Genomic DNA, 121896 nt, shown 5'->3' with positions numbered 1-121896 from the left:
TGCCCAGAAAATCCAGCTCAACCTCCCCATCTAAATGCCTTAATCCCTTAGGCAAAGTCCCTTTGCCACGTAAGGGAACATTCGCGCATTGCTGGAACCTGGGTATCTTTGAGGTCATGATTTGGCCTACCACACCCACTTCCCAGATAGGGAGTTTGGATCTAGAAAGGTGAGATCATTGGCCTGTGACCAGGCAGGATTTGGCATCTGATGCCTGGAGATCTGAGCCCTGATGACCAAGTGGGAGTTATTCCCTGCACGGGTATTAGGACCGAGGGAGGGCACATAGAGTCCCCACTGGAGGGGCCGGGGCTTCAGGGATACTGGCTGCTTCAGAGGTCAAGTGGAATCCCAGGATCCTGGCCTCAGGTGGTCTCGTTGGGCTGGGGAGGGGAAAGGGTCAGCTAAAAGGAGGATCTGCACAGGTCTGCGGATCAGCTGCCCCTAACCCCGCTCTGGCTGACCTCTGAACACAGCGCTGGACAAAACAGGACTTCTCCAAGTCTTTTTGTCCCAGAGAAACCCTGGGGTTGAAGGAAATGGGCCCTGGGGCTATGTAGCAGACCATTTTTTTGCCTCTAACACCCCTGCCCTTGGCTCCTGGAATAGCTTGGCCTGCACAGGTGAAGAGCGTGAGTGTGATTGGGAATTTACTATCTTTCTCCCCCTTCCTGTCCCCAGGCCTTATCCAAAGACTGACAGCATGAAAGCTCTGTCCCCTTGCCCTGAGTGGGGATGACTCTGGACCACTTAGACTCCAGAGGCCCCTATGGGATCAGGCTGCAGCCACCTCCCAGGACTTTGCCTGAAATCCCCGCCCTGCTTGGTTTCCTCCTTTTTCCCCTCCTGATCCCCCCAAAGGCAGGCTGCCTCCCTGTATCTGAAAACATCCCTATTCAGTCCCATAACATACCTGTCTGTTTTAAGAGTATTTTCTGTGAATAACCTTCAAGTAAGGTGCTCCAAGATGTGGGTGTGGCTCAGTTGCCCCGCGTAACTCCTGTGTGTTGCACATGGGGGTGGGGGCCAGGGGGAGAGGCTGGTGGTGTGTGTTACTCTATTCTACCCGCCCTCCACTTTAGGTCAAGCTGTCAAAACCCCAGCCACAAAGGCAGGCCACGCACAACGCTGGACACTCACCTTGTTCAGGTTTCTTTATTGAAAAATTAAAGTCATAAGCTCTGTATATAAATACACGGACATCGCGGGTCCCCTGCAAGGCCTCTGGGACAGGCTGGGGGCAGGGTGGGAAGCTGGGGTCTTGGGGTCCTCAGGGGTGACGAGAGGGAAATAAATAATAAATACTATGGGGGGAATAAGGATCCAGGAAGAAAGGGGGTGTGAACGGGGGGGTGCTTGACGCTTATTTGTGGCACTAAAGGTCCTGTGAGATGCCCCCGGCGGGGACGTGTCCATGAATTCTCAGGTGGTCTCACTCTGGATAAAGACTCAGACACCAGAAGTTGGGCCAGGTCCTAGCTGGCCCTAGATGGCCAGGGAACGGGGCCCAGTGGCCCCATCCAACCCAGGGGGAACAGGCCCTGGCAGGCCTCAGGTAGACTTTCTCTCCTTCCCACCACTTGTACTGAGCGCCTACTGTGTACGCCAAGCATGGCACAGGAGCCCCGACCTGACCTTCTGTTTGCCTCATCCGGCTCTCTGCTCCTGGTTCTGGGCCAGCGGGCCGGGAAGGAGTGGGGGGATGTCTTCCTGCCCCCCTGGCTATGCAGCCCTGGCCCTCAGGGAGCTGACTAGTGCCAGGAGGGAGGAGGGACCAGGGCTGGGGACTGGGCAGCAGCGGGAGGCCTCTGGGCCCCAGCCTCTAGAGCATCACGTTGAACTCGGTGACCAGAAAGTCGATGTAGTCTCGCTCCTTGGTCTTGAAGGCCTCTGCAATGATGCGCGCCGCCTCCCGGTGCTCCTTGCCCCGAAGGGTCAGCCCGTTCACTTCCAGAATCACGTGGCCCACCTTGAGCTGCCCGGAGTTGTGGGCCGAACCGCCTCGCTGCAGGGGCGAGACACGGGGTAGGGGTGCTTGAGACGGCTGAGGGTGACGCTGACCTGCCTTAGACACCCACCGGGTCAGGCCCAACCCCACCAAGCAGGCTACAATCGGGGGGTCCACTGCCCTGACAAGGAAAATAGGCTCCGGGAGGGCAAAGGGCCTGGGTCTGCCTCTGGTGGCTGGTCATCGTCGGGGTGGGGGGTGTGTGTGGGGTGGGGGTGTGGGGGGGCAGAACCCTGGGGTTGCCGAGAGAGGGGCCCTCGGGGGTAGGCAGAGATAGTCACGTGGGGCCCACGGAGATGTACCTGAATCGTGACGATCCGAGGCAGAGGCTGGCGGGTATTGGCGCCACCCTCGATGGCGATGCCCAGGGTGGCCGCACTTTTCTTCACGCGGACCAGGGTGGACGTGGGCTCCAGGAGTCCAGGCTGTGGGCGTGAGCAAGGAGACAAGTGTCTGAGGCCTTCTCCATGGACAGACCTGGCTGGGGTGTTGGGGGGTGTGTGGACTGGCAGTGACATGCCCCTGGGTCAGAAGGGCTCGGACGACGGCCCCGGGCTGGGAGCTGCCAGTGTGCTAGCACTGACCTAAGAACTGGTGTCCCCAGCTCTTTAACTGCTGAGGCTCAGGTTAAGGGGCCGGCCTGAGGCTGCCTGGTGGTGGTGGTCCTGGGACTCGGACCCAGGCCTGACTGCCTCAGCCAGCATGCCAACTCAGTCCTGCGCTGGAAGACCCGGAGGACCGGCTTTTCGTGCGTGGCTTGTCAGTGTCTGTGGCAAAGGTGAGACCTAAACTGGGCCTCCAGACTCCTGATACAGTGCTCACTCCCGGGACCCTCATCCTCCAGTGCTGGGGCTCACTTCCTCCCCGTGGTGGGTACTTGTCAAGTTGAACCCTGCTGGGGGACCTCCTGTTCCCCACCTGGGGCCTGCCCTCCCCTCAGTCCTCTGTATCCCCTCCTCCTCGCTCACCGGTTTGGTGGCCCCCTCTGTGGTCCTCTCGTTCCGAGGTGGCTCCTTGCTACTCCTGCTCTTGGTAGATGCCATCTGTCTGCCTCGGCCCGGGGCGCTGGCTTCTGCCTCACCGGCGTCCACACCACTGTCTTCACTCAGGGTCTGCCCACTGTCCGAGAGCTGGGAGAGTGTGGAGGTTGCTGGGAGGGGGAACGGGAGGAGAGTAGGGGTTTATACCGCTGGGGTCCGGGTGGGCTTCCTGGAGGAGGTGGTGGAGCTACAAGCTGGAAGGCTGTGGGGGTTCCCCAGGCGTGGACTAGGGAGGAATGAAGGATCACAGGGCTGGAGGGAGGCGAGACACCGTGACACCTTTCCACCACTGGGCTCTGCCCTTCCACCCGGGGCCTGGCCCCAAGGCCAACAGGACTTCTGCTTTGACCACCCAGTTCTCTGTCCATGGCATAATGATGAAAACAGGGGTCAAGAGGCAAACGCAGCCCACAGATATGGGTTATTATTATTTTTTAACTTGCATAATGCTCTCCAATTTTAATGATGAACTAACACATTCCAAGTAAGGTATTTCACAGAAAAATTAAATTTCTAGCTTCTCAGTAAAACAAGGGAAGGTTTGCCATGCCTGGTCTGTACCCTCCACAACCCCAATGGGCCTGAGCTGAGCCGTGAGCACATACCCTCATTCACCAGTCAAACCCGAGCTGCTTTGCTGTGTGTGTGAGGGCTGGGCCCCTGAATTTGAGACACTGTAGAGACCAGCAGGTCAGGTCTGAACCCTTTCTGCCCAGCTTGAGTAACCCAGCGAGTTACATAGCTTCCCTGAGCCTCCCTGGCTTTGTTCTAACATAGGAGCAAGGATGCCCATCTAGCAGCATTATCATCAATGATTTATCATCATTTATCATTTATTATTTGTAATGTGTAGAGTGAAGCCCACAGTTAACTGCTCCACAGTTAACGTTCTGTGACTCCGTTTTCCCGTCTGTAACATGGGGACAACAGCAGCAGCTGCACGGGGCTGCTGGGAGGGTTAAATGAGGCACTAATAGAGGCAGGGCCCCTAGAACCGTATCTGGTACACAGGAAACCCCGTACAATGGACAGCTTTTATCCTTGTGTGCTGGGCTCGGGGCCAGGTAACACCTCGGGTTTCTCTCACCGCATCCGGCCTGCTGCCCCCTTAGCTGACTTCCTTCCCCTAGCTCCTGGGCGTGGGGACCCTGCAATCTGCATCCCAGTCTGCCCACTGTTTGGTATACAGCAGGCACTCAGTTCAGAGCCCCGGACTTGCCACCTTCCCTGACCACAACGGGACCTATACATGACTTTAGCCACAAGATGGCAGCAGAATCCAGCAAGAGGCACCCAACTTGCTAAGGGAAGGGAGATCTAGAGCCAGATCTAGAGCCCGCCAAGTCTTCAGGCTTCCTGCGACTGAAAACTCAGCTTTATGCCGCTGTCCGCCCCGTCAGCTGGACACCCTCCGGAAGCTCTGGGGCCGCATCTGCATCCCAGGTGTCTGCAAGGTCAAGCCTGCACTCTGACCCTGCAGGCCTCCCCCCTACCACCCCCAGATCTGGAGAATTCCTGGGGTCCATGGACAGTACTTTCCATAACTGTCTTTCCCCCAGCATGCACCTTGTGCCAGACCCCGGGGACAGGGATCACAGAAGCCACCCCTGTCCTCAAGGAGCCCAGTCTCACTGGGGAGATGGAAACTGTGGGGTGGCCAGAACTGGGGGCTCTGGGGCAGGAGCCCAATCCTCCCAGCGACCCAGCGGGGCTGCCACTGAACCTCCATCCTGTGGCTTGTCCGTGGTTAAGCAATTCTCAAGTGGCAGCGCTAGGGCTCACACCTGTGTCCACACGGACTCAGCACCCTGTTCCCGGGGCACTCGGACCCTGCACACACTTCCACTCTAACTATGCCTGAATGCCCCCAAAACCAGCCGCGGGTGCCCCGAGCCCATCCCCCGCGGCGGCGGCCAGTACTCACTGCGGGTCTGGGGCAGCGCCCTCACTTCGTTCACGTCCGGCTCGCTGTCGGGCCGGTGCACCTCCACCAGGACAAAGTGCTGGTTTGTGCCCACTGGGTCTGGCCGGTCGGAGGGGGAGGGTGGCGGGAGGCAGCCCCCCGCCAGTGTGGCCTCTGCGGGGGAGCTTTTCAGGTGTGGGGGTGACTGGACACGCGGGAAGGGGCCGATGGGGTGCTGGTTGACCAGGGCCAGGTGGGCATCCAGGGGCCTCTTGGAGCCGGGGTTGGCGGGGGAGACAGAGGCATAGATGGGGGAGGAGGGCGAGTCTTGTGCTGAGGAGGCTCCCGGGGCAGGCGCGGTGCCCGCTGGTGGGCTACGGTTTCTGGGGGCCGAGAAGACGATGCCCGAGTGGGAAGACGCGGAGGACGGTGGCTGGAGGTCCTCCTTCCCTGGCTTCCTCGGCTGGGCTTGCGGGTGGTTGTGGCCTTGGGCCAGAAGTGGCGGGGGAGGTGGCGGCTTGCAGCTCAGCAGCCCCTCGGATGGGGCTTTGACGTCGTCCTGCCAAAAGACCCAACAGGAGTAGAAGGAGTCAGAGCCCATGGCGGCTGGTCGAGGGGAACCCTGAGCGGCCCAGGCTACGGCTGGAATTCTGTCCCGCTCTATCAGCTCTCGGCCACGCTGCTTTGAATAATGCAACACCCCAGTGGAAAACTGCTCCACCTGGCTCAGCAGCTGATAAGCGTCGGCATCCTAGCGGGTGTCTCTGGGGATGGCATTGTTACCTGTGGGAACTCAAGTTCTTGGCATCAGCCAGGCCTTGTCACAGGGAACAAGACTTAATTAGAGGTGGATGTGGAGAATGGAAGGAACAGAAAAAGCATTTCTTTGGCTTTTCTTTCTAGAAGATTATCGTGGCTACTAGAGGCAGGAGATGTGCAGGACTGGAGGGAGAGGGAACAGACAGAAGGGGACAGTCACATGGGCTCAGGGACTGTGTGGTCCTAGGCAAGGCACAGCTGATCTCTTGGAGCACCTCTCTGGGCAGTGGGCAAATCTGCACCTGCCTGGCAGGGGTGCGGGGGTGTGAGCAGCCCCATGCGTCATGTGTCGGTGGGTGCCTGCGCCCAGCAGGTGCACAGAAAGCAGGAGCCCCGGATAGCATCATTGCCCTTCCCCCCTGCCTAGGCTGACACTCAGCACTTGAACACCCTGGCTACAGAGCAGGCAAGGTCCCAAATGCTTTACTTACGTGGATCCATTCACCCCTTGCCATAAACTTGGAGTGGGTACACTATTATTATTCCCATGTTACAGAGGGGAAAACCGAGGCACAGAGAGGTTAAGAAACTCGACCGAAGTCACACAGTCAGTGGCAGAGGTCGGATTTGAACCCAAGCAGCTAGCTCCAGAGTCCAGGCCGTTCAGAAGTTATCTGGGTCGGAACCACAGTGATATTGCCCGGGATGCCGATGTGCACACAGGGGTCCAAGGTCACATTTAACTTCCATTTCCGGTGTGGTCGTATGGCCTCTTCAGGGAGGCCACACACTCCATGTGTCAGTATTTAGGATACGGTTCAGATAACATACCAAAAGTAACAGTGATTTGGCGAAGGAACAGCCTGATTCCCCACCTGAATCCCCAGGAGGGGCTGAGAGCCATTGTGGCTCTTGCCAGAAAGGGCTGATCGATGTCCTGTGCGCAGGCTTGGCGCCGGGTTAGAGGGCCTCTGTCCCCTCCCTGTGGCTCACACTGAGGAGCCAGCACCCCAGGGCCACAGGCAGACCAGGGAGGGCAAAACTCAAGGAAAGGGCCAGATAGGGTCTTACCAGGGAAACATCGGTAAGGGTGTTTGTAGTGCCTTGGACAGTCTCACCAGTTTCCTCCACGTCCAGAGTGTTCTAGAAACACAGAAGAAAGCAGTGTGAGCAAATGCAAACTCAGAGGGAGAAAGCAGTTTGCCCTCTGAGATACCCTAATCCATAATGGGCCCCGTGACACCTTCTTGTGGTTTCTCCCAGTCCTGACATGCCCTGCTCTTGGGAAATTTACACATCAAAATTAATGTTGGTTTTCATTCTGGTCGTTTTGAAATCAATTTTTCTTTGAAGCTTTCCAGGCCTCCCATGAACTATCTTTGTTGGGCAGGAGGGGGGCTCTGGCCTGGGAACTCCTGAAGCTGGGCCCCAGGTACCATGCTCCACACGCTCAGCGCCTTCCCGAACCCACAGGTGCTGGCAGACAGAAGCCCAGGAAGGTGTGACACCAGTGAGAGGTGGAATCTCTCTCTTTTTAAATTTTAATGGTTTCAATTGTGAGGCAGGGAGTCAAGGGTTAAACACACCTTATTTTGCAAAAATGCCCATTTCTGGTTTCCTTCTGGAACTCACCGGAAGAAACCTCATGCTCCTTCTGGTGACACTGAGCTGCCCTTATTACCTGCAGGCCGTCCCTGGAAGGCTGAGCAGTGCCCCTCTCTAAAGGAGCTCTCTTGAAGGCTCAGTGGAACCATCTTTCCACCCCACAGAGCCCAGGATGGCCACGAGCCTCCACCACCACCACCGGACTCATGTCGTAAAGGCGGCCATCAATAGTGAGCAGTCTCAGGGCCGGACTGGTGAGGGCGGGGGGGGCCACAGAGGCGGTGCGACACCACCCCTGCTGTCAGCAGCTTAGAGGAAGTGGGTCCGACACAAGGAAGCAAGGAGGAGACCGAGCACAGAGTGAGGAGTTACAGGCATATCAGCAGCTGGGGAGGGGTCATCAAGGAAGGCTTCCTGGAGTAGGGAGCATGGCTTAAAGTTGAGTCTTGTGGGTAAAGGGGGCAAAGGAGGGAATGATGGTGTTTCAGAGGGCAGGGCGTGCATAAAGCAGGAAGGAGGTATGAGAATCTTCCGGCAGTTCCACACGGCTCAAGCATGGAGCAGCTGGCACTTGAGGCTGAGGGCAGCGGGTTGCCATGGTGACGTAGTCAAGTTAGTCTTCTGTGAAGATTCCCTTTACTCACTTCCTCTCCAGCCACACTGGAACAATGCAGGCGTGTCAGGGCCTTCACACCGGCTGTCCCCTCTGCCCGGAACATGTTCCCACTCAGCTATCCACACGGTATGCTCCGTTCTTCCCTCCTTCAAGACCTTCCCAAATACTACCTCCTCAGAGAAGTCCATCCTGACGACCCCACCTAAAATTACAACCCCTCTCCCCCTGCCCCCGCTGTATTGTCCTCCTCTACCTCCTCCGCCCAGCAGCCAGGATGTAATCCCTGAATAATCTCTCTCCCCAGCTCCTCACCCTCCTGGGTCTTTCCATTTTCCCTGGAGAAAATTCCAAAGTCTGCACTCATTGTGCCTCATGGCTGGGCCCTTACTTGCTACTCCTCCAGCAGAGTGGGATGCTTCCTACCCCAGGGCCTTGGCACTCACTGCTCTCCCTGCCCTCCACAGACTCATGTCCTCACTTCGTTTAGCTCTGACCTCAATAAGGCCTTCCTGGACGAGCCCCATCTAAAAGAGCACCCCTCCCCACCCCCTGTCTAACCCCTGGCCATGCTTCATTTTTCTGCATAGACTTACCACCGCCTGACGCTATAATATTGATTTGCTTCTTGTTTGTCTCTCCCGTTAGGATAAAAACTGCTTAAAGGGGGCGCCTGGGTGGCTCAGTGGGTTAAAGCCTCTGCCTTCAGCTCAGGTCATGATCCCAGGGTCCTGGGGTCGAGCCCTGCATGGACTCTCTGCTCAGCAGGGAGCCTGCTTCCTCCTCTCTCTCTGCCCACCTCTCTGCCTACTTGTGATCTCTGTCTGTCAAATAAATTAAAAAAAAAAAAAAAACTGCTCAAAGGCAGGACTTAGGACCACCTAGTCCCACTCTATCTATCCTCAGTGTTTAGGACTGGGGCTGCTTGATAAATATTTACAAAGCAAATGAATCCGCGCATGGATCAATGGGTGAATGAATTCATCAATCACTCAGGCTGGCGTGGAGGAGGCCCCAGCAGGCAGAGAATGAGGCAGGCCAACTACTAGATCATCGTGGAGAGTGGTCATGGTGGCCTAGGTTAGGGCGGAGGCAGTGGGTCGGGACGGAGGGGTCCCCTGATGCCATACTCCCTGGGGCACAGGCTGCCAGGTCACTCCACACTGATTCCCATCCCGAATGACGCTCCTGGAGCCTTGAACGTTTTGGGCAGGCAAGAGGCACGTAATCACAAAGACCCGTCCTGGGAGCCCTCCAGGGAGGCATTCGGCCCTCCCGGCTCAGAGCCTTTGATACCCAGGCCTCTTCATCTGGTCCCATGATGTCAGGCTGGGACTCCTGCCTCATTTTACCACCCAAGCCGAGGCTTCCATGCAAACCTCAGCATTCTGACTGTCTCCAGCCCCGTTGCTTGCACACTGGCTCGTGGGAAGATGCTGCAGGCAGCGTCAGGCACTCAAAGACCATAGGGAATCCTTAGGAGGGGGCGTGATGCCCTCCTGCCCACTAAGTGGCACCACTCCTGGCTTCGCTGAGATCACACCCAGCTCGGCCACTCACAGCCAAGGGACGGAAGGCAAACCACAGATCTGCTCGGTGCTGACTTCCCCACCTGCAGAATGGGGTCACGGCAGTCCCTCTCTCCCGGGGCTGACGCAGTAACACCTGTCAGGTGCTCAGACAGGAGGGGCCTCTGCCATACTCAGTGCAGCCACTGCCACCTGTCCCTGGATTCAAGCTGCAGTCACCCGGAGGACTCGGGTGACAGTCCACGGTGGCACCAAAGACCTGGATTCCGTCCTGTTCTGGTACATTTGGAGCTTTGGGCACTCATTCAGTCAACAAGCATTTGTCCGGCAGCCTTGACTCATGCATGGGGAATAAATGGTATGCAGGTCACTGTGTCCCCAACACCCCTCACAGGGCCATGCGCACAGCAGGTGTCACACACTTCCGCTCAGGACCACTGATGTGGCTGGCAGTGGTAACTGGGCGCCCGGGAGGGAGAGAAGAAGGATCCAGAGCCCTGACAAGACAAGCAGTTCTCTGGCGCAGACGGCAGAGCGGGTGGGGCTTTCTCTCAGAGACAGCAGAGGGCGAACCACAAACTGGGGAGGGCCACATACCAGGCCCTCTGCGGGGCGTTTTACTTGACGCTCTCTCCTTTGATCTCTGCGAGAGGCAGCCCCTGGGATCCTCACAGATTTTACGTTGAAGCTCAGAGAGGGATGTGACCTGTCCAAGACCGCACGGACGTTCTACAGCGGATTTCAAACCCGGGTGGGGGTGGTCCCAAAGCCCACGCAGCACCACCCTGACCCCAGAATTGGACAGGGCCCCGATAGCGCCCCTTGCTGGCATGGAACAGTACGGCCATCCCTGGCCCCTGGCCTCAGCCCGTCCTTGCTACAAGAGCATCCTGGAGCCAAGTCGGAAGGCGGGGAGGGAAAGTCGGGAGGGTGAGGGTGGGGGGCAGGGGGATAAATATCCAGCCCTGGGAGGAAGGCCCGAAGTGGGGCAAACGGCAGACGGGTCAGAGCCCGGCCCTGCCAGACTCCATCTGCCAAATCCAGACGGCTCAGGAGCCCCGAGTCCCCAAGCCATGTTCCTTGTGCGTCTGAAATAGCTCCAGACAGCAGGCTAAGAACCCCGGGGACGCGTCAGCACAAACGCTCGAGGAACAGGCTTCGAGACGATGATCAAGGTCAGAGCTCATGCAGGAGCCAGCCTGTGCCTCCTGGCCTCCTCGTCGTGCCCGCCCCCATCCCGCTGACTGCTTGGGCCACCCCCCATTCCGGCACCCACTAAGGCTGGAGACTGGCTGCGGGTTTAGACTCAGTGGCTCCATTAGCCCTGCTAGACGAGGCTGTTCATCCGTTCTACACCTGAGGTCACTGAGGCTCAGAGAAGGCAGGCCACCTGTCCAAGGTCACACAGCAAGGATGAGGCGGGAAGCAGAGCTGTGTTCAAGGTCTGACTCTGTTATTCCGACCGCTTGCCACAAGGGCCAGGACGCCACCCGCAGGACCGGCTGCTCCCCCCATCTCCTTCCTCCTCAAATCAGCGACGGTTCGGAAAATTCCCTTCCTCTTAGGGAAAAGACCTTCTTTTTGTCTGAGTTGGCCCAGTCAGGGCCCGGATACCCCAGGAGTCTGGTCTGAGGGAACTGTGGGGCCAAAATAAAGTGAAATGATGGCGGGCTGTCCCCAGGACCCCTGCCAGGCGGACCAGAGATTCAGGAAGTGGTGATGCTTCTTGTCGCCTCAGCAGAATGAGGCCCTCCCCTCCCTCCCGCCACCTCACTCCAGCCCAATCCCTGGTTCCTCCTGCCTCCCTCATTACAACGGGAAGGCTCTTACATAAAGCTGCTATTTTCAGCTCTTTGTTCTTCTGGCTTCTTTACTCTGATGTCAGGACATCAGGCTCCCCCCACCTCTGCCCCTAAATGCACCAGAGGCCTGAGGCTAGGGGCCCCCCACTCTGTAGATGGGAAAGTTCCTGGAAGGTCATCATGGAGATTTCTGCCCAAGGCCAGGGGGAGGGACAGAGAAGGGAAAGCTGAGAAGGGAGTGGGTGTAAGAGAGGAGGGAGAGAAGGAAGGTGGGAGGGAGAGGGGGAGAGCAAGGAGAGAGGAAAGAGCTGGAGCTGGGGGACAGGAGCCATCACCCCAGGAAGGTCAGGGTGGGGGAGGGGACCAGCTGGGTAGAGCCAGAGTCCTGGCATTCCTGGACTGCGGGGCAGTGGGGCTGCCTGGAGTAAAGTGGACAGGACTGGGGGTCCAAAAGCATCATGGGGCCAGCCCCTGGGCCAGTGGCCATGCTGGTGGAGACGGGCTGGTCCTGCTCCCGAGCTCTCCAAACACGGGGTGGGGCTGGAAGTCAGGCAGCTGGCAGGAAAGGGCAGAGGGGTGTGGGTCCCCAGAGGGCTGGAACCCACACTCACTCGCGTGGCCGAGACCACGGGAACTGCCCCGGTTCCTGGCTGGCTCTGGGCACTTTTACCCGCTGTCCGCTCTCCTGCCATCACGCTTGCCCACCAAACCACGGAGGTCCCCCAGGAGGTCTGTGCGGCACAGTTGGAACGTGCTACCTTCTGCCTCCACGCGTCACCCTCCCAATCGTCTCAGGAAAAGGGCTTCATTCCGTGGACAGAGAGTGTGACGGGCCCTGGAGAGCAGGGCTCCAGGAGGGATGCGGTGACCCCAAGAACCCAGTTGAGGGAAAACACTGCCTCTCGCTTTCCGTGACCCTCCAGTCCACATGACACATTTCCTCCCTTATAAACGGAGGCCACGGCCCTGTAGAATTGGCAGTGCCCGAGACACTGTTGCCGACTGAAGTCCCAGGTCTTTCCCGGTTGCTACAGGTGCCACCGAACCCCACTTGGGCTCACCCTGGCTTCACACTCACAGCCTCGCTGACCCACTGTCGGACCTCGCTATGGTGCGTGCTCATCAGGAAGCACCTGGTTTCCAAATTGTTCTGGAATTTCAAAAATGGCTGTATTATTTGGGTTTTTTGGTAACCCTGATGTATTAAGACTGTTCTTTTGAGAAGGGGTGCCAGGGTTTGCCAGCCTGCCAGAGGTGTTTGTGGCACAGGGAAGGTGAAGACCGCTGTCTTGGGTCAATGCTTAGTCTGACCCCCCCCCCCCCCGCCGTTTTATAACCAGGAGAGTGAGGGCTCCAGAGGAGCAGGGCTGGCCTCCGTGGACTTGGTTCTGACTGCGGGGAAACAGCTTCCAACCCTCTCAAGTGCCCACAGGGAGGCAAAAACGCTGCAAAGGGCTGGCAGGGAGCAGCCGCCCTGAGGCTCACTGACGCCTCTGCTGAATTTATGGTTCTGAGGATGCAGGGGCTCCTGCGGAGGCCTTTTAGCTGGGAATGGGCTGTTCTTAAGCAGAAAAATGAACTCCAGCCTTGCTGTGCCCTAATCTTGGCTGCTTCCTGGGACAGGGGCTGCAGAGCCAGTCTGCCCGACCACAGGCTTGTAGCTACCCAGACTGTAGCAGTAGCCTCACCGAGTCACCCCATCTACCTGTGCCACTGAGCTCTCTCCACACACAGGGGAAGCATTTTAAAAGATACAGACAAGATCACGTCACTTCCTGCCTGAGTGGTGTTCCACGGTTTCAGGATTAAGCCCGAGTCCCTGGCGCTTCCTGCTGCTAAGCCTGCACCCTCTCCCCTTCACCCCTGGCATTCTGGCCCTCCTGACCTCCCACAGTTCCTTCCAGGGTCCACAAGCCTTGAGCTCAGGGCCTTTGCATGTGCTGATTTGGCCCCCCCAACTCCTTGCCTGGTGGATTACCCGGTTGATGCCAGTGACCTCAGATCTCAGCTCCAACATCCCCTCCCTGACAGCCCACATTGGTCAGGGCCCTGGTTCTCGACCCAATGACCCACTTCTCAGGGTGTGAATTAGGTAGGTGGTCTGATCTGAGGCTGCCTCCCCAGAAGGACTTGCTAAGCTCCCGGGCAGCAGGTGCTGTCGTCTCAGAGCTAGGGATCAGGGCGGGGGAGGGGGCAGGGAGGGGTGCTCAGCAAATGCTCGCCACAGGACTGGCTGATGAATGAGTCAATAGTTGGGCTCCTTCCTGCTCCCCTACTGTGGGAGGGCTCACCCAGCAAAGGACTCTCTAAATCCAACCAGGCTGGACCAAAGGCACAACACAGGAGGTGGGAGAAGGTCCTCTGATCATTTTCTCCCTGTTTCTGGGAAGAGCGGCCTTCACAGTTAGGGGTCCCTGCAGCCGGAAGGGCCCGAGACTGGCCTGAGCCTCTCCACCCTCCTATTGCCCTAGGATTTTTCCTCCTTAGAGGAGGAGGAAAGCATAGAGACCATAAGGGAGCAAAGTGCTAACAGCCACGCCCAGCACCCACTTCTCACCTTACCGCCTAGGGACAGGGACAATAGGATTTTAGAGCAGCAACCCCCCCCCCCCAGCATGCCTTGGCAGTCCCAGGGAGCCCCTTTTCCAGGCACACGAGAGGCTTGGAGTGCGAACCTCTCACTTCTAGGTGGAAAGGGGTTGAGGTTAAGGCGGGGCAGTCCCAGCTGCCACCCCTGACCTCAACGGCACCTGCTTCATAGGTACAAGGCTGGCCTTGGCCTCTGCAACCCCTTTTACCCTGAAATCCTCCGCAGTGCCCTTTGCCGGTCTTCGGAGTATCAACATGGGCTCGCAAGTACTCACGCCTGCAAGTCCACTCCTGAGCTCACTGAATTTTCATGACAACCCAGAGGACTGGTCTTATAGGTTAGGGTACAGATGTGGAAACCGAGGCTCCCAAAGCTTCAGTCACCGTCCAAGGTGTCACGGCTACCACTTGGGAGAGCTAACCCCAGTCTGCGGGACTCCCCAGCCTGTTTGCTCAAGCCCCTCTGCCCCAGGCTGGCTTGTACCCCACGAAGAACCCAATTAACAGCAGGGAAGCCTTGCTTCTGCTCAGCTCTCGTGGCTGACATCCATGTGGGAGGGGAACGACATTGTCTGGAGGCAGGAAAAATTCTCAGGGCCGGCCCTCTATTAGACACATGGAAAAGAAACCCTATTTGTCAATGGAGGAAGGCTGCATCTGATCTCCTTTGATCGATTTTGTCTGGTTAAAGGGAAAACGGCTGCAGAATGAGCCACGTTTAACCTGCGATTGCTAACTGCAGAGTGTGGCCCACAGAATTCGGGCTAAATGGAAACTGGTTCCATCTGGGGCAACCGTCTGGGGCATCTGGGTCACGAGAGCCAGCCCTCTGCCACTCTGCCGGCCTGGATGGCAGCGCCAAGGACATTTTCCTAAGGCTGGGATCTGAGAAGATAACCCTGGGTGGCCAGGGAAGGCAGATTCATTTCAGTTTCTGCTCCCCATTTCCTGGGCCCCAACTCACTTCCAGAGCCTGGGCTGGCACTGGGCAGACAGACAGGAGAAAGACGTGCTCCCTGCCTGGTCCCTGGTCCCTCCTGTTTCCCAGGGAAGACAAACTCAGAAGAGGTGAGAGCCATGTGACAGGCGTTTGAACACAGTCAGGAAAGCAGGTGAGCTCCATGAGGGACAGGATCTGGGTCACAAGAAAGAAATGCTTTGGGTTATTGTCCATCCAGATTTGGGGGTTCAGCATCACTGCAGCAAAAGCTCACGGACATGTGCTGGGGTCGCAGACCAGTGTCTGTCACTTGGTGGCGAGTAGATAACTACCGGATCCTGACTCCACCACTCACTAGCTGAGTGACCTGGACCAGGGATCATGGTGGTACCTGCCACTCCTAGTTACTGGGAAAGTCAAAGAAGATACAGTTGGAAAACATTATCACAATGCCACGAAGAACTCTCGACAAACGCCAACAACGATGATTATTAAGAAAGGCCCCTGTTGTTTATATGGGCCTGGCCCTGGGCTGGACATGAGGGATTCATTGTTGATTCCAGACGCAATCACTGCTGTGGTCAGTTTGTAAACATTCTTGTAAACTTGTAAACTTCTTAGCTTGTAAACATTCTTAGAATAAATGAGACAAGAGTCAGGACAATGGGACACTCAGGGGGCTGGAGGAGCCATAGGGAAGTCAGAGAATCATGGAAGCCTTCTGGGAGGAGGTGGCATGTGAGAGCAGGGCTCACGCCCACAGAGGAGATAGCAGGCCATGTGAAGTGGGAAAGAGAAAACTCCAGACAGAGCTCACAGCATATGAAAGCACAAGAGGTCTCTCAACAGCTCCACAGCACAGAAATGATCATCCTCAGGTTACAGACTCTAAAACCGAGCTCAGAAAGGTAAAATCCCTTTCTGAGGTCACACAGCAAGGAAGTAGCAGGGCTGGGGTTTAAGCAGAGGGTCTCCTCATCCCAAAGCCTGAGGAAACCTGATGGACCGGCCACAGGAGGGACAGTGAGCACCGAGAAGAATCCCAGTTCCCACCAGGGCCGGGCGCAGACATAAGGGGGTGGCAGGAAGGGCCACGGCCCCCTACCTCCACCCCGGCTAAGGGACGCCCACGGCCCCGCCCGGCAGGAAGGACGGTACCTCCATCAGGTCTATAAGCCACAGCAGCCGCTCCTGGGGAGGAAGGGTGGGCAAAAGGCAAAAAGAAAAATACATCAAATCAATATTAGGGATGGGGCGGGTTCCGCAGCCACCCCTCTGCCCAGCATGCATGCATGCACACACACAGAGAAAGGCAAAAGTGAACACGGTTCTCTAAGATCCCTTTTCTGTTTCCTCCAGATACTTGGGGCGGGCGTAAAGGAGGGATGAAGAAAAAAGGTCCCGTTGCCGCAACCAGCACTCCTTCTTGGTAACTGCCTCCTCGAAGGAAACCAGGGGTCGCCACGGTTCTGCAGAAATGACACCTGTCCTTGAGAAGGGCTGTCAGAAGACGGCTATGCGCTGTGAGGCAACCCTGGGACTTGCCAGCAGGTGAGGCTGGGATTGTCACTCCCGTGGTAGGTGGAAAAATGGAGGCCCCGGGAAGAGAAGGGACTTGTCCAAGGTCACACCTGCTAATGGCAGGCAGAGCCTAAAGGAGGACCTTGTTCAAAAAACTGGATCAGAGGCAACTTGCATTGAGGAGAGCCCCAAGCCTTGTGCCGGCAGCGAAGGTCTGAGTCGGAGGGGTGGGGCCCCACGCTGTGCATGTGAGGGCGCTGGAGGCAGGATAAGAGTGAAATGGGGGAGCAGAGCCTCAACCCAGTGCTTTCCAGAAGCCTCCAAGTGTCTGCAAGGCCCTGGGTGCAAATCCTCAAGGTGATTTTCTCCAGCCAGGTTGGGGGAAGTCAGGAAGAGTTGAGGCTCCACCTGTCCTTGGGTCTGGACAGTATTTCTGGGATGCTGGTGCCAACAGGGAGGTCACTCCTCGTTTAATCCTCCCTGGGCATCCTAATGCTAGGCATAGCAGCATTGCTGCCCCAGTGCAAGTGGGGGAACTGAGGCACTGGGCAGTGAAGCATGGGGCTGAGACCAGTCGGGACCAACTCTTCTTAGGTTTGGGGGAGACCCCTGGGCTGGGCAAGGTCACAGCAGGCCAGCGCTGAGCTGGACATAATAGTTACCTTGACTGCCATCAGAGCCTCGGGGAAAGACCTTGGGTCATTCTACTCATGGGGAAACTGAGGCTCAGAGAAGCCGGGGGTTAGACCTAAATCTCCTCCCTCTCAAGCTAGAACACACCCCATCCCCCCACTGGATCTCTCATCCCTGATTCTAGAGAGACCATTCCAGAATTACAGCCTGCCATCCCCCAGGTTTCAGAGCAGTGGCTTATGGCTCCTGAACACCCACATGGGCATGTCCAAGGCCAGTCTCAGTGGAGCCGGACCCTGAGAGAAACGGCCCCTCGGGCCAGGTCCCTGCAGCCTGAAGTCAGCTCAACACCTGCGTGCCGCCACAGAGCCAAACACACAGCCCCAGGTGGGGAAAACACTGTGGCCTGCCCCAGAGATGACCTGCCCGTCCCCCGAAGCATGACATGGTCTCCACTGCAGCCAGAGCCCTAGAGGAATGCCTGGCAGCTGCCTGGGCCCCCCAGGAAGGGACAAGGACTCCTGCAGAAGAAGGGGACTCAGAACAGTAGGGGTGGAAAGCAGAGACAGAGAAGTTCCCCAGAAACTCATCTCCCCAGAGCTAAGAAGAAACACAAGCTGTCTGCAAAGGCAAGGGCGCTGCCCCAGGGCTGTTTCCTGCTGGCCGCAGGCTCACTGGTGCCCACTAACCCCCGGCCGGCATCCTCAGACATCACCGTGTCCCCGGAGCTCTGCTGCTCCAGCTGGACAACTAAGTGCATCTGCCCCAAGTCTACTGAGATTCCCCCTGTAAGGTCTCCCAGTTCAGCATCTGGGAGCAGCAGGGCTTGAGAGATATGGCTGTCCCCCGCCCTTTCCACCGGAGAGTGGTGATGATGAGCCATCTCAAGACAGGACCAGAGAGCGTGAGACAGGCCCGCTCTCCTGACCTCCACCCCGGCTCTTCCTGCCACATGGACGGGGATGACTGGTTCCCCTACCATGCCGCAAGGCATTTCCTTTGCTCCTTCCTTGAGAAGGGCTCCTGGGATTAATTTGCCTCTGAGAATCCTGGGGGGCTGAACCGCATGCTTTTCGGGGGAGTCTGGGGAGTCTGGGATAAAGTCGGGGGGGCTCTAAAGACAAGAGGGGGTGTCTCGGGCAAGAGTCCATCATGACGACCCCCATGAAGGTACAGCCACGGCTTCTGGTGGGGCCTCCCATGGATTGTTACTATTTTTTCTCTTTGTCTCATTACCTGTGTTTTTCACCTTTCTCCCTGAGCCCGCCTCCCTGCCGACCGGGAGCCCTAGAGGCAGGGCCTTGTTCACTAGCTGTCTCCTAGCGCCTTGCTGGGCACACGTCAGGCGTCGACAACAATAAGGTTTTTCCAACGGAAGAAATGGAAGCTCAGAAAGGCAAGGGACAGAGCTGGTAACGGGTGGCACTGGGATTCACGCCTAGATCCATCTCACGGCAAAGGCCCGACCTCGACGCCCCACCCCCACCGGCCACAAAGCCAGGGACGGGGCAGGGGCAGCTCACCCTGGCCGAGCTGACGGTGGTGGAGGTGCCATGGCTGCCTGTGGATGAGCCCGTGTCGCTGTAGGAGACCATGGAGTAGGTGTCCCCGGCCCCAGGGCCCGGGGGCTGCCGGGCCTTCATGGACTCAATCTCCCGCCTCAGCACCAGGTGGTCGAAGCGGTCCAGGTCTTGCGGGGAGATGGTGCCTCTCACCTCGGACAGGAGCGAGAACTGGGGAGGGGGACAAACAGGGCACTCAGCCGGAGGTCCACCAGTCCGGGGGGACCCATCCCCTGCTACGCCAAATCACCTGCGTGCCAACTTGACCTCTGGCCTTTCCCTCCTTAACCTGCTGTGGCTCCCCACTATCCTAGGGGAAGTCCAAGCACTGCCACAGCCCGGAAGCTGGGCCAGCCTCATCTGACACCTGCTTCCCTCTCACCTCCGTCCTCGCTGGCATCTCAGCCAGGACGCACGACTGCAGCTCCCCGAACCCTCCAGGAAGCCCGTGGCTGTCCTCCCACCTAGAATGGCCTTCCCTCCTTCTCCGCAAATCCCGTTTCCTCTATTAAACCTTCCCACACGCAACCGCTCCCAGGGGGTTTAATCCCTTCTTCCTTTGTGCAGCTTCTGGACCCCAGACCTCCTCCAGCCTGGCTCTCAAAGCTGCCAGCACCGGGGGCTTGGGGCAGGCTCCCAGCCACAGATGTGTGGCATTAACCGGCCTGGGGCGAGGCCCGGGCATCACTCTGGAGAGCAATCCAGACGATCCTAGATGTACGCTCAGCATCCACAGCCACTAGATGTATGCTCAGCATCGACAGCCACGTTGCTAGGGCCCACATCACAGGGCACTTCAATCGACGATTTCCCCAGGAGTCTGGGGGCTGCCTTCCCTGGGATGGGGGTGCCTCGGTCACTGGTCTCCGCCCAGGGCCACTTCCGCCTGACTCTTTGCAGGTGCGCAGGAAAGGAGTGGGGGACACAGAGAGGAGGCAGAGCCCTCTGGAGCCGCCGCCTTGCGTCACCTTGGCGTGGGTGTTGAGCAGCTCAAACAGGGCCATGACCAGGGCCTCCACGGAGACGCTGCCGCCGCGGTACTCATCCAGATAGTAGGCCATGGTGGCGCGTTCCTGCTCGTTCAGCAAGTGCCGGGCCTGCTCCTCCAGCAGCAGGCGCGTCTGGTTCCCCAGGCTGCTCAGGGTCACCTGGGAGCCGGCTGGCCCCTTGTAGAATCCCAGCTGAAAGACAGGAAGACAGGTGGCCGGGAATTCCGAAGGGCTGTGGGGTCACGTGGCAGGGCCATGCCAGTAACCACAGTGCGGGGGAGGGGGAGTCCCTCTGTGGCCTTGGTTTGCGCCGTGCACCCGAAGGAGGGCCCGGGTCCGTTTTCAGACTGTGCGGCCTCGTGCGGTTGCAAAGGGCTTCATGCCCTCCACAGCGCTTTCATGTGTCCTCTCCTCAGCTCCGGTAACTGTTCAGAGTTGAGCGGTCTTATTATGGTTTCCGATTTATTCTCTAGGTTTCAGGGCCTCCCTTGGTAAATTGGGAGTAATGGTAACTTTACTTCCGAGACAGAGCACAGATCTGACACCCTCCCCCCTCCTCTGGCATCATCTGGGCTGTGGCTAAGATGCTGTTGGTGTCCCCTCTGTGTCTCCCATCACCTACGCGGAGCTGAGATGCTGGTGAGATGATCTGGTAAAAACGGACATCTCCCCCATGGTCTCCCACTGTTTTAGGTGAGAAGTCAAACCTCTTAGGCAGCCCACAAAGCCCCGTGTGACCCAGTGATCCCACCTGTTGTCACTCTGTTCCCAGGTCCTGCTCGCTCACCACTCCCCGCCCCCTGCCAAGCTCTCCTTGCTGCCACAGGGCTCTCACACGGGCTGTGCCCTCCGACTAGACCATCCCTTCCCACCTCGCGCCACACTCTGATGTGGTTAATTCTTTTTAACACTCAGTGCCCAGCCCAAGCATCATGTCACCAAGTCAGAGAGCCTCCACCCTCCCCTCTGCCTCTCACCCTGCCTAAATCGGATGTCCCATTGGTTGCTCTCTCTGAGGCTATCCAGCCCGGCCTCGTGGCACCAAACGTCTTCTGTGATTAGATAGGTGGGCAGGTTTGTTTTTCTGTGTCTCCTTCACTAGGCATCATCTCCACGGGGCGGGGATCTGATTGGTTCTGTTCAGTGCCATCATCCCCGGGGGCCGGGGTGGTGCCCACAGATGAGTGCGGAATGAAGGATGGGTGGACAGTCAGCGGACTGCCCAAACAAAATGAGATCATGCACACGAGCAGTTCTGCAACCCCCCCACCGCCCCCTATGGGGATGTAGGAAGAAGCCAAAGATAGCCATGGATGGGGACCACCCTACCTTGTTTGTCCCTTCCGTGGGAAGATCCCCAGGAAATCTATGGAGAAAGATGAATGTGTTCAGCGGCGTGACTGAGCAGTTAGGACAGACACGAGCAAGGGAGAGGCTGATCTGGAGCGGGAGGAGAGAGCCCTGGCCTCACCCCACTGGGGCAGCTCAAGGGAATGTGACTACCTAGACAGCTGAGCGGCTTCTGGCCTCCCAGTGGAGCCTGTGGGCAGCACTTCTCCACTCATGCACTTGCTTCCAACCCTACGGGCCCAGGCAGGTAACACCAGGACAGGAAACAATAACCCACGGCCTCGGGGTCTGGCCAACCCTAGGGAGGGGGAGACTGGGGCAAACTGGAGACCCAGGGTGGCCACTGGCAGGTGCAGCTCAGCTCCAGCCCAATTTCTTGAAAAAACATGCGCTCAAGCCACCAGAATTCCTTATTTGAAAGCAGCAGCCAGAAATCCAGGTTTGTTTTTTGTTTTTCATTTCTTTCCATGGGAAACCTGATGCCTTTTTAAATGCTGGAAGCTAACTAAAACATTTATGATACGGCGCTGGCGAGAGGGGAGAGGGGGAGGCAAGGAAGGGAGAGAGATGCTCTGGGTGGATCTGGCCCGGGAGGCCACCAACCAGGCTGAGACGCCTGCAGGAAATCCAACGGGGACACATGACACTCTCAGCAATGCTGCAGCCGGCGGCAGCTGTAGTCAGTTCATGACTCCCAAGACCCTTTTCCTCAGGGAACTCACAGGGTCCTCACCCCCACAGTTGGATGGGGACACGGGTGAGGAGCCCCACTTTCAGACAAAGGACCTAAGGGCCCAAGATTAAGTTAACTGATTTGCGTGAGATAAGGAAGGAGAGATGGTGCAGCTCAGGTTCCCACAGGGAACAGGCCTGGAGAGGAGAAGGGATGTGCCTGAGGTCATGCCCACAATCGCAAGGGACCTTGGGATGGGGACCGCAGGTTTTCAGAATCGTTACAGATCCGGGAGTGGTGAAGGGACAGGAGGGGGCATCACTGGCTTTCAGAGACGGCCCTGTGGTCCTGGGGCCGGGAGTGAGGGGTGCAGCCAGACCCTGCCAAGTTCGTGCTGGTGTCCCCAATCCGGGAACTGGCAATCCACTTGGTCTCGTCCACCGTGGTGCGGGCGTGGGGCAGCCTCCCGACGTCCTTCACCATCAGGATGAGGTGCTGTGAAGACTTGAGCAGCCTGACTGCCTCGTCGTGCAGGATGTTGAGAAAGCTCCGCCCGTTCACCTCCAGAATCTGGTCCCCAACCTGCAGAGACCACCAAACGACACAGTCACCTGGGTGGCATGCAGGACACCGACTCATGCCTGGGGCTTTAGAGCCCTGATCCCAGCCTGCGGAGATGGTCACTGAGGCTCAGAGAGGTTCTGTGGATGCCTGCGGGTCACAGAGCAAGTCAATGGTAGAGCCAACCTTCCAGTCCCAGCCTCAGCCCATGCTCCTGTTACTAAAAAGGGCCACCTCCCCTCCACCTAGCAGTGGTTTAGAGGTGGGTCTACAACAAGATTCCCCAAGGGTCCCCTTATCCAGACAGCAACAGCCATCTAGGAGCAACTTGTTGGGGGTGGCTGAGGGGGGAGGGCAAGGGGAGAGATGTGAGGTGTGCTTCCATCATGGCCCTTTTAAGCTTCTACAGGGTTGAGATTTTTACCACAAGCATGCACACATTTCCTTAAAATACAAACAATATTTTCATTGACTCAAGGAAAGAAGCAGTAAGTGAGAAAACTGGTCTCCCAATAAAGCAATAACGTATCACCTGGATTCTTGCAATTTTTAGGCAGTTTTATTTTGTAATGTAAAAACACTTTTTTAAGTGAAAGGATGAAAAAATAAAAGGAAAAAAGTAGCCTTCCCATAAAAACAAAACTGTGACAGAATTACACAAGGCTGGAAGGGACGATGCCTCCGAGTGAGACGGGGCATCTGACAGACTCCCAGCATGGTTCTACTCGGAGGGTCTGCTTCCCTTCCTTGCTCTTCCAGGAGGGGGCACTGAGCTCGCGGCAGGGAAGGGGCTGCCCAGGGCTTCTCCCCACCGTGGCCTTGAAGGGCAGCCTCATAATGTCAATAGTCCCTGTCTGCTTTTCCCTCTCCCCAGCTTCCCAGCCTGCCGATGGCTCAGGAGCAACCCCCAGAGGGTTTTCCCAGCATTTTTTCCAAAGCAGAATTTGGAAAAGGTGAGCCACAGGGGTATTTGGAAGAAAGAAAATAGGAATGAAAGCGTGTGGGTGAGATGGAGAATCAGAACCCTGGACCCCAGTTTCTCATCTTTCCTTTAGAGCCTTGCCGGCAGGTGGGGGAGTTTCCAGTAAAGAAAGCAAACTCAGACTTCGTGTCTCCCCTCGCCCACACAACATTTACTGCACACCTAGCAGGTGCCTCCATCCGGGCTGGGATGCCGTGCTGGGCAAGACAGCCCTGATCCTGCTCTCAGGCCGCCCGCGCTGGAGAGTGGGCTTAGATTTACGCTGTGATTGGGTTTTCCCACACTGTGTCCCAGGGCCCGGCACACAGTGGGAACTCCACAAAAACCCACTGCATGAATGAGAAGTCAGACCCCTGCTCCTTGCACCAGGAGCGTCTCTGCTGCAGCACAGTGGGGACCAAAACATGACACCAGCCTGGGGCCCCAAGTTTCAAGCCACTATTACTGGACACTGAATGTGTGCCGAGTACCTGGTTTGTCCCTTTACATGTATTTTTTCCTTATTTGATACCCTCAACACCCTGCAAAGGAGGTATCCTTGCTCTCCACTCTGGAGAGAGAAAACGGAGGCTCAGAGAGGTTAAGTGAATAGTGTGCGGTCACAGAGCCAGTGAAGAGGACAGCTAGGAGACAGACCCAGGTCAGCACGGCCCCACAGCCCTCCGGCTTTCTGCTACTGAGCCGTCATCAGGAGCTCTGCCTGGGGACACATGGCATCACTTCAGACCCAGCATGTCCAAAGCCACCATCCTGCCGCTGCTCCCTAGTCCTGCCCAGGGCCCCCAGATCTGAAAACTTGCCCCATCATCAACGCTGCCTTTACTCCCCCTGGTAACCCTCCAGGAGGTCTCACCCAGTCTTCACCCTCCACACCCCCATGGCCCCCCAACCTGGGTCTCCTCCTCCTCCTCACACCGAGATGCCTGAGCCGGGATCTCCTTTGTGCTGAGGGTGGAGGGCACCTCCTGCCAGGCCCCCTGCACCCCCGTCAGGATACGGCCTCCTGTGTGCCAGCGGCTTCAGCGTCCCACAGCCCCCACAGCTCCGGGCTGCAGCCACCCTGAAACACCCCCCACCCCTCGCCATCTGCTCAGGGGCTCTGCTTCCTCCGCATCTCTCCCAAGAGCTTTGGCTTTTGTCAAGCAAAGGGAATCAATTTTAACCTTCCCCACACACTTTATTTCCATCCCAGCAGTTTAATGAAAGGAACTAGCACCTGAGAGACCTGATATGTCTGGACACCCTCTGGGGCACGAGACTCTCCCTCCAGGCCCTGGGGGGTGGGAGGTGGGGAAGCCGGGGGAGGGACAGCTCAAGTCCACCAGCATCCACCTGGCCCTCGGGAGAGGCTGGGCAGGGAACAGTCAAACACCGCCCCGCGCGTGCGCGGAGGTACACTAAAAGGAGTATCCGTTGTTTACCTGGAACTTAAAAGGACACCTTGTGGGGCGCCTGGGTGGCTCAGTGGATTAAGCCGCTGCCTTTGGCTCAGGTCATGATCTCAGGGTCCTGGGATCGAGCCCCGCATCGAGCCCCGCATCGAGCCCCGCATCGAGCCCCGCATCGGGCTCCCTACTCCGCAGGGAGCCTGCTTCCTCCTCTCTCTCTGCCTGCCTCTCTGCCTATTGTGATCTCTCTCTCTGTCAAATAAATAAAAATCTTAAAAAAAAAAAAAAAAAAGGACACCTTGTATTGGGATTTGCTAAATCTGACAACCTGGGGTGGGGCGGTGTCAGTAACCACGGGGAGCAATGGGTTTTTTGGTGGGAGGCACGGTGGTTTCCAAACTCCCATTACTGTCCCGGGCCCGGACCTGGCTGAGGGCATGTCCGCAATCTCGTGAATTAGGCACACCTCCTGCTCCGGCCCAGTGCTCAGCGCTAACGCCCCGAAGCCAGCCACAAGGCTGTTGGGCTCCTCAGTTTCCCTTCACACCTGCTGAATAAATACATCTCTGCTGGATTTGTGGCAGGCAACGTGGGGTTCGTGTGCAGTCCGCCTGGGGAGCGGGCCTGAAACAGGAGTCATGCTTGGGAAACCCGCTCTGAACGGGGGTACGTGAGCCCCTCTTCTCAATCTCCTTCCAATCTTCTTTCTCCTTCTCCCAGCGTCTGTTTTAAAACCCAGGTTCTAGACAGGGTTGGCTTTGGGCCCCCACGCAGCTGCGCACAGCATCAGAGTTGGTCAGAGACAGTCCCGACTCTCCGAGTCCGGTTCCTCTGCTTGAGGGAACCGGGGTCTGCCCGCTCACGGCCATTCAGAGTCCACAGCCCCTTCAAACAAACCCGGTGTCCCCCTGCTGAACCGAGCCCCGTGTGGCCTGCAGGGTGAGGAGTCCCATCCCCACGGTGCATCAGAAAGAAGCCTTTGGTTCTGCAGCCAGGCAACCGGGAAGTAGGGGCAGTATGGCCCTGCTCTGCTCTTGAGCGCACTCCGAGTCTCAGTGTTCTGTCTGTAAAATGGGCTAGATGCTACCAGCAAGGCCCATGAGACCACGAGAATCCCATGGGACCATCCACACACGAGAGGCTTCTGACAGCTTTTCACTCGCTTCCCTTCCCAATGGAGGGGACAGGTTCCGAGATGTCAGTGACTTGCTTGAGGTCACACAGGATGGGAAAAACAGAGCCAGGGTTTGAGCCCAGCTGTTTGCACATTCTTCACGCAGCTCTCACTTTTATCCCACCATGTCCTGGCTCTCGGGAGACATTCAGTAAATGGTGAAAGGAAGGGAGACACCCATCCTCCCCCACTCCCCCCTGGCCCTTTCCCTGGGTCTGGGCAATGTGAAGTTGGAGGTGGCAATGTTTACAGGCCTTGCCTGAGCTCTTTCCCCTCAAGACGAAGAATTCAACGTGTTTGTTCCTTTCTCTGCAGCTAGCCTGGAGTTAGACAACGTGCATAGACAAGGCAACGAGTAGGAAGGCAAAGATGCTATGACGGCCAGGCTCCCCCAAAGTCTCCTATGGATGGGGAGACTGAGGCCCAGACCACACAGGCATGTGTCTAGGGCAACAGAGCGAGACCACAGCAAAGCCCAGCCTCCGAGACTCGCAGAGCAAGAAGGCACCCACGCCACCCTGAGCTCAGCAGGACACGATCCCCTGGAGAAAGGAGAGACAGATGCAGTGTGAGCGAGTCTCCAGTACTGCTCAGCTTGCGAACAGGATGCTGATGGCGAGGACATGGAAGGATAAATGAATAAGGGTAGCTTCATTTTATTTGTCACCATGGGCATCCTATTCATCACCAGTGATGGAGGAGCTAGGGGCGGACCACAGGAACGCTCTTTATTTTAAGGGAGAGGAAAGACCCCTCTGTCATCCGCAGCCCATCAAGTGACAGGCTCAGATCTGGGACACTCTGAGGGTCTGACCCCAGCTGTGTGACCCTGGGTAACTGCCCCACCCTCTCTGTGCCTCTGTTACCTTCCCTGGGAAATGGGGATAGCATCAGTACCTACCTTTGTGGGTTTCAGGATTGAATGACAACTCTCCATTGTAGCCCCAGTGCCTAAAACAGCATCTGGCACATAGTAGGTGCCCAGTGAACATTTACTGAATGGACAGGTATAAAGCAGGTGAAACAGTATCTATAGCATCCAGTAAGTGCCCAATAAATGTTAGCTGCATTTTTGAGAAGCTGTGCTAACGTGGCTGAAGTGATCCCTTCCTCTGAGACCCTCAAAATCATACCCTATCTTTTCACCTGCCTCCTACTCGGGCCCTGCCTTCAGCTTCCACTGGGTCACATTTTTACCACCTCCACGAGGTACCTACCATTACCCCATCTTACAGATGAAAAGACTGAGGCCAGGAAGCGAAGTGAGCAGAGCTGGGATTTAGCCTTCGTTCTCCCAGCCCACAGAGCCCCTGCTCAAGCCAGGCACAGCTCCTTTGAGAAAAAACCAGCCTACCCTTCTGGCTCCCATCTCTCAGCCCATGCTTTGTGCCATGCACACAGCAGGTGCTCTATTCCTGCCTGGTGGAGGGAACCAAAAATAAATGAGCGAAAAGAACTCATGGTAGGATGGCAGTAGCTGAGTTCCCTTCCAAGAGGCAGTCAGTAGAGAGCCCTGCCAACAATTCAATCCACACTGAGCTGGGAGACGGGAGTCCATCCCCTTGGGACATGCATCCCAGTGCCAGTCACTGGGCAAGACATCACCCCCCACCCCCAGCCCATGAAAGCACTTTCGGGGCCTTCTTCACGGCCTTCCCCAGCCTTTATTGAAATGGCTTTTGTAGCTTCAAACAAGGACCCCCCCCCCCACCATTGTAGCATTACCACAATGAAAATTCAAATTCTACTAGAGGATTTTATTGCAATTATGAATCTTTAATAGTCTTCTATGTCAAGTATGAAACTTGAATAGGCTTTGGTGGGGTTTTTTTTGGTACAAGTGAGCAATGCAGTTTTAATGAGACAACCTTAGTTTTCCCCAACAGTTCAGAAGTCAGTAAACCTTGTCCACATTAAAAACAAACAAAAAAAAAAGGAAGAGAAAAAGAAAAAAAAAGGATCAAGATAAATGGTAAGACGGCTCCTGAAGCAAGCTGGGGCCACCGGCTGGGCCAGGGGTGAGCTCTTCACAGCAGCCTCTAGTTTAGCGCTCTCATAAGGCAGGACCCCCACCAGAAATACCACGGACGGGACTGGCAAAGGCGATGTATGCTGACTTTAGGTCCCCCACCTCCTTCTGGTACCTTCTTCTGACACTAGTTCAGCCGCTGTCAGACCTGCTTCCTCTCTTTGGGATGTGGGCCAGACCTCAAGGAGAGGCTGCTCTAAGCCGACGTCACCAAGTGAGAAAACGGAGGCCAGAAAGGAGAAAGGACTTGCCCAAGGTCCTACTCTGCATCGAAGTCAGAGCGAGGGTGAGAAACCACTCTGGAGTTCTTTCATCCAAGTAAACCCATCAGACCAATCACAAAGGTGAGACCCAGGGAGTGTACCAGGTTTCCACCCCCCACTGAGTGCCTCTCAGGGCCAGTTACCTCCCACAACCGAGCTCTAGGCTTACACAGCACTGCACGCGGCACGGAACGGAATATCCGTTTTCTAGATGAGGGTAGCGAGACTGGAGAGGTGAAGTCACTTGCCCAAGGACGTCAGCAAGCAAGCTGCGCGGCAGGATTTGAACCCAGCCCAGCTGCTGTTCTGAGCCCCAGACTTACATGTGTCCACTCCACGTTTCCACTCAGATACTTAAAGGCACGTGCAACCAGTGCTGCCCCAAAGGACTTCCTGCGATAGGGGCACCTGGGTGGCTCAGTGGGTTAAGCCTCTGCCCTCGGCTCAGGTCATGATCCCAGGGTCCTGGGATCGAGCCCCACATTGGGCTCTCTGCTCAGCGGGGAGCCTGCTTCCTCCTCTCTCTCTGCCTGCCTCTCTGCTTACTCGTAATCTCTCTCTCTGTCAAATAAATAAATAAATAAATCTTAAAAAAAAAAAAAAAGAACTTCCAGCGATAACGCAAAGAGTCTCTATCTGGACTGTCTGGTGTAGTAGCCACCGTCATTTAAATTAAATTACCTGAATTTGGGATTTACATAAAAATAAAAATGCATTTCCCTACTGGCACTAGCTTCATTTCCACCGGCACGTGAGTGTGGTGGCTGCCATATTGAACGGGACAGCTCTCCACGCTCGTGCTGACCTTCTCCAGGGCTCTCACCCCAGCGCTCAGTCCCCAAACCTCCAAACCTAACAGGCCCATCATCCTCCCCTCCAGAACAGTCTCTAATCCATTCACTCCTCTCTGTCTCCATGCCTGCGCCCAGGTCCTGGCCACCGAGGACCCTCGCCTGGACGACTGTCATGGCTGCCAACCCGCCGCCCTGCTCCCACCGTCAGCGTCCTTTTCCACACTCTCCTCTGATGGGTCATTTTATGTGTCCGCTTGCTTGGGCTCACAGATGCCCACATAGCTGGGAAACCATTCTTTCTGGTGTGTCTGTGAGGGTGTTCAGGAAGAGATCAGTATCTGGATTGGTCGACTGAGTAATGAAGGTTGCCCTCAGCAATGTGGGTAACAGTGGCCCCTCCACTGAGGGCCTGAAGAGAACAAGAAAGCAGAGGAAGGCAGAATCCACTCTCTGCGGAAGCGGAGATGGCTATCTTCTCCTGCCCCTGGAAGGCAGAGCTGCTGGTTCTCAGGCCTTAGGACTGAGACCAAGATTTACATCATGAGCCCTTGATTTCTGAGTCTTCACACTTGGACTCACATAATCTGCTTCCCCGGTTCAGGCCTTTATTCTTGGGCTGAATGACACTAGCTTTCCTGGGTCTCTAGCTTGCCGATGGCAGGTGGCAGGACTTCTCTGTCCCCAGAATCACATGGGTCAACTCCTATAATAAATTTCATCTCTATCTACCTACCTACCTATCTCCCTGCCTACCTCTCTCTCTCCCCTATTGGTTCTGTTTCTCTGGAGAAACCCTAACTAATATACCTCTCTATGTAGCAAAGGGATCAATTTAAATTTTATTTTTTTCAAGATTTTATTTGAGAGAGAAAGCAAGATGAGCAGAGAGGAGGGGCAGAGGGAGAGGAAGAAGCAGACCCCCCGATGAGCGGAGCTGGATGTAGGACTCTATCCAGGACCATGGGATCGTGACCTGAGCTGAAGGCAGACGATTCACTGAATGAACCACCTAGGAGCCCACAACGGGATCAACTGAAACTGCAAATCTGATCTTCTCATACCTTCCTTACAACTCCTCACTGAGTTTTAAGATCCTTTACCTAGGCTGAGAGGGGTCTTAGCTCATTAATCCATCTCACACTTCTCTCCCCCAGCATTTTCTGATCCATCCACACTTGTTATCTCTCAGTTTTATGAGCAGATGGAGCCTCTGGCCACCTCAGGGCCTTTGCATATGCTGTTTCTCTGCCCAAAAGATTGTTTTCCCTCCATTCCCTACCCGAATAACTCTTATTGACCTTCAGACCTCCGCTCAATTGACACTTCTTCCAGGAAGCCTTCTTTGACCTATCCGTCCCAAGGCAGGTCTATCTGGTTCCCACCCAGAGCACCAGGCGGCACGCCCTACAGCTCTTACCAGGGCTTGAGATCGTGCTGAGCTGTAAGCAAGGAGATCAGGGCCAGTGAGCTGCATCCGCCTTGCACGGCGTGTGAGAGGCACCTGACAAATGCCTGACAGCCTCAGTGAACAAATGAGTGAACAGTTCAGTGAACGATGAGCAAACATACACACAAGCAGGCTAGTCTCTTGCCATTTCTGGTTTCTGCTGACAGGCAGGAGACATTTCCCATTTCTGTAAAGGTTGAGTTTGACAAGACCAGGCATGTAGGGAGCTGGGCGCTTGCAGCTAGCCCTGTACACCATGGCAGCAAAGAACGTCCATTTTTTTTCCCCAATGAAATGGAAGGCAAAGAGGTAAAAACAAAAATCACAACTTGGTTTCGTCTGGAATTACACTGTGGGAAATGGTGCACACTTCTTCAGTCCCTCATTCTGGAAGACAGAACATGGGTAAGGACCTGAGATGTCACAGGCCCGAGGCCTCTCAGGACCCAGCCCTATCACTGCTTCGGGCTGTTCCACAGACCTGCAAGAATCAGAGTTGCCAAGTTCAAGCCCACAGCCTTCACACACAACATGTGCTGGCAGGGGAAGCCCCTTTCATAGCAGCAACAGAAGAGAGGAGACACTTCAAAATAAATGTGACAAGAGGCATGTAACACCTAGGTGATGAGAACTTGAAACACTCAAAATGAACTTGACAGAGAGAAAAAAATTCCCCCGTTCCTGGAAAGGATTCAGCAACCCTAGGATGTCAGTTCTCGTTCAGCGGAAAGTGGAACATTATCCCAATGAGGACACAAACAAGCATTTGTTGGGGAAGCTGATATAAAAGTCCATGTGAAAAAATAAGCCTGTGGGAAACTTCAGTGCGTGTAACTCAGTGTGAAAAGGCTACATACTGTACGTTCCAACTCTAGAACATTCCGGGAAAAGGCAAACTATGGAGGCAGAATAAAGATCCGAGTTGCCAGGGGTCCAGAGAAGGAGAGAGGGATGATAAGGGAAAAACAGGGGATTTTCCAGGTAGAGGGCACCCTAAAGTAAACTAAGAATCAAAAAATTTTTTTAAAAAATATTTTATTTATTTATATGTCAGAGAGAGAGAGAGAGAGAGAGGACAAGCAGCGGCAATGGAAGGCAGAGGGAGAAGCAGACTCCCCACTGAACAGGGAACCCGATGTGGGACTCAATCCCAGGACACTGGGATCATGACCTTAGCCCAAGGCAGATGCCTAACCAACTGAGCCACCCAGGCACCTCAAAAAATAGGAATTTAAATAGCAATGACAACAGTACTACTCTATCAATATTGGCTGGGCACTGTAGCAAGTGTGCCACACCTAAGATATTAATAATAGGGGGAGTGGTTCTGGGAAGGTCTTGGCATGGGGAGGCACATACAGGAATGCCATACTTTCTGCTCAGTCTTTCTGTTAATCTGAAATTGCTCTAAAGAGGAGTCTATTAATTTTTACAGTTAAAAAATGCAAAAATGGCTATGAAAACCTGATACAGGATTGCTATAAGACGACATTCCAGATAAAGTCTGCTCTAAGCCTCTATAATTCGGAGGGTGGGGCATGGACTCCTGAGTAGAGAAACAGACAAGAGAACAGACCAGAAATAGTCCCATGGACACAGGGGAGGGAGTATATGATAAAAGTGACATTGCAAATCTCCGTGGCAAAGCTGGGTTTTTTGATACTTAGGTCGCCATTGGAAAAGAGATAAAACTGGATCTATATCTCATACCCTAAAGAAGAATAAATGCCAAACAGATCAGAGCTCTAAAGGGAAAATGTACCAGGGGTGTTAGAAGGAAAAAAGTGGGTACAATGCTCTGTATCTTAAGATTAAGGAAAGGTTTTTCTAAAGAGAGTTCAGAATTCACAAAAGAAAGGATTGATAATTAAACCAAATGATGATTAAAAAAAAAAAACTTTTCACACTGAAAAGACAACTTCAAAAGCAAAGTCAAAAAGAAAACGACAACCAGGGAGAAAAAGAAACATCTGTAATACAGATCACAGATAAGGGGCTAATTAGCCCTTATATATAAAGAATTCTTAAATTTTAGGGGGAAAAATCCAAAATTCTCACTGCAGAAGAATAATGAAAGACATGAACAAGTTACAAATATTAAAAGTGGTCCTTAGTCCTACGTAAAAAAGATGTTTAACATCACGCACAAAGAAAACTGCAAGACAAAGCTACATCAAGATACCATCTCTTGGGGGCACCTGGTGGTTCAGTCGGTGAAGCGTCTGCCTTTGGTTCAAGTCCTGACTCACCGGGGTCCTAGGATCGAGCCCCGCATCAGGCTCTCTGCTCCGCGGGGAGCCTGTTTCTCCCTTTCCCTCTGCCTGCCGCTCCCCATGACCTCTCTCTCAAATAAATTAATTAAATTAAAATATTACCAAAAAAAAGATATAATCTCACACCTATTGGACTGGAAACAGCACCTGTCCGGTGAGCTGTGGGGAAGTAGGCTTGGCTTGCTCCCACCCAACTGAGCACTAGTGAACAAACTACGTATGTATTTACCATTTGACCCAGAATTTACCCTGAAGACACATTTCCAAAAGTGAGAAAATGCATATGCACGTAGTTACGCTTGCAGCACGGTCTGTCACTGTGAAATACTGAGAACAGCCGAAGTGTGGGCACAGAGGAGAGGGGCTGAACGAGGCACAGGTGCAGCTGCCCGGGGGTGGGGGGAGGCTAGGCAGCTGTGGAAGAGAAGCAGAGGACTTTTGGGCGCTGACACGGGGATTGCCAGGCTAAGCGATTCTGGAAAAACTTAAGTGCAAAAGAATCTCAACAGCAGCCTACTTTTCGGATAAGAAAGGAGGACGTATGTGGGTATCTGCCTATTTTTGCACAAAGAAATAGCGACAGAACACAGCCTGGGGGAGTTAGCGACCTCCCAGGAGTGGTGGGAACGGGTAGGAAAGGACGTGGGGGAGGGGGGAGAGAGGGTACTCTGAGTATACCTCTTTGGTATAGCTTTGATGTTTCAGTTCCTCAAAAGGTAAAATTAAATCAGCAAAGATGGGGAAACCCTACTGAATGCCAGCAGAAACAAATGAACCCATGTCCCATGGATAAGAGAACCCAGCGGAAGAAGAAACACAGGGGGCCTGGGTGGCTCGGTCGTTAAGCATCTGCCTTTGGCTCAAGTCATGATCTCAGGGTCCTGGGATCGAGTCCTGCATCGGGCTCCCTGCTCAGTGGGGAGCCTGCTTCTCTCTCTGCCCCTCTCCCCTGCTCATGCTCTCTCTCTTGCTCTCTCATATAAATAAGTAAAATCTTAAAAAAAGAAAAGAAAAGGAAATCACCCAAGTAACACAGTCCTTTGCCGATAACCCCTCCATTTAGTGACAAAAAGAGCGGCAAAAGTAGCAGACACTCCGCCGAGGAGGTTTGCTTTTGCACAGGGCACACACGGGGCCACGCCAAGACCACTCTTATGTCTCGTAAGGTTGGGCAAATGAGTAAACACTGAACCATCTGGAAGAGAACCAGTCATCTCCTAAGGGTCAGCATGATGCTAGGGGTATGTACACACTGTATTCGTTTCCTATACAAATTATGGGTGAAAAAATTACCCCCAAGTTAATGGCTTTAAAGCTCACAAATGTATTATCCTACAGTTCTCGCAAAGTCCAACATGGACCTCACTGGGCTAAGATCAAGATGTCAGCAGGGCTGTGTTCATTCCTGGACGCTCGAGGGCACAATCCATTTCTTTGACTTTTCCAGCTTCTGGAGGCCACCCTCCTTCCTTGGCTGGTGGTCCCATTCCTCCATCTCCAGACCCAGCCTCCTCCAGCCTAGTCCTCCTCCCATGGCCCTCTCTCTTCTCTCTTCTGATTTCCTCCCCAACTTTTAAGAATACTCATGACTCGGGGCACCTGGGTGGCTCAGTGGGTTAAGCCGCTGCCTTCAGCTCAGGTCATGATCTCAGGATCCTGGGATCGAGCCCCACATCAGGCTCTCTGCTCAGCGGGGAGCCTGCTTCCTCCTCTCTCTCTGCCTGCCTCTCTGCTTACTTGTGATCTCTCTCTGTCAAACAAACAAATAAATAAATAAATCTTAAAAAAAAAAAAAAAGAATACTCGTGACTCCACTGGGCCCACCTGGATCATTTAGGATCCCTCCCTCTTCTATCTGAAGGTCAGCTGATGAGAAATCGTCATTCCCCTTTGTCCTATAACCTAACATAGTCGCAGGCTCTGGGGAATAGGAAGCAGACATCACAGGGGCCCTTTATTCTGCCCACGACATGGATGGTCCTCGAAACGCGGCAGGCACTCAGCCAAGGAGAACTGAACACTAAGAGGTTTCTACCACCCCAGCTGGGGGAGGAAGGGTTAACGGGGCATCTGGCACTTTGCCAGCTGGAGGCACCTTGGTTCAAACTTGCTAAGAAATATTTGACAAAATGATGTAAGACCTTGGCAGCTTTACATCTAGGAACTAACCCCAAGAAAAATCATCATGGCTAGGCAAAACAAAAAGATTACCCATAAAAATAATAAAATAATTCAGACTCTCTCCTAAATGTTTAGCAATCCATCAAATACCATATGATATAACTAATCCAGGGAGAGCATAAAACCATAAAGAACAATGTTGTAGATTATTTTTAATTTTTTCCAATGAAACTTTTTAAAAATTACAAGACCAATATAAACACAGAGTGGAAACAGTCAAACAGCAAAAAAAAGAAAAGGGGGGGGTGAAGTATATAAAAGCGGTACAAATTGTGCTCCCTAAAGCCCCCCCACTTCGAGCCCCATCTCAGGCCCTCAGACTGAGACTAAACAGTAATCATCAGTGACGGGGTCTTGTGCCCTCTCCCAGGCCGAGGACTATAGTTCCCTTCTTCTAAAAAAAATCCCCCAAATGAGATCCTATAAACACCCCTCTGTGCCTACTGTTCTGCAAAGGTCTTCCTACATGAAACAATCTGAATGCTCCACCGTCATGGGGCGGGAGGGATAGCAAATAATCCGATCCCAGTTTTGCGGAACCATTTTCATCCGTGTGAGCGGAATGTACACCAAAATTGTTGCGGTGGTTCTTCCTTAAGTGCGGGATTTTCTACAGCTTCTCCACTGGACGTGCTTTACTTCTGAATCCAGGTGTGAAGCTAGTATCTTAACCTGGCCATCTCTTGGGGTCCTCAACTGTACTAAAGAGGCAGGGAAGGAATATGCCAAAAATACGTTCACAGGATCTGCCTCTGAGTCGTGACGTCCGGGCGATTTTATTTAAAATTTTTTCCTAAAATGTGTAGCCCTTAAACATACGCAATGCTATACGTCAGTTACATCTCAAGAAAAAGTGTTTTCCCTTTTACTTGGGAGATGCTCAATGAAAATGAACTATGAAAGGCCAAACTCCAGGGTTTTCTGCTAATTAGAGAAATTAAGTTTCCAAAGGATAAAACCTGATCGTTTATTGAACTAGACGGTACTCAGAAATTAAAAACAAGTCCTTGATATTCTGGAATCGTTCTCAGGTTAGATAAGGCAGGCAATTTTCATTTCAAGCTCTTTATTCCTTTGCTGTGCTTTTGAGATTTTATGTTAAAGACCACATTGTTGAGGGAAGAAAGAGAAACAATCCTGAAAGGAAAAATAAAAATTATGGGGCGGCACGTCACAGCATCTCCCTCGACATTTGGGGGTCTGGGGAAGAATGCGCCGGGCCCTCGGCAAGCCTGTTCTGCCACCCAGGAGAAGAATCTCTTTTAGACCACCCAGTCCAACCCATGTCTCTCAGTAATTCGGGATAAATCATTCTGCCCCCCCCCCCCTCCACTGAGCTCGTTCAGCAGCCTGCTGGCACAGATAGGCTTGGAGGCGGTTTAAGCTTTTCTGGAAAAATCCTCTGAGGTTTCTCTCATTTGTTGCTCCTTTAAAAACCTTATTTCCATGGGAAACAACTAAACAGCTGACTTTGAGGGAATGGTTAGGTAAATTATAATTCAGCCACGGGATGGAATATTATCATGCAGCTATTACAGACTGTGCTTCTGGGAAGTTCCTAATTGCGTGGGGGGAAACGCAAGCGAAAAAAAATATGGGACGCACGACAGTACGTGCCGTGTGATATCGATCGTGTAGAAGCATACGGAGAAAGGGATGAAAGAAGCCACACAGAGATGCAAACAGAAGGAGACAGCCCGAGTGCCCACCGACCCAGGCACGGACAGACAAATGCGTTTCGGCGGCACATCAGAATATTACTCAGCCATAAAAAGGCATTTGCTGGGATGGGTGACAACATTATGCTAAGTGAGCCAGACACAAAGGCCACATCGTTATGATTCATTGATATCAAATATCCCAAAGAGGCAAATCTACAGAGTCAGAAATGGGGAATGACTGCTTAATGGGTATAGGATTTTTTAAAAAAAGATTTTATTTACTTGAGAGTGGGAAGGGAGAGCAAGCAAGCACAGAGGGAGAGGGAGAAGCAGATGCCCCCCCGAGCAGAGAGCCCAACGTGGGGCTCGATCCCAGGACCCTGACATCATGACCTGAGCTGAAGGCAGACACTCAACTGACTGAGCCGTCCAGGAGCCCTTGACTTTTTTTTTTTTTTTGAGGGGGATGATGGACACGTTCTGGAATTGGACACTGGTGATCGCCGTATAACCTCATGAGTATACTAAACCCATGGCTTTGTACACTATAAAGGGTGGATTTTATGGTATGTGAATTATATTTAAAGAAATAAAAGATGCTAGTAAAGGTTGTCTTTAGGAGGCAGGACATCTGGCCCTACTTTCTGCATCTGTTCGTGTGCGTGTTATGTATTGAATCTATTACTCTAGTAGCTGGAAGAAAAGAGAAAGAAAGAAAGAAAGAAAGAAAGAAAGAAAGAAAGAAAGAAAACTTAAAAAAAAAAATCCCAACAAAGTTCCCCAAAGGATCTGGGGAAAGAGCTCCAGCACACAGCCCTGCCCAGATCTGGGGACACCCGAGCCTCTGAAAGCTCAGGCCTTCTTCTGTCTGCCTCACAGCAAACAGCTCTTTGACTTTGGATTTGATACACTCAACCCAAGTGCTACGTGCACACCTAGGTTCGTCTAAGCCAACTGTTGAGGTCTGTGAAAAGCTGTTGGAGCCTTACCCAATGGCCCCCTCGCTCCCACCTCTCCTTTCCGTCCGGTCCTCCTTCTCCCCACCCCCCCCCCCCCCCCCTTTGCAGCACACCAGCCCAGGTCTCTGTGCCTTACTCCGGCCGGTCCCTCCCCGAAGATCCCTTCCTTCACTCCTGTGCCTGGCCTAATTTCCTGCACTCAGCACCCTGGCCAGACCACACATTCAGCAAGGGCAGAAAGCCTGGGTCTTTGGGTTTCTGCTTCAGGGTCAGGTGCACCCACACGCACTTAGCAAGTCCATGCTGACCTAGCAAATGCCCAGCAGGACCCAGCTAGAGTGGGAGAGTTCTCTCTGCGGCCACAACTGGTCCTCCTCCCCTGGACTGACGCCCCCACCCCCCTTCCTCAGCTCCCAGTGCAGGGAAGGTAGTGGGGTGGTAAGGACGAAGAGTTAGCCTGGCTGGGTTCAAGTCCTGGCTTCACAGCTTCCTGGCTGTGTGACCTTCGGCAAGTTGTTTAACCTCTCTGAGCCTCACATCTGTGAGCAAGGGTAAGAATCCTTATCATAAGGTTGCTGTGAGGTTGTAAAAAAAAAAAGCTCATACATCTAAGGTGCCCGGGGCATAGGACGTGTTCTTCTAGTGTTGGGCAGCATCAGTATTCAAAGCACGGTAGCTCGTTTGCTATTTACTCTCCCCTCTTCCCATTTAGCCTGTCAGCAATTTGAGAGTGGCACTCTGCGTCTCAGCCCTCTGTGGGTTGGCTGTAGAGCTCCACAACCTAGCATAGGAGCTTCTGAGAAATGCAGCACCTCAGGCTCCATCCCAAATCTGCTGGGGGGACTGCAGTGCCCCCTCCCCCAGCCACAGCAATAGCCACACCCCGTGTCCTCACTCAGAACCTTGCCCCTCCCTCTCATGAGTCTGGCGCGGACGGTACCCCCAAAAGATAAGCACAGGACTCACCCCCTAGTACCTGTGAACATGTCACCTTATTTGGAAACAGGGTCTCTGGAGATGTGATTAAGGCAAGGATCTAAGATGAGACAGTCTTGGATTTGGGGTGGGCCCCAAAGCTGATGCCTGGACCCTTAGAAGGAGAAGCAGAGGGACAGCTAGGACACAGAGACATAGGGACACCTGCAGGAAGACCATGAGAAGATGGAGGCAGACCCTGGAGGGGTACAGCCACAAACCAAGGAGGCCAGGATCCCCCAGGAACTGCAAAAGGCAAGAGAGTTTCCCCCCCGAGCCTTGGGAGGCCGTGCGACTCTGCTGACGCACCTTGATTTGCAACTTCTGGCCTCCAGAAAGGCGAGAGAGAAAATTTATGTGGTTTTAAGGCACTAAGTTTGAGCTCATTTATTAGAGCAACCCTAGGACGGGGAGTGACTGCCTTCCCCTGCGAACTGGCATGGGCTTGTGCCCATCCTGAAAACAGACCCCAGCTGAGCGCTGCTTGGTGCCTTCCGAGGCTGGGGTATTAGGAGAACACAGCGCAACCTGCCTCTCTCCCAGGACCTGTGCCCCTAGACACTCCGCGTAAGCCACCATGCTGGAAGGAAGCCCAAATTAGCTCTGGGGAAAGATGGCACAGGGAGGCCCTCGAGAGACGAATGGGGACCCCAGCCAGAAGCCAGCACCAGCCTCTGGACATGAAAGGAGAAGAGCCTCCTCATGGTTCCAGTGCTCAGCCTTGGGTGTTCCAGCTGTGGCCTGAGACCGAGGGGAGGGGACCCGCTGTGCCCTGTCCACTTCCCGGCCCCCAGGGTGGGTGAGCAGAGCTGTGGTTAATGCCCACGTCTAGGTTCTGCGTGGCTATAATAACCTCAGCCCTGAGTCATATTCTGCACTTGACAAAGACCCTGAGGATTCGCGTGCAGAGTCACGTGCCCAAAGCACCGCCCAGGATAGTTACTGCCTTCCCCTGTGCCCTATCCCACAGCAGGGGCTGAGGAGAGGCCTCCTGATAACTACGTCTCTTATGAAATGGGGGAGGGGGCTGACCTCAGAGCCAGCAAACCATGCACACTCTCGAGGTGCAGAGCCCTTGAACGTGGCATGTGGGAAGCCAGAAGGGCCACTAATGACCCTCCCTCGCCAGTCAGCTGCCACTCAGCAACTCCAGGCCCTTTCCTCAACCACTTGGAAATGAGGGATTCGGAGACCTGCAGCCGGCCCCTGCTGGCCATCTCCCTCCGGGGGCCAGGACAGTTGGGGGGTGGCGTGGGGCTGGGCACGTGAATGAGCACGCTTCCCTTATCCCATGACCAGGGAAAGCCCCAACTGGGCTCCCGCCCTAAGAGACCTCCCTGAAGAAACTAAGTGTTTTTCTTTTTGACGGTAGCCTGCCTGGGGACAATTACAGCCTTAGCAGGGCCCCCTTAAAGGCCAGGCCACTTCAACGTGTTCAACTTGTCAACCAGCCCTTCGGGGGCTGGGACACAAGCCCAGCCAAGGCAGCATCCTAAGGGAGGGCAGAGAATGTGGCACCGGAGGGGGGAGAGGCTAGAACAGCTGCCTGATATGTGCTGGGTTCTCGGGAAAGCAATCACCTTCCCACCCCTCAGGGAAGGTGCCCATTATCCTGGGTTCATCAGTTGCTGGAAAGTTCCAGGCGCCGGTACAACCCAGCATTGCCCGTCAGCACCCACACTGGTGGGTGAGTGAATATAACCCACACAGAGCTACCGTTTTTGGAACGCTTATCACGTGCCAGGCACTGGGGTTTACACACACTAGCTCATGGCCTCCTGACAATACAGTACTAAGGGCACAGGTGCCGTGGTGTTGTTATTTTTATTGATCGATTGATTGATTGAGAGGACACACATGCGCGAACACGCATGCTCACAAGCAAGCGGGACTGGAATCTACAAGAACCACAGGTTCCCCTCCACAGTGCCTGGGAAGGGATGCAAGATACCAACTCGGAGGCTCACACCGCTCCTGGACCCCTGTCCAGGATATCGAAGTGGCCACTGTGTCTCAGGGGATGGCAGCCCGGGGGGAAAGGCTCTGGAAGGGAAGCAAAGCCGGTCCTTTAAGTTGGAGCAATCACAGAAAAGTGGTTATCCCACTTCTTGCTGCAAAGAGTCAGGGGATTTTCAAGTCCCCAAAGCAATCAGGGGCTGCTCTGCCACCGTTCTCCCAAGCGGGCCTTGGGGGGCGAGGCTGGCATGCCAGTGAGGAACCGGAAGGAGCTCCCTTCTACCCCAGAGAGGCAGGGCAGGATCTGTCCTTCTCCTGGGACACAGCTCGTGGTGGATGTCCCATTCCTGGGGGTCAGAGGAGAGGGCCGGGCCCATGACCTTGGCCAGCCCCTTCCTGGCAAATCACTCCCACTTTCTGAGCCTTGTTTTTCTCATCCACAAACGGAACTAATACAGGGATAGGCTGAAAACAAGAAATAATTTTTAAAGCCTGCATTTATTGAATACTTTTGTGTTAAGTGCCTCATAAAGATTCTCTGGCTATGTCCTCACAATGATCTAAGAGCTATTATCCCAGCTTTATAGACGAGGGAGCTGGGTCCAGGGGGACAGAGTGACACAGCCAGTAACTCTGATTCCAGAGTGGTTGCGTCCAGCGCCCCCCCCCCCCCCCCCCCCGCGGCCAGGACACGGCTTGGTAATGACATCACAGAGCCTGGTGCACAGTGGGCATGAGAGTGTTTGCTATTGCTATGATTCATTTCCCCCCAAATCACACTCCCGTGCTGTAAGTTCTTATCTAAACAATCTTAACAGTTGAGCCAGGCCCGGGCCCTCACTTGGGGATGGCGTGCATCCAATCACCTGGGCCAAGGGTCCCTCTTTCGGACCCACAACACCCCCACGAGCGCACACACTTGTGCAGCTGTGCTCACAGAGTGGCACTAGGATTCAGGTATCGATCATATGCTGTCCTTGGGAGCAGAAGGAGCCGTGGGCAGATCAGCGACAGAGAATCTGGAGGCACAGAAACGTGACAAAGCCCTTCCCAACATCAAATCGAACCTACGTTGCTGATCCTAGACCTTGGGGCTTCTGTGCCTAGCCAGGCTGCTGGCGACGGGGCGCGGAGGCGAGCACGTGGCCTCCGTGGGCCCCGCATCTGAGTCACCCGTCCTCTGCCAATCGAGAGCATGCATTGGGGCGGGCTGCTTAATCCCACGGAACCTCGGGTTCCTCTGTGCATAAAACGGCGATGACGATCATCCGTACCCCTTCGTGGGGCGGTGATGAGAACAGAACCGCAGGATGCAGAGGGCACCTGGGTGGGCCTGGCTCCGCTGGGCATGGCAGCAGGCGGCTTCTCTCGTGCCATTGCTATTACGCAGACTGCAGAAATATCCCTCTGCCCTGTGCTCCTCCCCCAGTTTGCCCGAGAACCACTCCGCCAGGGACAGCCTCTGGAAGTTCTCTAAGTGCCCCCGGGGTTGGCTGGAGGGGAGGGAGGAGGTGAATGGGACTTCTGTGACTAAGCACCAGTCCTGCCTGAGTTCCAATACCAGCTCCTCAACCTACTGGCTGGGGCACCTCGGACATGTTACTTAACCTCTCTGGGCCTCGGCTGCCGGTCTCTAAAATGCGGGCACTACTAGTGCTTCCTACGGGGTTTGCTGGGAGGAGTCAGGGACTCGGCATGGGCACAGCACTCACTGTGCACCCTGGCTGGCACAGAGGGGCCCTCCCCAAAGGCTGGTGATCACTATTATTGTTACCACCAAGTAGGAAGACTGAGAAGACGGCTCCGCCCTAACGTCCCTCTATGATCATTGCCCCCTGTTACGATTATTATTGACTCCACGCTGCCACACCTCCTGCCGTCTCACCACGCTTTTACTGAAGCAATTCTGAACGTCCAGAAGACTCCTCCAGGTTTCGGTTCCAAAAGCACAGTGTGTGGAAGCCCTGGGCAGCTGTCGCTGGTGCGCGGACGGCTGAGAACCCGGGCAGGAGCAGGGCGGGAGGGCGGAGCGCCTGCCCCCATCACGCGGATTCAGGGCTGAAGGGCGGAGCAGGGGCTTCCGGGAGCCAGTCCCCAGCCCAGTTCTACCTCCTCCCTGCCGTGACGACCTCTCTGAGCCTCAGTTTGCTTATCTTTCTGTGAAGGATGATACAACATGGACTTACGTGAAAGTCACTTTGTGGGGTTCCAGGCCTAGAATAATGACTCAGGAGAGGCTGGCTGTCACCGTTTCTCGGCCCAGCACTCAGCCACCGGCGTCTCTGCCGTCGGCTGTCTCTCACGCCCACCCTGCCCCATTCAACGCAATTTCCACGCGGAGCATAGAAAATTTGGAGCACCCAAATCCAGGTGCTCGTCACACGCACCTGTGTTCCCCAGACTGCTGGCACCCGGTGCCCACCCTATTGCCGGCAGTGCTCCAACCACAGGAGAGACCACGGGCCCTGGGGTGCTGGGGGGTGGGGGTGGGGCGGGACCCAGCCCACGGGGCTCTCTCCAGACCCCACTCAAGGAAGACGAGAAAACAGGCGCACTCAGGAGACAGTCTGCCCTTTCTCCTCGGCATGCTCGCTCTCTCGGACAGAAGAAAGAACACTGGAGGTATTCAATTCCAGTGCTAAAAGTGACCACAGCAAGAGTTCTAGAACACGCCGTGGCCCATCTCAGTGCTCTGACGGAACAAAACAACAGACTCAGTCTGACAAATCAGAGACGTCAGCTTTGGAACGAAAAAGAGATGCACTTTCTAAGAGGCCAATGGTCGGGTCATAAAAGGACCAGAAGGAACAGGGAAGAGTCGCTGAGACACCACAGGGGCCACAGGCCAAACAGAGAAAGGTCTGGAAAGACAAGCCAGTGGCTGACGGTCGTCACGTTCCAGGGCTGGCTGAAGGGAGGACCTGAGTCGGGCTGTGACTGGACTTTTCTACAACGATCTCTACACGTAGCAAAAGAAAAAGTAAGGATTTAAAAAAAAATACATATTACACACGTAGCCAAGTTGGTATCTGCCAGGAGTCTCCACTGTGAACTTATTACTTTTCCTTTTACAATTAGGAAATATTTTGGTGGAGATGTTTCCACACTATGCAAGGAAAATAATCCTGTTTCTGCCTAAACCCCTGCCCGCTGTTCCACACCCACAGGCGCATCTTGCCTGCCGTAATTGTCACTGTAATGGAACATTTTAACGGCGATTTCCTCCTCCTGTATTCCTTCTGTGTTTATTAATGGGAATTTTTCCTTAGGGAAGAGTGGTTGCTTCTCTCTCATCTATTTATTTCATTCTTTATATAATTACATTAGTACGGACTCACAGCTGTTTCCAGCATTCTCCGGCCACAGGAGCTCTTCCGATCCGCTGGTAGGTTCCGTGACCCATCTTGTCCCACAGCCTTACTTTGTGGCACCTACCACAGGACGCCCTGGGCTCCTCTTGTACCTTCCCAGCCCAAGACCTGGAATCACCATTTCTACAGAGATCCCTGGCTCCTTTTTTTTTTTTTTTTAAAGATTTTATTTATTAGAGAAAGAGAGAGAATGCTCGCACTCATGTGCACAAGCAGGGGTGAGGGAAGGCAGGGGAGAAGCAGGCTCCCCGCTGAGCACAGAGCCTGACACGGGGTTCAATCCTAGAACTCTGGGATCATGATCTGAGCTGAAGGCAGACACTTACCACACTGAGCCACCCAGGCACCACCCTCTGCCCCTGGCTCCTTTTATTTAGAAAATAGTATTTAGGGGTGCCTGGGTGGCTCAGTGGGTTAAGCCTCTGCCTTTGGCTCAGGTCATAGTCTCAGGGTCCCGGGATCGAGCCCCGAGGGAGCCTGCTTCTCCCTCTCTCTCTCTGCCTGCCTGCCTACTTGCGATCTCTCTCTCTCTCTTTCTCTCTGTCAAATAAATAAAATCTTTAAAAAAGAAAAAAGTATTTAGAAACTAAGATCTGGGTACTTAAGTGTACCTTTTTTATTGGGGTGTCCCTGCTTCTAGCCCTTCTGCATGAATAGAGCAAAGAACTGTACATACACGTTGTAAATCACCCGTATACACACACAGCTCTATTTCTGTAGCTGCGTGTGTATATATCTACATTTTGTCTCTCTTTTCCAATAAATGTGTCCATATTGATACCTTTGATTCAGTCCCACAAGGTTTATTTTCTACTTCCCTTTCCTTACTTGTAATGTTTTTCTAAAATTGAAAGCTTGGCTCTCATTATCTAAAATACAGTTGGGACACCTGGGTGGCTCAGTGGGTTAAGCCTCTGCCTTGGGCTCAGGTCATGATCTCAGGGTCCTGGGATCGAGCCCCGCATCGGGCTCTCTGCTCAGCAGGGAGCCTGCTTCCTCCTCTCTCTCTGCCTGCCTCTCTGCCTACTTGTGACCTCTCTCTCTCTCTGTGTCAAATAAATAAATAAATAAAATTAAAAAAACAACAACAGCTACTTAGTCTTTCAACCTTAGTGTGCAAATGAAGTAGTTTCAGAATTCCTAATCTATGTGCTTTTTTTTTTTTTTTGGTGGGGAGGGGCAGAGAGGGGGAGAGAGAGAGAGAGAAACTCAAGCAGGCTCCACCCCCAGTGCTGAGCCTGACTCGGGGCTCGATCTCATGACCCTGAGGGACCATGACGCTTAACCAACTGAGCCATTCAGGCGCCCCCATATGCTTTTGAGGAAAAAAAAAAAAAAAACCAAACCCAAACTGCCAACTGGAATACAGTGTTTGTGTATAGTTGTCCTTGTCTTTTGCCTTACAGCATCAGTCAAAACAATGTTTTCCAAAATTACTTCAATGAGTGCCTTTCCTCTCCATTCTCCCTCAGCGTGGTGGTGTGAATCACCAGTAACACAGTTAGGTTCTTTGTCTTCCTTTGGCTCAGTCTGCACTCCGTCTACACCCCCACAGCTAATCTTTAAAATTTACATACGGTAAAGTCCACCCTTCGGCGTCAGGTTCTGTGGGTTTCGACAAGTGCACAGAGCCACGTGTCCGCCATTGCAGTTTGTACAAAACCCCTTCCCAGATCTGCTGCCCATTCCGAGAGTCCTTCACAAATTCTTGAGACAAGTCCTTTGTCAAAAACACGATCAGAACCCATTTTTCTTCTCCAACTTTGTGGCTTATCTTTCCTTTCTCTTGAAAGTGTCTCCTGCAGAGACGTTTTTAATTTTGACAAAAATCCCATTTGTCAAATTTTTCTTTTACGGATCTTGCTTCTGAGGTTGTATCTAAAAACTCTTACCCAAGGTCACACAGATTTTCTCCTGCACGTTCCCAGAATAGGCAGAGTCTGGCTTTATCTTCTCCGTTTTGAGTGAATTTTCATGGAAGGGACTGGGGTTTGGGTAAGGTTCACCTGGTTGCCCACAGACATCCAACTGTTCCAGCACTGTTTGTTCAAAGGACTATCCTCTCTCCATCGAATTACCCTCATGCATCTGCCCCAAATCAGCTAACTATATTTGTGGAGGTTTATTTCTGGACTCACTCCTCTGGTCCACTGATCGCTGTGTGTGTCCCCCCACTAATACAGCCCATGCTATCTTGCTTAATGCAGCCTTACCGTAAGTCCTGAAGTCAGGGACCGAGTTCTCCAACAGTGCTCTTCCATTTGAGAATTGTTTGGACTCTCCTAGTTTTTCTGCCTGTCCATTTAAATGTGTAGAATCATATTGTAAATATCTACAAAAAAAAAAACCCTACTAGACTTGGAAATGGGGATTGCCCTGAATCCCGATCAAATTAGGGAGATCTGACATCTCAATCACACTGAGCCGTCCTGTCCACGAACACAGTGCCCCTCTCCATTTATTTATGTCTTTTCTGTTTTGTACTTGTCAGCATGAAAATACGACACATATTTTGTTATTTATGCTTGAGGACTTTTGGGTGCTACTCAAAATTGTATGTATGATTTCTGAATTCCAGTAACTCATTGCCAGCTTATAGAAATACAATTGATTTCTGTAGGCTGACTTTGTTATCACTCTACCTTGCTAAATTCATTTATTGGGTCTAGAAGCTTCTTTGGAAATTCTTTGGAAATTTCCATATAGACAATCAGTCTTTGTAAATAGGGTCTCATTTCTTCTTTTCATATCTGTGTGCCTTTTATTTCTTCTTCTTGACTTACTGCACTGATATTGAACAGGAGTGGTGAGAGAAGACATTTTTGCCTCCTTTCAATCTTAGAAGAAAGCACTTAGTAGAAACCTTTTTTCTTTCTTAGAAGATAGCTTTGTTGTAGATGTTCACTGGCTGATTCTGAATGTTTCTCACCATTAAGGATGTTTAGCTGGAGGTTTGTTGGAGGCCCGTCATCGAGTCAAAAAGTTCCCTTTGATTCCTAGTGTGCTGAGAGTTCTTATCATAACTGGACACTGTATTTTGTTAAGTGCTTTTTCCATTCATCTTTTTTTCCTTTAGTCTGCTAACAACACTGATTTTCACATGTCGATCCAGCCTTGCATTCCTTGGATAAAGGAATCCCCACGTGGTCATGGTATATATTCCTTTTACAGATTGAAAGACTTGATTTGCTAACATTTTGCTGAGTATTTTTGCATTCAACATGTCCTGGAGGGCAGCGGTCAGTAGTTTTCTTGCAATGTATGTATTTGGTCATGGGATCACACGACACTGGCCTCATAAAATGGGCTGGGAAGCACGGGTTTTTTGTTTTTTTTTTTTTTTAAGATTTATTTATTTGAGGTGGGGTAGGGTGGGGGAGAGGCAGAGGGAGAGAGAGAATCTCAAGCAGACGCCCTGCTGGGTGCAGAGCCCAATCTGGGGCTCGATCTCACGGCCCTGAGACCATGACCTGAGCTGAAACCAAGAGCTGGACACCCAACCGGACTGAGCCACGCGGGCACCCCGCATTGTCTCATCTTTTATTTCCAGGAAGAGACAGCAGAGTATTTTCTTCTTAACTGTTCAAAAAGGTTCATTAGCGAAAGCATCCGGACCTGGGTTTTCTTCTTTGGATGGTTTTTGAATACAAATTCAATTTCTCTGACACATACACAGAACTCCAGGTTTTTCTATTTTTCCTTCTTGAGCATTCATAGTTCACATCTTTCAAGAAATTGGTCTATTCATCTAAGTTGTAGAATTTATAGGCTGAGAAGTGTTTGTAATGCACGTTAATTACCTAAGATTTTTTTCAACTGTCAGGAATTATATAAATTGAACACCGAGTTTTTGCTGTCTCATTAGGACTGCCATAAAAATCAGCCACAGTCACTAATAAAAAAATCCCCTTACAGGATCCTCACTAAACAGGTAATACGTGGTAGCCACGCCCCTTCCCCCACCAAGAATAAGCAGGAAGCAGCCTTGGAGAGTTTGCTTCTTCTCTCTCAGCAGAACTGTTTTGAAGCATGGGGACCCATGGTCAAACTGCCCAATGATGTAGGTAGGGGCTCTGTGCGGGGGTCCTGCCCCACCTCTCCATGACCCTCAGCCCGTCCCTTCCCCTCCTGCTGGCTCTCAGCCTCCTCATGTATAAAGTGGGAGCTTAGGGGGCTGGGATCTGTCCGCACAGATGGACTCCTGCCAACTACCCTCCATCAGGGAGAGCTGGGGGTGGCACCCCAGGCCCACATGGCCCCTGTGATGAGCAGACCTCACTGTGGGCCACAGTGGCCACTCAGCTCCCTTCAACACAAAGGCCAGCACTTCTCAGGGAAAGGGTCTTATTGCTCAGTTCGTGACAACCACCAACACTTCTCAGTGGGATGTGATCCTTAAAAAAAAAAAAGGGGGGAGGGCAGGCTCTGTGCAGTCAGGTCAGAACGCAAATGAAACAAAGGTCAAGATCACAGCTTTGGGGTCCAAAGACCTGGTTTGGGGCCTGCCGCGGCCAGACTCACTCGTTCATTGAAGAAATATTTCCTGAACACCTGCTGTGTGCCAGGTTGTCGTGGGCAGGGAGATGAAGGGTTTCAAGATCCACTAGGCTCTGGTCCATAGGGACAGTCATAAAATAAACACTCCCTGTTTACGATGGGATGAAAGAGTTCTCGCCCCCCGCCTTGAGTTGTGGCAAGGGTGCAGGGCTGACATGGGTCGATCACCTGCTATTGGTGGGTGCTCGTCACAGGGGCGCTGCCCAAACCCAGTCTAGAGAGGAAGAGTCGGGGGAATGGACACTGGCAAAGCCCATCCAGGGGGCGTCAGCCCCAGCCCTTCCGGCTTCACCAACAAAGCCGCCACACGGTGTGGGCTCCAGCGAGGCCCAGCAGAGAGGGCAGATCTGCGAAGCCGCAGGCTGTCCCCAGCCACTGGGACACCAACACTGCACCCGACATAGTCTGTCCCCCAGCTGCACGCAACAGGGTGATGACCCAGAATGCGGGACGCTCTTGGGAGCGTCTGCTCAGAAGTGGATCTGCTCAGAAGACCCCCAGCTGGGATGGCAGCCTACTTCCACCAGCGGCAACTCAATGGGCCTCCGACCGTGGCCTGAGCTCAGGGGCGAAGGCCATGCGACAGGGCAGGATCCGGACAAATGCACTGGGCTTGAGAAGCCTGGTGGCTCCTGAGAAGAACACACGTCCTTCATTTCCTGTCCCTGTGTTCTTTAGTTATCCGGTCAAGTTAGGGGACTAGCGAGGTGACAGCAAGGCACGTGGCCTTTGGAGGAGAGGGCCTGAGGGACCAGGGCCCCAGATCCCTGTGTGGTCCCAGGCAAGCTACTGCATCTCTCTGGGCCTCAAGTGCTCATCTATGAAACTGCACTGTTGATGCCCACCATGGGGCTACTGGGAGGATTACGTAGGTGTGTATCCCACAGGGTTGAGCACAGTGCCTGATTCATAATAACCGGTGAATAAGTAGTAACTGCCATCATTTTTATTATTTTTAAATGCCAGTCAATCTGGCTGTCCTCAAAGGAACAAATAAGGTTTTATGGTCTGTTCTGCGGTGAGGGCTAGAAGCTGGGGCAGGGGAGGCAGGTGCAAAGGAACATGAGAGTCTAAAGGTAAATGCTGAAGGGGGCGGGTTAGCCCCTACTGGGAGGGTGGGACAGCGGCACGCTCCACCCCGGCCACCCCCAGGGTAAGTGCGGGGAAGTGCCTGACCCCCTCCTGAGAGCTGCTCCCCCTAGCACTTGACTTGCCCTCCCCTGGACTCAGAAGCGAAGTGAGCAGCTGGAAGCCAGGCAGAAGGCAACGTTTCCATCCCGGGAAAGCTCTGCACAGCAGCAAGGAGCCCTATTGACAAATAAAGCCTGTTCTTGGCTCTGCCACCCACCAAGCCAAACCCATTTATTCCGTTTCAATATGCCTGATTCCACTGACAGCACGTTGGCAACAAACGGAATTAATCAGTCCTGGGTGCCCGCGCGAGTGTGGGCCGGTGTTAGCACATTCGCGGGAACTCGGAGGGGGAACGTGAGGCCGTGGGGGGAACGCAAAGTGCTTTACTGCTGCGGGGACTGAAGAAGGAAAAGCCTCTTCTGGGGGCGGGCATTTTGTGAGCAAATAAAGCCTCTGACTGCCTGCCACTGGGTAGCGAGCTGAAGGGACCAGAAAACTTCCGTGGAATATTCTTCCCCTGCCTTGTTTCCAAATGGGCATGGCTCTCCCATTGCTGCTTTCATGCTTATAAAAGTAATATTCGCTTCATTCAGACCCCGCGCAGGGATGTGAAGAAGGGTGAAAGTCATCGGTCATCCCACCGCCTTCGGGAAACACGCTGACACGCTGGGACAGGTCGGTGTGACAGCTGCTCTGCGTTCTCTGTAAATATTTGCACGCGCATCTGCAGTCTGAGTGCGATCCCGTGAGGTCCAGGGTGTTGCAACCTGTGCTCCCCACTCAATCACAGACCACGGGCATCCTTCCTTGTTACTAACTGCGGATCCCGAGCCCATCTTTTCCCGGCTGCACGGTCCTGGGTGAAATGACACACCCTGCGCCGTTCACTTTATCAGCATCATCTGGCACCTTCCCCCCACCTGGCTCTCTGCATCAGCCACACGGGTCTTCCTGGGCATTTGGGAACATCTCACTCCGTTTACCTAAGCGTTGGCTGTTCTTTCTGCCTGGAATCCTCATTTCCTCCTTCACATCATTAATTTTCCTGTCTCCTTTTCAATTTCAACTGAAATGTTACTTCCTCCAGGAAGCCTTCCCGGATATCCAAGATCGGAGCCGGTCTCCCCTGTTATACACCCACACAGTTCCATGGGCTTTGCCCTCTTGTTATTTATCCTGATTGTAATTAAACAACTGAGTCATTCCACCTCTGACCGGCACAGTCTTCCCACTAGAAAGCAAGCTCTTGGAGGTCAGAGACTCTACCTGTCTTGCTCAACTCTGTGAGGCGAGCACTGTGCCTGGCATGCAGGAGTCCTCGGTATATACTTGCTGATTAAAAGGAAGGAAGGGAAGGAGAGGCAGCCATGGACACTCACTGCCTTTATGTAATGCCCCCTCCCTCCTGCCCTCCCTCCCTCTCTTCCTTCCTTCCTCCCTTTCTTCCTCCCTCCCTCCCTCATAAAACTCCTGCCAACAGGCTACCTGTTTTGCCATCTCTCTGTGGCTATGGGGACCCACAGGTGAAGGGAAACGGGAGTATGTTCCTGGCGCCTGGCACCCTCTGGCTCTCAGGCTGGGAAAACGTGCACATCTGGGAGAAAGCCTCCAAACTCATCCAGCCGAACTATTCAGCTGCTTGCTGTCCATGCAGGGAGATGGAGACCCAGTGAGGGGAAGGACATGGTCACCCTCACCCAGCTGATGGTCAGCAGGTCCTAGGGCTCCTGCCCTCCCCTATACAAGGCAAGCCCAGGCTGTGTCAGGCCTGGGTTCAAATCCCAGCTCTGACGTTAGAGTTTGACCTGCAATTCCATGAGCCTCCGTCTTTTCAGCTGTGAACTGGAGACAGTGACACCTGTTATCACCAAGAGGCAAGGCAGTGAAGCCTAGTGGTTAAGGACATGTTGGGGGGGATGGGGTCACTGGGTGATGGGTATTAAGGAGGGCACAGGATAGAATGAGCCCCAGGTGTTATGTACAACTGACGAATCACTGAACTCTCCCTCTGAACCTAATAATGCGCTATATGTTAATTAACTCAATTTAAATAAAACCAAATAAAATTCAAAAGAAAAGGTGGCAACAACAACAAAAAGAACAGGGACTTAGAGTGTGCAGGGCAGGTGTGGACCAAGCACGTCTTAGTTGGGTGACCTTGGGCAAGTTGCTTAACACCGCTCCCGAATCTGCCACCTGTAAAAATGGGGACGAGAACATTCCTTTCTTGCACCTTGTCCTAAAAATCACGTAACACTGTGAAGCGTTTTGCACAGGTCTGGCACAGTGACTCCTCAGTAAGTGGACAACATGATAATAAAAGCTGCCATCTGTCAGGGATGAGAGAGACAGAGACGGAGAACGTGCCCAGGGCTCTCTGCCCAGACCCTAACACATCCTCTCTCACGCTCCCTCCCTCTTTCTTTTAACATGGATTCAATCAGAAGTCGTCCACCCCAACAGAGTAGAGAACGTGCTCAGACATTTCCTGTCATGGAGGACATAGCTCATGTCATCACATGGCATTCTCTCTATGAGAGACCACAGGAAAAGTGCTCCCAGGCTCAGGAATAACCACGCTTCTCAAGCACGGGGCAGGGGGGGGTGGTGTCTGTTTTCACCTCACAGACATCTCTGATCTGCTTCCCTCTTTGCACTGGCTGCCAGGAAGCTCAGGGCCAAATCTGCATCCCACCTTGTAGCGAGTGCTCTGGGAAAGACCTTCACCCCAGTCATCTCTTTTTCTCAGCCCCCATATTTCTTCTCCCCAATCTCCTCACTCATTCATTTAAAAAACAAACAAACAAACTTTATTCAGTGACAAAAAGCTGCCACTCATATTTTTTGAAATGGGGTGCAGTTTAAGAAATAAATGGAATGAGAGGCACCTGGATGGCTCAGTGGGTTAGGGCCTCTGCCTTAGGCTCAGGTCATGATTCCAGGGTCCTGGGATCGAGCCGTGCATCGGGCTCCCCGCTCAGCAGGGAGCCTGCTTCCTCCTCTCTCTCTCTGCCTGCCTCTCTGCCTACTTGTGATCTCTGTCAAATGAATAAATAAAATCTTTTAAAAATAATTTAAAAAAAGAAAGGAAGGAATGGAATGAAAACTGCACACAGGACAAATGCAATGTGGTTAGCTGAAGCAGATGACATTAGTGAAAAAACTGGTGACCCGGAAGAAAGCATGTGGTTTGTGAAATAGCATCATACCAATGTCAGTTTCTTGACCTTGACAGACATACTGAGGTTTTACATAACATGTTGATGTCAGGGGAAGCTGGATGAAGGATAAGTGGGAAATCCCTTTGTGACTTCTCAGTAAATCTAAAATTATCCCAAAATAATGAACTTCTTAAAAAACAAAATGTGCACATAGGCTACTGGGAGATTGTTTCCTCTTGGAAGTCATCTTTCTCTGAGAACACGGCATGCGCTCTGGGGACCCAGGGGCATTTCAGAATCAACTAGACCCAACACATGCTTGTGGGGTCCCTACTGCCGGCCCAGCTGGCCAGAATCCTGATCCCCCGCACGGAAGTCCCCGCTTTGCCTCCCACTCACTGTGTGACGGTCCGAGCCTCAGCTGCTGCACCTGTAAAATGGGCTAACCCGAGAAGGTGCTCTCCCAGACGTGTTGTGGGGATGTGATTTAACGGCACAAAGACGGGGACAAACAGAAGCCTGTCTTAGGCTATCAGGGCTGCTATGGCAAAACACGGCAGACTGGCTTATAACCACATTCATTCCTCGCAGTTCTGGAGGCTGGAAGTCTGGGGTCAGAGACCAGCAAGGTCGGGTGCAGACTGCCCACTTCTTGCGTCCTTACTTGTGGCGAGGGAGCTCTGGGGGTTGGGCCCCTTTAATAAGGACATGAATCCCATTCACAAGGCTTCACCCCTGTGACCTAAGCACCTCCCAAAGCACCTCCCCCTCCTAACACCGTCATGTTGGGGGTCAGGGATTGCATGGATGAATGTGGGGGACACAAGCATTCAGTCCATAACAGCGAAGCTCAGTAAACTTAACCTTCATTATTACCGTCATTGTCAGCTCGTTCCTCCTCTCATCTTTTCAACAATCCTGAGAAAGAGGTGTTATTTATAATGCTCAGCTGGGAGAGGGAAGGGAAGCTCGGACAGCTGGAGGGGCTCCCCAGGGTCACCCAACTATTAAAGAAAAAACAGCAAAGCTAGGATTCGAACCCAATCTCCCAGACTCCAAGCCCAGAGCTCTTCCAACTGTATCATCTATCCTAGAAGAAGCTGAGATTGTGAAGACACAATCTCATTTCGTGTTTCATTCCCCGGCCGTCTGGTTACCCACGGTCAAACCCTCTGGCTCCCTCGGGGTCACCCCTTCCTCCCCAGCCCCTCCAACGCCAACCTATCTCATTATGCAAGGTGGGCTCGGATGCCACCTGGGTCCACTGCTCCCATCGCTGCTGCCTTGGCTTCCCTGATATCAGGATTTACCCCCAACACACACCACCACTTTAGGTGATCTGTCTCCTGGGCTCCAGGTCCTTGTCCCTACCTCGCTCACTGTCACTGCCCCCCAAAGCCCTGAGCAAGTTCTGGTGGGGTGGTGCGACGTTGCGGCTAAGGCCACGGGCTGCAGAACAGATGCCTGGGCTCCATCCGGTCCGCAACCATCAGCACCGTGACCTGGGCAAGTCAGTTTCACCTTCTCTACGTGTCCACCTGAACAAATGGAAAATGTGGGTCAGAGCCACCTCCCCACAAGGGCGGCCTGAGGATTTAATGAGCTATGTGTGAAGTCGATGACCAGGACCTGGACGCAGTCAGCCTTCTCCAAAGCTCGAGCTAACAATACTATTTCAATAATTGCTGGTTGCCCTGACCGACTGGCACCCGGGAGCTGCCGGGTGTGAGCTCAACCCAGCTCCCGCTTTCTCCACTCTTCCCTCTCCATGCTCCACAATGAACCTGAGGTCAGGGCCACTGCAGCCACCGGCGGTGTTTGCAAAACAGCGATCATAAGGAGCTCAGCTGGTTCGCCGCCCAGCATCACGTGGGAGGCTGCCCTGCTCTGAGGACTGCTGGGAGATGGGCTCGGGAGGTGGGGGCACGGCTCCTACTGCTTCCTCTTGAGCACTGGAGGCATGCAGCCAGGGTGGGGGGCTCCCAGCTGCGACTGACTGCCCCGCTGCGGGTCTGACCGAAATCAGCTGCAAAGAACTCCAAGCACAGCTCCTTCTCTCCCTCAGCCCTGTGTGTGCAGCCCTGGCGCCCGTCCCCAGCCCACGGGAGTCGGGCCGCTCACCTTGAGTCCGCTGCTTTCTGCTTCTGAGCCCGGGTCCACACCGGTGACGTAAATGCCCAGGCCGTACTCGGCTCCCCCGCGGATTGTGAGGCCCAGGGACCGGCCATCCCCCAGCACCAGGTTCACCTGCAGAAGGGACAGGAGATCGCTGTTCGAGGGCCTGAGGGGGACATGAATGTCGTGGGGGGCAGCTTAGCAGGCTCTGGAGTCCTTGGCCTATCCCAAAGGGCACACCGATTCAGGCCTGGAACATTCCAGATCAGCTGCCCCAGCTCTGCCTCCAACTTCCTGAGTGGCCTTGGGGACATCCCTCTCCCTCCCGGGGCCACAGCTGTAAGTGCTGGGAAAGAAGGGCGATGAAGGAGGTGACCCCTAGAATTCTCTAGAGTGATGTGACATTTCAGGTGTTTACTTGTGCTCCACACCGTGGGGACCATAGCCCCCCCCCCCCCCCCAGCTGCCCTTCACCACACCCTTCAGCCAGGGAGAGCCTGCCCTGGCCCTAGGTTCCTACACCTTCCATCCTCCTTAGGATCAAAGCTAAGTCCACTCCGCCTCCCTGGGGATCTCCTACCAGCCAGGGGTCCCCTGCCGACCCCCCAGCAGTCTCCTGCTCTGCCACCCATTCCAGCGGCCCATGGCAGTGTGGCTTCAGCTGCCCTTCTTTCTAGAAACACAGGGAGCACTTGCCAAGTGCAGACCCATTGCTGGGCCAGGGGACCAAGAGATGACCCAGACCAGTCCTGCTCCCAAAAGTCTCAGCAGAAAGGCACAGAGACCAGGAAGCCGACCTTCATGGGACAGTGTGATCAGTGCACAATGGGGCAGCTCAGAGGCCACAACAATGCAGAGAAGGTGCAAGGTCCTGACCAGGGGCGAGGGTGGTGGCTGGGGGGCTTCCGGGAGAAGGTGACAGCTCTGAAGAGATTGGAGAGTGAGCAGCAGTCAAGCCAGCAGCGGCCCGCAGGGGTGAGAAGGGCTTTCCAAAGTCAGCACGCGGCATTAGGGGAGCGTGCTTTGCTCAGGACAGGATTGTGGGGTGAGTCATTGTGGCCTAGGCGGGGAGCGCTGAGGGGGAGCTGGGGGGCTAGGGGACAGGCAGGGGAGGCTGGGGGCTGATTCCGGAAGGCCTCATAATCCATGAAGGAGCCTGCAGGAACATGCAAGTTACATATGTCCTGAGTATGAAAGAGGAATTAGGGAAAAGGAGGAGTTGCACCAGAAAACCTGGAACTCACCCCAAAGGGTAGAAAATATCCCTCAACAGGTTAAGACCGGGACAAGGAAGGGACCCAAAGAGAACACAGTCTTTTGCATATATTAATCCCACTTAATTCTTCAACCACTCTGGGTGGAGATGGTGAAGGAGAGAGACTCAGGTCCAAACTGCCCGATGCGGGGGGAGCTGCTGTGTGATCTCAGGCAAGATCCTTAATCTCTCTGTGCCTCGGCCTCTTCACCCACAAAAAGATGAAAATAGCCTTACAGGGCTTCTACGGAAAGGGTCCCATTCAGAGACAAATGCAGGCTAGTTTCTGGGCCACAGTGAATGCTTGACAAACGTCAGTCACTGCTGGTTCCACTTTGCATGCGACAAAATCAGACAAGGCCACCGAGCCGCAGCTGACTCCTGCAGGCTGGCAGACGTCAGGAGAGGGCCCAACAGACGGAACGCCTCTGGGGCGTTTGGTTCTAGGACTGCAGGCTCTGGGGTGGCCCCAGCCCCTTCAGGCCAGAGTCAGCTCCCGGTTTGCTCCCCCGAAAGAAGACCACATTAGAAAGGACAGCAGCTGTGAGGCCCCCGTTGCTCTCAGGGGGCACCTGGGAACGGTCACCCAGCAGCGTCAGAGAGATGGATGTTCTGGAAACGGCAGGCTCTGAGGACGGGCTTGACAATGCAGCCCTTGTGACGGCCCCACCCCGCCCCGTGCAGCGCTGCAGCTGGGACAACTGTGAGCTGGCGTGGGTTCGAGGCCTGCCCTGTCTGTGATCACGATCACGTGCAGGTCTGGGCCCCAGGGGGGTGACAGCGTGCTGGTTACAGGTGCCGGCTCTGGAGCCAAACCGCTGGGGGTTCGTCCCGGCAGCAACACTTGCTGGGTGTGTTACCCTGTGCGGATGCCTCTGCCTTCTCATCTGTAGAGACGTGGAAACCAGTCATATCCACTTTACTGGCATGTTGGGCATGAGTGGGTCCACACCCCTGGAGCGTTCAGCATCATGGCTGGCGCAGCGCAGGCACTCAGAAAACACTGGCTGTCGTTCTTATCTTCCCTGTGGCCCCGGCCGGCCAGCAATGGGGCTTGCGTGCATAGATGAGGTGCCCTGGAAGGAAGGCCGAGGCGTCCTCCCCGACGCTGCTGCCTCAGAGTCCGGGACGGGCCGTGCACTTGAGCTATGGCTGGTGTTCGCTCCACTCGCTCACCCAGCCCCCCATGTCTGCGCCTCGTGCAGGGCACTGGATCACAGGAGCATGTGACAAGGTCCCTGTCCCCAGGGCGGGGACTGCTGGCTGCCGGTGGCTCACCTCCCCCCACCGAGCAGCTCCCATCCAGGGACTAGGAGAAGAGGGAAGGTGAAAGCCCCACCCCTGCCTCCTTCCGGATGACCCTGTGGGCCAGCGCATCCCCTGCTCCCCCGCGGCAGGCGTCACAGCCACTGCGCCCGCTGCCCAGTCCCGTGGCCCCGTGCCCTGTTACCAGCGTCGAACTCAGGGCACTACCCTGCTGTGGTGATGAACGACCACACACTTAGGGGCTTCAAACAGCACAGATTTATTATCTTACAAGCCTGGAGGTCAGAAGTCTACAGTGAGTAGACAAGACTGCATTCCCTCTAGAGTCTCTGGGGGGACGGTTTCCTTGCCTGCCTTAGCTTCCAGAGACCACCTGCCTTCTTTGGCTCACGACCTCTTCCTCCATCCTCAAAGCCAGTGGGGGTAGCACCTTCCCACCTCGCTCTGCTCTGGGCAGCATACCCTCTTTTTCTGACTCAGACCCTCCTGCCTCCTTGGGACCCTGGGGTTGCAATGGGACCACCCAGAGAATACAGGAGACTCTCCCCATCTAGAGAGCCTTAAGGTAACCACATCTGCGAAGTGGCTTTGGCCAAGGAAGGCGACATCTTCCCAGGCTCCAGGGAAGAGGGATGAGCATTTCGGGTCATCATTCTGTCCACCACAGACACTTCCCCAGAAACCTCCTCAGGGATATCTTGGTCTCAGAGTCCATTCTGGGGAGCCTGACCTCAGGCAGAGTATCCCAGAATTAGGACCTCCGAGCTGAGCCGTGAAGGCCTAGGGGGTCAGCTAGGGAAAGGGGGAGGGAAGACAAGTATTTTGGGCGCAGGAAGGTGGCAAAAGCTCAGAACTCAGACACAGCACAGCCCCCAGCAGTCCCGCAGGGTTCTGTTTGGCTAAAGCAAGGTGGGGAACCCGGGGAAGGGACAAGATTAGCCAGTGGGGGGCCAAGAGCCAGGCCTAGAAGACTGGGCTTTAGGTGAAAGAGAGACCTGCTCAGATTCATTCGGATTTTGGGAAGACTGCCGGCCAGGTCCTTCAGGAAAGCGTGTGCACCTTGAGACCGTGGCGGGGTGGGAGTGAACTAGGTGGGGCCCAGATCTGGGGGAGGTCGGTGAGACCCGCTGAGGACAGAGTGTGTGGCTCCCTCCCGATCCCCTGCCATGCCCGCAGAACGCACCCCTTCCCCCACGCTCTGCCTTCAGGGCCTAGGGCACACATACCTAGAGTCCAGCTCATGCAGTGGCCTGGAGTCAGTCACTCTCCTCCCCGAACTGGGATCCCCAGCTCCAAGCCCAGAAGATTCTGGGAGGAGAGAGCCAAGAGGAGCCCCCCGACAGCCAGATGGCAGCGGCTGTCTGCGGCAGCCCCTCTGAGTCCTGAGGATGGAAACACACCTCCCCGCCTCCCCACCACCTCCCCATAAATCCGTTACGTGGGAATAAAACAGCCTGTATCACAGAGCTGTAGTAACAGTCCTATCCACCACAGGGTAATCTGCCTCAATCACCTGCGGGAATTCAACCAGCATTTGGCAGGGAAAATGGTCACCTACGGGAAAGGACACTGAGCTGCACCATGAGAACGCCACTCCCACCGATAATATGAATAACTCGTTAAATTAATTAGTCACTAAACGTACTGAGTATTTCCTGAATTCCAGGCACTGGATGCATTGCCTCATTTAATCCTCTCTCTTCCTCTGTGGTTTCTATTGTTATGCCCATTTTCCCAATGAGGACACTGAGGCAGGAGGGCTGAAATGATGTGGCCACACAGCAGCTGGCCAGTCTTGGCTTTTAACCAGCATGCTGTGTTGCCTCCCACAGCCCCAAGTTCAAATCCTGAGTCTTCCCCTTACTGTTGGGAAACCAGGGGGCAGGGCCCACTTCTCTGATTTTCAGTTTTCCCTGTCAGATAAGTTGAGAGTCGAACATCGTACATGGGACAGGCACTACTCCCCCCTAGCCCCTTCCTGCTTTGCCCTAGAACCCTGACCCTATCAAGGAAGCAACAGAGCAAACCCCCCCCCCCACCTCCAAGATGTAGTTAGTCTGGGCCAAGCCTGTTCCCCTCTGCCTGGGACGTGGGTAGTCTGGGCCAGTTCTGGCCAACGAACATGATGGAGGACATCTGCTGGTGGATGCTGGGAGCGATTCTGCCCTCAGAGAAAAAAGAGGCATAGGCATACGGTGAGAAGGGCCTTCTGCCTGCCTGCCCTGCTTCCACTCTGCTTTGGACACAGCTGTGATGGCAGGAGCCGCAGCTGCCATTCTGCAGCTGGGAAGCAAAAAGCCAAAGACAAAAGCCAACAAGAGGAAGGACAGACTTACCAACAAACTATACCTGGGGCCTCCTAGCCCCACACTCCTCAAGGCTTCTGATAGCCTGGACATTCAGGCCCGGGCAGGGTGGATATAGGCACGATGACTCCTTCATGGACCTCAGATCTTATGTCACCTTCTCCATGAGGCCCTCCTTCCCCAACCCTAGAATTAGCCCACCCATATATTGCCCCATGCCCTTTTCTATATACTATATATCACTTATTTTAACACACACACATGCACACACACGAACGTAAGCATTTCAAGGCAGTCATTCTTGGCTAGTTGCTGCTATACTCCCAATACTCAGAACAGTTTTGGCCCACTGTAGGTACTCAGTAAACGTTTCAGGGTAAAAAGATAGGAAAGGTACGTAGCTCCTAGCTGGCACTTGAAACATGACGGCTGTCACTGGAAGGAATGACTATGCCCTAGGCACCCAGGCATTGTGCTCCACACTTCCGTATTCGAGTGCTAAGCCCTCAAACAGTCCCCCGTGGCCACCAGGACTACCCCCGTACTGCGGACAGGGAAACTTACTAGACTAACCTGAGGGTGGGTGGCTTATCTGAGGTCACACGGTCAGGAAGTTCAGGAACCAGGCTTCAAACCCAGGCCCAAAGTCCCTGCTCCCTCTGTACCAGGTTGGGCCTCAGCCCGAGCCAAGGGGCAGGGTGCCTCTTGTCCCAGTGGCTGGTCAAGTGAGTCTGGGGGAGCGGCCACTGCTGCAGCGGGGTCTGGTCACAGCCTGGAATGGGGGCTGAGGGTCGAAGACACCGTGATGGCACAGGACTAGCCCATTTGCTTGGGGACTAACGACCAAGGTGGGTGACACCTGGGCCTTGCCATCGGCTGTTCCTGCCCCACTGCTCCCCTGAGCGACTCCCAGGTGCTGACCAAGACTCCTGGCGCAGTGAGCAGCTGGGCCAGAGGGGGCCCCTCCTGAGGCTGTGCGCAGGCCAGGCCTGCAGAGCCAGAGGACACCCAAGGAGGTGCGGGGGGGGGTGGGCGCGGGGGAGACGGCACTTCCCTCTCAGTCCCGTCCAGAAGGTAAGGAGGACAGGACTTAGGATCTGAGGACAACTTGGCCCACCGCTCAGAGGCTGTGTGGCCTGGAGCAATTCATTCAGCCTTTCCGCACCTCCACTTTCTCATCTGGAAAACGGCCCTGCTGCTACGATCTGCAAATAGCCTACCGATCTGGCTTCAGAGTCAAACGACTCCATGAAACTGCACTGAAATCTGAAAAGGTCAGAGCAGGGGCGAGCCGCTGGGCGTTTGGGTTCTCTCGCTCTGGCTGCGGTGTGCATCAACCGTTCATAACCTCTCTCCGGAAAAAGAGGGTGACAACGTATGTGTGGCCTGTGGAAACAGCAAAAGCAGAAGAGCCTCTTCTGAAAGCCCTTCTCTGTTTCCGTGGGGTATGCTGCACGCCCCCCTCCCCGCCCCCAGAGCGACTGTCTCTTCAAACTAAGAACCCAAGAACAGGTGTCTGGGCCCCGCAGCTCAGAATCAATGGCAGGTTGGTGGGGAGGCGCCGGCCTCGGAGTGGGACCTAGGAACAACTACGCTCATCCCCTCTGCCCCGAAGACGGCCTGCAGCCCACCTCGCTCTCCCTCCCTTCTCCCCCACCACATCCCGGCCCTGCAAGCACGTTCAAACCACCCTCTGCATCAAACCACCCTCTGCTTCAAGCCATGTGAAAGAATGAGCTTGCCCCCTGCCCCCCTGACTCTGAACACCCACACGGGGAGGAGGCTGGCAGAGTGCGGGAACCTTCCCCCAAAGGTCTATTTCCTACCTTCGAGGTTCATCTTCTAGAACCAGAAACATGATGGGCTCCAGGGGCTCTTTTCTGTTTTTCTCTTTACTGCAACTAGTCCACTTCCCTTGAAGGGGGGCCCACAGCACCCCTTTTTCTTCCTGCTCTTGTAAAGGTCTTTGCAGACCCAGAATCGATGTCACCCTTGTTCCCCTGCCAGCCAGGAGGACACTCAGTGACTCCCTGCTGCCAACAGGAAGATGTCTCTGGGGCACACATACTCCCAGCCTGCCACCCTGCCCCACACTCTGTGTCCCAACTATAACTCCCACGGGACACCAGTGGCAGGGGAGGGGGGGACTAGAATCCATCTAGTTCTTTCTAACCTCCCTCCCACTGCCACACCTTTCCCTCTGCCTGGACCACTACTCCTGCCACTGCCATGTAGCCAAACTCTAAGGCTTACCTCCTCCAGGAAGCCTTCCTAAATCTCTAGCTGGCAGGAGCCCCTCCGTACACCACAGCACCCTCCCGGGTCCCTTTACAGAGCATGCATGACATCAGACCTTGGGGCACCTCAGCTTGCCTCCTCTGGGCTCCTCATGCTGGGGGCGGGGGCAGCACAGGGTGATGTGAGGACAGAGGGCTGGGAAAGAGAGATCTGGCCCTGCCCCTGAACTCTACCCCTCCCATCTGGGTGCCCTCGGGCACCGCCATTGCTATGCTGAGGCACCAAGTTCCTAGGGAAGGTGGGGGAAGACCTGCACCGCTCACACCCATCAGAGCATCGCTACAAACAAACAAAAACAAACAGACCAAAAGAAAACCTCAGAAAATACCAAGTGTTGACAAGGCTGTGGGGAAACCAGAACCTTCATGCTCTGGCTGGTGAAGCCACAGTGGGAAAACAGGACGGAGCTTCCTGAAAGCATTAAAAACACAATCACCATATGCTCCAACCACGGGCTTGCTGGGTGCTTCCCCGCAAGGACTGACTCCGAGAAACACTGCACAGCCACGACCAGCAGCTTTATCCACAAGAGCCAAGAGGACGACACCACCCGGGTGATCAAAATGTGGTCCCTCCGGACAGCGGACCATTATCGGCCTTAAACAGGGCAGAAATCTCATCACGTGCTACAACCAGGACGAGCGCGGGGGTCCTGAAGACAAAGTGAAATAAACGAGTCAGAAAAAGACAAGAGACCATCTCTCTACTCGCGCGAGGTGCCCAGAGGGGTCTGATTCCGAGACACGCAGTGCACGGGTGGCCGGCAGGGGCTGGAAAGAGGGACGGCTGCCCCTGAACGGGTCTGAGTTTGGCAAGAGCAAAAGCGTCCTGGAGGTGCGGTCACACAGCAGTGAGCACACACTTCATGCCCCTGAACTTGGTACCACTTACGGTGGTGAAGAAGATACAAGATATGTGAAGTGTGTTTTGCCACAATTTAAAAGAAAGCCCGGAGCCCTGGGATTCTAAATCCAGCCCCTAAGCCATTGTGTTTCCCAGGGAAGAGGGCAGGGTAGGCTCCACCCCATCAGCCCCAGCTGACCAGGAGAGAACCCCGAAGAGGAAGGCCTGACACCTGCTGAGCTCGGATGAGCGTCACCTCCCTTGTGGGTGAAGGAGAGGTGACAGAGACAGGGAACGTGGCTCTCCTCCCTGGGCACATGGTGGCAGCTGTTCACACACCCACAACAATGCCAACTGGGGAAACAGATGGCCACATCCTCCTCTTTGACTTTGCAAAGAACAGTGTGTGAGGGTCGGATCACACAGACTGGGATTCCCACCCAGCAAGCATTGAGTGAGCTGCTACCACACCCCAGGCTGTTGGCAAGGTGTTTTGTTTTGATTCAGGCATTCACGTAATAAGTACTGAGCGCCTATGCTGTGCCAGGCACTGATCCAGGCACTGTGAATGTACCAGCACCCAGAACCGACATCCGTACTGCCGCGACATGAACACAGTGGTGGGGAAAGCAGTCCCTACCGAGCCTCAGAGCAGTTATGCAACTTGTCCAAGGTCACACTGCTGGTAAGCGGCGGAGCCAGGATTTGAACCCAGGCAGCCTGGCTCTGGTGTCTTACCCTCCCAGTCGTACTGACGCTCTCCTGTGTAACCCACCCCCCCACCAACGAGCATGTTCCATGTCACTGTAGCTGTGGAGGCTGAGGAGCACTCAGGATCGGGAGCCCGGAGTGAAGTTCCCTGCTGCCCCCTGTGCCTCTTCACCTCTGAGGACGGGACTGTAACCTGAGAGCAGATGGGTCTGACTCCCAGAGAGTTACATCTGTTCTTCCCTTCTGTTCCTTCCTTCGCCCTCACAGGACGGCTCCACACTTCAGCGTGGAGAACAGCGTTATCGGGAGCGGCTGCAATGCTAGAAGCAGCTTTAGGGGACAGTGTCCAGCGCTTGTCCCAAGTCTCTTAGCGACGTGGGATTTTCACAACCACGACCGCCTGGGCACGCTCTCTAGAAGGTGTGCATCCACTGGGGTTGGGCTAGGAGAGCTGAAGGTTGGTACAGGAAGTCTGGGAGTCTGGTCGCAGTGATCTGGAATGTTAGATAATTCCAGGACCCCAGAGAGAAGACAGTCTGAGCCTGTCAAGCTTTGGGTCCAGGGAACAGAAGGGCGGTTTCCAGAGAGATTTCCCCACAGCCCTCACAACAGGAAATGGGGAGGTTTCCAGGATGCATCCAGGCAAGAAGAAGAACGGAAGGGAGGGAAGGAGCTTGTCTGGAGCTGTGAGATCTGTGAAGGCCACTCTGGTGTGGTCCAGGGTGTTTCCTGCCTCCTGAGGTCTCTGGTCCTCCCTGGAGCACAATTCCCTAAGTCTCTACCTTCTGTTTTCCTACATAAGTTATTCTAAGATTCCTAGAGGGCACCTGATCTCCTCCCATCCCTCCCCTCTACTTAATTCCAGCAACAGGGCCCTTCTTGCTAAGTTTTGAGGATGTGAACTGGTTCTTACCTCAGGGCCTTTGCACATGCTATCCTTGCTGCCTGGGATTTTCAGCCCCCAGAGAACATGGCAGCTCCTTCTTCCTTCCCAAGTCTCAGCTCAGAAGTCACCTCCTCAGAGAGGCCCTCCCGGACCACCTCATCTGAAGCAGAGCTTCCCTCTCTGTCACTCTCCACCCCTCTGTCTCCGGATTTTACTTCCTTCCATCACTCTTCACCACCTTAATGATCTTGCTCACCCTTGCTCCTTTCTGGATTATGGTCTCATTCCTCCCATGAACTCCAAACTCACTGGAAGCTTCTCCACAGCAGGGCCCCATCTCTCCTGTCCACTTCTCTAATGCGCCCTCCCATCACAGCATGAAGCACACCGCAGGTGTTCACTAAGTACTGAGTACGGGGTGACCAGGGTGACCCGTGGAATGGGTCTTAGTTGCTACACTGCCCTGAGTCTCTCTTGGATTCCTGTGCTTTGAAGTGTGGATGACAGCTAAGCCAGCTGGGTGGCCGTGAGGATTCACTGAGGTGCTGAAGCCCAGAGCCCAGCACCCATCAGCACCATGCCCAACATAGGAAAGGGGCTCAAGGGAAAGATAAAGCCAGTTCCCTGCCCAGTCCTGGAAGGCTGGCCTTGAAAATGACTTCATGCCTCAGGCAGCCTTGCTGGCTCAAGATTGCTACGGAGCACAGATCACCTGGCGGGGTGGGGGTTCGAGCCCACCCCTGCCCACCCAGCGCTGCCACCGCAAAGCTGCCTGGGCAGCTCGGGAGGTGGGGGTCTACCACTGGGCCCCCCACCGCGGCTTCTCGCCTGCCCCAAAGCACATTAAATGGAGGGGTGGTCTCATGGGTGGGAAAGGAAGGCTGAGCAAGAGTCTCCAGAGGGCAGACCTTGGCCTGGAACCCCAAAGAAGAAGGTGAGCCGCCCGGCCTCGGCCTCAGAGCAGTTATGCAACTTGTTCAAGGTCACACTGCTGGTAAGCGGCGGAGCCAGGATTTGAACCTGGGCTGTGGGTGTCCAGTTCCTAAAACATCTGGAGAGCTGCGTGCAGGACTCACATTCCTGGTCTCCTGGCAACCATGGGGTGCCAGGCAAACGGCACCCACTGTGATGCTCAAAAACTCAGGGGAATCATCTCCCGTCTTTTTGTTTTTTAATTGTAACAGTCATGCTATGAGGGGAGGAGGGCTTCGATGCCCCTACCTCCGTTTTTGGGTGACCACACCCCACGGTGCTCGTGGGCCACATGCCTACCCCTGGAAAGAGCCAGAGAGCTGACATGGGGGAAATCCCTTTCCCCTGAGAGGTGCACCCTGAGCTCCCCGCTCCGCTTTGGATCTGGAACTGCCCACACCCTGTCAGTTCTCACTTGGTACAAGGGGACCAATACGAGTGCCTGCTGTTGACAACCCGAGACACATAGCCGCAGAGGGTTCCCTCGGAGCCTGCGGTCAGGCAGCTGCGTGCGGCCATGCCCCTGGGTCCCGACCACCGAGAAGTCGAATCATGCTGAAATGAAAGCTGGGCTCTGAGCGCTCTCTCCTCCCTTTTCCATTCCAGGGGCTAGTTTGGGGAACTGGCGGGGTCGCAGCTTCTAGCATCAGAAGGGGCGTGAGCCCAGGGGAGGACGACGGGGCTGAGGGTAGGTCCCACAATAAGACGGGGGGGGGGGGCAGAGCTGCCCGCTGCTCCCTCTGTTCGGTGTCAGGGAGAAATAAACGATCTGATTTAAGTCACAGTCTTTGGGCTCCTTGGGGGCAGGATCTTAGCCTGTATCGGAATGTACATCGCATGGATCAGAAAGAGAAGGCGACAAGTTCAAACCCTTCAGTAGGGCCTTGAGAGAACAGAGACCCGAAAGAACCAAGCCCCTTTATCCAGCCTCTAAGAAGCGTCCCCGTTCTGAGTCTGGCAGGGAGAACGGGGTCTCGGGGGCCCAGCCTCCCCCACCAGCCCTCCGCCCCAGCCGGCGTGCTGAGGCCAAGGCCGGGCGGCTCACCTTCTTCTCGTCCCCGCCTTGCAGGAGGTTCAGGGCGCTCCTCGAATCCCCCTCACGCTGCCTCAGGGTGCTGCCGTGGCTCAGGGGCAGGCCCGAGGGCGGGGAGATGCTGCGGCCCTGCGGGTCCACCCAGGTGTAGATGTGGCTGGTGACATACCCCCCAGGGATGCGCCCCGCCGAGTACACGGACAGCACCAGCTTCTTCGAGCCCTTCAGAGCCTGGAGAGAGAGAGGGGCACAGGGTTAGCAGGAAGGGGGCAGCGAGGGACACCCCTCCCAGTACCCGGAACTTACTTCTTTCAGGACCCCACACCAGGAGCAGGAGGCCAGCCCCTGAATCACCAGCACCCCCACAGCCCCCGGGCTCTTTTTCCCCTAGCCCTCAATTTTTGTCCTACGGAAACAAGGTCATCAGTCCCACCCAATCCTGAAGTGGTCCAAACGTAAGAAACACGATCACTCAGCATAAGTGTGCAGAGAAGAGTTGACGCAGCAGGCCCAAGACTGCACCCTTAGGAAGGCCTGCTTGGCTGGCACCTGGGAACCTAGATTCTGAGTGCCCCTCCCATTCCTGAACCTAGCTCACTGCGCCTACGCTCCTCGTGCAAGCTATGCGGGGGTCCGGAATCACAGAGAGGACCTCTGTGACCAGATCCCAGTAAAAACCCCGGCACTGACTCTCCAATGAGCATCCCTGGTGGACATCTCCTAGCTCATCCTGGGCTCATCCTGCAGCACGGGGAGACTCAGAGGCTTGTGTCCGCTTTCCTACAGACTTTGCTCCCTGAGCCTGTTCCCTGTGCTCATTTTGCTGTATATCCTTCTGTTATCAAGACATTGGGAGATGGAGAGGAGAAGGGAGTGGAGGGAAACTGGAAGGGGAGGCGAACCATGAGAGACTATGGACTCTGAAAGACAATCTGAGGGTTTTGAAGGGGCGGGGGTGGGAGGTTGGGGGAACCAGGTGGTGGGTAATAGGGAGGGCACGTATTGCATGGAGCACTGGGTGTTGTGCAAAAACAATGAATACTGTTATGCTGAAAAAATAAATAAATAAATTTAATATATCCTTCCGTTATCATAAATCTCTCTCTCTTTCTTTTTAAGATTTTATTTATCTGAGGGACAGAGCATGAGAGCACAAGGGGCAGGGGCGGTGGGGAGAAGCAGACATCCCCCTGAGCAGGGAGCCTGATGCGGGACTCCATTCCAGGACCCTGAGATCATGACCTGAGCCAAAGGCAGACACTCAACTGACTGAGCCACCCAGACACCCCTCGCTGGCATCAATCTTAGCCACAAGTACAACCATACCCTACGTTGAACCTGTGAGCCCTTGCAGAAGCCGGGGGTGGTCTTAGTGAGAGATGTCAAGAGATGAAACGATTGATAATGATAGCCGGACACTGATAAAGAGCCTGTCTGTCTCAGACACTCTGCTCCGTACCCGGCATGCTTTGCCTCCTCCTGAAATCCTCATGGAATCTTGTCAGGAGAGAGGTCCATTCTTCAGATGAAGAAACAGAGGCCAATCACCTGCCTATGCACTGGGAGTTAGGGTTCCTTTTCCACAGCAACTAATTTTGAGTGTAGACCCCACCTTCCTTCTATGTTTCCTAGTCTGGGGATGGAAGCACCAGGAAGAGAGGAGAGCCCGCGCTGTCCGCCCGGGGTGGACGCCGAGACTGGCCATATTGCTTTCCTATGGGGCACCTGGAGCTGAAATGATGCTGTTTATCCAGGGACGGTAACTTAGCGGGAGGATTAACAGCCAACCCTGCAACTGCGGGGGGCTAGAGCCTGCTCACACGAGGCTCACGCTGCTGTTAAAATCACATTTGTAAATGATGATGAGCGTACACAATGCCATGGATCCGTGATATGCTGTACTGTGCAGGGGGGCCAAAGGATCCCCATCCTATCTTATGGGATGACCTCAGTGATGCAGAGACAAAAACACACAGGAGAAACAAAACAAAGCCGAGGAGTGATGTGCCAACACACCAGCAGTGTCTCTCTGGGCAGGATTATGGGTGATTATTATTTTGTTCTTCCTTTTTCTCAATACTTTCCAAATGTTCCAGAATGACGATACACTGCTTTTGATCTCAGAAAACAAGAATAATATGCCTCAAAAAGGGGAATATCTAGCTCTCTGACTCCCCCAAGCTTGCCTGGATGTGCCCTGGGCTGCATTCTCCTGGTTCCCCAGTACTCTGGAAAGACAAAAGGGGCCAAGGGAAGAGCTTTCGCCCAGAGTGGGCATCTCCCAGCTGGACTGAGCCTCTCCCAGAGGAGGCAGGGTAAGCTGGGAGCTGTCCGGGCCCCTCAAGTCCATAGCTAAATGCCAGTTCCCTTCAACAGAAGAATGGATAAAGAAGATGTGGTCTATATATACAATGGAATATTACTCAGCCATCAGAAAGGATGAATACCCAACTTTTGCATCAACATGGACGGGACTGGAGGAGATTATGCTGAGTGAAATAAGTCAAGGAGAGAGAGGTCAATTATCATATGGTTTTGCTTATTTGTGGAGCATAAGGAATAACATAGAGGACCTTAGGAGAAGGAAAGAAAAAGTGAATTGGGGGAAATCAGAGGGGGAGACGAACCATGAGAGACTGTGGACTCTGAGAAACAAACTGAGGGTTTTAGAGAGGAGGGGAGTGGGGGATGGGTCAGCCCAGTGATGAATATTAAGGAGGGCACGGATTGCATGGAGCACTGGGTGTTCTACGCAAACAATGAACCATGGAACACAGCATTGAAAACTAATGATGTACTGTATGGTCACTAACATCATAAAAAATAATAAATCAATAAATCAATAAATGCCCATCCCCGGTGGAGGGATAATGAGAATATGGCAGCTCTCCAAAAGTCTGCTTTTACAAAGCGTTTCCCAGAAGACGAGCAGGGGGAGATTTAGCGCTCCTTCAGCAAGTCCCTGGGACTCCCCCTGATAGGACAGCTGGGAAGGTAGAACCTGTGCGAAGTTTGGGGGGCAGGATGGAGAGGCCAAGGAGCAAGCAGACCTCTGGGGGAGGAAGCAGGGAAGGGGGTCACAGGGTGGCAGCAGCCTCAGCAGAAACCTGTGAGGCACCCGTGCCTTCCTGACCCCATCCAGGATTCCCTCCTCTGTGAGGGCACTGCTGGCCGGAGGCCCGGCCCACTGGCCTGCTTCCTCCCTGCTCCCTCCCTCGAGAGACTGTGAGCCTGAGCCCCGCCATCCACAGGAACAGAAGAAAGAACAGAAACGGTGCACAGAGGCAGAACTGCATTTGAGTTGTACTTCTGTCCCCTGTGAGTCGTGAGTCCTGGGGCCCGCACTTCCCGTCTCAAAGCAGCACCGTGAAACATCACCCACTTCCCAAGGCGGTGGTGATTCCAGGAGACCACGCAGAAGGCCCAGGGCCTTTGCACACAGTAGGAGCTCAGCCCACTCGCCGCTCTGCCCCGGGCATCTGCACTGAGAAGGGAAACCAGGTGCAGAGAAGCCTCGTCCCGGGAGTGACACAAGCAGGTGGGCCGCGGAGAGCACGGCTTGTATTCGCACCGCTGGCTGCAGTGCAAGTCTCTTGGTCAGTTCTATAAATAGGCAGGCAGCAACCTTGAGAACGGAGAGGAGGTTAGAGCCTCTGGTGAGAAGAGCACGGACAGCGGGAACGGGGAGGGCCTGGGAGGTCACTGAGTCTCCCGCGCCTCTGGTCTCTTACAGAAGGGGACCCTGGGAGCCCGACATGGGAAGGGACAGAGAGGGAGCGAGTACGGAAAACACAGCCAAGGACACACAGGAGGCCAGCCCCGGGTAGCCCCCTCCACTCTGTGCACTCGATTCCCCCACCACAAGACTGAGGGGCCAGGAACTCTGATGGCCACTCAAGTGAAGACCCTTCCAGAACCTCCGATTGTTGGCCTTTTTGGTCAATGTGGGCTTCTGGGGGATCTTGGAGAGCGAGAACTTCCTCCTCCAAAACTGAACAAGCCCAAGACTCCCGAAACAGCGCTTGGCACCCCAGAGCAGGCTCTTAGGATACCGCCTGGTCGGGGGCTGAGAGACGCCACCCCGACGGCTACACCCACTGCCCTTTTTAGCCACGATGCGTGGGTCATGCAGGGAAGGCAAGGAGACCAGAGCGGTCTAAGAAGCTGGTTTCTGTCTTCTCACTGCCTTTCTATCTCTGTTTTTTTCACACAGCCACTTGCTTGTGTGAACCAAGAAGTGAACTCCAAAGGCGAGCTGGCCGGTGCCCCATGCCCGCACAAGCGCGGCCACCCACAGGCCCGGGCGCCGACTGGGCCTCGGCCGCACCCGGCAGCTCGGTCCTCAGAAGAACTAGCAGCTTCTCTGGCCGGAGCGAGCCTCCGCACACCACACGGCTCAGGCGGCAGAGGAAACTAGAAGGAACTCCGGCCGGGAGACAGAGGCCTAGGCATGGCCCTGGTGTGCCATAGGCTCGCTGGGTGGCCCGGGGCCATGTCCTCCTCTGGCGGGGTCTCAGTTTTACCAACCGGCAGCGAGCAGCTTGAACTCACTAACAGCTGAGGTCCTGCCCCACGAGGCAACTTCAGTGTCCTCTGGTTGGTGGCTCCATCAGAAAGAAAGGCAGTGTTTACCCATGACAGTCATGAGATGGGGGGCTTTGGGATACACAGGGACCGAGTCCAGGCAGCCCTCAGGGAGTGAGTCCTCAAGACTGTGCGGGCTAAGGCTGCTGCCAAAGTCCTCAAACCAGATCCTGAGCCTGGGGGCTTTGAGGCTCCCTGCCAGCGGGGCTGGAAGGGATCAACACCAGGGAAGACAGAGCATCCGAGGTGTGGGAGGAGGCCCACCACAACCCCGCGTTACCATGCGCAGTGGGGGGCCTCCCAAGGGACCCGAGGGCTGGGGAGACCCATGACTGTCTGTCTCCAATGGGATCGTGGCTGGGCGGCTTTGTTCCTCGCAGGCAGCTGTCCGTGGGTGGAAAACCACATCCAACACCCACCTTAAAGCAACATGCTCTGCCTGGTGCAAGTTGGTGACTGTCACCCATGCCTATCTCCTACGTGGCAGCCCGCACCAGGCTCCTGAACCAATTGCTCTTGGCTGTGCCACCTCACACAAATTACTGACCCTCTCTGTTCATCTGTTTCTTTCCTATAAAATGAAGATCCTAATTCCTCTCTCTCTCTAGGTAGAAGGGCCCTCTATGGCACAGTGCCTGTCCCTGGAGAATTCAGAGAGCTGTGGCTAAGAAGGAAACAACGTGAGATCTAGGGAGAGACCACTACAGGCAGAGCAGTCATCAGAGCACGCGCTCCCACGCTTGTTACGGTGTGTTTGCTGGTGAGACTTGACCCAGGGCTCACGTGCGTTCACGGAGTCAGATCCTCGCGATCACGATCGGACCAAGCAGACGACACGGCTCAGATACCATCCATCAGCAGATGACTGCTGGGGGCGGCGTGTTGTGATTATGGAAATGTAAATTATGTGTGTATGTCTTCAAAGTTAATAACTTGCTCCTTGGATTAATGTTTTCAGGAGGCAAATTTGCCTCGCTCAGCTCTTCAGAGCCGACTATCAAGCCCCCAAATCACAGTCCAGGCGACGGGATCCTCCGCTCAGCAGAGGACAGAGAAAGCAACGGGAGACGGCCACAGTGGAAAGGGGACCGGGCGTTGTGTGTTCACACGGGAGACGCACGCATGCTCCTATGATCAAGAACGTGCACCAGAGAGCGAATGTGAAGTGCACCTCGAGGTCACGGGACCATCAGACTACTGTCCTCGGGGCATGCACAAAGGACGCATTCCGGAAACATCTCAAGAAAGGGCACCTCGCGGTGACGCAGATAGCCTATTTCAGGACACAGGCCTGCAGAGTCAAGTTTTCTCTCCTCAGGAACAGAGATACTCAGCCTCAGGAAGGGGAGCCTGCCTAAGACCCAGGTTCAAGTTAGTGATCAGGAAGAGAAGAAGGGAAGATGTGTGCCTGCTTTTCCTGATTCCACTCTGACCCCCACCTTGCCTGGTGGGGGCTTCGTGTGCAGACTCACTGGGCACCAATCCTGACTCTGTTGACTTACTGTGTGACACAGCAAACTATCCTGCCTCTCTGTGCCTGTTTCTGCATTTAAAATGCCACTGTGGAAAGCATCATTAAGATAACAGGGGGCCTGGCTGGCTCAGATGGAGGAGTGTGCAACTCTTGATCTCAGGGTCATGAGTTTGAGCCCTATGTTGGGTGTAGAGATTACTCAAAACTCAAAACTCAAAAAAAAAAAAAAAAAAAGGATAATGTAGACTGCTGATATGTAGTATATAGCACTAAATGTAGTGAATTTCCTTCCTGAGTCTACCAGCGACTTCTCCCAAACCCAAGCCCCAGAATTCTCTAAAGCTCTTATCTACATTGACACAAAGACAGAGGTAGCTCTAGCCTCTCTCTTACAACTTTCCTCAGCTTCAAAAACATCCTTTCTTCCTTTAATCCACACTTCCTCACATCTGCCCTGTCTTTGACATTCAGCCCATTCCCATCACCTCCAGAGAGCCTTCCTGGATTGCAATGGACTCTCCATGTCCAAGAGCACCCAGCATACTTCTGTATTTTCACTGCCACCTGTACTAGAGTCCCCGTGTCAGCTTCATACATCCTGTCTCTAGGACTCCAAGTTACGTTCCTTGAGGCACACCACATGTTCTGTTTTCTTTATAACCTCTTCCAACAAGATATTTATTGAGCTTTCTAAATGCTAGGCAGCCCCCAGGGAATCTGTTCAAATGAAGCTGCAGAAAGATCAGGGCCCTCCACTAGGGCTCAGGCAGCCTTAGGTCGGCACCCTCACTCACCCTCACTCCACACTCACGGGAGCACACACACCTCAGGCACACATGGGATTCAGCAAGAGAAGCAAAAGAGTGGCCAGGAGCTACAGCTCTGGAGCCCAGCTACCGAGGCTCCCCTGCCAGCTTCGCCACAGTGGGGCTGTGAGGATTAAATTAGTTTATCTGCATAAAGCGTTTAATGCCTAGAGCACAGGTAGGAGCTGCAAAAGGGTTAGGTCTGATTATGATAGGGTCTCAACCCACCATCCATCATAACCACTGTCTGTCCTTCCAGAATCTTCTGTGCATTTTATAAATATGTGGAAGCCCACATACAAAAATACTGTTGTCTGATATTTACATAAATTGACTTACACTTAACATTTTCATCACCGTGTTTTTTTTCCAGCTAAAAAGATGTATTTTGGCGATCTTTGCCCACCAGTTCAATGATAGTAAGTAAGCTCATCTTTTTGTGTGCTATGGCGCTCGCTCTTCCTGGCAGAGAAACACCACCACTGAATTCCCACTCCTCTGTTGTTGGGCATTTAGATGGTTCTTGGGTTTTGCCACTGCAAACAAATCCACGATAACATGCTTTTTCATGCATCTTGAAGCACACGTGTGTCTAATTCTCTAGATCAGAGATAAGTGGAATTCCTGAAGCAGCGAGCAAACGCATCTTTTTTCATAACCACCCCTGTCCCTCCCTGTTGTAGTTCCTAAAATCACCTGCAGGGGACAGCACTATGACATCTGTGCTTCTGGAGGACCAGACTTCCTCCTCCACAGCACTGTGGATGGGACTGGGTGGGAGCTTTCAGAGGCCTTTTCCCAAAGCAGGGTTCTCACTCTGGTGCAGGGATCCACCCTCCTTTATGCTTTCTTCCCCAGGCTCCAGAAATCTCCTAGTTATAGGCAAACCTTGGCTCTATCTTCCAACTGCAAACTAGAGAACTGCAAAGCACCAAAATAAAAAAGTACGTTTAGGGTAAGGATCCCCCTCAGGAGTTTCTCAGGGTAAAGGTACATTCACTAGAAAGCCATTCCCCAAGTTCTATTCTCTTCTTGGCTAGGAGACCGCAGACAAGTTGCCTCAGCTTTATCTCCTGTTAAATGGGGCTACTGATGCCTCCTCTTTCAGAGGTACTGTGGGGACAAAATGAGGACTGACGAAATAATGTACACAGAGCGTCTTGCACTCAGTAGGGTGCATAGCCGGTGGCCAGCACATGGTGGCTAATATTATTGGTAACAGTAGAATTACAGGGATGACCACACATTGCCCAGATGAGGAAAGAGACTCTAGGTGGTCGTGTGTCTTATGCAAGGTCAGAAGGAGGGTAAGAGGCAGGGCTTGGATTTGAATCTCGGACTTTCCAAACTCGTGCTTCTTTCATCAGCACTGAAAGGGGGTTCGGATACCCAAAGGCAACCCTCTGTCTTGGCCTCACAAGGTGGACAAAGTGAGGGTCTGAAAGGGGATGTGGGACTTACAGACCATAAACAAGTGAAAGCCCCCTGAACTCTTGAACCCTGAACTGGTGCTAGGTACAGCCACATGGGCTAGAAAGATCATCCCCATTCAACCCCACTTGGAGGGAGGACAGAAATTAATGGTGTGGACTCTCTGCTGCCGGGGTGAATTTTAATGTCCTGACAAAGTAAAGCCCTAATTAGCCCTGTCTTCAGAGCTCCTTTCCTCTGCACCACATTTTTATCTATGTTAATTACCTCTTACAGGGACCACTAACTGCAACAGCTTCCCAGCCTCTGAAATCAGTCTGTGTTGTAGCCAGGACATCCTTTTAAATTCAAGTAGAGGGGCGCCTGGGTGGCTCAGTGGGTTAAACCTCTGCCTTTGGCTCAGGTCATGATCTCAGGGTCATAGGATCGAGCCCTATATCGGCTCTCTGCTCAGTGGGGAGCTTGTTTTCTCTCTCTCTCTCTCTCTCTCTCTCTCTCTCTCGGCCTGCCTCTCTGCCTACTTTTGATCTCTCTCTCGGTCAAAAAAATAAGTAAAATCTAAAAAAAAAATAAAATGCAAGTGGACCCTGTCCCCTCCATACCCAAATGCTCCCACTGCTTCTGATGTAAAATGCAAACTCCTCGCAGTGTGTCTCTGGCCTGTGTGGCTGGACTTGCTGCCTGGCCAGCCACATCGCCTGTTCCTGCCACTGGCCTTTCTTATAGTATCAAATGCTCCAAGTTATTTGCACGTGCTGCTCCGTATCCCTGAAAATACATATCTCAACATACGTATACAGTGATTATTTTATTTATATCCTTCTTGGCAGATAGAGAAATCAGGGAATTCTGTTTTGGTCACAGATGTGCCAATAAATATGAAAGACTGGAAATCGTGCGTGATTCCACATAGGATAAAAGACAACGAAGAAATGCAATGGAGAAAATGCAAAAGAAATGCAAAAATCGACTTCCTCCTGAAACTGGTTGCCTTACTTTTAAAACTGACTGCCAATGAAGAATTTTACCTCTCCTGAAATACCAATGAATTCTCTAGTAGAATCTAAACAATGCATGAATCTCCCTTTTTCCCTTGCTTGCTAGGAAGCTCACAACTCCACTTAAATATGAAATATTATTCCCATTAAAGGCAACACACACATTCACACACCTTCCAATACGGCTTCTGAGCTCTGTGCCTTTTTCATGATGTCCTTTCTAAGTTAAGTCACTCAATTATTTCTGAAGTAGGAAAAAAATTAGTCACAAATATATTAACAAGTAAGTAAATATGGGATATGTAGAGTTCAAAGAGGATGTCAAATCACACCAATCATCCAGGAAAACAACTGCCAAGTGAATGAATGAATGCTGAAGTACATCTCAAGGATCAGATACCTTATACATGGACTTGGAAGCAGAGAGATTTTTCACAGGTGCTCGGGCAGTAACTCTGCTTTCTCATCCTACTCTCTCCTTCCACTCCCCAGACATACTTTACTGCTGCTGACTTTGGTCTAAGAATCACGTCATTTAAAAACGTTCCCTTACATAAAAGTCCCAAAAGCGTTAGTTTACATTCCACTGGAACACTGACATACACGGGTAGCGGTACGCTGAGAAGTCACTGTGTCTCAAAGAACAGTGGCTTCACGTTGGTGTCCCTGACAGCTGTGTGCCCGTCATGAGGCAAGGATCTGGGGCAAAGCTTGCCACCATGTGGCCACCCGCTCTGGCTCTCTGTGGCCATCTCACCTCTTTAAGTGGCTACAAGTTCATGGAAATCAATTTAGACCGCAGAGCAGCTCCCTTCCCCAAGATGCAGCTCAACATATGCATGAAGCAAAAATAAACAGAAGCAGGTGATCCAGCCATGGAGGAATGTGAAAGCACAGAAATAAGGATCCGGGGATAGGGCCGAGAATGGACAGCTAGTTAGGAGGGTGGAGCAATCAACATCTTCTTTCCCCCCTTGAGTTTTTCTTTTAACGTTGTTTCAATTTGCCTTTAATTGGAGCCTTACAAAGTAGATTTCAAAAAATCAACTCTTCATTCTCTCCACTGTCCTTTCTTTATGAGTTTGACCTTCTCCGAAGGGCTCGGTGTGAAGAAGGAAGCCTTTGCTCCAGGGCTGGGAACATCAGGATCCCAGAGCCTGGAACAGGGACCTGACATTTTAAAGCCTCTGATCTCTGGTATCTTTGCTCCTAAACGTCTCTGTGACTTAAGGCTGTGCGAAAAGGAAAAACACGAAGGATCAAAGAGAGAAAGAAAATGTTGTCCTTGGGGATAATGCTATGGGAAATTCGCAAGACAGTGACAGAATCGCCATCCCCTTGCAAAAGAACTCAGAAGATGAGGACAGAGCAGATTCCAGAAAGATATTGATTCCCTTTTAATGCAATTCTTCAATTATCCACTAAGCCTGGCTTTTAGTCTCTCATAATTTAAGTAAATTGCTTTACAAATGTTATTTTAAATTTGGTCTCTTTATTCTTTTCCTTTTTTTCTTTTGGGAAGAACTAACGATTCTAGGAGTCATCAACATAATCACTCAAGACAAGCCTCGATGGGTTTCCAATGGAGTTGCTGGGACCTAGAACCAATGTCCATAGCACATCCATCCGTCAGAAAAATCTGATTATATACTAACATTTTCTTGGCCCCAGAGTGGATACATGGATGGAGTGTATTCTCCTAGAGGACACTTAACATTCCCGGCCCTCACCACTTTCTGTGCATTCCGCTAACAAGGGATAGGCCTCCAATTTAATTCACCCTGGGACTAAAGAATCTGAATTCCAGGTGGATTCCAGATGAACCAACCACCTGACAGCTACTCCCAACAACCCTCTCTTAAAGAAAAGGCTGATAGGTCTGAGGAGGTGGAAATGCAACACTCTCATGATTAAATGGCCATAGGACATCAGTAAGCTACACACCAAAAATAAATGTACATATATCTTATACAACAGTGTTATATGATGAGTACGAAACCTTCTGCTACATGCTATTTATTACATATTAAGTATATGTATATACAGCTATACAAATAATAAACATGCAAAGGTATTCATCCTCACTATTTAAATTATGCAAATTAAAACAGGATATTTTTTTGTCCAACAGATCAGCAAAAATGGGAAGGAAATATAATATCCCGTGTTGGCAAGGCTGGGGGAAAATGAAGCATCCCATATATCGCTAACATTGATAGAGGAGACTGTAAAATAAGAAACTCTTTCCCAAGAACAATCTGGCAACAGTTACCCAAGCCTTAAAATTCTCCCTATGCCCAGAGCCAATGCCACCTCTAGAAAGACAGCCCAAGGAATTTTTAGAGACGTGCTTCCAGATTAATGTGCCAGGACACATTGTCTAAAGCAGCAATGTGGCTAACATTTAAGAAACAAACTATCCAAAAAGAAATCAGTCAAATAAATCACGCACATCTTTGCTATGACGCAATCGTTAAAAACCACGTTCTAGAAACATTTATCAGAGTCATGATACACTGGTGAGACAGGCTCAAAAACTATGTTCAGAACAGCAATTTTGTACATCCCCAGTAGGAATTTACACACGAGGGCACACAAGGGACCAGAAAGACGGCGGTGAAATTGTCAATAGTGATTATTTCTGGGTGAGCGATCATCGATGTTTTGGGGGGTCTTTTTCCTTTGTGTTTTCCTGGGGTTTCCGAGCTCCATAATTGAACCCGTAACTCTCGGGTCATTAACACACGTGCACACACACATTTTATTTTAAATGCGCAGGCGGACTCCTCTGCTCCTCGTGTTTCCTATGAACCAAACAAGATGGCCCTTCCTTTGTCCGGTCTGCGATGGTGCTGACGACCACCGGCCTCTCCCACGAGGCCCGGGAGACCCTGTTTGCGCTGTGCCCGCGCCACAGTGAGTATTCGCACCCTCCGCCCCATCAATGAGAGGATTTCCTAAGTTGCGGGTTTATCCTAATGGGGATGGAGTCGAGGTCACAGTTAATCTATTTAGGGAATTTCCACAGACAACGCACAAAATAAAATCCTGACAAAGGTCTGGGCATGGCAAGAGAGATAAGAGAGGGTGAAGGGGGAAAAAAGGCGGGGGGCAAGACTGCCCAGTGCCGCCGGGGTACCTGAAGCCTATCAGTGAGATGCACAGAGCTCGCCCAGGAAACGGCAGGGCGGCCGCGGCCCGGGCTGTCTGCTCACTCGGGGGTTTTCTGATCAAACGGCTGCAACGCCCCTCTCAATAAGGAAAACAGCGTGAGAGAGGAAATGTCCATCCACTGAAACAGGGCTCGGGCCAGCGCCTTGCTAGGCTGCACACCCGCCAGGAGGTGGCAATGAGCGCACGCTTTGGAGGCAGGAAGAACTGGAGTTCAAATCCCAGCCCTGTCAGCTCCTGCCAGCTTACTGGTGGCCGGCCACTTCTTCCTCTCGATGCTGGGCCTCCTCTCCCTGGGGGCTGCACCGAAGAGCCGGTGGGGAAATCTGCGCCAAGCCCTCGCAGAGCTCCAGGCGGCACACAGATGTCGGTCCTTGGGGACCGTATTTATTCGTGGGCTCAGAATTGTAAGCTGAGAAGCATCTTAGGTGCTAAGTATGCTATACCAAGAAGTCTTAACTGGTGTGGAAAAGACCCCAACACAGTGGTGGGAACACAGCAGGTAATCACGAAATGCTCAAATCAATAGATGCCCCCAGTGCTTTCAGAGGTTACCTGTATGGCCATTAGTATCCCCGTTTTAGAGATGAGGAAATTGAACAGGGAAGTTGAGAAACACGCCTGCCGTTGACTATTATTCCTCTTACAACGTTATCAAAGAGGCATTTGAGAATCAGAGAGGTCAAGGAGTTTGTTCAAGGGCCGCAGGTGCACAGTGGCAGAGCCAGGCTTGGCTCCAGGTCCCAGGCTATAGCATCGCGGGATGCCATCTCTCTCGACATTGGAGGGACAGATGCAGCCCCTCAAGTCATCAAAGCCTGATTCTAATTCCTGGCTCTGCCACCTTCCATCTTTGTGACAATAGGCAAGTGACAAACTCTTTGCAATTTTTTGTACAACAAAGCAATAAAAGCGGTACCTACTTTGAACCTATTGGGCTAGTGGGAGGTTCAAGTGAGTTCATACACAGAAAGTCCAGAGAATACCGTCAGCCCTCAATACAGAAGTTATTATCACGGAGCAATTCAAGGAAACACTTGGAGATGTGTAATCTGTGTCACAACCAGTGAATCAGGGTCACTATGCTGATGGGGCCGTGGGGGAGATGAGAGGGGTTCCTGCAGACTGGGTAGCTGAGGGTGGGCGGGACGATCCACTGAGGCTGGCCTCACTGGGGCCGTGGGTGTCGACAGGTGCAGGGACCCAGAGCCGCCTTTCAGAGGGCAGTGTTGCCTGTCTGGTCAAGTGTGGACAGCACTCGGGGAAAAGCCAGAGAAACGGACTGTCTGCAGACAGAAGGGGATCAGATCACGGGCAGCCTGAACACCAGGTTCAGGAGCTCAGCTTCTGCCCTGAAGGCTCTCAGCTCCAGGGCAAGGCGCTAGGCAGGGAACCACTTGATGAGAGGCAAATTTCAAAAATGTGCCCTGCTTCCAGGATACTAAATGGTCTGCAAGATGGGAGACAGACAGACAGCCAGGAAGCCGTTGCACTTTGGCCTCCAATGGCAGGGAAGGGGGAGGTGTGGTCTGAGATGTGCTGGGGAGGGATCAGGCCAGGAGGGTCTAACTTCACGGGGGCTGGTGCAATCCCCAATGGGGAGACCATAGAGAGGAGAGCAGGTCAAGGTCACTAACTTGGGAAATGTCCACGATTTGTGGGCAAGAGGATGAGGTGCCTTCAGGGGGTCAGAAAGAAGCCAGGGCTTTCAAGGCAAATAAATGCTTTTGCTAATACTGGGGAAGAGCTGAAAATATAAATGAAAGAAAGAAAGAAAAAACCAAAACGGGGGCCCAGGTCCTGGTCAGAGACAGCATGGAAGAGAGGAAGGGATCTGGGGACAAACTGAACATATGGACTTAAACCCTCAGGACCAGAAGAACTTGTGGAGGGAGGAGAGGGTTTAAGGGTAGTTTGGGAGAAGGTGGGATAGGCTTGGGGCCCCCTGAGGAGAGAGAGGAGGCAGCAGGAGAGATGGAGCAAGGATGAAGGTCCCGCTGGGCTCAGACACAGCAGGACACCACACCCTCCCCCGTCCGCAGGGGAAAGGGCAGAAGGAAGACCGCTCCCCAGACTTCCTCCCTTCTCCACCTGCATGGGAGGATAATCTCGGAACACTGGACCACTCTTCTCTTTTCTTAATCAGAACCTCTTAATGAAGCCTCACACACCATTTCAGATGTGGTTCAAATATATTCCAGGGTTTTTTTTAAAGTACCGATGCCGTATTGTCAAATCACCACTTTCAGCCTGCATTTAATTGCTTTAATGGGTTCTGGAAAAACAGCCACCTTCTCTCCCTTCTCATCAAGGCCCCTGGGGAGTCCAAGAGGGAAGGATGCTGCGGAACAGGGATGGCGACGCAGCTGATCTGGGAACTACACTGTTACACATTGGCCTCTGAGCCCAGCACCTGCCCCACGTTTTTAAGAGAGGTGGGGACATACAATTCCATCCCATCTCCGGGCTTTATTTCCTCTGTAAAACGAAAGAAAACGCAGATGCCAAAACCCAAACAGGAGCAATTACATTTTTAGAGAAACGCTATGTGGGAATATTGACCACATTTAGTAAATGACTCTGCAATTCAACCAGCTATGATGCATCGAGAGGGCCCTGAGCCCCAGTCATTTCTTCCAAAGGCACCTTTTTCTTTTTCTTTTTTTAGACTGAGCAGGCACAACAGAAGACTTTGAAAGCCAAGAGGATGCAGTCGATAACATTTTTCATTACAATGCCTGCAGTGGGACCTGCGTGGCCCTATTTCTCGAACTTTTGATGTGCAACAGTAGCAATTACCTGTTTGTAAGGGTGAGGGGGTCTGCATCACAGAGAGGCCAAGGGAGATGCTCAAGGTCACGGCCAAGTAACACAGTCTGATGAACCCAGGTCCATCTCCAAAAGCTATCGCCAACCTCTTGGGTACAGACCTCTCTTCCCTGGATTGTCCAACATATCAGTTGACCTTGCACTTATGGAGCCCTGCTCCGGAACAGCTCAGGAGAGGGACGGGGTGGGTCCACTCTCCGGTCAAGTCTTCCTGTGGATAAATGTCGGGGACGGGGCAGATCCCAAAGGAAGGGGGTGCTTCTCAACCCTGAGTGTGATGAAGACTTGCCTGGGGAGCCTGTTAACTCTCGGGCAAGCTACATTTCTGAATCACTACTTCTAGATTACTTAGATATCCCCTTTTGGACACCACTTTGCTATGTTGTTCCCTGTAACCTGCAGCTTGAGAATCTGGTGAAGACGACATCTTGGGACTTGTTTACGGGAGGCTGAAATATTTGCTTTGCATTCAAAGTTGAGAGGATGCTGATATTACGAAAACTCAGGTAGAGAGGAAAAATAACTACGAAACTGGCTGCCAGCTGAAGCAAAGGCACAGCCAATTTAGCGGAAAGAACACAAATTCTCAAAGGAGACGGAGGTAAAGGGGTTGGGACCGGAAAAGGAGAAAAAATCAATTCACTTGTGCATTTTCTATAGGGAATAAAGCAGTTTTTAAACGTACGTGCGGGGCACTTGGGTGGCTCAGTTGGTTGAGGAACAACCTTCGGCTCAGGTCGTGATCCCGGACTTCTGGGATCAGGTCCCACATCGGGCTCCCAGCTCTTGGGGAGTCTGCTTCTCCCTCTGACCTTTTCCTCTCTCATGCTCTCTCTCACGCATTCTCCCTCAAATAAATAAATAAAATCTTTAAAAAAAAAATAAATAAACGTACATGTGATTAGCAGGAACTTAGCCTCTACTTGAAATGCTAGGGCTTCTTCAAACCTGAACAGGGCTGGGTTTTGTTTCTGTTTTTTTCTTTTTTGTTCATTCATTTATTTTTTTTAACAAAAAGCCAGAAGATATATCTCACCCAAAGATGGTTCATTGATTGCTTCAGAATGCATAAATGATTCTATTTTGGAATCACCGACCCAGGCTGCAGAAATAACCCACTTCTGGGAATGTGGTTTTAAAATTGAGAGCAAAGCAACAAATGAACTAACCAAAGAGGTCTCATAGGGTGGCTGGGGCCACAGAGGGTGGGAAAAGCTCCTGCCCACCCAGACCACGTATTTTTTTTTTTAAAGGTCTTTTGCTAAAGTAGTAGCATAGGTTTCCCATTTACCAAATGTTTTTGTACCTATTAAGTCATACAATTCCATACCCATGCTGGAAAGGCAAGTGGGATATGCCTATGCCCATTTCACAGATCCAGAGACTGAGGCAACCAGAGATGGCACGTGATCTGCTCACAGCCACACCATTACCTTTGTGGTGAAGCATACGTTAGAGCCTATGGCATTCCTCAGTGTTTTTCCCCAAGCACCCACCGCCTTACAACACACGGATTTTCTTCGGCTCTCACACCTGGGAACCAAGGAATCCTGAACTCGCCAGCACTGCACTGGATGCAGGATCATTCCATTCACTTGGCAAATATTTATTTACTAAAACACCTACTGTGTGTCGGGCCCTATGGAAGTGCTGGGTGGGTGAGGGAGCAACAGGGATCAAATCTTGGTTTCCGTGGAGCTGATTTGTTGAGGGCAGGGCACACAGCCAACAAAACCAGTGAAAGGTCCTTCCATGGTGAGCAGTGCTCTGAAGGAAATTACAGCAGCACGAGGGGATGGTGTGGGGGCCTGCTTTGGAGAGAGGGTGGCAGGGATGTGGAGGCATGTGGATGTCATAGCACCTAAAACCCTCAGTGACCTGTGGCCCAGGGTGGGCCCGTGCCCTCCCTCCCACGGCTCCCCGAAGGCAGGGGCCACTGACCGTCCATTTCTACTCTGAGCACCAGCCACAGGCCTGGGGGCGCTAAGTGCGGCTTAGAGCTTGCATGGAGCTCCCAGGAGGACAGGCGGAGCTCAGACATGCCACCTGCCCTTGATGCATGGGCATCACACTCCCCACTTAATAAAATGAAGTCTGCAGATGGTTCCCCAAAGGCTCCCGAATGTCAGGCACAAAGTATGACGCCTGCTTGCCTTCCAGCAGGGGCCCTGGCCTCGTCTTTCAGGAGGCTGGCTGCGTGACTGCCTAGGGCTGGGTTCCAGGCAGGAACGTAGGGCAGAAGGGCCACTTCGTTTCTATTCCCCATAGTGACCTGGGCCTGGTCAATTTTTACTCCTGGAGCCTGACCTTCCTGGCCTCCCCCCCAGGGAAGGAGAAAGCACCTGACACAGAGGCGATGCTCACTGGCTGACGCCAGCCTCCTCTCCTCCGGGAGCGTTCTGGTAAAGCAAAGTTCAAACACAAGTACACCGGCCCCGCGGTGCCGCCTCCTGCAGCGGACGCCCGAGTGCACAGGAAACAAATGGTCTGATTCCTGTTCTCGGCACCCTTTGCCACCTGCCATGCTGTCAAAGCCAAGCAAAATGTCTGCAGCACAGGAACCTTTAAAAAACAGCCCCCCACCCTGGGACACAATGAGAAGCCTGTGTGAGCTCCCTGTTCACATCAGACTCCTGCTTGGGTTTTTTTTTTTTTTTTAAGGAAGAAAAAAGAATAGGTTTTGAAAGATTCGTATTTCAACCTCCAACCACTTCCAGCCGTTAAATGTCACTCCCTCTAATCAAATTCTCTGGTCCTTGCTGGGCGCTCGTTTGGGGTCCCTGAGCAGTGGAGCCCAAACGCCGCTCTTCCGGGTCATAAAAGAATCTTGCTGGAAAGCCAGTTGGAGCCTAATCCCCCATGGACGCCTGCTTCAGTGCAAAGCCCTTTGCAGAGTGGAGGGGGTGGGGGCAGATTGTGACTCGGAGGAGATGCACACGCACGTGCCGGGCGTGTGAGCAGACAGACGGGTGTGTGAGGGGTGGCGCGCACTTGACGGGTGAGTACAGGCTGTGTGCCGCGGGGCAGAAGAGCGAAGCAACAACACGCACCTAATCCAACTAGGCGCGGGTTAAAGGATCATCCTTATCTTTGCAGCGGCGTCCAGACCACCAGTCTGTGGCAGGTAATAAACAACGCTGGGTGTGTCGCAAGAGGGAGGTGACAGAAAAACAAGACGCTGGCTCCGGGGTAATTCTCGATCTCTTTCGTGTCCAGCTTAAAGCCAAGACGCAGGACTCTTCTAATAATAATATCAGTCTCTCCCCCACTCAAAAATAAGGGCATTCTCTTCCAGCCTCCAAAACACCTCCTTCGTGTGAAGAGGAAATAACCAGCTGCCGGAGGATTTGGTCCTACGCGGGCACTGTAATTGTCTAAAACCTTGAGTGTCAGCTTGGGCCACAGAAATAAATAAGATTAAATTAAAGAAATGGACCCTCTCAAAGCACTACATCACACTCTGGATCTGGCCAGCAAACATCTATTTAATAAGGAGTTTATTAATAGTGAGCTTTCAACATGTCATTGCTGGCAAGCCCACAGGAGCCAGGAAAGAGGATGGGGCCAGAGGAAAGTCTGTGCATCCCCATGAACACGTTACCCATGGTTTCCAAATTGGAAAATGGTAATAACCCCAGTGGGAGAAGCTGCATTTCAGATACAAAGTTGGAAGTGGTAATCATTTATAATGGCTTCAGCTAACCATGTACAATGGGAAAATGACAAATGTGTCGTTTAGAATGTGCTGGACTAAATACAATCATTTATATTAATATGGACAGATTCTTTGCGGGTTATTATGCAGAGGAAGGGAGGGTGTGATGACTCTAATTAAATGAAAGGGCTGGCCGCTGTTTTTAACTTCTGGAACGTTGCAAATTCTAATATGCCCCTTGGAGGAACCCAGGGGGGATGCTGAGATTGTAATGAAGCCATTTCATTTTTATTGGGATGAAACACACACAGGCCACACACATCCCAGCAGCACCTGGCTACCCCACGCTCTGCCACCCCGTGCCCTGCCACCTGCAGAATTGGGGACTCAGAGGGCAAGTGGGTAAGTGAATGCGATATGGAGCGCCCCGGGGGGAGTGCTGTGCATGCCGCCATCCCATGGTCATCTTCTCATTTACTCTGGAACGGCACCAGAATTGGTGTTCTTGGGTCGAGGGACAGCAGTCAAGTTCTCATCAGCACAGTGTGTCACCCGTCAATTTCCTGAATTAGTAGGAGGCTACACAAGAGAGCCAAAATTCTCATCTCCTAATCCTTAGCCAACTTTCTTAATTCTGCCTTAAACGAAATCAATTCCAAAAGACCAAGAAAACACTGGATTAGACATTCTAAATGCCTTCTGTGTAGCACATACTGAGCAAATCGCAGATTGTCTGAGACCGGAAAGGACCGTAGGCAGACTCTGGCCAATCCACCCTAGGACACAGAGAGGGTCAGCCATTGGCCCAAGGTCACATAGCAGGCATGTGGCAGAGCCCAAAGCACCATCCCTGGTCTCTGGGCTCCTTGGCTAAGGAACCAACACTTTCTGGCTGAAAACCTCTGAAAGGTCTACTTTTTTTTTTTTTTGGCTCCGGTTCATTCAAGAGAGATTTTTCAAAAATCAAACTTTTCAATATAATTACAAATAGTAAATGGCTTGCCTTATCTGGAGCTGTCACTGATGATTTAGCAAATAGGCTTCAAGAGAGGGATGGGAGCCCTCTGGAGAGAGGAACAGAATCCTTGCTAAACTGCTCTGAGCAACAATGGATACTTGATTTGGGAGAGAGAGAAGTGGAAAAAAAAACTGTACGTTCAATCGCCTTTGCTCCCTGGGAGGAGGTGACCCTCTCTGATTCATGAACTCTTAAGTAACTTTATTCCTAAAATTTTGTTTTCTTTTTATTACACACACACACATACACACAATCTCTCCTTCAGGATGCTCAGAGGATCTTTTCCCCCTCTTTCTCTGCAGGAGAAAAACAAAGGTTTTTTAAGATTGAAAACACATCTCAAGAGCCAAAACACAGAAACAAGTTTATACTGACAGATGAACAGAAAAAGCACACACACACACACACACACGCGCGCGCACACACACACTGGAATATTATTCAGCCACAAAAAAAAGGGAAGGAAATTCTGTCCTTTGCAACAATAGGAATGCACCTGGAAGGGGTTATAGTGAGTGACATAAGCCAGACCCATAAAAGCAAATGCTGGATGATCTCACTGATACGTGACTAAAGAAGTCTAATTCACAGAAGCAAAGAGCAGAAGAGTGGCTGTCAGAGGCCAGGGGGGAAGGAAATAGGAAAATGTCAGTCAAAGGGTACAGACTTTGAGTAAGTTCTGGGGATCTAAGGCCCAGCACGGTGACTACAATAGAGAATTCTGTACTGTATGCTTGAAATTTGTGAAGAGAGCACATCCTAAGTGTTCTTACCACAAAAATAAAATAACTCTGGGACGTGATGGATAATTAGTTTGATGTGGTAAAATCCTCTTATCCTGTACGGGTATCACAAATCAATCACACTGCACACCGTAATTATATACAATTTTCATTTGCCAGTTCTTCTTCCAGAAAGATGGGGAGGAAATAAACAAACAAATGAACAAATAAAATAACATTGAAGGAGCAAGAAAACAGGTTTTGTACTAAATGCCATGGGGTCTAGGGCACAGAAAAAGCAGAAAAACTGGTGATATTTGACTCAAGTCTGAGGTTTGGTTAAAAGGAGCGTACCCACATCATAAAATCTCCGACACCGGGCCCTACCGCACTGAAGCTAATACGGGGGGCTGAAAGTCGAGACCATCCTGGTGAAGGGCAGTTTGTAACTTAGAGAAGCTGGGGCCTCTTTGGGCTTGAGGTTCAGGGACTTAATGCCCTTAATTTTGTGGAGGTGGGTCACCAGCCCCAGGGGTTCTTCTGAAGTGTCCTGAGGCCACAGAGACCAGGTTCCGCCTCCTCCGTCTTAAATTCCACCCACACGGAAAGTCTGTTCCCCTTTCCCCCTGGAGTTAAGGTGACACAAAGCCGTATTCATTTTGCCTGTTGCTTCTGAAGGTTCCAAAGGGGTGAGTTCCCGGCAGGCTGTGTCTGGCGTTGGCCAGAAGAGGGGCATCCCGAGGCAGAAGCTCGTTTGGCCTCAGACGACCCCTTCCAGAAGAAAAGGGACAGTCAGGGACCCAGGGGGCTGCTCAGCTCCCAGGGCTCCCACACACATAGTGTGCTCAAAAACCACAGCACAGAGAGTTTAGGTTTTACTAGAGGAGCCACAGAGGCTCGGACAGGACAGGCGGGGCGACACGCACGAGACCCGGGAGGGCCGAGCTGAAGCTCCGAGCCGCGCAGTTCCAGCCTCTGGCTGTGCCTGACACTGGGATACCCACCGACAGGGGGGCCCGTGCTTTCCATGTCCGGGTTACCCGAAGCCTTTCCAAAGTCTGTCACCTTGTGATGAGTGAGTTACGCAAGTCTTTTAAAATTGCCTCTAAAATTGAATCCACAATTATAATTGACCATTTGGATCATGTATCTTTTGAGTATAAATGTATCATCTGGGAACTCCAGATCTTTTAGGGCCAAAGGCTAATGGACTATTTCTTTATAAATATATGGAATGTCAGAGAAGAGGGAAGACTGATGTGGGGGGAGGAGACAGAGAGGAGGGCAGGTGCATGGAAATCCACAGGAAACTTTGTCTGCTACACCCGCCTCCCCAAAACAGTATCAACCCATCAGACTTTTCCCTGGAACAGCAGAAAAGTGTCTGAAATCCTCAAGGGGCAGGGGGCAGAAGGGCTGGCAACCAAACAAGGAAAGCGAGAGTCAGGCAGGTTCTGCCCCAAGTGAACGGGCAGGAAGTGGGCTCACTACACACCTGACCACGGGTCACTGAAGAGGACACAGGAAGTAGCCCAGCAGGCCCTCAGCCGGTGTCCCAATCACCTGCGCTAAGGAGGACACGAGGCAGGGACAAAAGGTGTGGTGGAGAGAAGCTGGGTCACAGGGCACCCTAAACCCCTAGGAAACATCTTCCTGCCCGCACAAGCTGAGTAGATCACTGTTTTATCCCCAAACTTCTTCACTTCCTGTACAAAGATGGGCAAAGGTGGTGTGTGTGTGTGTAAACACCTTCAAGGGATTCTCGAATGCACATGTACACCAAACACTATCCATCTCATACCCCAACTGGTTTTCAACAGCCCTAGGTGTGCGATTAGCAAACACAAAACCGCTTTAAACAGCTTGATTAAATCCCTAGGAGACGGTTGTCATGAGGTTATTTTTCTCAATTAACAGACACAAAAAGTGCAGCTACTCTCAAGGGGGGGGGGGGGCGGCAGGATTTATTTGTGACATGCAGGCAAGAGCCTCCTTGCCAACAAGGTTAGGGACACTTAGAAGGTCCAGTGGCCCCATTTTCCTCAAGGGGATCCAGAAGTTTGCAGAGGAAAAGAGTCCAGTTCCAGGACCCACAGCCTGGTGTGTCCACAGCAGAGTCAGGCTGGAGCCCTGAGGATCACCAGACAGCCTCCTCCCATGGGGCTGGTGCTAACAAAACTTTCTTCCAGGGGCAAAACCTGCCGGAACGATGAGAACGGCAACAGCAGAAGTGGGGACCACCCACTGATTACTAACCACATGCCAACAGGACACCTTACCTTTTCCTTTTAATGCTGGTAAGAATCCCTATGCCTTTCACACTTGTAATCATATATTTGCCCGCGTATCTGAAGTCTGTCTCCCACACACTGCTAGCCTTTATGCCCCCACGAAAGCAGGCTCCAAGTCAGTCTGTTTTGCCCACCACCTTATCCACAGTGCCTGTTATCTATTTGCTAAAACAAAACTAGATGTTCTAGTCTTAAAGAAACATGTCTTAAGAAACACGGGGCCCAGAAAGATTAGGCAGTTTGCCTAAGGACACACAAAGGCAGAGCTCCTGTCACTCTGCCCTGTACTCGTCCCCAGACCACAGGCTTACCTTGACAGCCTCAGCGTGGGTCACCCGGGCCAGGGACTTGTCGTTGACACGCAGAATCTGGTCCCCAACTCGAAGCCCTTCCTTCTCGGCCAGAGAGCCTGGCTCCACCAGAGACACATAGATGCCCACGCCATGCTCCGAGCCCCCGCGGATGCTGAAGCCCAAGCCCTCGTGGGCCTTGGCGCGCCGCAAGCTCACCAGGCGCACCTCCCCCGGCCCCGCACCGTCGGGGCCGCCCCAGGCGGGCTGCCGGTAGGGGGTGGTGGCGGGCAGGTAGAGGCCCTCGGCGGTGTACTGGTCGAAGAGCAGCTGGTCGGAGCGCGGGATGACCAGACGCAGCATGGGCAGCAGGCGCCGCTTGACCGGGCTGTCCAGCAGCACGCGCAGGGTGCGCACCAGGTCGAAGACGTTGCGGCGCGCGTGGTACGCGTTCAGGCAGTGCGTGAACTGCTCCCGCTCCGCCTCGCTCAGCAGCGCCGTCAGCGCCTGGTGCAGCTGGCGCACGTTGGCAGACAGAAGCCGCAGCCCCGTGCCCCCGCCGCCGCCGCCCGCCCCGGCCGCCGAGCCCACCGAGCCCGTGGAGGACGAGCTCACCGACAGGCCGTCCAGCGGTGCGTTCATCTCCCCGCCGAGGCCCGAGCGGACGCGGGGCGCGCCGGGGGGCAACTGCTGGCGCTCGTCGGCACCGGAACGGCAGCCGGAGCCCGGGGGGCGCGGAGACGGCGGCCGGAGTCTGGCTTCGCGGCGAGCGGGTGGGCGCGGAGAAGGGGCTGGATCCGGGGAGACGCGGGGACGGCTGCCGGAGTCTGGGTCTGGGGGGCGAGGCAACAGTGGCAGAATCCCGGGGGGATCGCGGAGACCGCCGCTGGAGTCCCGGGCGCGCGAAGACGGAGGGGTCTTGATCCTGGAGTCCGAGGGGCGCAGAGACGGCGGCTGGAGTCGGGAGGACACGGAGACGGCGGCCGGAGATCGGGCAAAGCGGAGACGGCGACAGGGTCCCGGGGGACGTGGAGTTGGCGTCTGTAGCCCGGAGGTCGCGGAGACTGCGGCTGGAGTCCTGAGTGGGGGGTGGGGGACGCGGAGAGAGCAGCTACATTCTGGAGGGCACAGAGACGGCGGGTGTCTGGAGTGGGGGGCGCAGCAAAGCGGACCGCCCCGTCACACCATGCCCGGGGCTCCCCCAGCCGGGCCGCCCGTTCCTCTCGGGCTGGGGGACCCCAAAGTCTTAAGTTGGGGTGGGGGCGCTCTAGTCCCCCAGCCCCTCGAACCGCAGCCGGTGGAGCCCCGCGGGCGTCCACGAGGGGCTGCGGGGCATGTCCGAGGATGCAGCAGGCCCGGGACCCCCGCGCTCCTGCGCCGCCTGGGCGCAAACGGAGCCGCGCCGCCGCGAGCCGGGACTTTGCGAACTGTTGAGCTGCCCGGGGCCGATCTTCCAGCGAGTTCCGACGCCGTCGCAGTCGCCTGCCCAGACTTGGCCCCGCCCCCTGCCCCTCCCCCTTTCTCCCCCCTCCCCCCACGGGCTCTTCAGGAAATGACGTCCCGCCTCGCGCCTGGCGGTTGCCTGGAGACGGGGTGAAACAGTCCAGCCCAGGGGAAGAAAGGGGTGAAAGTGGGGGTTGGGGTGGGAGGAGCTCCGGGGGCCTGCGAAGCCCCTTCCTCACTTCTCCAGCCTCGAGTTGAGATCCGGTGAGCTCCAAACCTGTGCTCTTTGGGGATCGAAGCCTAAGTCTCAGGACCGCTTTGGAGCAATTAGCCGGCTAGCTAATTCACAATTATGGGGGAAAATAGCCAACTTTTTGCCTCTAAACTGCTGAACACAGTAGTCTCAGTTTCCGACCTTAAAACGTTGCGCTCTCCTCTTGCACTCCCCGACTTACAAGTTCAAGTGTTTCTGTGGACGATGGTTGGGCACCTACTGTGTGCAAGAGATATATACAAGCGTATTCTGGGTGCCTGCCGACTGGACCACTACCTGGGAGGCCAGAAAGCCGCTTTCAGAAATATAAGTATACACAACCCGCATACACACACAAATGGGTGAGTGTAAGACTGGTGAGATCTGAATAAGGCGGGTGGGTTGTACATCAATGTCAATGTACTGATTGTGATCTTGTCAACACAGGGGAAAACATGGGATGTCTATGTACTCTTTCTTACAAATTCATGCGAATCTACAATTATCTCAAAATAAAAAAATTAAAAATTTGTATAAAGGATTGGGGAGAAAAGTATTCTGTGCCTTCCCATTCCAGGACGAAATGGGAAGATATTCCAAGGTGTGGCCTAGCGTTCTCCCCCACCCCACTTCCCCAAATATGATCCAGATTCAAAGGTGGCTTTCTAAGGAGCCCAGTACACACACACACACACACACACACACACACACACACATCCAATCAACTGACTCTCCTAAACTGTTCTCCTATAGGAAACTTTCTTTTCCCTAAAAACATGGAGTTGCCAATGAAAACTTCTACCTGCCGGAGAGAGAGAATGACTATCATTTAACAGAGCAGCCCTAGAAAGATGAAGCATCAATTTATTTATTCACTTACTTACTTGGTCACTCTTGATTCACTGTTTTTCAAGACCTATTCTGTACTGGGTCCTGTCCTGGGTGCTAGAGACACTGGGTAAAAAAATGAAATCGTGCGATGTCTGGGTGGCTCAGTCAGGTAAGCATCTGCCTTTGGCTCAGGTCATGATCCCAGGGTCCTGGAATCGAGTCCTGCATGGAGCTCCTTGCTTGGCGGGAAGTCTGCTTCCCCTTCTGCCGGCTGCCTCCCCTGCTTGTGCTTGCTTGCTCTCTGACAAATAAAATAAAAAACAACAACAACAATGAAATCACTCAAGGAGGTCATTGTTTTGTAGGGGAGAAAGACCAGACGAATAAGTAAAGTTAAAAACCAGTATGGTAAGTGTCATGATGGCTGAGAGAGCGCAGGTTTAGGGGAGGGGAATATTTGAACGACTTTATCAAAGAGGTAACACCTGAACAAAAGTCCCCCTAAGGAAAATGGGCTTTCTTTTCTGGGCATTGGATAATCACAGAAGGATTTTCAGCTCTGTTAGGTTAGTGCATGCCCAAAACTGAGGCTGGGAATCGAAGCTATATTCCCTGCACCCCCAATCTTCAAGTGTCTTATTCACTTCCCTGAGGCAGATCTAGGTTAAATTAATACCCAATGAATGTATTTCTCGGAGTGTTTTATTTTATTTTTATTTTTTTCCCATTTTATTTATTTTTTTCAGCGTAACAGTATTCATTGTTTTTGCACAACACCCAGTGCTCCGTGCAAAATGTGCCCTCCCCATTACCCACCACCTGTTCCCCCAACCTCCCACTCGGAGTGTTTTAAATAACCCGTTAAGCTACCTTTGGACATATCCGTCACGGCCCTAGGTTTAGTAGCTAATGATGTGTATGGTTCTTCCTCCTTTTAACTGCCACTGAAGCCTTTGATGCAACAAGCCAAAAATATTTAGATTAAAAAAAAAATCAATCTCCCCCACCTCCCAAATATATTAATGGCATATCTCAAAATGTCACCAAGCGGGGCTTAATTATAAGCAGTTCATGTTTTCTGCAAATGTATTTCATGCTCGGCTTTCACTTAGTTTGTGGTTCTAATTATAATTACTGTGATTGGCTTGATAAATGCACCTAGGAGCTAAGATCCCCATTCCCAACCCTTTATCTCTGTGCAAGGATGCTGGCAGAAAAGGTATTTTGCTTCAGGCAGTAGAAACTACATCACACACATGTCTTAGTAGAGAAAGAAACACTTTCTTCTGCAAACATCAGAGACCATCTGAGATGCCATGCTATTGTTTAATTTCATAGAGGCTAGTTTCAGGGAGGGGGACAGGCAAGTACAAGAGCAGGGAAAAGAACTCTTGGGGATTTCTCCCATCCATCTTGCATAACCGCCTTCGTATCTGTTTGCACCGTGTACCCTCTGATGAGAGGCGGTGTCTAACTGTGCTCAAACCTCAGGAATCCTATTTCATGTTGGAAGATGTGTTTGTCGTTCAGAAATAAGCTCTTGGAAACCCAAGATGCCTGGGCTCCCAAGGGCTACTCTGCCTCCGGCCTTCCAGACCTGGAAGGAAGCCCTGAGTCCGGGAGCAGACCCAGCCCTGGATGCATACTGCCCTCTTCAGAAAGAAAATATTATTCTCTTGTGTATGCTGTGGCTTCCCTTGGCTGACTTCACCAAAGTCACTTTCACCAGGAGTTCGTTATTGCTCCCCAACTCTGGCAAATCAATGTCCTTCTCCTTCAGATGTTTCTGGCACCTTGAAGGCATTGAAGCAGTTGAAAGACAGAGGGGAGAGGGAATTGTATTCAAGTCCAAAGTGCTTTGGGTCAAATGAGACTTTTGGTTGTTTTGTCTTTGTTTTAACAAAGAGATAGCATACTGAGTTGTGCTCTGGACATTAGGAAATAAAAAATTATTCCAGTCCAGAACATCCCTTTACTAGTGGAGTGCCCCAAAACAAATGGCTTCTCCTCTCATCTGCGGAGCTTCTCAACCTTTCCTGTGTCCCCAAAGGGCTGCATCCTATCCAATAAAAAAACACGCAGCAACTTGTAGAATACCAGGAAGTTGTCAGTTCTTTTCTCTTATTAAGGCAGTCTTTTAAAAAAAGACTTTTTCTGTTGCAAAGTCATCTGGAACTCCTCCTCTTCTTATCTGATGGAACGTATCTGTAGAAGGCAATAGAGATTCTTTTAATTTAAGATGCACTTCCTATGGGACATAGAGAAAAATACAACTGAGGTTAATAAGTGCCAGACACTGTTTTAAACATTCAATCCCCCCAACTATTCTGTAAAGAGAGATTCAAGGGGTGCCTGGGTGGCTCAGGGGCTTAAGCCTCTGCCTTTGGCTCAGGTCATGATCTCAGGGTTCTGGGATCGAGTCCTGCATGAGGCTCTCTGCAGGGCAGGGAGCCTGCTTCCCTCTCTCTCTCGGCCTGCCTCTATCCCTCTCTCTCTCTGTGTCATATAAATAAATAAAATCTTTTTTAAAAAAGAGAAAGATTTGACCACCACCACCACCATCGTCATCATCACCATCATCATCCTGGTAAAACAGACAGAAAAATCAGGACACAGGGATGTAACTGCCCCCAAGATTGCAGAGGCAGTTAATGGAAGAGCTGGGATTTGAATCCAGGCAGTCTGGCTCCAGAGTTCTTACTCACCCGCTGTGCTGCGCAACCTCTGGCATACTTGGAAGATGCTAAAAGGTCCCACGCGGGAAGGAGATGAAAACCACATTTTCTTGCAAGTTGGGCTGGGAATGTCAGAGGTTAAACACAAGCCGCATACTGAGGATTCTCAGTTGGTATGCTGCTGTTTGGTGCAGGCGGGAATGAGTGGGGTGTGGGGCGTGTGTTTAATAGGGACCACCTCATTGAGAAAGGTGGGGTAGAGAGGGTTGGGATCCCAGCTGGGACACGGAGTCAGGGGCTCAAGTGAAATCTGATGCGGGGTGTCGTGGGGAGTATCTCCTGGTTTTGGAGTTACCACGTCCGCTTCAGGACCACAGCCTGTCTCTTCCCCACAATGTCAGTGGGGATGGTATCAGCAGAGAAAAAGGAAATATCCACGTCTAGGACTGGTAGACAATGCAGACAATATTGGTGGAATGGCAGGGAGATAAGAGAGAGGCGAGAAAAAGAGAAAGAACGAAACATGAGGAAAAGAGGGTACAGGTATAGCAACCCTCCCCATCCAAAAGTAGAACGTTTTCCGATGAAACTTTGGGAAGCTGAAATGCTATAAAGCAAAGAAGGGATTAGCATTCATTATTATGGAAAAACTTTTGAGCATCCTCAGACCTCCAAAATAACCTCTCTCAGGCTGTTCTTATACCTTAGGGCACATCTTGCTAACGGATGCACAGAATAAGTCAAGGTCAAGCTCAGGTGCTCACAGACACAGCTCAGAGCTCTGGTGGCTTGATGCAGAGATGCCGAGTGTAGTTTCTGGGGATGGAGCTTGGTTGGGGGCTTGTTCTCATTGCTCAGGGTGCACGCTGCCTCTGTAACAGCTCACTGCAACACAAACCCTGAATGCTACTTTTGCGGTTTGCCTTTTTGGGGTGGGGGATACCTGTGTTTATCTTGGCCTTGGCATAATCTCTCAAGAGTCTGTCTCATGGCCATAAAGAATTATGTGATGTTTGTGCTAGAAGGGGGCGAGAGCATAGAACTGATCTCCAGGTTTCAAACTCATCTCTCATAGTCACTGGGTGATCTTGGGCAAGTCAAGGAGGTCTTATGTGTCTCCATGCCCTTTGCCTGCGAAATAGGGACCGTGGTGGTGTCATCAGCATTATGATCACCTGAGTTCATGGATGCACAGGGCTTATCACCTTGCCTGGCAAGTACCAGCTGTTCCCACAAGGCTTGCATCCACCATGGTTCAAGTTCTTGCCACATGGGAGCCCCCTAAGAACAGGGCTATGGGCTCCTTTGTCTCTCTGTGCCCAGTGCTCAGCCCCAGGGCAAACCCACGACACCTGCTCAGTAATTAGTTGTTGAATACATCCTTGACCCCTCTCCCACTCTTGCCTTACAGATAGGACGATCAAGGGCCAGAGAAGGTTGCTGTCTTAGGCACAGTCCCATGAGGCGCCAGTGGCGTCTGTCCCACTATCTCTTGAGTAGCTAAAAGGGAAAGGTACTGAGAGCTTGCAGGGAAGGGCTAAGCACTGTACAAGCATCATGTCTTTAATCCTCACAATAATTCTGTGAAACAGATATTATTATGACCCCTATACTGTACAGATAAGAAAACTGTGTCTGGGCTCTGAGGCTCTTCTCCCAAAGTCTGTACCGTTAAGGACCCCCGTATTAACCCCCAGCATGTTCTCACTGCACCTGGCATCAAGACAGTTGGGATTGATTCTGGCTTCTCTCATATAGCTTTGGGGGAAATAACAAATGATAATGATGGCCATAATAAATTGCAGGGAGTCAGTTTGAGGCCAGAAAGAGGCAGAGCCATGGAAGCGACCTTATCAGACATGCTGTGTTGCAATCCGATTGCTACGTAGAGAAGAGCTTCTTTAATCAGAGGATTATATATTGGTTACATCCGGATCCTCACTCCACATATTGGCGCGGCTCAGATTAGAGAAACCCCCAGAGGACACATCCTTGCCATGTACCCATCAGCACGGTTAACTGGGGCATCCATCCATGCATTCCCTCCTACCGTTCATCCATCATTCCAACTTCACTTAGCTCCTCCTCCATTCTGCCAGGCGATGTTCTGGACCTTCAGCAGGAGCAAAACCACCAGGGTTCCTGCCCTCCTGGAGCTGAGAGTCGGGAGCTGTTGTGTTGGGAGCCTCACACATGCTACTGGTGAGCTCTGATGTTAGGGACCCAGGCGAGGCTCCTCAGCTGCCACCCTCTGTGCTGAGCCTCAGCATCCCGGGCTTTTTGGCATCACAATAAAGTGATAACAGAACCGCAGACAGACTTGGTGAAATAATTCCTGGTTATGTAACCTTGGAGGAATCACATCACCTCTCTGAGCCTCAGTTTATTTATTTATATATTTTTAAAAGGAGCTATAAGAAGGACTATAAAAGAGTAACGGTTGGGAAGTTAGGGGAAATAATGCAGGTAAAGCATGTAGCATGGTACCTGGGACCAGGGCATCTCTGGGCTGCTGTAAGAATTGCTTTGAGGGGCACCTGGGTGGTGTGATCAGTTGAGCATCTGAGTCTTGGTTTCGGTTCAGGACACGATCTCAGGGTCCTGGGATGGAGCCCCATATCGGGCTCTGTGCTCAGCCTGGAGCATGCTGGAGAGTCTCTCTCCCTCTCCTTCTGGCCCTCCTGCTTGTGTGCGTGCTCTCTCTAAAATAAATGAATCTTAAAAAAAAAAAAAAAAAAAAAGAAAAAGAACTGCTTTGAGAAAATAATTCTTTGTTTTGCTTGTCTGCATGGATCCTGTAAGACTACTTTTTATTTTTTTAAATAATGATGTGACCAAATTTCTGGTTAATTACTTCATGTCCTTGCTGATCCTCAAGGAAGTTTTTTGTTTTGTTTTTATCTTTAACTCCAGTCTTCAGGGAATTCTAAAAAAGAATGCTGTTCCTGGGACTTTCTGTATACTGTCCGCCAAGTCCGTCCTCTCCAGGCCTCAGTCTTCCCATCTGTACAGTGATGGGCTTGGAGGCAATGATCTGTAGGTCTTTGTAGCTCCCAGAACGGTGTTTTTGTTTCTGCGGCAGAGGAGGAAGAGGGAGGGGGAGGCAAGGACAAGAGGGAAGCAGGATGAGCTTTCTGGGGTTCTAGGCAGACTTAGATTTAGAATTCTGTCCCTGGCTTCCTGGCTGACTGATGACTCTTCCTCTGACTGGTTTGAGGCTCATAATGTCTCTTTGCCTCCGGGTTTCAAATAGCAGCTAATGGTCCTAGCTGCCTTTCAGCAGGTTTTGCGACTTTGACCATCTTCAAAGGCACTCGGCAGACATTGTTATTACATTTACGGGGCCCAGTGTGCCCAGCTGCTTGGCAAATTGTGTCAAAGAATCTATAACTGTTACAGAAGAATGCTTGCTCTCTGCATTCTTTTTTATTCCTTGGAAATTTGATATCCTCATTGACCTTCTATGAAGGTAACAGTTAATAGAGTCTCAACATTCTGGAATTGTAGTGACATTTTTAAAAGCCAGGTAGAACCTTAAAGATCATATTCATTTATTCATTCAACAAACACGTTTGAATGCCTACTGTGTGTCAGGCACTGTGTGGGGGCTGAAAGGGCTGACCTCTTGTTCTTGTTCTCAGGCCTCCCATCTAGTTGGGAATAACGTGTGATGAGTAATACTGGCTCTGTGTTTGAATAGAGAATATTAGTTGTATATTCTGTGTGATGAATTACTGCAAACTTGATGGCTTAAACAACACACACCTATTATCTCGTTGTTTGCATGGGTCAGGAATCTGGGCATGGGTTACCTGGTTCTTCTAGCTCAGTCATTCACAAGACTGCAGTCAAGGTATTGGCATGGCTGTGTTCTCATTTGAAGGCTTGACTAAGGAAGGATTCACTTCCAAACTCCTTCAATCAATGACAGAGTTCATTTCTCCTGACAGTATGACTGAAGTTTCCTGCCTTTTCACAGGCTGGTGGCTGGGGAGCGGTTTTCTCATCCTGGAAGCCAGACACAGTTTTTTTGCCATGTGGTCCACATATGGCAGCTGACTTCTTCAAACCAGCAAGGGCATCTCTCTCTCGAGTCTGCTGAGATGGAGTCTTCTATAATGTAAGGTCATCTTAAGAGGGCCATCCTGTCATCTCTGTCATATAAAGCAACCTAATCAAGGGAGTGACATCCTATCACTTTTACCTTATACCATAGTTAGAAGGAAGTCCCTGGTTCTGCCCAAATGGAAGGGGAGGAGATTATAAAAGGATGTGACTCATTGACCAGGTCACTGTGGGATGTGTCTGCCCCACAGAAAATGGACAAAGGATAGCAGGTGTGCAGAGGAGGAAGCAGATGGCCACCTTCTCCCTGTGTCTCCAATGGTCTTCCCTCTGTCTCTGCGGGCATGTCTGCCAAATTTCCTTTTCTTCCAAGGGCACGAGTCATATTGGATTAGGGCCCACCCCGAAGCTTTCATTTTAACTTAATTACCTCTTTAAAAACCTGATCTCCAAACGTGTTTTTTCTGAGGTACTGGGGGTTGGGACTTTAATATAGAAATTTTGGGGGGGCACCTGGGTGGCTCAGTGGGTTAAGGCCTCTGCCTTTGGCTCAGGACATGATCTCAGGGTCCTGGGATCGAGCCCTGCATTGGGCTCTCTGCTCAGCAGGGAGCCTGCTTCCCCCCCCACTTCCTGCCTCTCTGCCTACTTGTGATCTCTCTCTGTGTGAAATAAAAAAAAAAAAAAAGAAATTTGGGGGGGACACAATTCAGCATATGATAGTATATTCTCTATACTATCTCTGTATCTCTCTCTCTATATATATCTATATATAGATATATCGATAGATTGCTATATCGATCTATAGATATATATCTATATAGATATCGATATAGATATATATCGATATAGATAGATATAGATAGATATAGATCTCTATAGAGATCTATATCTATAGAGATCTATATCTATCTATATATAGATATATATCTATATATATATCTATATATCTATCTATAGTGATAGATAGTGATAGATATATCTATCTATAGTGATAGATATAGATCTCTATAGATATAGATCTCTATATAGATATATATCTATCTATAGATCTATATATATATAGATATATAGATGTATATAGATATCTATAGATATATAGATGCATAGATATATAGATGTATATAGGTGTATATAGATATATAGATGTATATAGATATATATATCGATATATATCGATATATAGGTGTATAGATATACAGATATATATAGATATATATCTATAGATATATCAATATATCGATATCTCTCTCTATATATATATATAGAGAGAGAGAGATACTATCTCTATATCTGCATGTCTTCCTCCACCTCTGATGGTGACAATTTTCATGCTCCAGCTGCAGGCCTGACTTCTCAGCCTCTCATATTCTAGCTCTTCCACTAGAACTGGTTTGTCCCATCAATCATCTTCCAGAAGGATGTCCGTTCACGCCTCGCTCCATAACTAACAATACCAGCAACAGCGGTCCTGATGGGATCCCAATGCCACTGAAATATGCCTAACAAAGCAGCTGAATAACCTTTCTTTAATTTAATCCTATGGCAGTAATTTTCCAGAACACACCATTACAAGGGAGCAGGATGATCTCCAGGGCATTTGATGCCTAATTAAAAGGAACTGTAGCAAGAAGGAGAATGCAGTTACGTCTCAGAACCACATCCTTCTGATTTGGGAGTTGTAGGAAATGAGGAGTTTTTACCCCACTGTGAGGAGGCTGGGCAGGGTGGCCCAGGGGAATGGGGGGGGGCTCTGCTGGTCACATGGAGAAGGCTTTGTGCCATTGTTGGGATAAGCCAAAGTCACTCCTTCTTGATGTGGCAACCCCCCAGAACAACAATTTCTGTTGTTCAAGTTCCCTGTGGTCCTCTGCTATGATAGCCCTAAAAGACTAAAAGAGGAGGAAGCCTCTGCCTCTTCTAGGGGGAGGTCACAAAGGTTTCCTGAAAGAGGGGACATTTGAAGGGTGACTCTTTTTTTTTTTTTTTGAAGGGTGACTCTTGAAGGTTGAGTGGCGGGGGCCGGGGTCACCTGGCAGACAAGGTGGAAAGGACGCTTTGGACAGAAGGAACAGAAGGAACAGCATGGACAAAGACACGGAGGCAGGAAAGACTCCAAATTGTCCAGGGAACTGCAAAGAAGTTCCGCATAGTTGGATCCAGCGAGCACACGGCCAGAAACATAGCTGGAGAGAAGGTGGGCAGCCGCGAATCAGGACAGACATGGAATGGTGGGTTAAGCACTTTTGACTCCTCTTTCCTTGTAGGTGATGGGGCCAGCAAGATCTGATCATGGACTAAAATGGTCATTGGCCAAGGAACCTCAGGGATAGCTGATCCATTTTCTGTGTTAACTTATCCAGCAGCACCTTCTTATGGAGCATATATTAGGTGCTGTTCATGGTGGGCACGATCCTCAAAATAACTGACACAAATATCTCAAAATCATGGATTTGTAACTTGGGGCCCAGGCTCTAGCACATTTGTGGATTCTGATCTCCAAAACTGCAAGAATCAGTTTCTGTTGTTCTAAGCCGCCCAGTTTGCAGTAATCTATTAAGGAGCCCTAGGAAATTAATACCCGTGGCTAATTAATAATTACCTGAAGTTGATGTATTTCAAGTGTTACGTTATTTGACTCTTCCTATTTTTGTGGTGGTTTTGAGAATTCGGTGAGATAATCCATATGATATGCTAAGCATGGTTTGTCCTCCATAAATGCCATATAAATATGTTATTAATTTAGTTATTAATAACATATTTATCTTTTTACAAATATTTTAGTTTTAAGTAATCTCTACACCCAACGTGGGGCTCGAACTCACAACCCTGAAATTAAGAGTTGCATGCTCCATCGACTGAGCCAACCAGTGCCCTTAAATTTATTATTATTACTGTTGTAGTTGTTGTTAATCAAAATCAGATAATGAACTTGGAAACACGGGTAAACCCTAAGGACAACAAACAAATGCGAATGTAAATGGTGTCAAGGTCAGTGAAGTGAGTTCATATTTGTCCTTTTGACTCCTCTTCTCAGGAAGCTGTTCAGGAAGGAGGTCACCTAGGGCGCAGCACTGGGCTGATGGGCTGGGTCCTAGAAAGGGACGCCTGTGTACTGGTTCCCTGGTCCCCTGAGCCCTGCTCCAGAAGGGGGCTTAGACAATGACAGTACAATGAAGTGAGTGATCAGGCAGAGGAAGGTGAATGGGGCACAGAGGTCCACCTAACCCAGTGTGGGGCTGGACATCGGGAAGGCTTGCGGGGAGAGTCAGTACTGAGCTGAGTTTTAAAGGAGAAGCAGATGTAAAGCATTGTGGAGGGCATTCTGGAAGTGAACCATCTGAAAGGATGACTGGGGGGCTGCCACATCAAGAAGGTGGAGAATACAAGCCTGACAGAAACCCCATTCAACCCATTAACTTCAGAAAAGATATGTGATTGGGAAATTGCAAATTCAGACAAGATACCATTTCATACCTTCCAAGTTGGCAAAATTCAAAATATCTGATGTTACCAAGTATTGACGATTATGGTATAAGAGGAACCCACCGACAGTCTATGGGCTGTAAATGGGCATGACCACGGTGGAAAATACTTGGAAATATCTAGCACACTTGAAGACATGCCAAATGTAGCAGCTTGATGGTTTGACATAGTCCCTAGAGGAACTCCCACATATTTGTACCCAAAGTGTGTCAGTCAGTTTCCGCTGTGTAACAAATCATCCCCAAATGAAGGACCTTAAGCAACAATTGCTTATTTAGCTCGTGCTTCTGTGGGTCAGCTGGGCATTTCTTCTGGTCTGGCCCAGCTTGGCTCATCTCTGATGGGCTTTTCCCTAAAGGAGAGGTCTAGGGGAGGGTCGGCTGGCAAGTGCTTGGGCTAGCCTAGCTTCATTTCCTGTCTGTGGGTTTGCTGGCTGTTGGCTGCCATGAAAGGAGCAACTGAGCCACAAATCTTGTGTCCTCTAGCTCCACGCCATGGTTAACACCCTTGCTTGGTATATGTCCCTGATATATGGCAGCCAATGTCACACTTGCCTGCGGGATGAACTGATAGTATGGATTAGGAAAAGACAACCTTAAAGGCTTTATTCTGGGGGTGCCTGGCTGGCTCAGTGGGTTAAAGCCTCTGCCTTCGGCTCAGGTCATGGTCTCAGGGTCCTGGGATTGAGCCCCGCATCGGGCTCTCTGCTCAGTGGGGAGCCTGCTTCCCTCTCTCTCTCTGCCTGCTTCTCTGCCTACTTGTGATCTCTGTCTGTCAAAGAAATAAATAAAATCTTTTTTAAGCTTTGTTTTGTTTCTTTTCCTTTTTTAAAAAATAACAGCTTTGTTGAAGTATTATTTGCATACCATTCAACTCACCCACTTGGAGTTAACAATTTAATAGTTGTAAATACATTCCCAGAATTCTGAATCATCTCTGTAGCCAATTTTGGGACTTATCCAATCACCCCCAAAAGAACACTATACCTTTTAGCCACCAACCCCCCCAATCTATTGTCTCCTGTGCCCCTGAGCAACCACCAGACTACCTTCTGTATCTAGACACCTGCTTGTCCTGTACCTTTGATAGAAATGCAATTATGTAATATTTGGCCTTTTTTGAGGGGCTTCTTTCACTTAGCAAACATTTTCACGGTTGCTCCAGGTGAAAGCATATGTATTCGTTCTCCATTCCTCTTCACCGCTGAATACTATTCCCCCACGTGGCTACACTACACGTTTACCCATGCAGCAGTTGAGGTCCATGTGGGCTGTTCCCACTCTTGCCTGTCATGAACTGCTTTGAGATTTCACCTCCAGGCTTTTGTGTGGACATAGTTTTCACGTCTTTCAGCAGTAGAATTTCTGGATCAGGTGGTAGCTCTCTGTTAAGTCTTTCCAAGAGTTGCTAGATTGTTTCCAAAGTGGCTAAAAGAGCCTTGGAGTTTACAGCCTTGGGGACCTACTAAGCTAACATGTATACATGTAACTTTTAGTTCCTTCTTTGCTGCTATTGTTTGCTTTGTTTCTTTAATGAGGGTTTTTTATAAGCCAGGATTGTCATGCAATGTGGCTTCAGGCCCAGTGAAATAGGACAGGGTCCAGGCACGGGACAGGGTCCAGACAAGCTCTCCCTGGGCGTCCTGCTGGCCTCAAGTCTCTGGCAGGATTTATGGCCGGCGGCGCCCTCACCTACCTCCTTGTATTGGCTCATGCAGAAACTTTACTGTTCTTGTACGTTTCCTCTTCCATAGAAACTTCCATGACTCCCTTCCTCCACCAGGCCACTGGGAAAGGTTCTGGGGGCCATCTCACCAGCCCCTCACTTCTTTTGGGGACGGAGGCAAGAGGGCAGTGTTGGGGTTGTAGGGGCCTAGATCAGAAAAGAAGTTGATGGCAAAACTGAAACAGAAAACAAAACCAACGTTTTTGGCTTTTTAAAATTATTATTATTATAGTTATAATGTAGGTTTATTATATAAAAATGAGAAAATAGTTATAATTCAAAAACAAAAGCAGTTTTAATAAACCCCATCACCCATAATTTCACCACCTACAGAAACTAATGTTAACATTTTGATTTATAACTTTTATTCACTTAATTATTCATTAATTTATTCGATAGATGTTTATATGGTGTCTACCAATTGCCAAGTACTTTACCAAAGCCTGCAGACATTTTCCTTTGCATGTGTATATATGTGAAAATATATACATCTTTTCCTACAAAAACCAGGATCATCTTATATATGTGTTTTATCGTTGAAATTTCTCTGTCATGCCAATGACATGCTATACATCCCTTTTTATGAAACTACATATAAATCTACATTCACATTCTTAACAACTGCATAGAATATACAAAGAGTTATTTAAGCAATACCCCATTGTTATACACACTGATCACTGATTATTTTTTACTTTCCCTGATAGAATTTCCTGGATAATTACAGCTATTATCAACATAGCTGTGATCATCTCTTTGTCTTCTTGGTTCTTCACATAAATTTGTAGAACTATAAGTGCCAAGTTCAAAAGGCATATAAATATTTGTAAGGCCGCTCTCGATACGTTTTGACAATTGACCCATCAGAAGTAACTGTACAAGCCTCTCCTCCCATCAGCCATGCGTAAGAATGCCTGCACGTCACCCCTCATTAACATTCCACTAAGCCCTGGATAATTTATTCTTTTCCGATATGAAAAATAACAAATGGTTTTATTAGTTTCCTAGGGCTGTTCTTACGAAGTATGTCAAACGGTATGGCTGAAAAATAACAGAAATTTATGGTGTCACAGTTCTGAAGGCTAACGTCCCAAACTAAGATGTTAGCAGGACTGTCCTCCCTCTGCAAATGGCAGAGAGATCCTTCCTCCTCTTCCTGGCTTCAGGTGGTCTCTGCGTTCCTCAGCTGGCTCGGCGTGACTCCAGTCTCCACCCTTGTCATCATGTGGCTTTCTCCCTGGGTCTCTGGCTTCACTCGGTCACCTTATGATACGGACAGCAGTCATAGTGGGTCAGGGACCTGTCCTAGAGCAGTAAGACCTCATCTTTACTGACCACATCTGCAATGACCCAATTTGCAAATAAGATTATATTCTGAAGCACCAGGGGTTAGGGTTTCAGTATACCCTCTCTTACAGGGTTGCGAAGGGGACGCCATTCAACTTAGAACGATGGCATTGCATACTTGAATTTTTGACTGATTGGCATTTTTGATTACACGCTTGAAATTTTGATTGATTAATGATAAAACTGAGTGTGTTCCTATAGATACCTTAAGACAGGAGTAGTCTGTTATTTATTTACAAAACTTTTTATATAATAAAAATATTCATGCTTAGACTCCAGGCTTTTCTCTTTTACTGAGTCCCAAACAGCAAGATCTGCCCAGACTTTGGGGTGTTTGTAAAATTGACAGAGCGTGTAGCTTGTTCTGGGTGCAGTTCCTTCCCCACCGGGGCTACAAGAGAATCCTCCCCTAGGAAGCCCGCCTGGAGGACGATGTGGTTTCGCGGCTCCTGTGTTAGTCAGGAGAGACTAGGTTGCACTGCCTAAAAGAAAGACCCCAGGAGTCTTTTTTTTTTTTTTTAAAGATTTTATTTATTTATTTGACAAAGAGACAACAAGAGAGGGGAGTGGGAGAGAGAAAAGCAGGCTCTCCATTGAGCAGGGATCCCAATGCGGGGCTCAATCCCAGGACCCCGAGATCATGACCTGAGCCCAAAACAGATACTTAATGACTGAGCCACCCAGGCACCCCGACCCCAGAAATCTTGATGGGCTGCAGTCCCCAGGTTTTTTTTTTTTTTTTAAAGTTTATTTATTTATTTATTTATTTGAGAGAGAGAGAGAGGCAGAGGGAGAGAGAGAGGCAGAGGGAGAGGGAGTGGGAGAAGCAGGCTCCCCGCTGAGCCAGAAGCCCAATGTGGGGCTTGATTCCAGGACCTGGGGATCATGACCTGAGCTGAAGGCAGACGCCCAACCATCTGGGCCACCACTCAGGCACACACACCCCCACCTCCACCCCCCGTTTATTTCTTACTCAGACCGTATGTCTACTGCAGGTTGGCCAAGACTCTGCCCCATCATCATTGTAGGATTGAGGCTCCCAGAAAAGATCCCATCTGGGACATCAGGGTCAGGGAAAAGGAAACTGCTCTGTTGTTTTAACAGAGAGAATTAAAAAAAAATTATTTATTTGAGAGACAGAGATAGAGAGAGTGACAGAGAGCATAGGTGGGGAGAAGAGAGAGAAGCAGTCTGCCTGCTGAGCAGGGAGCCGGACATGGGACTCGACCCTAGAATCCTGAGATCATGACCTGAGCCGAAGGCAGATGCTTAAGTGTCTGAACCGCCCATGAGCCCCAACAGAGAATTTAATACAAGGAGTTCTGCTCGTGAGTGTTGGAGGACTGACGAGTCAAAGGGAACCATGAGGTGATACAGAGAGCCCTGCCGGCAGCAAAGACCACCCAGGTCTGGGGGACCAAACAGAAGGCTTGCTGCTGGGAAGCCAGCCGCACAGAGCTGGTGCGCAGAAGCCCAGGGAGAGGATGCCACTGCCGCTGGCTGGCATCTCACCGGGGGCGCAACGATCCTGGCTCTGGGAGGGCGAGGACACCTGAACACTGGGAGCAGGGGCTCCTGCGGGAGTCTGAGCTGCTGCTGTGGCCGCAGACAGATCAGCAGGCAAACAGTCACGAGGAGAAGCCTTCTCCCTTCTCCTTGTAGTCGCCTTGTTACCTCCCCAGGGCCCGCGGCAGCTGGTTTAGCTGGGGCCACAATCACCCAACGCCACGGGCAAGGTGGCTCAGACCCCAGAAATGCACTTCTCGCAGCTCTGGAGGCTGGAAGGCCGAGATCATCAGGGTGCCAGTGTGGTCGGGTTCTCGCCCAGGGCCACCTCCGGGCTGTGTCCTTCCATGGCCGAGAAAGCCAGATCTTGTTTCTCTTCCTGTTTTTATAAGGAGGCCCCACTCTCCGAACCTAAATCGAACCCTAGTTACCTCCCAAAGACTCCCCCCTCCCAATTTCATCACACTGGGGGGTGAGGTGTCAACATATGAATTTGGGCGAGGACACATTCAAAGCATAGTAAATGGCGGAACCAGAGGGAGCCATTGGCTAAAGAGCCTGCACCAACAGCAGAGTTTGGGACTCGTAACCGGCACAGCCCACCGAGCGGCAGAGGGACAAGGGAACGTGCACCGCTCCGAAAGCCTTGATCATCCGTACCACTAGCAGCACCAGCCTCCCAGCCGGAGCTGGGTCAGGGCGGTAACAGTCTCCTGCACGAAGGGCCATCCGATGTTGTGGGCAGTAAATACGAAACCATCGACTGCAACTTCAATTCAGCTGCCGGGGTTCAGCAGGCTTTCCCCAGTGAGCAGCCCAGCAGCGGGGACTGGATCTCCCTCCCAGGCCCAGCGCCACGTTGTAAGACAGTCTCAAGACTTGTCATCCTGGAGTGGTCCTGTGGCATTGGCATCACCCGGAAACTCCTTGGAGATGCCGAACCTGAGCCTCACCCCAGACCTGCTGCATCAGAAGCTGCATGGTAACAGGGTCCCTGGGCTGGAGAAGCCCCTCTCCGTGGCCCCCCGTACCTGGCGCTCTCTCTCTCACCTAGACTGAAAGGAGGGGACACCTTGCACCTAAGCCTGGGTAGGTTTGACCCCGTTCCCCTGCGCTAGTGACCTTGAATTCGTGTCAGTTCCTTGCAGACTCTGCCCTTAATTTGAAGGCCCATCTTAGTTCCCCACATGGGTGGGAACTTCATTTCTCTTTATTTTTTTCTGCCTCGTCATAAAGATTTCATGAGAGTCTGGCAGAGACCGCGCTGGGATTGTGAGTCAGCTGTCACTTTGGGCAATTTCTTGATGCCCAGTTGTTGGCTCTGACTTGCTTCTCAGGTTCCAGGTAGACATGGATTGGTAGGGGGGTGAAGAGGGGGCACACACCATTCCACCCACTACAAGGGTGAATGCGGGGGGCTCCCTGGGAATTACTCCAAGACTGAATCCCTTTGCTGACTCCGTGGTTCCTCTGCGTGGAGGTCTCAGGACACCTTGGTCTCGTGCCCTATTTCTACACGAAGGCACTTTGGGGACAGGAGGCACGTGTCCTCCTACAGCTGGGATCGCGCTCAACCTCAAATCCCAGTACTGCAAGATAAGTCCATTAAGAACAAATCTCTTTGCCTTGAAAGCATGCAAATCCGTGGATGTCGGCGGCAATTGACTGTACAAAGCCAATTATTTTCAAAAAGTGTTTTAATTTTTCATATGCTGGGATCCTCCTGAAAGCAGCAGCCTGGGGCAGCTGTAAGTGACAAGGCAGTTGAAGCCGGGAAGCAGAGTGCTTGGGTAAGCTTCTCCCTTCCAGGACTACATCCAGAGGCTACACGGTTATTTGCAGAGAAGGGGCCTTGCGCCACGTGGTCCCATGAGAAGGGGAGTCCCGGGAGGGCAGAGACCAGGCCACATGCCTTTCTGTGCCTACGGCTGCACAGCACTTGGTGGACTTTCGTCAGGCTTCCGTAAACAGACCCTGAGACGAAGATGTGCAGACACGTGGGTGTCATAGAAATGCTCCCCCTGGAAAGTCTGTAAAGGAGTAGGGGATGCAGACCTGGGAAGAGGAGGAGAACCAGCCAGCAGGGCGAGGGCTGGGGGAGCTAAGGGAGGGACCCAGGATGCAAAAAAAAAAAGTGCAGATTGGTGCATGGATCTCAGAGTGAGTGTCGCCTTAAAATCCGTGCCCCACTATGTCGCTTGCTTCATCCTAGCCCCAGCCTTCTGGCCAGGAAGGTGATTTCAGATAAGATCCCTCCCAGGCAGCTTCAGCCTGATCCCGTGGGGACACTGGAATATAAGCCGCATCCACCGCTTTCTTGATCAGGGTCAGGATCTGGGGCTTTCTGACTCAGGTTAAAGACACCCTGGGAATGGGGAGGGCATATATTCCCAAGGACAGGCCTGGCAAGACTCACAGGTGTGGGCTGTTGGGAGGGAAAGACTACCTAAGGAGGGGGTGTAGGGCACAGAAACAGTAAGAAGGGATCTGGGTGCAGATCACCTCACCAATGTTTGTTGAGTGACTGAAGGAAGGAAGAAAGAAATTTATGAGTGAATTAACAATCAAACAAAAATGAATTCACTGAAAATTGAGGATGCTCATAAAAAACCCTGTTCTACAACGGACTCTGAACTCCGACCGCACTCGACCCGCAGCGCTAATGTTTATTTAATGCTGGTTGCCAAGCATCGTGGTGGGCATTTGTACAGCAAAGTCTACCTCTCCTTCACCAGGACATTTCCCATCCCTGGTGGATACAGAGTACCCACTGATGTGACCCAAAGGCTGGTGGACACAGCAGCTGAAACAGGAGTGGGACAGAATGTCTTCCCTTCCCTGGGAGTATCCCCTGAAAGAAAGGAAGGGACTGAGGACCCTGGTTACTGGTATGTGAGTGCCCTGGCTGGTGGACCCTTGCCTGCCCAATCCCAGTCCTACCCAGTGACTATGGCTCCTGAAAGCAGCCCGGCACATTATATCAGCATTTAAATCCCATCACATCTCCCTGCTGACTCTCATTGCAAAATATTTATTCATTTGATGGCTCAGAATAATTACCTCGGTCCCCAGTCTCTGAGATTGACAGTGCAGAGTAGCGGAGAATTCCCAGCCTTGCCCAGCTCTCCTGTTACCAGGGGAGAGGAGGCATCCCACCCAGCATGGGGGCAACGTGAGACACTCGGGCTCTCTGCCTGGCATAGCCCCTTCACCCCAGAACCACGTTTCCTGTCCCCATTCTCATTTTGCATCAACGGCCCTATCGTCCTAGGGACCCAGGCTTAAGACTCAGGTTATCTATTAATCCATGCAAACACTTAACTGAACACCTTCTTTGGGCTAAGATTTGTGCTAAGACCTGATCCTGCCCATTGGCTGTGCGGTGGATGACCTGACATGAGTGCTTGTACAGTGCTAAGCATAGAAAAGGCTCTAAAGGGCACCTGTGTGGGTTAAGCCTCTGCCTTCGGCTCAGGTCATGATCTCAGGGTCCTGGGATCGAGCCCCATATCGGGCTCTCTGCTCAGCGGGGAGCCTGCTTCCCCCCGTCCCCACCCCCACCTGCCTCTGCCTCTTTGTGATCTCTGTCTGTCAAATAAATAAATAAAATCTTTAAAAAAAAGAAAAGCTCTAAAAATGCTTATTAGATGGACAAATGGATGGATGAAAATATAGTAGGATCAGTGGATGGATGGAAGGACGGGTGGTGGATGGATGGTTGGTCGAGTGGGTAGATGGAAGGATGAATGGACAGATGAAAGGAGAGGTGGATAGATGGATGGTTGGATGGTGGAATGTGTTGGTTATGTCTCTTCGGTACCCTGTACACAATCCCTGTGAACTTGACCCCTCACATTCTCTACCCTGGCCATGTATCCCAGGATAAGCTAATCAGACCATTCCAGACTTTTGGCCACAGAAATCAGTTTCAAGCCAGGACGGAGATCACAAGCCAGATTAGCAGTCACCTTGGGACTTTTTTGGTTGGTTCTAGCAGCAGTAGACATCCTCTCTTCCCTGGGTTGCTAAAGTGCTGGGATGTTTATTCGAAGCTGCTGAAGTCTCCTTTACTTGCCAGAAGGAGAGAGCCTGACTGAAATGTGGGAAGAGGGGAGGCAGGAGAAAGGAAAAAGGAAAATGAGGAGAGAAGAAGAAGGAACAGAGGAGGAGGACATACTGGGGGACATCATATAAGCCCCCAGTGTGAGACGCCAGTTGAACTCTTGGACTGTCCAGGTATAGGAGCCAAAGAATTCCCTTTGTCTGACTTAACACAGCTTGAATTGTGTTTATTGGTAACCAGGAGAATCTTGTCAGTGCAGAGTGAGGGAGTGAATAAATGAGTGAGTGCATATCGAATGAATGAATGCACTCTATAAATATCAAACCAGTCACGTGTTTTTTTCCTCCCTTGAGAACTAGACCTGCAAATATAAGGGTTTAATTAGATGTTCCTGGTTTCCACTGGAGCCTATCTGATTGCTTCTATTATGCTTGGTGTTGACTCTAACTCTCAAAATGTAAATGGAAAGTGAAAAGGAGAGAACAGCCCAGTAAAATTAATAATTTTCTGAGGCAGGCATTCCGCTCTGGCTGCAGTCTCTAGGAGTTATTCTAAAAGAAGGGCTGAAACTAAACCCAGTACAATTTATAATTACCACTCTCCTACCTCCACATCCAAGCCAAAGCAGTGGGAGCCGGTGGGCATGCAAAGCTGACCCTACAAACATATCCTCCCATTTCTTCCCTCCCCACCTTCTGGAACTTTCCTTCCATCCAGAACTTTTAAAGGGCTCCTCAGTGTTTGACAGCAAGCACAGTCTGAGGGTTCCTGGAAGGTTTCTAGGTGAACGGATACCTAAGCTATATCTTGTGGTGTGGGAAAGGCCCAGGTCCAGAAAGGTGGGAAGAGCTTCATAGACATGGAAATGGCACAAGGCAAGTCACCAAATGGTAAGTCCTGGGCAAGGAGAGCAATGGGAATGGCCAGAGATAAGACCAGAGAAGTTATAGAGGCTAGCTCATAAAATTCCTTATAAACATAGAATCTGTGTGTTTCCTTCCTGCACCATCTACATGTAACTTCCAGGATTTGGTGCTTTTCGAATGTTGTACATGCACATCAGTATATACCAGTTGCTGATCTTCACCGCAGATCCACTTGGAATAGAACCAGATGAATTGGGGTTCCCACCCTGAAGCTCTGTCAGGTGCCCTAGCAATTTGGATGCTCACCAAAGTTTGCAAGCTGCTCCTCTAGATGATGGGAGAGTAGGTCAGTTAAGACCGAGTCCAACTTCCATAAAAGGAACCAAGATGCAGTTACCTAACCAAACAGACATTTCTTTTCTTTGCATAGCAAGAAATCTGGAGCGGGGTGGTCCCGGGGGACTGCGGCTGGTCCAGAAAGTCATGGGGCCAACACGCTTCCTCTAGCTTCCTGCTCTATCACCCTTAAGGGTTGACTTTCACCTTCTGGGAGGCAGAATGACTCTTCCCATAAGCGTCAATCTGCACGCCAGACAGAAAGAGGGAGGAGAAAAAGGTACTTGGTACCAGTGAATCCCTTCCTTTCTATCAGGAAAACACAGCTTCCCTAGAAGCCCAGCCCACAGATTTTTGCTTACATTCCCTTGATCAGAACCTGGTCACAAGCTTCAAGGAAGACTGGAAAGTAAGATTTTCAGCTGAGCCTATGACTGCCCCACGCAGAATTTGGATCTGTTAGAAAAGACAAACAGGAGGAATATAAGGTTAGTAGGAAGAAGGCTGTATAGAGAGCCATGGGAGATGTATGGATAGCTCCACAGGTGGATTTCATGTATCCTCACCATTGCATGGAAAATGGGCAAGGCCAGCAGCAGAGAAACCAGGGGGAGGCTGCCACAACCCATCAGGGCAAGGGCATGGTGACCTGCAAAGGACTGCGGCTGTGCATGGATTCAGGAAATCCTTAGCAGATCAAACCGATAAGACTTGATTGTATGGGATCAGAATGGGGGAACGGGCCAGAGAAAGGAGAGAAAGGACCTAACAAGGATGTCAGTAAGTTTTCTGACTTCAGTCCCTGGAAAGATGATGCCATCATAAGTGAGTATGCAGCTACAGAAAGGGGAACATTTTATTTGGGACAAGCTGCCTCGTCCAGAGATATGAAATCTTAGGGCCGGAGTTCAAACTCCAAGAACAAATGAAATTGGCAAGGAGCATAAGTCAAGAAAAGCAGCGGACCCAGAGCGTATGTAACCCACATACGCTGCTCTGGGCTCCAGATGGAAGTAGAACGATTCTGAAATTTCCCTGAAACCTGCAGGGAGTAGAAGCAGAACGCTCCAGCTTCCCAAACCCCACCCTCTCTCCCTGTCCAGGGGAGCCACCAAGTGGCTGCCACCCCCTATGGGAAACTGTTTAAGAGCTTCTCTTCTTCAACTGGAAAAACAATAGTATTAGTAACTGACTCCAAGCAACGACCTTCTAACTACTTTGCATATCTCATCTCGTTTGATTCATGCAACTGCTCCTTATCTCCAGTTTATCAAAGAGGAAACTGAGGGGAAACACAATAAATAAAACGGAAATAAAAAATAGGAAATAAAACGACTTGCCCAAGGACACACAGTTCGTCAAGGACAAGACCAGTAGTTTAAACCTACGTCTGACTCCAGAGTTCTACATCTTAATTGCCAGGTGATAAACTTCCGAGCCCTCAGCATTTCTACCCTGAGTTCCAATCATTTATGTCTTTGTCTTATATCCCTTATTGAACTGCAACCTTCTGGGAATAGGAGATTATCTCAGAACTTTTCTGAATAACTGTTGAATAAAAGAATCGATGTAAGCCCTAAACTATGGCCCTAGATTTGAGGGCAGACAATGCTCCCTGAATGTCATAGATCCTTTCATACCCCATTAACCCTAAAACACCCTTTGGGACCAGACTTCACCCTTTTCAGTGCACAGCTATTTGTGAAAATTTTCTTCGCAATTATCTTGCTTTCAGAGATGCAAAAAGGGCAAATGCCCGTGTGTTAATGAACTACAGGTACGATTATGAGAAACCAGTGTACCGGGACGTCACCGCTGATTCGAGCATGAGGATTTTAGTTCTTATGACATAAGACTACTTTTCTTAAGCAAGAGAAAGCAGGTCAAGGGGGCTCCTGCCTCTTGAGAGTGTCTGGGGCATGGGTAAGCCATGGAGACAGAAGTCCCCGCACCACCTGGGTAAATGGAAAAGCATAAGCCATCCTTATTTCTCGTGGTGGAAGGCGGTGGTGGGGAGAAGTCTCACGGGAAGACTGAGATGTAGACTTTGTCGGATGCTGCCGTAGAGCATGTCCTACGTGTTCAGGTGACACTGTCACTCGCCTCATGTGCTGGCTTTCCCCAGGCCTTCAGGAGGACCCAGGCAGATTTCTGGTCCATGAAGGGTTAGGAACATCACATCTGACCCCAACCACATCACCACTGAAGGAAGGTCAGGAGGGGGAGATTAAGGAGACTGGGGGCCGGGGTCATTATATCTTTTGATTCAAGTGCATATCCCAGATATAGTTTGTTTCCTTTTTTTTTTTCTTTCTTTTTTTTTTTTTTTTTTGATTGCTGAGTTCTCTGTCCTATTTGCCCAGATAGACAGCCTGGGAAGGATTGGAATTTGCTTCTTCTTTCCTGCCTTGAATTCCTCTAGCTAACTCAAGAAACTGACCTCCAGACTGCCATGAATTAAACTCTGGTTTGTTCTTCAGAATATCCTTGTTACATTAATTTAGAGAGCATAATAAATCTGGAGTGAAGTATGTTTGCTGCAAATGCTAATTTGCTCGATGAGAATATCAATTAGATCTCTGAGGCATAGAAATTATGGCTGTTAAAGATCTCAAAGGTCATTCTTCGCCTGCTCCCAAGTAAGAGGATGAGTTGTTCTCTGCTGGAGACGTCTGGGGTAGACTAGTAAAGGTACAAATACTTAATACCAATGACGTGTCAAGTCCTGGGCTTGAGACTGAAAATTCAGGAGTTTCGCAGATCCCAAGTGACACCTAGGATTTTTACCCATCTACAGATATATGGTAATAATAATGGTAACCACCACTGCCACCAACAACAGAGCAATGGCAGCTTTTCCTTACTGAGCAATTACTATGCATTAGATTCAAGTACTCATGCATTTACTCCTTACAACGGCTCTGTGACACAGGCATTATTCTTATTCTCATTTTATTGGCAAGGAGACGGAGTCATAGAGCATTTAAATACATAGCTTTCCTGGCATCTATTTCTGGTCAAACTGGAAGAGCAGGCAAGCATCAGCCTTACTCTCTCCTTGAAATAACTGAAAAACTAAACGACAGCTCTCAAAACGTTGGCTATCAGTGTACGAAGGACAGTGAGCCCTGAGAGACGGGAAGCAAACGAGGCGAGCCTCAGGCATGCTCCAGCTCACTGCCTGGACAGTTTCCAGTCCACGGTGCAGACACAGGGAATCGAGCAGAGTCCAGCACATTCTTGAATTGAGGATGCAGCACAGGGAGTCCGAGGACTTCAAGATCTGCAGGGGGGAACACCAAGGGAGAGGGGAGCTTGGTGGACAGAGAACCCTGGGGCTCTGCAGAGGATCGCTCATGAGTATACAGGTCAAGCATCATTGCTTGTGTGTGAAGAAACCAAATCCAGGGAAGGATAGATCCGCCCAAGAGAATAGGAGGAAGCATTGCTTGCTTGCTTGCTCGCTGAGAGCTCACCCAGGACTGGGACTACGGCCTTTCCCTACCGCCAGCGTGGGAAACTCTCATCATGCGTGGGGTTGGTTAGAGGACTCGGAAGGCTGTTGCCTTGGTAGTGGGCAAAATTATCACTAGACAAGATACGGCTCCAGCCCTGCCTAGGGAAACCTAAAAGATCAAACTGCTCCCCAGTAACAGAACCACATCCTAGAAAAGCAGCTCGAGGATGCATTTTAGGAATATATGACGGTGGCCTGGCCGGAGAAAATGTTTAAGTGGGTGGACTGAATGTGTGAAAAGTAAAAAGTAAAAAAGCAAAAAACAAAAAAAACCAAAAAAGCAAAGAAAAACCCTATACGTTTTATCATTTCTGGTTATAAGTGTACTAAATTAAAATGGGATCTGTTCAAGTGTGTTTGTCTGTTTAATGCAACAAAATCCAGTGCACGACAAGGTAAGATTTCCAATGTCTGGCATCCAGGAAAGAAATGACCAACCACACAAGAGCAGCAAAATAAGGAGAAAAATCAATCACACCTGACCCAGAAATGACATGGATGATAGAATTAGCAGATAAGGACAGAAAAATAGTCATTATAACTTTATTTCCTATGTTTTGGAAGCCAGAGGAAGGATCAGATGATCAGACATGTTAAACAGGTATAAGGAAGAGGGGCACCTGGGTGGCTCTGTCGATTTTAAGCACTGGACCCTTGATTTCGGCTCAGGTCAGGATCTCAGGGTCGTGATCTCAGGGTTGTGAGATGGAGCCCTGCGTGGGTCTCCTGGGCATGAAACTGCTTAAGATTTTCTCTTTCCCTCTCCACTTCCCACACCACTCTCTCTCTTAAAAACAGAACAAACAAAACCAAAACCAAAAAGCAAGGAAGATATTTTCAAAAACCAAAATACCCAAATTGAGATTCTTTGAAATGAAAACAGCTGTGTCACAAATAAAAATACATCAGATGAGATTCTCGGAACATTGGACGTCAGAGATTAGTGAACTTGGTAACGTAGCAGTAGAAACTACTGGAAACTAAACAAAGAAAATGCAACCTGATATGTAGGACAGAAAGCGGGGTGAGGGGGGGCTGGTCCCTGGAAGTGAGGGCTGTCGGAGGCGGGATGGGCATCAGGAAACTTGAGGAGAGGGATGTGTTCATTATTTTGGCTCTTAGCGATGGTTTCACATGTGTTTATATGTGTCAAATCTCATAAAACTGTACACTTTGAACCTGTGTAGCTTATTATATGTTGATCATGCCTCCATAAATCTGTTACGAAACAATTTTCCAAAGGTCATTCAGCTGATAAATTGCAGTCTGGCTCCAGATGCGAACTAAGCCTTGGAGAACCACTTTATATGGCAAGGCAGATATTGTTATTCCCATTTCATAGATGAAAGAGAATCAAAGGGATGACGGGACTTCTCCAGGTTCACACAGCGGGCAAGGGACAGCTAGGATTTATACCCATGTCTGTCTGACTCCAAATCCAGTGCTCTCTCTGTCCCATTCTCTACGTTTTTGCTGTTTAAAGGCAGTAGACACCAAGCACGCAGCCTCCGCTCTCCCATGCATCTCTGGGTCACCTCCTTCCCCCTGCACCTCTTCCTCCATGTACAAGGCCCACCCTGGACTCCCAGTCCTCACCCATGTATCATTACTCAGCTGCCTACCTTCTGTACCTAGGAACATGGGAACAAATCAATTTGTAAATGCCTGGACTAGAGCAGGGCTGAGTAATTGCCAATGCATCTTTGTGAAAGCAAGAGCTCGCTGGGCACGTGGAAAGCAGCCCCTGCCTGTTTTAAAGAAGTAGGCACTCTGAATCGAGACAAAGAGGCCAGCACACATGCAACATTTAGCATCTTTCCCCTCTCCCATCTCTTTACAACTCAGCTCAGTCTCCTTGCTGCCCCCCTCCTTTTTTTTTTTTTTTAAACGAAGTGACTGGTGCTGAAATTTATTATAAGGAACGTAAACATGTAAATAGCTAAGCCTGCATTCAAACTCATCCTTGCTCGAAGGTGGGGGGGGGTTTGCTCTGAAGTCGAGATCTCATTTAATTCACCGCAGAGTGAATATCTGACCACGTTTTTCATCATAAGCATCAACTTCATGCAGCCAGTGCTGTTAGAAATAAACCTCCAAACCTAACTGCCTGGTTCCAGGGTGGGGGGAGCTTTCTGTTAGGAGAGATGTTCCAGTAGAATCCTCACGGCTGCTAACAAGCCTGATGCCAAGAAGATTCCTGCATGGGGTGGAGGGCTGCCCTGAGACTTCTGGGGTCCCTTCGCCACCAGGGACGCTAACCTCACACTCGGACACTGGCGATATTTATTATACGTTAGGCCGAGGGTGAGAAGGTTTCTGTGCTCTGTTTCCTGCCCTGCTGCTGTTCTGACTAATTCAGTATTTTTCAACCACTGGATTGAAGTGGTTGGAGCAAAGCTTTAATCACTATGCAAAAACATTTGGGTTATAACTGAGAAAAGAGGCTACTTTGTATTCTCTGTCCATGGGACACTGAGTGGTTTTGAGATGTGGGACAGAGCAGGACATGCCTCTCCCTGTACTCCGAGTAAATCTGAATTTGGTGAACTCTAAATGGTGTGATATGAAACATATTCATTAAACTTTCATACTGCATGCAAAATTTGAAAAGATGCAAATTCCCCCGAAACTGATATTTTTAAAAAAGCACTCTGGAAGGAACGATTTCCAAGCTGGAAAGGGGAAAGGGGCTGGGATGCGCTGTATTCTGGGTTTATGTTATTGATTCATGGCTGTACATCTTTAGCAGGCAAGCTAAAGTACCCATTTTTCTTGCTCAGGATCTGTCTTGAATCCTGTGAGATCTTTAGGAACCGTGTCCCTTGCACTGCCCTGTTCCAGGTTAAGACGCAAAGGGCAACATCAAGCCAGCTCTGATGAGGTGTTCTGTATTTTCTGGAACATGGGAGAACTGGACCTCCAGAGCAGCACGGTCCAACAGAAATATAATGTGAACCATACATGTGATTTTAACTTTTCTGGTAGCCATATGAAGTTAAAAGAAACAGGTGAAATGTATTTTAATATGATATTTTATTCAACTGAATATATTCAGAACGTAATTTCAACATGCAACCCAAAGAAAGAATCATTTTTGAGAAATTTTACCTTCCTTCTTCCGCACTATTTTCAAAATCCTGTGTGTGTTTTATACCTACAGTCCATCGCAATTCAGAATGGCCACATTTCAAGTGCTCAACAGCCGCATGTGGCTGGTGGCCACCATATTGGAAAATGTAGGGCTGGACTATCCATGGAGCACAGTCAGGGTTGTGAGGTACTGTACAGTTGGAGAGGTCCATGGTTGCAGGGCGTGGTGCCTCCCAGGAAGCAGTGTGGTAACTGCCTCCTTTAATGATGCTCTGGAATGCTCTTCTACTCTGGCCTTTTAGGCCTTTCCCCTCCAAGTGACCTGCCCCAAACTCCAGTTTTCAAAGGCATCTTCTCCCACAAGGAGACTGAGAATCACGGATATATTAAACAAGTCACAAGTCAGTTAACTATTTCTTTCAATAAATTCCCCATCTGTAGAAGGGGATAGGCAGGAATACCAAGAGGATGAAAGAAGACAGCTGATGTGAGTGGTACCATTTGGTTTTATCATGAATGGTTACAATGATATTCCTTGGCTTAATTGCTGGGTGTATGTCTGTGTATGATTTTATATTTCATCGTGACTTCGAAGCACATAGTTGAACTTAAAGCAAGCAAAACCAAACCTAAACAAATTAAAATAAATAAAACAAACCCTAATTGGCTGCATGTATTTGTTGAACCTCTAACAAACCAAATCCAAGTATTTTTTGGAATTTGAACTGAATTGCACCAATCCCCCCAAAACAATAATAGCAATAAAACAAAAAGACCCCGTAAGTCATTTCTAAGTAGTGTAATGTTTTCTTGTCCCACCTCTGTGCTGTGGACCCGGGTCTCGGACCCCTGTCTCAGACCCGAGTCCATTTTCTGTACATCCACCAGAGGGCTCTTTGGAGGCAAGAAAAACCAACACATAATGGCTTGGGTGGAGATGTGAGGCATCAGACAAATAATCATTATTTGCTTATGGTGTGGATGCAAACACACATTTAGGGCTTGTGTGTTTATCTTACAGAATGTACAAAAAGGAATAATTTCAGAGGAACATTCAAGCTTCCAGGGCAGGGCATTCTGTCCCCAGTCAATTTTCAAAATTGATTCAGGCGTCTTGATTGAGAACTTTCTTAAAAGAATATGCCTCAAGTGAGAACGCACTCAATAGCCTGTTCTACTCTGTCCTGCTCAGAATCAATTATTTCCTTCCCATTTGAATGATAGGTTATTATTAGGTAACTGGGAGATGATTTGAAGCTGCTGAACATGGATGTCGTACAATATTTCACTCAATGCAATTTAATGAAGAACAACCAGAAAATCTATGCTCACTCTCTTTTGCATAAACAACAGACAGCATGCTCACTGGGGCTAAGTTCTTAAAGATTATTCCTGGAGCAATTTTCATGGGTTTTGGAGTGGGGCATGCCTGGTTCATATCTTAGCTTTCCTTCTTACACTGTATCTTAGTTTTTTCTATTGGTAAAATAGGATCACCATAACTGCCCAAGAAGAGCTAAAATGAAGTCATTTAAGTAACTTCTTGGCACATAAAAGGTGCTCAATAAATACCTTTCCTTTCTAGTTGCCAAGCCAGAATTCCCCTCCCAAACTGATCTTTCAAGTAATTGCTGGGTGTTTTCCAACTGGCACTACCAACAATGGAACTTGTTGGCCCTATATAAATCATGAGCAACTTTCTTATAGCAACTCTAGAAATGCTTCCCCCGGGCTGGCGTCCAATCATTGAACCAAACTCAGGGAGTGTCTGCTCTTGGCCCTAAATTGGTGTGATACTCTCAGGCATAAGATTCTATCAGCTGCTGTGTTCATGTCGGCGTGTTCTCAGAGGCAGAGCGATCCATCCGAAAACACCAAGGAATTAACGGGACCTGTATGTGGAGATGCACAGGTATTACTAATTAACTGCTTGGAATTAAAATTCTAGAAATAGCATGGTTGGTTATGAGGGGCTGCACACTTGAAAGACTTGCAGAGCATGTGAAAATGAGCCTGGGAATATTCTACCAGCAGTGGGCGAAAACGCTCCCTTCTTCAAAACCTCATGCCAACCAAGTGTTGCCACTTTTTGTGTTTACTAATATGAAACATAAAATGGTATAATGTTTAATTTGTAAGGCTTTGTTGGACATTTTCCCCATATGTTTATTGGCCGCTTGTGTTCGTTCTTTTTCTGTTGGTGTTTTGAGTCTAATGTTCCCCAGAGGTTAAGTTTTTCCTTATGGGCTTATAAAGGATCTTTGTAATATAGATATAGTGGCTCCTTATCATATCTATAATGACTGTTTGTTTTTTTCCCCGGTGTGTTATTTGACTTTGAAGGTTTATTAGTCTGTTTTTCAAAACTGCCTAAAAAGTAATGAGCAAACATTTATCCACCCAATAAACACTTGCTGAATGCCAACTATATGCCAGGCTCTGTGCCAGGCATTGGCATTACAAGAGGGGAAAAAAAAGTCCCAATTTCTGCCCTCTAAGAGATCCGAGTCTAGTGGAAAACAGTTATTTCTGTAAAGGTGCCATGAGCACGGTGTGATAGTTGCTCTGGCCGAGGGAAGCCCTGAGGTTCCTGGGTGCCGAGTAAGGGCATCCTAACCAGTGGGGAGGGGAGAAAAGGATTGAGGGAAGGCTTCATGGAGGTGGTGGCATTAGAGCTGAGTCTCAATTAGACAGAGCAAGGAGGGCGTTCTAGGAAGAGGAAAGAACACAGGCAAAGGTCCCAAGGCAACGAAGGGCTCCATCGTTTCAGAGATTCCAAATAATTCAGAGTGACGAAGTGTTGATATGATGGGATGGGGAAGCTCAGCCACAGACAGAGATTTGACAGCAACAAAGAGACAAATAGGCGAGGGCTAGATTGGGAAGGGCCCGTGCTGTATGGTAAGAACCGTGCGATTAGAATCTAAGAATCAGGAAAAGCATCAAGGGGCTTCCGGAAGTTGGCTCTTTTCGGCCTGAAAGACTGTATTCTGAAGGAAGGCTAAAGCAAGTGGAACCCAGTGTGGTAGGAGGCAGTCACTGATGCTTTTCACTAGGGAGCCCGGGAGAAGTGCTTTAGGAGGGTAATTCTGGAAGCAGATATGGATAGCCTGGGAACCAAGAGACCAGTTAAGAGGCCACTGCAACATTCAGGCTGCTCTGAGCCATGGCGACGGGGATGGAGAAGAGGGACAGATCTCAGGGACATTATAAAGATCAAAGGACCTGAAGGATTCAGGTATGGGGGGAGGGTGACGCTCTTACAGAGTCAGTTTAGGGAACTGGACAGGGGTTCCTGGGATCCAAGGTCAGCCGAAGCCTTCAAACCACGGACATCCGAACTCGCAGAGCCCTTAG

The 121896-nt window shown here is 51.5% G+C and overlaps 1 protein-coding gene across 4 annotated transcripts; it reads right to left on the bottom strand.

The window, feature by feature from the left end:
• Nucleotides 1-1145: 1145 nt before the first annotated feature.
• On the bottom strand, nucleotides 1146-89979 carry WHRN (whirlin). Of its 4 annotated transcripts, XM_046022348.1 has the most exons (14): nucleotides 89358-89979; nucleotides 66080-66298; nucleotides 54504-54629; nucleotides 21896-22098; nucleotides 20823-20859; nucleotides 19473-19685; nucleotides 18466-18675; nucleotides 15947-15979; nucleotides 14813-14983; nucleotides 6782-6853; nucleotides 4973-5510; nucleotides 2977-3158; nucleotides 2311-2433; nucleotides 1146-2005 (listed from the first exon to the last, which is right to left on the bottom strand). In XM_046022348.1, exons 1-14 carry the CDS (start codon nucleotides 89976-89978, stop codon nucleotides 1823-1825), a joined length of 2931 nt encoding a protein of 976 aa, XP_045878304.1. In that variant the 5' UTR covers nucleotide 89979; the 3' UTR covers nucleotides 1146-1822. The 4 variants fall into 4 exon arrangements, with proteins under 4 accessions (XP_045878304.1, XP_045878307.1, XP_045878305.1 ...); XM_046022351.1 differs by lacking the exon at nucleotides 14813-14983; XM_046022349.1 differs by lacking the exon at nucleotides 15947-15979.
• Nucleotides 89980-121896: the final 31917 nt, after the last annotated feature.

Source organism: Meles meles, chromosome 11 (assembly GCF_922984935.1).
Source record: "Meles meles chromosome 11, mMelMel3.1 paternal haplotype, whole genome shotgun sequence".
Taxonomy (NCBI): Eukaryota; Metazoa; Chordata; class Mammalia; order Carnivora; family Mustelidae; genus Meles; species Meles meles.
The sequence above is the reverse complement of the archived record's forward strand: the minus strand, read 5'-3'. Positions and strand labels throughout refer to the sequence as shown.

What these genes read in the sequence shown, in the direction of transcription:
- WHRN (XM_046022348.1), bottom strand. Translation starts at nt 89,978, where the DNA reads ATGAACGCACCGCTGGACGGCCTGTCGGTGAGCTCGTCCTCCACGGGC. An exon ending in CAGAAAGCAGCGGACTCAAG is followed by an intron (nt 22,099 to 54,503) that starts GTGAGCGGCCCG and finishes TGGTCTCTGCAG; the next exon opens with GTTGGGGACCAGATTCTGGA. An exon ending in TGCTCAACACCCACGCCAAG is followed by an intron (nt 18,676 to 19,472) that starts GTGACGCAAGGC and finishes CCCCCTCCCCAG; the next exon opens with TTCTCGCTCCTGTCCGAGGT.